This window comes from Gymnodraco acuticeps, unplaced genomic scaffold (genome assembly GCF_902827175.1).
Source record: "Gymnodraco acuticeps unplaced genomic scaffold, fGymAcu1.1, whole genome shotgun sequence".
Classification (NCBI taxonomy): Eukaryota; Metazoa; Chordata; class Actinopteri; order Perciformes; family Bathydraconidae; genus Gymnodraco; species Gymnodraco acuticeps.
The window spans coordinates 1153527-1297705 of NW_022990152.1; the positions used below are offsets into that span (position 1 = coordinate 1153527).

Here is a 144179-nt window from a genome sequence, read left to right on the forward strand (position 1 = left end):
GAAACATCGTATTTAACGTGGAAATAAGGCACGGTTTAGTGCGTAGAAACAAGGCGTAGTATAGTATGACGATAACGATGACAGAAAAGTCATAATATAGCATTTAAAAACATTTGAAACGACATAGTCGATATATGTCGAATGTATATCGATTTAAAAAAAAAAGATGCAACAAAATAATCGAAACAATTATTTGATGCCATAATAAGGCACGGCATAGTGTGTGGATACCAGGCGTGGTATTTTATTTTGTTAAAAATGACCGAAAAGTCATAATATAGCATGTTGAAAAAAATAACCCTAACCAATGTCGGAGAAATGCTAAAAGAAAACATCGTACAGTATGTCGAAAATATCAGAAAGGTCATAGTATAGTACCGTAAGTCCTTCAGAAACTCAAGAATCCACCGTCTTTTGATGTCAGATGAATGTCCTCGCAGTCCTGTGGGGAGAAGAGAAGAAAAAGAGACCATGAAGTCTGTATAGTATGTCTAAAATGTCAGTAAAAACTACAAAGTAGAATGTGTCGAAAATATCAGAAGAAATTACATAGTATATAGTATGTCAAAAATATCAGAAAAGTCATAGTATAGTACCGTAAGTTCTTCAGGATCTCAAGAAGCCACCGTCTTCATTGATGTCAGATGAGTGTCCTCGCAGTCCTGTGGGGAGAAAAGAAGAAAAAAACACCAGGAAGTCAGTATGTGGAAAATATCAGAAAAACCTTCTGGTTTAGTGTCAAAAAATCCAGGAAAAACAACATAGTATAGTATGTCCAAAATGTAAATACAAATAGCATAGTATACTATGACTATGTTGGAAATGGTCATAGTGTAGTATTTTGGAAATATCAGAAAAGTCATAGTATAGTACAGTGGCGTTGGCAGATATCAAAGAGTGGGTGGGCCCAGCCCGTTCAAGACCACACATACTTAATATGTCCTAAAACGCATGTTAACTGAAATAAGCCAGTCAGAATGGACCTCCTTGAGTTCTCCGATTGGTTGGTTTTGTGGCACATTTGTAACGCTGTGCCAACTTGAGCGAGCACAGGGTGGAGAGGGAGAGAGAGCGCGTGCAGCGGTCTGCTTGTGCGCGGAGCAGGAGTTTGTGAGAGGGCTTAGAGTAAATTGTGCTTGCAAAATTAAATTAAATTCGCCCGCCGCTCAATAACATTTTCTATGCTCAAAATGTTTCATTGCATGCTCAGGATAGAGGCACAAAAATAACGCCATAGACGAGAGCCCGAAGTACACGATTCATTTGAGGGAAAATGTCAATGGGACATGAGTCGAGCAACTCCACGAGTGATGGGAAGGTTATGCCCGCTGTCACCTTTCTCTTTAGCTGCTGAACAAACACTTTGTGTTCTGCAACTTCCACACAGATGGGAAAGTGTGTGTGTGTGTGTGTGTGTGTGTGTGTGTGTGTGTGTGTGTGTGTGTGTGTGTGTGTGCTGAATTCATTAATTGTCACCAAAGGTAGACCGAGGCAACAATGCAGCAGCGGCTCTCATAAACCCGTATGTGTCCGCCTTAAAACGAGTGTCCAGTTCCATAATCTGCCTGTCAAGCACATGATTCTAAATGTTGTGTAGGTCCTTTACAGGGGAGGCTTTGCCCAGGGTGGATTCACTTTGCCTATCGCCAAACTCTCCTAGCAACCTCCTCTTTCGCGACCCAGTGACGTCCCAGTTAAGGATGTCGTGTTTTTTTATCAAATCATCTTTCAGTGTCACAAGTTTAATGAAGTCAGCTTCTGTTTTCCTCAATGTAGTATAGTTTTCCTTAGGACCCTCGATTAGATCGATGCAATCTGTGACTGTTATAGTGGAACATTGCAGGCCTTTTGTTGCGTAGTCGCTCATTTCGGGGCTTGTAAGTTTCCCGTTCACCGGCAGGTCGTCCAGTCGCCGTTTTATTTCTGGGTCATAGTGAGAGATCATAAATCTATCGATTAGATTTATGATTCGAAAATGATAAAAGTAGGGTAGACATGTGGATATTATCCGGCTGAACAAAACGTGCATTTATCAAACAGGTTGGTTTCCCACAGATCTTATTTCGAGCTATTTTCCAAGATCCTATGGAGAAATCTCATGGCTTTTTTGCCGAGGGAAGCCGAGCGCGGCTTTTAGGACGCGTCACTGCACCACTCTATATCTGAATTTGTAAAGAAGTAAGATACAATGATTTTCGAAAAATAAAAAAGTATTGAAAGTACATTTACAATACGCTACATTCACTGGCTGCTGTGACAGATTTTCCAGATCATTTTCCAGCTTTTTTTCCAGCTACGCGTATGGTATAGTGGCTTCTTCAGAAACTCAAGAAGCCACCGTCTTCGTTGATGTCAGGTGAATGTCCTCGCAGTCCTGTGGGGAGAAAAGAAGAAAAAGACACCATGAAGTCAGTATAGTAGGTACTGACTATAGAATGAACATATCAGAAAAGACGTCATAGTATATATGAAACAAGTTGTATAGTAGGTCAAAATGAACATACAAAAAGTAGATTAATAGTATTATGTATAGTATGCCTCTACTAAAAGGAGGGGAGGCCACCTTATTAAATATTTATAGACCCATCTCTACATTGTCAGTTCTGGCCAAGGTTCTTGAAAGCCTAGTGAGTGAGCAGGTAAAGGAGTTTTTAAGTAACAATGACATCCTATGTAAACATCAGTCAGGCTTCAGAAAGCAACAGAGCACCATCACTGCCACAATGAAAGTGGTGAATGATATTGCTAATATCTTAGACAAAAAGCAGAGTTGTGCAGCTCTGTTTATTGATCTTGCCAAAGCGTTCGATACCGTCGATCATCATATCCTGAAGCAGAGGCTACTCAGTATCGGCATATCCAGCCATGCAGTGGGTGGTTTGTGAACTACTCTCTGAAAGGTCCCAATGTGTTCACTTTGATGGGCTGTCTTCTGAGTGGTTAAACATTGCTAATGGTGTTCCACAAGGTTCTGTTTCAGGTCCACTTTTATTCTCCATCTACATCAACAGCTTAGGTGAAAATGTGGATGGAGCAACTTTACATTTGTATGCTGATGATACCGTGATGTATGGTGCAGGTCCCTCCAATAAGGAGGCTGCTGTTAAATTACAGGCTGTTTTTAACATTATTCAGACGCAGCTCTCTGAACTTAAGCTTCTTTTAAATGTTGATCAAACTAAGGTAATGCTATTTTCGAAAGCCAAAAAGACACCGGAGACCACTTTGGATATTGTTACTACGCAATGAAAAATACTTGAAGTTGTTGCCTGTTATAAATACCTTGGTATCTGGCTTGATGGTTGCCTCTCTTTTAAACTTCAGGTCAATAACCTGCTTAGAAAGCTGAGGGTGAAGCTAGGCTTCTTTTTCAGGAACAAGTCCTGTTTCTCACTTGAGGCCAGGAAAAGGCTCTGTGACCTTTTGACCTGTGCTCGACTATGGTGATCTGATCTATATGAATGCACCAACCTGATCAAGTTAGATGCCGCCTATCACAGCGCACTGACATTTGCTACTAACTGTAAAGTATTAACTCATCACTGTACCCTGTATGCCAGGGCAGGTTTGCCTTCACTCACTGTACGGAGGCTCAGTCACTGGTACATGTTCATCTACAAAGCCATGTTAGGTAAACTACCATCTTCCATCTTCTGTCTGATCACACGGAGAGTTGAAAGTAGCTATTGCCTGAGATCTCATGCTGTGGTTTTGTTAAATGTGCTAAGTGCTAGGACTGACTTATGTGCGCAGCTCCTCTAACTTGGAACAGTCTGCAAAAAGAATGGAAACTGAGCAATTTGATTCTACTGCATGTTTTTAAAGCTTGGATAGATGCTATGTAATCTGATACTGTTGGTACCTGTACATGTCGTTAGCTATGCACATTGTAACCCTGTAACTATGCTGTATGATGTCCTTTTGTTTTTCTGTTGTTTTATGTTTTTATCTCTTCTTGTGTAACCGAATTGCTGCAGGTCTCCCTTGAAAAAGAGATCGATGATCTCAATGGGATTCACCTGGTTAAATAAAGGTTTTAAATGAAAAAATGAGCTCCTCCTTGACCAGTTGTGATTAAAACACATCAATAATCATGTATATATATTAGGGCTGTCAAGTACGCGTTAACGCAATTTTTTTTTAACGCCACTAATTATTTTAACGCGATTAACGCATGTGTATTTTTTTTCCTCGGCCGCCCCGTAGTTTCAGAGCGCATCGAGTTTAAAATACCATCTACAAGCTGATGCTGACAGCCCCGCTCCTGCCGCCCGCTTGCGGCAGACCACACTTCCACGCTCACCGGCAGGCACCAACTGGCCATCGGGAGGACCGGGAGGGTGTGTGTATGTGTGGCCCGAGCGAGCGAGAGAGAGACCTTACGTGCATTGTTGTTGTTAGCATCTGGTGCTAGCTAGCTGCGCTAACGGATATTAGAAGCTGTTTAAATGAAAACAGATGAGCGACATTTCGCCACAACTGCGCCGAGCACTTGACTTTATGCAGGAAGCCAGACAGTGGGACATTGTACGAGAAGTCAGCACACTCAGCACGGATAGTGCGCAACATGATTGCAGCGTCCAGGCAGCTCCCGTTAGAGCATATGCCTTGAGTTGCACATAGCTCCAACGATCACACACACACACACACACACACACACACACACACACACACACACACACACACACACACACACACACACACACACACACACACACACACACACACACACACACACACACACACACACACACACACACACACACACACACACACATACATACACACACACACACACACACACACATACACACACACACACACACACACACACACACACACACACACACACACACACACACACACACACACACCATTTGTATTGTATTATTGTATGAGAGAGGTTCCAGGTTGAATTGAGGCGAATATTTGTAATGTTCAGAGGTTGTTGTGTTTAATATTCATGAGAATATTTGTCATTGTTCAAATGATAATAAACATTAGCATAAAGCATATTTGTCCACTCATATGTTGATAAGAGTTTTAAAAACTTGAAAAATATTCCTCTAAGGTACATTTAGAACAGATCAAAAATGTGCGATTAATCGCGATTAACTATTTTAATCGACTGACAGCCCTAATATATATATACGATTCTGAAATGGGCCATTATGCATAAGGAGTACTTTTACTTTAGTTACTTTAAGTATATTTTGATGCAGGAGATAAAGTCATTTTAAAATGTAGTATTGCTACTTATAGCATGTGCAGTTAGTGACCACCAGGTGGAGCATTATGCATTAAAACTGCACCCTAACACCACTGCAGACAGAGTATATCTGCTGCTAAACATACAACACAAATGGATTAAATACCTCGACAAACCATGTTTAGGCTAGAGAAAATGTATTAAGAGATTCATGTATGAAGTGATGTGTGTACATTATCAGAGCCTGTAAACCGGAAGTGTTCATCCACTGACAACTACAGCAGCAAACATATCACAGTCCATTAAAAAAAGTATGAAATGTCATGGTACTTCTCACAGTATTTTATTATTTCGAAGTGACCATGACTCGGGTGAATTTGACAATGAGCGGTTTGTTCATTCTGCCGGACTGTAGCAACTGTACCGGCGTTAGCATAGCTGTAAGCTAACACAGCGGGGACGTGTTTGTTTGATTATTTGTTCGCTTATGTGTTTGTTTGCTTATATCTTTCGCTTATGTGTTAGTTTGCTTATTGGTTAAGTTTGTGTGGACGTTTGGCCATTGACTGACCTTTTAAATCACAGGAAACTCTATTTATCGCTGTGTATTCCCTCCAGTCACTCTTCCGTGTGCATCTCGTGAGCTCGCGAAGTTGTTCTGAGCTGTTGCCATTGCGTCATCCGTATCGGTCAGCTGACCTTGGCTATGTAGCGTCTCTGGCCAGCAGGGGGCGGGGCGTCTACGGGTCATACCATCCTGTGGGGGGGCCATGGCAGAATAAACCATCTTCATGTTTAGTTAACAGTGAATTGTGCCTGCTAAAGTTGGGCTACCCATGGCAAATCATTGTTGTCATAGTCTTTGGAAATGGTCTTATTCTCATATAGTTTACTTTATATTTATTGTAAACATTTATTTATAGGCAATAAATGAATGCTGATTTTTTATCTCACATTTTCGACATATTATGCCGTTTTTTTCTTACATTTTTTCCATGGACAAAACATGTTTAAGCAACAGAAAATGTATTAAAATAATTAATGTATGAAATGTGTACATTATCAGAGCCTGTAACCCGGAAGCAAGGCAAGGCAAGTTTATTTATATAGCACCTTTCAACACAAGGCAATTCAAGGTGCTTTACAAAAATGAAAGACATTCAGACAAAGGCATTTAAAAACAGTCATTAAAAAAAAAAAGATAATAAAAGACATGAATAAAAAGTACATGAATAAAAAGTACATGAATAAAAAGTTTCAGTGCAGTTTAAGATGTGAATAGATAAATTAAAAGCAGCGGCGAAAAGAAAAGTCTTCAGCCTGGATTTGAAAGTAGTCAGAGTTGCAGCGGACCTGCAGGTTTCTGGGAGTTTGTTCCAGAGATTTGGAGCATAACAACTGAACGCTGCTTCTCCATGTTTAGTTCTGACTCTGGGGACAGAAAGCTGACCAGTCCCTGAAGACCCGAGAGCAACCATCCAGGCCCAAATGATAGCTTCTCTACAAACAAAACAACATTTGCTACATCCATGAATTGGTGTGATAATTGAATGCAGATACAAATAATAGAGGTGCACAGCTGATATAAAGGGACACCTAGTGGTTAAAGCACGTTATTTAATTTTATTAATTTTATTATTAGATATTAATAGCATCCCTATAAAGTATATTCATTACTCGTTATTCTCTACTAATAGTTAATTAAAGACAGTATATAATGACTATTTTGCACATCCCTTTCAAGATTTCAAGATTTTCTGAGGTTTATTGACATATAATATTATACACAACTGCGGTGTAGTTATGCAATGAATAAAAAACTTGGGTCGCAGGTTCCTCAACAGTGCATTACAAGACATCTATCAATATGTGTGTATACCTCCAGCAATGTGAACTATGTTGAAGCACTCATTTTAACTGATATTATACATATGTATTATACTCTTATAAGATGTATGTAGATAGTATAAGAAATGTGCAGAATATGACAGTTTAATGGTGGAGGTATACACACATATTGATAGATGTCTTGTAATGCACTGTTGAGGAACCTGCAACCCAAGCTCTAAAAGACTCATTGTAATATGAAAGAATATGTACAGTTATAGTATACAAAAACACACTTCTACGATACATCTGTACACATTTTTGAGGATTTATACATGCTATGATTGATAATGAATAAATAAACAAGCGTACTTTTAACGTTGGTACCCAGAACGAGCTGGAAAAGCCAATACACACCTTACCAAACTTCACTTTTGTCAAAAAAAAAACAAGAAGATACAACTTCTTATTCAACAACCAAACAACAGCATACAGCAACTCATGTTTGGTTGGATATTCCTTTTTATATTTGCATTATATTTACTCATGTATTCACTCATTGTTGACTATGTGTTTTAAGCATGTTTTCCCAGTGATTTTCTCTTGGCTGAAAGCTGCCAGCAGGGGGCGCTGAGGGTCACTTTGCCTCTCTTTTCAACCGGAAATTAAACACCGAAGAGAGACCACGTGACTGTTTGTGATTGTCGCTCTCGGTAGCTAGATGGTAAGACATTATTAATTATAACTCTATAAAAGCAAAGTGTAAGAGCATGTTAAAGTTTATTCAGATTAAGAAAATAACACGAGTTTATCTACACAGGATTATAGTTTGCATCAATGATGATTTAAAGAGGCTACTGGACATTAGCTTCATACTGTACATACATGCTACCATACATACATACACACACTTATACATATCGTACATGAAACTTCTCCTCTGCTCTCTACACACACACTCCTACCGCTGTCATGAACACACACACCACGGAGCAGCAGGCCTTAAATGGAAGGCTCACATTTTGCCAGATCTGATTTTCTTCCACTTTTTGATGAAATAAAAGCGATGGATGCTCACATCAGTTGGAGATACTGATGGGTTTATAATGGGGTCACCCACAAAACACTTTTTTAAATCATAGTGTGTTGGAAAATATGGAGAGAAAAGTCGTTGCATGGCATTTTAAAATATGAAAAAGTATAGTGTACTTTTAGAATTTGCTCCACATGTATCCACCCACTGGATGCCAGAAATGCTCCTGTGACTATGATGTGTGTGTATAGCTCCACCTGGTGGTCACTCACTGCACATGCTCTCCCTCCTGTCTGCCGGTCTGTGGCCTCCATCCAGCAGCTGACGCAGCCCTCCACCCTGGGAAAGACTGCTCTGAGCCACATCAGCATGATCAGCTACACCTGGAGGAGCTGATGGAGGAGTGATGGAGCCATCAGCTGTGAGAGGGGGAGCACTGCTGTTCGATCTGCTTCACCTTCTCTTTACAGACACATCAAAACAAACTGTTTCTGTCCATACACATTTTATTGTAATTTAATATCTATATATGTCTGGCATGTATTGTGAATGTGTTTTTAATGTTGATACAGTCACTTCTGCTGCGCTCAGCAGCAGATTGATGCGCTGCAGAGGTTATGATTATGCGGGGGAGAGGTCTGAGGATTTAAACATTAAACTAAATTATTATACTTTTAATATATTTATTATGCAACACCCGCGACCCGACCCGCGAATCACTTTTTTTGCGGGTCACCCGTCGGGTACCCGAACCGATGCAGGACTCTGCTGCACGCGCTCTCTCTCCCTCTCTCTCTCTCTCTCCCTCGCTCAACCTCTCCACCCTGTGCTCACTCAAGTTGGCACAGCGTTGCAAATGTGCCACAAAACCAACCAATCGGAGAACTCAAGGAGGTCCATTCTGACTGGCTTATTTCAGTTAACATGCGTTTTAGGACATATTAAGTATGTGTGGTCTTGAACGGGCTGGGCCCAACCACTCTTTGATATCTGCCAACGCCACTGTACTATACTATGACTTTTCTGATATTTCCAAAATACTACACTATGACCATTTCCAACATAGTCATAGTATACTATGCTATTTGTATTTACATTTTGGACTATGTTGTTTTTCCTGGATTTTTTGACACTAAACCAGAAGGTTTTTCTGATATTTTCGACATACTGACTTCCTGGTGTTTTTTTCTTCTCTTCTCCCCACAGGACTGCGAGGACACTCATCTGACATCAATGAAGACGGTGGCTTCTTGAGTTTCTGAAGAAGTTACGGTACTATACTATGACTTTTCTGATATTTCCGACATACTATACTATGACTATTTATGATGATTTTTTGCATTTTTATATATATTTTCATTCTACTAAACTGACTTCATGGTGTATTTTTCTTATTTTCCCGAACACCGAGTGCAAGTACATCTGACATCAATGAAGACCGTGGCTTCTGGAGATCCTGAAGAACTTACGGTACTATACTATGACTTTTATGATATTTCCGACATACTATGTCGTTAATTTCAAAATGTCTGATAGTACTATATTATACTATGTCATTTTCTATGTTTCTGAAAAACTTGTGGACGTTTTCAGCCTTAGGGACGTATAGCAGACTTAACAGACTATCGATGTGGCTGCAGTGAGAGCCCACAGCCACTTAGCAGACTTAGCCGACTTGGGGCGGTGGCTGGGGGGTGCCGAGCGGCCCCCCCCCAGCCACGTCAGCCCCCCCGATTTAGCAGGCCTACAGACTTAGCAGACTATCGGCAGTGACTGCAGGCCCCGGCACAGGAGTGCACTGAGAGCCGGCAGCCACCTATCGGACGCTTATTAGGCTTAGCCGACTTGGGGACAAGGCTGCACTGCTATGTATGAATAAAATCAATAAATGTGAATAAAGCAAAAGTTTCATAAAATACATTTGTCTCCTTTCTTCATTTCCAGTTCCTAAGATAGTATCCTATTCACTACTCTCTTACTTCCTAACCCCCCGTTCTATTCCCTTAATTAGCATCCTATTAACGTATTCATTACCCCCTTATCCTTATCTACCTACTCTCTGCAACGTATAAGTCTCGAACCAGCAAACTCTGGTCTACCAACCACCCTTCTGTCTCCTTGAGCTATGAGACCTGATGACAGTTCTTTGCTTTTACTTGTATTTGACTTCTTCATCAAGGGAAAGACACATTAAAACTCTGCATGGCACAAGACTCAAACTCCTGGGATCTTTAAACCCAGTGAGGGGGAGGATCCTTATCCAAAAAGATGTTTAAACTATCCACCCCTGGCTTTAACTAAGCTTACATTTCTGTAATCATTACATGCATGCATATGCACTTATTTCATTTCTCTATTTTATTCTCCTATTTTGAACACACACACTGTACAAGTGTTTGGCAGTGGGAATCGAACCCCGACACGTGCGCCTATTATGTGCCGAGGAACAAACCCTGGCGCCAACTACACAAGTACGAGACGTGCTCTTGGTGTATTTGTCTTCTTCATTTTAGGTTGTTGGACGCTCCTCAGAAGACTTGAATTCACAACCTGAAGTCTTCAGACCTGTGTCTCATCTCTCTGAGCCATCTGACCGGACGGGGTACGGAAAGGTTTTTCGTAGTGCCAAGTAGTAAAATCCTCTTTTAATATAAAGGGGGGACCCTTATGTAAACACATTTGTTCAGGACATATCTAAAACTTTTAAAAAAAAAATCAAAATTAGAAAAGAGACATTGTATTTGTATTGTGTTATATTATAACACTGATCAGTGTTGTATCTCTCTGAGCTATTGTGTTAATATAAGGCGGACCCTTATCTTAAAAAAACAAACTATTTTTATATAATGGTATGTCAACAACTTTATTTTTCCTTCCTATATTTCAAACATATTGTTGAAATTAATAACATTGCATGACCAAAAAAGTAATATAGTAATGTTGAAATATTAGTATGTGGAAAAATGTCACGGAAAAAACCATATGTCAAAACAGTTATTCTTTACCCAATGCTCAAACTATTACAAACCTCTGCTGGCACCCCCAGGACTGTTTGGGAATAGCAGGCAAACCTCAGTTAAGAAGAACAAATGAACAGCCTTTCCCTTAAATGGCTGATAAAACTCCACCCACTCTCACATATTCAAACATAAGGTCAGATGTATAAATAAAAAATGAAAGAAACCCCACATGCGTTTCTTAAGGCTTAACTACTTAAACAGCAAAGGAGATCGATGCTCGATATAAAGTGTGGCGTTCCCGTGAAATCTATAAATATATCAATTAGGCTGTGATTTTATCCTCTGGGGAAGGATCACATTGTTTTGAGATACAATGTCAAATACTTATACAGTTAAATGCAAATACATTTTTATCTTTTATATAATGTCAATTTCGTTTTGATATTCTTACTCACTGTGAAAATAAACCATACAAATGATAGACTGTTAATTTCTTTGTAAGTGGGTGAACTTACCGAATCGGCAAGGGATCAGATGTATGAACACATTAATGGTGACACAGCGATAGCTCAGAGGAGCTGGATGTGATATTCAGCGTATAAAACTAAAAATGATGATCCATTCAATCGATAAATACAAACGAGTCGATAGACATCAAAATTTAAAACTTTTATTCGCAAACCAATGAAGTGGACTGCAATCCATCATTGCCTTCGATCTTAGAGAATACTAACATGAACATAGAGAAAAACAAACGACAGAACATGACAGCTGGTGCCAGAGCAGGCATTATCACAGACACTGGCTTCATTGGAGTCAATACACTTTGCTGTGAAGACAATGCAGACAGGTCAACAAGAGATTTTCCATCCAATGAAGCCGTCTGTAATGACGCTGCCGGTTTAGGGTCTTTGCTTCCAACTCATATTTTTGTATTGTGTTCAAAGGATCATTTGTGTTCACCTGCTATGGCAAAGGATGGTAACACAAGAGGCAGGCTTCAGTGTCTAAGAGCTTTCACTTGAAAACTCTGACAATAATAAAAAAAAAAGACCAACCTAAACCAGCTGTCAAGTATAGCGTAACAAATAATAACCATACATTTTTTTATCGTTAATAAAATAAAATTCATTTGAGAGATTTGCCCATTAAGCAAGGTCCCTTCACATTAAGAACTAATAATTATAACTAATTCATTCCCATAAATCCATTGGTCTGCAAACTGTTTTCTTAAAGTTAAATCCAAACAGAAAGCAATAAACTATTATACAGGAGAGCCTTCTTTCAAACCACCACCAACAATAGGAACCAAATGCTTCACAGGAAAAGGACCTTCTGTTTGCTACAGTACATCTCAAGTCTGATCTATAACTTATTTCCTCATTGTTTGGGATTTTCTTTTCCAGACTAAGTGAACCACTAGATTAAGAAATAACACTTTCTGACCTAGAACTCAGCTAGGAAGTTTCATAGACGCAAAGCAAGCCTTCACAGGAGCACCACTCAGAAACCAAGTGAAATCATGACCATACTTTTAGTTTTTGTTAAGGCATTGAGTGTTTGACTGTCAGTCACCACTGCTCTCTGAGGTAGAGATGTGTCCTGGGTGAAGAACAGATGTTTTCATAAGCTCCCCAGCCAGAAAGGAGCCAGGTCTCAGCTTGTGAACACTTTGACAAACAGATACTCAAAGAGACGGACGGACGGACAGCATCCTCCGTCTGTCCGTCTGACACTCTGGGTTTCTTTGTGAGCTGGTGGGCAGAGAAAACCATCTATGGTGACTGGGAATAAAACACTCAGACGCAACTGGAAGGTTTGTACAACTATTAGCTTATCTTCATCATAAAGCTCGAAGGCGAAACAGGCTCATTACATGTTATCCTATCACCTCTGCGTGTGAAAAACACTTTCCCTTCGTTACCTTTGCTACATTTTTTCAATGAAACCCGTCTCCTTTTCTCCACGAGGGTCAATAACTTACTGCTCTTTAGCCTGAAAAAAAAACGATTAAAATACTGCAGTGTGATCTTTCGTATAAACATATAAATGTAACATTGAGTTTGATTCAAACGACCTTGGCTCAGCTCTCTAACGACTCACAGATGCTAAGAGAATTAGCACGGCTAGCTTGTGATATGTTTTTAAAATGATGTAACCTAAGAAGTGCTTTGGACGCTGAATGAAAATATTGACCTCGTTTTTTATTTATTCAAAGCTTGTAGCTGAATGCAACTAAAAAAAGGAGGGCATCATCAATACAACGAGCCAAACTAAAGCGGAGGAAAACAACTTAAAAACAAGAGGAATATTAAACTGAAGACATGAAATCATACGAAACCTTTGCATAAGAGTCAAAACAAAAGCAGCTTTCTATGGCCATGTTTGCTCAAAATAAAACCCAATTGCTTCCATTTTGGTTTTACAGTTTCTCTTGTCTCCTGTGTTTAAGGACTACAGATATCTGCAGTCAGCGAGATTTGTCCGTTCAGAGCGGCATGTAGGCAGCTCCGTGCAAGAGATATCCGGAACATTCAGAGAGGAGGTGTGCGGCAGGACTTTGGCAAAGTTTGACAAGATGATTTCTCAAGATTGGGTGTTGAGGTGGACTTGGTGGGACGGCAGCATCTGTTGTCCATGAAAACTGGGTAGCTGCTAAGGGGAAAGTTTGGGAGCACGAACCCTTGAGGGGACAGAGGTGCTCACATGGACTCAAACTCATCGATGCGCTGCTTCGTGTTGCCCGACCGGATCTGCCGCAGCGTTTTGTATTTGTCTCGGCCTGCTTTCACGTTCTCGGCGTGAAGCACGTCGTTCTGCGTCTTCTTGGTTTCATCTCTGGCATCGGCCAGCTCTGTGCTTAATGTCTGGAGGTAAAAGAGGGGGGAGGATGACAGCGCAGTGAGGATGAGGAAACAAAAGAATAGAAAAACCAAAGAGACATGGAGGTTGCAGAAGAGAAAAGCGAAGAAACGGGTGCAGAAGAGCAAAATACGCCTAAATAATTAAAAAGTAAAAAACATCTGATTGACGCAAAGCCACTTATTTACAGCCTCAGGTTGTGTGGCAAAACGGGTTTAACAGGAATAAATAAATCCTTCGAATGAGGTGCAGCAGTTACTTTAACATTTAAAACCCTGAAGAAGAGGTCGTTTTAAGACAAATATGTGACCGGCTCCATCGAAATCAGTCGCGTTACCCCGAAGACACATTTTGAGTCGTATACACCGTTGGAAAGAGGAGATTCCTAGCTTTCTAATGATATCAGGATTGTTGTTGTACTCCAAATATTAAGCAAAATATGTCACATTATATAATGACTGTCACCGAGTCATCATTTTGAGAAAAAGGCCTTTAAAGTTTCCTCTTCTCTGGAATCCATCGATCTGATTGGTTATTAGCAAATGATCAAAATACTACGGAGGGAAGATATTTTCGTTTGGATTACTGGTCTGGGGGAAGCTCGCGAGTGTGTGTGTGTGTGTATACGTGTGTGTGTATTGTGTTTGTTTCCCGGGGAAAACAGCGGCTGTTGTTTTGCCTGCTGTGACGTTAAGTTACTCCGTTCTCCGCTTGTAATTATGCCGAAGCTTCAAAGCTGTATTTATCATCTGAATTTGCTGAAACAAGTTTAATATTCTGAAAGCCAAGACTTTGTTTATTTGAAATCAGATGAAAACAAACTGTAACGGACCCTGCCGTGTTATCTATGACGACTACACGCCTTACATTCATAATGTCAGCCGGAGGGGGGGGGGGGCGCTGCGGAACAGCAGGGTGCGAGGGAGCTTCAAACATTTATTTATCGTGTGATTTAGGAAATAAAAGTTTCATATTCTGAAAGCCAAGACTTTGTTTATTTAAAATCAAACAAAACACCAAACCCCGAAAAAATAGTTTTTTACGCAAATCTACGTTTATTTTGAAATGAGCCGTTGCGACTTCCGACTGATTTCGATAGAGCGGGTCACACATGTCAAATATTTGAGTTTGAATTCTTCTTGCCATAGCTTCAGTACAAGTCCTGGGTTATGCTGTAGCCTAGCTCAGATCTACAGGGACTGTTACTTAAAGTTCAGAAAGGTTTGAGAAGATGTTCTTGATTGATAGCAGTAGATCTTCTTTGAAGCCAGGCTACAGTCTAAGCCAGCACGCTGACTCCTGTTAAAGCAGGAGTTTAAAGGATGGACAGAGAAGGATGCCTCGTCTTACCCTGATCTGCCATCGCTTGGCTGGTGTCTCTTCCTTGCAACAAAACTGCTGTTAGAAAATAATATCATCTGGTTGTTATGTGTGCCGTCTTTTGGCTAAATGAACCGGAAGAATTTCACTCGAGTTTGAAGTTATACAGAGTTTAATTAAATGTTGGGGATGACATTTCCTAGATTGTATTTGTGATTTTTACGGATTTAATTTGAGAGTGGAATCTTTGGAAAAGTAGCATCTAGAATATTATATTTTTCAAGGGATTTTGCAATATGACAAAAGTGTGCAGCCTTTGAAAAGCAATGATTGCGCCCCCTAAAGGATTTACACCCCTTCTCACCTGCAGCTGTTTCTTGACCCTCTCGTTCTTCTGGGCTTCGGTGACGCGAGCCTCTTCACTGCGGAGGTCGAGCTGGCTGACGCCCTCCATGAATAAGTCGGCACTGGCTTCCTCGTTGATCTCATCGTGCTCGTCCTGGTCGCTCTCGTCGTTGTTGTCCAGAGGAGCCGGCACTACAGTCATCGCTGTCTTCAGCTCCTCCTTGGTTTTGTCCAGGTCCTCCTGGGCGGACAGAGCCTGAGGGGGAAGACACAGAAAGAAAGACATGGTTGAATGTCTGGGGACATTTAAGGAAGCTAATGTTTGTAGCAGTCTTGTACCTTGTGCTGCCACTCTACGGCCTCTTCATCCTTCTTCTTCTTGGCTTCTTCCAGGAGAGCGATCTTGGCTGTGAATTCAGCCAGTTCAGCAGCCTGGGATAAATCAAAAAAGGCCCTCAATGTTAGAGAAACTGTACATTTAAACACTTCAACGACTATATATGTCGTAGCTGCTACATTGTACTGCCATGTGGTTAATGCTTGTATGCTGCTCATGCTCTTCTTAAATGTTGTATGTGACGGGACTACGGATGGAAATTAGCTCAAAGCTAAAATCCGGCTCATTTACACTTGTAAGCATTATTTTGTTTTAAAGTGTTCATCAATGTGAACTGTCCCGATTCAAATTGTGCAAGCAGAAATGTAACGATGTCCACATAAGCCAGGGTGACTAAATAAAACCAACACACACCAGTTGTTCCTGGGTCTTCTGCTGGTCTGCAGCCTGCCTGGCCAGCTCTGCTTTGGCCTCCTCCGCTGCATGTCTGTCTCTCTCCAGCCTCTCGGCCTCCTCCCTCGCCCTTTTTCTCTCCTGCTCCAGCTCCATGGCGCGGCGAGTCTGCTCCTGGAGCTCTGTGAAAGGAAAAAAAAACACGTCACATCTTTTCTAGTTAACTTTAATCTCCTACAATTCAAATTCAAAGGTTACAGGTTGAGTGCGGTTCTGTTGAGTCGGGTACATAAATCTGAAGTGAGGGGGCATTTACAAAAAAGGTTTGATGCTTTTTTTATTATTTAAATGTAGCGGTGATCAAGGTTAAAAATAACCAGAGAAATGAAAGTGAATTCTCTTGGAGGGTGGACTTGATAGGCTCTCTAGTTTGGAAGACATAAGGAGGGGAAAGTAAGGTAGCAGCAAAGAGGACGGATGGATACAAAAGAAAACGTTACCTTTCTGAGCTCTCATCGTCTGCTCTTCAATCTGCCTCAGCCTGTCCATCAGCTCCTCTTTCTCATGCTCTATCCTCTCCTTCTCTTTCTCTGCGTACTCTCGCTTCTTCTTCTCATTCTCCAGCTGGGCCCTGAGAAGTTTGGCAATCACATGTTTCAGATTTGATGAGTATATAAAAAAAAAAGGGGAGAAAACCAATATATTTGTACAATAACAGAATAAAATACAGAGAAACACAGCACTTCTCCCGCCCTGAATGAGAGCTCTTCTGGTGCAGATGATGAACGTGATAGAGGCAAGAAAGCCCAGTGCACTTATTATTTCAAACTTATTTGAGTATGCCTAAAAACAGCAAACTTCAATACATAAAAACATCTATAAAAATGTATTATGGTCTGCAAAAAACACTATTTTACATTTCTTTTCCAGAATTATATCAGGGGGTCAAACTCAAATACACAGTGGGCCAAAATAAAAACATCGGTACAAGTCGAGGGCCGGACTGCGAAACTTATTGAAATTAACTCATTGCTCAAACCTGGAACTAACAAAGCTTAAATGATTGCCTATGAAAACAACATTAAATAATCAGTTGCATTCATTTCTTATGGCTCTATCTGCAGCTTTTCCCCAAGTACATTTCCCCACAGGCCAACAACAGCTTTAAAAAAACTATTCCCCTCAAAGAAAACCCAAACATGCCCTGTTGTCGTGAGAGAAAGTGCAGAAGGAAACATCCATTAAACTCAGTGTGCTGCTAGTTCAGATACTTGGCATCTCATCTTGGGTGCAAGGTCATCAATGTTTGGGCTCAGGCTCTGAGCTGAGGAGACCCTCAGGATGGAGTGAAGGTGTGCGTGCAATATACCGGAGGGCCAGATCTAATAGTAATTATCCTGTTGTATACACAGTATTCCAGAGCAGTACCTCTCCATCTGTTTGTGGTGCTTCTCCTCCCGGGCCTGAGCCTTCATCTGCTGCACCTCGATGGTGTCGGGCTTCCTCCTCCTCATGTATAGCTCGTGGTTACCCATACACAACGCCAAGATGCGCTTGTTGATGCGCAGTCGCGGGGCATAAAACACAAAGTCCTGCATGTTTTAAGAAAGAGCGGAAAGAAAATATATCCTTTAATGGGAGGCAGGACTTTTTTTTTTATCCCTGGAGGTCCAATTGTTACACTTTTAATGGACGACACTCACAGGAGCTTTCTTGTCAATGGGTTTGATGACAAACTTCTTGTCATTGAAAGAGATGTTTCGAATTTCACTCCAAGGGAAGCCGATCTTTGGTGTCAACCTGAAAAATAAATGTCCAAATGTACACATTAACATCTCAACTAATGATATACAGTTCAGGGTAGGGGTGGGCGATATTGAAAAATATAATATCACGATATTTTTCAAGCAGTATCACGATAGACGATATTGATCACGATATTTTTTCATGTCGGTTATTATGGTTATTTGTCAAGTTACTTAACAATACAACCACCTACAAGGTAACACAAACTAAAATAAAAAGAAGTCACAGACCAGAATACCATTTCAAGCTGGTTTTGATTTTGCAGTGAATCCCTGAATGAACAATTCAACAGGAATGTTGATATGGCTTCCTCAGTGTTCAAGTAGGTAGGCCTACACAACACAACAACTACACAACTAACGTTAACACTGGTTTCTTCACCAAGTAAAGTGCACTCTCTTGCTAAATAAAATACAAATATTCAAGGCACAGTTTCTCAGTATAAAAATGCACTTTCTGCTTTAGGCAGCACTAGCAGTGATGTAACATCAATACACATGAAAAGGAGAGTACAACATAACTAAGTAAAACCTCAATGAGGAAAAGTCAGTGCCAAACAATTAAAATGTAAACTTTAGACTTGAAGTGCAATCAAAGACTTTAACATAACTGAACATCTGTTTAAAAAAACACAATATAAATACCTTAATGATAAAATAAAATACAAGCCAACAGAATCAATCAAGACAATAAATGAAGTGCAATACTGTCTGAATCCTGACAGCTTGGTTTTTACTAACCGTTATCAGTATGTAGTTACTTCGGCATCATTTTTAAACGTGTATTACAATTAAATCACGGTAAAATAGGTTAATTTGGTCGTAGTTTCCACCACAGTATTTACATGGATATAAGCCCCGCCCCCTCTCCAGCGCGTCCTGTTTGAGTGACAGGAGTAAACACAGCCGACAGCCACGGTGAAACTCCAGAGGTTAGGGTGAGAATATTCGCATTGCCTCGGTTGTGAACGCAGCATAATGCAGTTCAGAAATCACGTTGACGCTTTTAAAGCAATTTCGAGATGTTAACAGTATCAGGGGCACGCAGGCCATGGTAGCCGTAGGACATACAATTATTTTTCGGGGCTTCACGGCCAGACCGAGGGGCAATGACGTCATGGCCGCCGTGAAAATCCTACCCTGGTGCACTATCACGATAGATATGATATCTCTGAAAAGGCATATCGTGGAGACCTAATATCGTCTCGACAATATATATCGTCATATCGCCCACCCCTAGTTCAGGGTGACGGATAATAGGTTGTATTATATCCATTCTAATACCCAGCCAACAGATGGGGCCTGATATGAACAGACAGGAAATCACGAGACAGAAAACTCGTTCAGTTCACGTTTCAAACTTCAGTTAGATTTTCTCAGTCACGTGGTTAAGAATAGTGACAGGAAAGAGAAGTAGGTGGATAAAAGTTATCGTTTCCTGCCAGGAATTCAAATCGAAACGAAACAAAGAAAGGAAAAGAGAGAAATGAAGTGATGAGGATGTTGCTGTCTAAAGAGACAGTTAGAAACTATCCTTTACTTCCTTTCTTTGTAACCTGGAGAAGACAAGAAAGATGGCAGTTGTGAGGACCTCAGATAACGAACAGGAAGGGAAAGGCAGTGAGAGGAAATGCGGCAGGAGTTGTGATCGAATCTGTCTTTTCCTCTACAAGACATTTAGAAAGGACAGGAAAGACTCTCCTACAATGGACAGAGACAGTCTTCCTCTCCTAGTTATTAACGCTAAAAATATCTGTTTCCTCTTGTTGGACATTATGCATCTCATGTTGACATCGTGGTATTTTTTGGCAATTGGGTAGTATCAGATTTAGGGCCATTGATTGTCCTGATTTGACTTGTTTCCAAAAGTTCGGCCAAACACGAAGAAGGAGTCTGCAGGAGGTGACTTTAGTTCTTAAAAAAAAACCTATAAAACTTTGTTTCACTTGCAATAAAAAGGGAGGTGGGGTACAGCAAAAGGTCAGGATAAGACTGAAACAGAAAGCATCATTTATTTTGTAAATAAATTAGATAAATCTGTGTGTGTCCCTTACTTGTCTTCGTGTTCGTAGATATTGAGGCCAAGGGCATCCACGCCCAGCCACAGCTGTGTGCCCTTTTTGTTTTTGATCTCAAAGTAGTTGACTCCGTACATCTCCAAGTCCTGGGCGATTTTAAGATATTCCATCATAGAGTCCTCTCTAGAGAGAAAGAAATACAGGGTATGTTTTACAAGAACACTTCCATATTAACATCAGTGAAATAATCTAGTCCATAACGATTTTTGGTTTATAAAGCACCGAATTCAATACCTTGGCCTAACAACAAGCCTAAACATGCACATTCAGATAGGAAATAGTTAGCTTTCCAAACGATGAGAGACACACCTGAGCATTCCTCTGTGTTCTTCATGCCAGGTCTGTATTCTGTCCTCCCACTGCTCTTTGGTAAGCTTGTGCTGCTCCAGGACTCTGAACACAAACACAAACACAATGACTTCACCCGAGGGGATGTTGAGCAGCACACAATTGTTTCCTGCGAGGAAAATTCCAACAGGGAACGAGACAAATTCTAGGTTTCAACAAATCTGCTCCATGGAAATCTTTGGCTAAAGCGTATAAGATGCTACATATTGTGTGTGCTAGTACCTCTGAGGCAACAGTCGGTCGTGGGTTAGGTACCCAGCCTTGTGGACATCTTTGTTGTAGTCTCCATACTTGGCCTGGACAGAGTACGACGCCAGAAGCACGGCAGTCTCTGGAGGACAGTAGTTCTCATCGTTCAGAATAGCCTCCTTCACCTGGCAGAACACGAGGGAGTTCAGTACTTAAAATGGACTCATTTAAAACAATCAATTTGATGGAAACCTGACTAAGGATTGGCTCAGTACCTGCAGGAAGAATAACCTCTGTGTGATCTCCTGGATTAGCTCCTCCGAGACGTCCTCAGGGAAGAACTTGGCTCTGAACTTAAACTGCAGAGGGTTCTCCTTCTTCACATCCTGCTGAGTCACCTACAGGAGAAAAACAGCAGCAGCGTCAAACCACCCATTAACCACAGGAACCCTACATCATCTCAAATGATGCTTGTGACTTTTATTAGAGTGCAGAATTTGGTTATCCGTCACATAAAACATTGGTAACATATTGCGTTTTTTGGGGGCTGTATGTCGACAGTTTTTGCCCACACTTCTATAGAATCGTTTTCACTAATTCTGTCTGTACCTGCTGCTCTCTCTCACACACATATTTTCTGTCAGGCCTACCCGGAAACACACTGCAATAGCATGGGTGTTAAGGCGAGAGGTGTGTAGGGTGATGAGTGAGAGAGGAAGCCTGTTAAAAGATCACATCTGAGGCTCCAGACCACAACAGAGCTTCAGGGCAAATCCCAGATAAATAACAGACAACGACTGGATGATAAAATATCCTGACAAAGGGAGACAGACAGATAAAGAAGACATTAAAAGAGCAATTCAAATGTCAAATGAAAGCGGAGGAAGACTGACCTTCTTGTTGAGTTTGAGCCAAGTGCTGTAGCCTTTACTGTCCACATACTGCAGGCCGAAGAACCAGACCTCCCGTAGTCCCACCGTCTTCACCACCTGACAATAACACACACATTTCAATCTGAATTCTTAGGTACTTTTATAAAAAGGAAATGGTTGACAAGAGATATTACGGTGACATCACGGCTAACCATCAGGACAAGACAAAGCAGCCGCCTGTGGACATTTGTCAGTCATGCTCACCTGGTCAAAGAGCTGTTTCCCTGTAGTATTTGGTTGGATGGCAAACTCCAGCTCTGCATCCATGGTGGTCACACGGACATTGATCTGGAAAACCAACAACAACTACATTGTTTACCATGTTGGTTGCGATATAGCACAGGCAATGATTTTGAAGAGAGATACAGCACTGCAGTCTTGGCGTTGTCATCATTAGTTTTCTTCAGTGTTTAGTTTAATGTGGGGATGAAAAACCGTACAGCGTTTTGTTTAAGGCGAGACACTACAGGTGAATAGGGTACTTTTTTTCACTTAAATATATCAGCTATACATTTCTCCAGTTAATTACTTACATTAAGACAATGTTTTTTGTATTACAAGTGTTATGAAATAGCATGTTTAAATATGCAAATGAGCCATCTCATAAAAAATGCGCATATTTTAATACATTTCAGGAACACAAATCTGAACATTGGATAAAGCCAGGTTCAAAATGATTGTTTCATTTTGTAGTCAAATTAGAATCAAAAGTTTTTAAAGAAGGGATTTTGGATCTCTCTTTTTATCACTGCATAAATCAGAAAATACTGTCAACAGCCCTAAAATATCAATTTTCGCCATTTTTATAGGTATAACATGTTATATAATTCAGGCTATGATAGATATGAACAAACCCTTCTGTAGAAACCTGCAGAATATTGATAGGAATATAACTGGAAGGTTTGGTGTATGTACGTGCTACTGATGTGGGCATTTCTCACTCATTTTGAGAAAACGACCTTTAAAGATTGCAGTGAGGCGCTAGCTAAACCCTCCTGTTCTCTGGATGACAGCTTGCGCCTCGACGCACTCCGTGAAGGTATTTCATGTTCGGGGTCATTTGTGTTTTATATAACCTTGCTTCGTGCAAGTGACAATTGTTGTCGTCTTCTCTGTGAACGTTTTTTTCACTGTTCTTTTGCCATTTTGAGATTTCAATTTCTAGCGGAAAGCTAACCAGGAAGTGTTTTAGCACACCACGTGACGCATCTGAACGAATCACGTTGTCAGAAATTGACACCAGCCAATGAGATTTCGTTTCTTGGTTTAAGACCCCTTTGTGCTTTCACGATTGGTTGCTGATACAAAGGAAATGACCATATTTGGATCCGATGAGATTGTGCAGGAGAGACGGAGCTTTCCAGCGATACCTCTGTTGACATGGTGCACACAGCGGTCGCGGTACTTTATGTTACGTTAGAATGCTAACTTTTGGTGAATTTAGGAGAAATCTACAGACGCAAATAGACAAACTATAGTAAAATAAACACTTAAATGTGTATTTTGTACGTTTTCCTTCCAAAAGCCTGAAAGAAAACATGTTATGGAATCAAAATAGCACAAAATCTCAAAATTGACCAGTGCATGAAAAACGATGTTTTTGCCTGCCGTGTCTCGCCTTAAACTAGTAAATCGAATAGCCGAATACGCCAGGGATAATCACTGCCATACTAAAATATTATAATTCCCACCTCAGCTTTGAGCTCATTACTATTAGTGCTTTTTTTTATAATCTCGACTAAGCATCCACTAATCTCCATCATCAATCAGATGACTGGTAGTGAACAGTTTGCGTTTTGTGCTCAGTAAATGTGTCTTCCTTCGATATAAAGACAGATTCAGCAAAGGGACTGTCAAATGGCATCACTTTCCACCCTACACTGCCAGAGGAAGTAAGCCCCACCTTTGATGGCAGCCCACTACTCTGTTGGGGTGGAGCAGGGGATACAACTCAGTCATTGGCTGAACAGCGGCGGCAGTAGGCCAGCAGCAGCTGATGGCACAGAACAGAGCGAGGCTGATCTCGAGGCATCTCACATCCTTCCTCCCACACGTACACACACACACTGAGCTGTAAGTAACTCAATAAGATGGACAGAGGGAACTGCAAGTGGCAGAAATGAGAGTGCTAGTTAGCAGAGAAAAAGCAGGCAGATTGCAACAGGAAGCAAGAGAGATGATCTAGGGTGCGCTCACTTTCAGATTGAGTTACAGTGAGGTTTCTGTAGATGAGCCAACCATACAGAAATAAAGGGAAAGTAAGCAACTGAGGATAATAATCTTTCCTTTAAATATACACAAAACCTCAGGAAGCTTTTTATTCCCTCCCTCTCCTCTAAGTATTTCTTTACTTTCTCTCCCGCCGTCATCCTTCTCCGTTTCTCTCAATATCCCTGCGATGAATAATCCATGTAACTTGTGTCTATACCGCACATAGCTGGACTCCCCCGCGCCACATAGAGGCAGATACATTGTGGTCTGAGCTCTGTCTCCCACTCATTAATTACCCATGAAAAAGTTGTAGCACTTTCTCTACACTATATACATCTCACATGAACATGAGTTTGGCCTTAAACTATTACTGTAACGTACATTTTACAACATTGTTTTAAAACGGTATCCCACGCACTCATAGGCAGCTGCCCGGGAAAAGAGATTTAACCGACTGAATAATTGTATTCTGCCTTCAGTCGGGTTACATTTTGTATTAATGAAGTGCTGTTATTTTAGCTTAAGATTCCACTAAGGAGTTTTAGCCCACATCAAGATAAATGCCGAATCTATGTGATAAAAAACAAACATGATGGCTTTTCAATGTGAACAGTTCTAAATACTGTCAAGTGTTTGATAACCTTCATAATTAAATCAAGTCCCACTCTGAGATTGGAGTATAAATGTTGTTTTTGTGCGTGATTATGAGGTGCTTTATGGAGGAAAAGGCACTCTACACCAATGACACCCAATAACATAAGCTGCTTATTACAACACAGCCCTGTCACCATCATTTCAATAAGGTTGCCGAGGATACGGTTACATGATAGAACATGAGCTACTGCTATCAGCTCTATAGTTAGTTTCACTAAAAATCAACACAGATTGTGGATCATTATTCATGATAAAAAGTCAACAGGTGTATAACCGGTACATGTGAAGGAATATTCTACACAATTAATAAAATAACAAGATCACTGCTGCCAGTTTCATACATGACCTGAATAATACTTAATACGAGTCTTTCAACCAAGAGGCACTATTACTTGGAAAAGCAGCAAGCCGGGTTAGTAAGTGTTGACACCTCCGCCCTTCTCTTTTCACACTGATTGGAAAAATGGGTCTTCCCTTGAGATATTGTTTACTACATGCGGGTGTCTCTATGGCAGGGAGTAAACAGACTGTGTTTCTCTTTAACCTCTGATGAGTCACTGATAGTTACAGCTGCTACAAGAAAAGCACAGGCTTAAAGTATTGCCATGGTATGTACGGACAAGAGTTACAGCGATCACCTCATGGAGCGATAACAGCATTTAACAACTCTTCACAGGGCTGTAATTAATGCATTTCTATCAGATTTGCATCCAGAAGGATTTGAGATCTGAATGGGAATATGGCATTTTAGGGGCTTTGCTCTTTAGTGTACATTTTAGGGAACAAATTCCATCAAAGTACAAGAAATTAACCGAACTACTAGAGTAACATGTAAATCCATTATTGCAAGTTCATGGTTGACTGACTGGTGTGTAACAACCAAGTTGCTTTCAATACTATGCGCCTCATTGACTTTCTGAGAGGAGTAGTCGTAGACAATGTTGTGCAGAGCTGGCGTTTCCGAGTGACCGGCCTTGAATGTCCCTTCTCCCCTGCATGAGTGTGTGTGTGTGTGTGTGTCATCAGCAATCAGCTGTGAAAGAGGCAACCTTTGTGCTGCATGTGTGTCACTGCCAAAACACAGACAGGGAGAGGAGGAATCCTGTACGGAGCAGACGGTCAGCTAATCCCGTCTCTCCTGCAGAAAGGGGGGGGGAGGAGGAGAGGGACGACATGCCGAGGCAGTGACACAGCTAATCACACACTGCGACAACTGAGCAGTCTGCGAGACTGTCCTTACACCACATTCTGGGTGTTTCTCAATGTCGAGTAAAGCTGCTCCAGAGCCACTATTTCAAGCATACTACATCGAGTGCCGCCGAAGTACTGTTCCAATGTCCAGCATACTTGGAATTCTACCGAGCCCGGCGTACTTCGTTTGGAGAAATTTCGAGGCTGCACATGTGTAGACTCCGGTCTTAAAATCCCCACAATGCTTTGCGCACCGACCAATTTCCCCAAATCTGTGGCGGGAAATGTAAGGCTCTCATATGACGCACACCTGCTCGCCTGTTCCACTCTTCGTTTTCCGAATGCCAAAAAGTATTCTTGCCTCGCTTCTGAAGCAAGTGACTCGGAAGACATGTGCTACCAAGCAAGCGTACTCGACATTGAGAAACACCCTCCGTCTGGTGATACTGGAAGCACACAACTACTGGGAAAGATGACAAAATGTCTCTTTGTATTGGGAACAAACTAAGAAGCGAGGAAGTTTGCTTTTCTACTGAGAGCACAGCGTCCAAAAAAAAGAGTATTTCTCCACAATTTCCATATTTTTTATGAATTTTCAATATGCAACTTATTTTAAATGTTTTGAGCACAGTGACTAGATGTTTGCAGCTAATTTAGATGTAGTAGATGTTTGTATGGCTCTACTTTAGTCAGTGCAGTAGTATAGTACATTCAGTACTGTGGCCAATCCCCACAGGAGCAATTTGGGGTGAAGTGTCTTGCCCAGGGACACAACGACATGCTGACTGCAGTGGGACTCGAACTTGCTACCCCCTGATTTGAAGTCTAGCACATTATCCACTGAGCCACAGCCTCAGGGAAAACATCCGTCTCACTTACTCCCTCTCTGGGACTATTTCACACAGTGTTTCCTATTTTCTACATTACGCTATAATTTGCTCTAACCAGCGTTTCTGCCAGGGGGGCGTCTTGCCGTCACGCCCTGAACTCGAGCCGAGGGCGTCCAAAAAATTTTATAATTCGAGAGAAGATCGAGAGTTTTTATCGCTTGAAATGACCAAAAGGAAAAAGGACAAGGACATCCCTCTGTTGGAGGGGCAAAGGAGTCTGGTGGGATTCTTTTCGCCGCCAGCAAAGCGTGTTCCTGTGACGGAAAGTGTACTGCCGGCGAGCCTTGACGGGGGGTGCGAGTGGAGCACGCGTGTGAACTGCGAGCGCCGGAGAATCACAGCGGCGAAACTGAGGCTCCGTGGTAAACTGTGGTAACGTGAAGAGCCGTTTAGGAGCTGGCTCTTCTTATGGCGCATTTCCACTACAGCGCGGAGCTCGCTTTAAGGGTGCCGAGCCGTGCGGGGCCCGTTTTTGGTTGCGTTTCCACTTAGCGTAGTACCGGCTAGCGGGTACTATTTCACAGTTTTCTGGCCCCATAAAATCGAGGTTCTTTCCGGGCCAACAACCAGGCTGAGTCGGGCTGAGTATGCTAAACTAGAGAGAATCGCTGGCAAGGGGGCACAACTACAACAAGATGAACATATTTGACTGTGATTTAATTGTAATACACGTTTCAAAATGATGCCGAAGTAACAACATACTGATACCGGTTAGTAAAAACCATGAATTAATGCTTTGACAAGTCTGCAGACAGACGGCAGGCGAAAACCTTTTAAAATGCGTGTTTTCTAAATGGAGCTTGGCTAAGCTAACGCAGTATATTCTCCGACCGTCCACACTCACAACAACGGCCTATACAGACATAAATAAACCAGCGACTGTATTCGCCATGACACAGAACGTTTGTACTTGTTTAACTTTTGTCAAGTTTCTGAACAGATATGAGGAGCTGTGAGCTCTGAGTGCTAACAGCTAACGGCTGATGTTGTTTTTCTGGGGTTCTCATTGAAGATGACGTCACGGCTCCGCCTACACTGCGTTACTATAGTTACTACCCCAGTTCCTAAACTGTAATGGAAATGCGCCATAAAGTGAGCCAGTCCTAACGAAGCCATACCGAGCGAGGCCGTGTCATGGAAATGCCCCATTAGTGAGCCGAGCCAAATGATCCGGCTCACTAAAAAGAGCCGGAATTCCCATCACTAACAGGGTGTATGCAGGAATCCTGAAGTCAGATGAAATACCTTTTAAGACCCTTTCCATACATTTTAAGACCTCATCGCCACTTGGAGTTCTAACTGGTTACATTGGCGACACACTTTACCTCACATTGACTATATACAGTATTGATTGTCCTTCCTCCTTATCTTCCAATCATTTGGACGCAAGCTTGCATTTCCCCATAACGATGTTGTTTAACAATTTGTTTTTCTTTTCTTCTTGTGTGTCAGTCATCCACACCAATCAGAAGTGCTGTGCTCCACATGTACCAGCCATTGTTAATCAATCAGAAGTGGCCCATGATAGAAGGTGATAGACAGATTGATCCAATCACCTGCCAAGTGCTTCTGAAAGTGCCTGCCCTTTCCAAATGGCTCCCAATGGAGCTTTCCTAGATGCTTTGGTGAAACCAACCATCTGGGTCAGGTTAGTAATGCTCCATCACATGTTTCTATTACAGGGTGAGTCTTAAACTGAAGCTTGACTTTAAAGCAACCCAACGGAAGTTTCATGTAAGTTTAGTTCTTTCACTCGTAGCTCGGGCTGAGGGGGTGCTAGAGACGGGAGTACGTTGATACGACCTTCCTAGCCGGAGTTATGGCCGCATTTTACAATAAACTTCCATTGGGTCGCTTAAAAACAAATATCGCAATTCGAATCGCAATATTGTCATAAAAATCGCAATTAGATTTTTTCCCAAAATCGTGCAGCCCTACTACAAACCTACGCAATGATTACATTCAGGCACACTGTAGACCTATACAACCTCTTTGGACCATTTATATACTTATTGAAAACAAGCTACAAAACCTTGGAAAATGCCGTTTAATAACCTTAATTTTCGCTAAATTGATTTATCAACTTTTAATACTTTTTAAGACACCCTGACTAATACGTAAAGAGATAGTATCTATAAGGGATGGCTGAATTCAAAATTCAAGTCATGTGACGTCACACCCCCCCCTCTCGGGGTGGACGCCCTCTCAGCCCTGGTCTGGCGGAAACACTGGCTCTAACTTGTGCAGAATCACTAAAGAGGCCTCAAGGTGTTCAAGATCACAAAGAACAGACTTGACAAGTATGGGACAAATAAGGCCACGAGTCTCAAACTAGTTGCTGTATAATTCACATTTGTTCCCCCTATGCGTCTTTTAAGCATGTTCCTAAATCCCCCTCTCCATTACAACTGCCAAGACGACTTCTCACTCAGACGACCCCTCGTTAAATGTGCAGCTGTTAAGTTACTGTAAGCTGTTTAGAGGAGCTTTGCCTAAAGAGACACACACACACACACTACAATCAATGGAGTTGCTAATCTGGCCTTTGAGGCTCGGAGCAGCTGTCTGTCCGTCTGATTAACCCCCCTGCAGGGAGAGGCAGCATTTGGTAGGGAGCAGGAAAGGAAGGAGGAGGATTGGGAGCAAAAGGAGGAGGAGGAATCACTGCTACCTACAAACACAAACATTCATCCTGTGTCCTTTCACAAGAGGACACAACGTTTACTTCTCCTCCTCCAGTCATCTGCTGTAGAAAGAATCTGAAAAGCTTCCAGGGATTTTTCAAGGAGGGTCTTCCTTACACAGACCTACATTTGTACACACTTGTGATGTTGCAACTCCTCCCTTCCAATAACCTTTACCGTTTGTGTACCTCCTAAAAATCCCTATATCTCCTGAGCACTAGAACAGATTCAGATCTCATTTTCCATTTCATTCTATTCCTTCTTTTTTGTATGGTCTGACTGTCTGACTCGTTGCTGGCTGCACGGACAGTCCCTCAGCTGTCTGGTGATAATCCCCTCTCTTCCCATTGCTCCTGTACTCCCACAGAGACAGGATGTTGACATTGGCAGGGCCCCCGATGTACACAGCGGGCCCCTTCTTCAGCAAATGGAAAAACAGCCACAAGCTAGGAAACCAGCGAGGGCCGTCTGTCTTCCTGTGGGGTGCCGTCTGTCTTCCTGTGGGGTGCCATCACTTCATAATGCGAGCAGAAGGGGTGTGATATGATTTCAAGAGGTATGAAAACACCCACGCAGGGGTACAAATGTGTCAACTTTACCTCCAAACTGGACAAGATAATCACTGCTAAAGACTCACACGAGCAAGCACCATATGTTTGTGTTTTTATAGTAACCTCTACTACGTGACTCTTGATGCAAAACAATTCCTACTAGCTCAACAAACCCTTCTGTTGCTCAACCTCGCAAATGCTTGTATTCTTTGCTCACAGATGAATGCTGACACTGAGATACAAGAGGCCCCTTCTAGAGTTTTGATGTCTGGCTGTGGCTCCAATCCCAGAGAAGGTCATGCCTGCTGGACCCTGCTCTCACTTCCTCTGTTTACTGTGTCGGTGCCTCCCTGCGACAAGCTGTGCTTTCTCTGTCAGTTTGTTATCGTCTGTGACAGAGATGTGGCTCTGAACTCAGCCCTCTGAGGAGCTGTTTTGGGACGGTGCCCTGGTGACTAAGGGGACAAGAAAGGCAAGTGGAGGATGAAATCAGTGCCTGGCTGGCTGTCCCTTTCTCTGAACTTCTCAAACACACATCCACAAACAAACACCACATCAAGAGCTAGCTGGAAATGTGGCAAAGCATGAAGCCTGTTGTCCTAGGAAAGCTACTGATGTCGTTTTTAGCAACTAAAAACATTCTAAATCAAAACATGTCACGCCCTGGCTCAAGGACGGACAAAAGAAGAAGACCACAAATGATTAATTTCCAATTAAAGTACATTTATTTAAAGAAACTAAGTAAATTGTGATGTCAGTTAATAATTAATGTGTGTAGTTTGTGAACATGCATCAGTATATTAAGTAGGGGTGTAACGGTACCCGTACCGAAATGATTCGGTACGGGCCCTTCGGTTCGATACACGTGTGTACCGAAGTGTACCGAACGAATATAACGTTAAACGTAAAAAATTGAGAACGTGAACAACTTCTTTGAAGTAATCTCAGGTGCTGCGTTGCAGCATTCAGAGTAATTTGCTCACATTGGGTTCAAGGCGTCATAGAGCGAGCAGGTCATTTCATTGGACGAGAGGCATACTATGAGAGCTGGTCAGAGGGATGCATTCAAATAGTCAGTCATTTGAGGAACTTTCGAAATGGCGAACGCAGATAAAGTTGAGCTCGAAAATCCTCCAGAATCATTGAAGTCTCCGGTTTGGGAACATTTTGGTTTCGCAGTTACGTACAAGGATGACGGACAAAGACAGGTGGACCGAACCAAAGCTGTTTGTCGGCATTGTTCAACTAACATTGGTTACACGGCTGGCAATACATCAAACTTGCACTCATTTGAAAAGGCATCAGCCGAACGTGAATATCACCGATACCAAAAGAAAAAAGACTGAAGTGCAAACCCAACTCCCACTAGCATGTAAGCCTCCACCACTCGCAGAGAGTTCAGACCGAGCCAAAGCTATTACAAACGCCAAATATCCTTATGCTGCCATGTTAGCAAAGCGCTACCTGGCTGTGTCTGCTACCTCTGTCCCTAGAGAGGGTGTTCTCCACAGCAGGAGACATTGTTAGTGCCAGCAGATCTGCCCTTTCGGCAAGCAATGTGGACAAGTTCATCTTTCTTTAAAAAAACATGAAAATACAATGACAAGCAAGTCCTAATGTCAAACTAGCTGCTTAGGAACTAGTTCAGTTCAAATACAGATTTCATTTCATCGAAAAGCTGCACCTTAATGTTCATTTTATTATATTTTGTATTTATTTGAGTGAATACATTATTCACAGTTTAGTAATAATTAAAAAAATATATATATATGTTATGTGATAATTGTTTCTGCTGTACCAAAAACGTTCCAAACCGAACCGTGACCTAAAAACCGAGGTACGTACCGAACCGAAATGTTCGTGAACCGTTACACCCCTAATATTAAGCAAAGACAAACAAATCAAGATCCAGTAGAGCTAAGCAACCCAAGAGGAGAGAGAGACTGACTGCTCAGACACTCATACTTGTAGCTGAGCAGTCAACCAAAATCAGGTGTCAGCCATCTTTCCTGATTGGGGGGAGTGGCTAACCAATTTAGGTTTGGTCTTAAAATTCCTCAAGACTTTAGAAAGAAGGTTAAATACTCAGTAAGAGTATCAGTTGCTCAGAAACAAAAAGACCAAGACAACACTAGGGTTGCCAGAAACTGACCATGATCAAAATCGATTATTCGGCAACCCTGGCGAATAATAATCGATTATTCGACCGACCCCCCCCTGCACGCATGTCATCACAACGACGTGGCCTTAAAGTGAAGTAGGTAATGGCCGGCTGTGCTGCGTCTTTCTCTGTAACCTCTTTGGCGTGCTTCGCACTCAAATGCAAACGCATTGTTGAGGTTGAGCTGTGATAGACCAACGTCTTTTCGCAGAGCTTGCATTTAACTTCCTTTGGACTTGTAAGTTCGAAGTAGTTCCACGAGGAGGAACTCTTTTTACCTGCAGCTTTGTGTGAGGGAGAGGGGGGGGCGGGGTCGGTGTGTAGAGTGATGCAGCAGCAGTCTGCTCTGCACGCAGGCTTCCTCCAAGTTTACAGTAAAACAAACTGGTGGTGTGACCAATGGCCATTTACAATTATTAATACTATTACTATTATTAGCATTAGTCTATATTTATAGAAAAAAATAAATAAAACATAAATAATAATAAAAATATATATAAATAAAATCGATTTTTAAAAATAATATTTGATTATGGAGACTGTAACGAATATTCGAATAATCACTGGCATCCCTAGACAACACAAGACTTTGAGAATCTGCTACTGTAGAGTTAGTCTACCCAGGTGTGTTTATGAGGAAAAAGCAGCCTGAGAACAGCGGGACAGCCGCAAAGGGACTGCATCAAATTGGTTATGTTTTGGTGTTGATCACATCCCGAGCATTCTCTCCACCCTTTAAGCAACAATGGCAGCAGTGTTGTAGTTACGAGGCTCGTGGGCCGGGCAGTTCATTTCACACTCTGGCTGTTGTTTACTTGGAAGAGGAGTATTGGGAGTGGGAGCAGCCTTGGGCAGCTTTCTGCAGCAGCGCATGCAAACTTTTATGACAACTGGAGATTTACTTCATACAAGCAGACGAGAGAGGAACCAACAAGCAACGCTCATGTTTCAGATTCATATTAAATATCCTGAGGCTACGGCCTATTAAGTTCTAACATTACACAATTAAAATGTGCAGGAAGATGCCCAACTCAAGGTTTTTTTTGGTTGCTTTTTCCCTTAGGGCTGCAGCTCTTAATTCTATGCCAACTCATGTTTTAGAATCTTACCGGTTTCGGCATCTTTGCTTCCCCTCCTTCTTACACCCGACAGCTGAAAGGACGGCAACAACTCCTTAATCACAGGACCTGAAAGCAAAACAAAAAAGAGACATGTTTTCCTACATTGATGAAACAATATGTACAGCAATATTTCCTTGTACACTCTTGTTTTCTCTGTACAAAAAAATACAATATATTGCAGGATTAATCCTTACATTTGGCAGACATTTTAATTCAAAGTGGACAGAAGCAGTGCAATGGTTTTGCATTCAATCTCAACAAAATAAACTATATTTCTGACACATAATTGCTGGACATTTGCAGCAATTTGTCACCCTGCATCCCACGGTATACATGCGTAGTCGAGGTTCGCTCTAGTTGAAACACAAGCCTGCAAGTTAGATAATGACCTAGGTTGAACTGCCATATGATACAAGAGGTTTTTTTTATGTGAGCTTGTCACATTTAAATTTGGATGCTCTAGTTTATGTTCTAAAAAAGGTATTGTGCTGAGTCACAGATAACATCACAATCTCAAAGCTTACAAAGTGTTGTACAGGATACTTTTGCACATTCTTGCAAAGGGATGCTTTCAATCACTGGGACTTAAAAACAGTGTGAATGACAGTTTCGCCCCAAGCTGTCTTTTAATGCAACACAGCTGATTGATATCCTGTAATTAGGGAAAACGTTTCAATACAACACAAGGCATTCCTGAGGTATTCAAAGTTGCATGCAGCATTTGTCCTTTACCATATAAAAAGGAAGGTTGACAAATATATTACCTTCACCAAACCAAATTAAAAAATGGATGCAAAGGTTAATAAAGAAACCAGAATAAAGCCATAAACATGAACAACTAAAGAAAGACCAATAATTACTATTACACACAGTATAATTCCCTCAGTAAAGAATAATTAGAGGCCTTACACAACAACAGTGTGATAAAAACAATGGTTATGTTCAAAGGAATGTGTAGGGAAGCCCCCCTGAGTATTTAAGCTTTAGCTAGTGTATGTACTACACATGAAGACATGCCCACTTGTAGCTTGTGAGCAATTAGCATGCGTATTTACCCGCCGAGTTAGCTTCCGTTACACTGTAAATTGACCAAATGTACACAAATGGTGGACAACAACTGTAACTTATGTTAGATGCAAAGGCATGCCACGAAGATACAAAATAAAATGCATTAAATTAGTTATAAATAAGCCCTTTTAGCGAGTTTCGCTCCGTTAGCCGACAGAAATACTCCTCATAAAGTGAAAATGTGGCCGTCATGTTTAGGCTTGATAGTGGGTGTAAGTAGATAACGGTGCACACGGTTATCCTCGCTCATACATGTGAAGTTTTTAAAGCCATACAAATGTTTGGCCATCATTAATTCACCACATTTTCCTAAGAAATAAAAAGAAACACGTGTAAAATTGTGACTACGTAAAGCAAGCTACGGTGCGTTAACGAGCCGATTAAAAAGTAGTCATTAATCAATGTCTCGTTTAAAATATGATTTGCTCGAACACGAGGATATTCGCATCAAACTTGAGGCTCATCTTTTTAGGGAGAGGCAACTCACCGGGGGGACGAAGTATATCTTCAAATGAACAGGAAAGCCTTGTATCTTCAAATGGTACAACAATATCCACGATGATATCCCGTGTCTGGTCCGCGGGTCGTATCTACTACTGCTGCGTTTTAGAGAAACAAATTCCCGCAGACCGTTGAAGTCTTAACAACCATAAGGCGATTTGGGGTGCTAGTGTCGAGCTAGCTGGAACAAACTAACACAACATCCGGTCTCCTCTTTCAAAATAAAAGCTTCATAGAAAATAATTTCTGAAGATTCTTTTGTTTATTTTGAAGTTTCAAATCAAAGTTTATTCATATTGCATTGCTGTCAATATGTCAATGTTAAAAGACAATACAATTCATAATTTACTAAATAAACCTTGGAAGCTAAGATGCAATAATTATTTGTCTGTACAAACCGAGTTTCTCTTAACCTACATTCATGTTTTAGTTTACTTTGAAGGCAAAAACTCCATAACTTCCGGTCTTGTTTTCAGGTTCTGCGCATACTTGACGCAGCTAGTCGGGGAGATGTTCAATATGGCTGTCAGCAGCTGAGGAGTGGATGAAAGGCATGTATGCGGCATGCATCGTGCCACGAGTTGTATGGGGAGTGAATAATATCAGACTGGACCATTTTTTAAGAGACTCACTCAGGGGTAGGGCTCCTCACTCTGGAGCCCCTGGCAAAATGCATCTGTGCATTGGCTCGCAGTGGAAGTAGATACACCACTTAAAGATTGTTGCAGAAAGAAGGGAAAATGTGACCCTATTAAGTCTTCACATGTAACTGTGTCAGAAGTAGAATATGACTTTGGTATAATATATTTTGTTTAATTATTTACCATTGGCACACACTCAGGTCAAATCACTTCAACACGAGTAATTGCGCAACGCTGGCACATCATGGGTACCTTCATGTATTATGTATGTCCACCAACATGTTGTTGGTCAATCAATACATGCACACATCGTTTTATCACTGACATATATTACCTCACCTAACAAGAGCAGCGTGGCAATATGTAAGCATATTTTAATGTAATGTTAACAGATAATAGGCGCATTATGAATTATAACTGCACCTGCACACAAACACCACTGCAGAAATAGTCTAACTGCTTCTACTTAGTTTGTCATGGATTAAATACCATGACAAACAAAGTTTAAGCTACAGCAAATGTATTAAGATAATCATGTGAGGTGTGTGTATTAGCAGAGCCTGTACACCGGAAGTGCTCGTTGATTACCTCTGAAATGTGATGCAAGAGGGCCTTCGTGCACTGGTACGTGGGAGAGGGGATGGAGGAGGGGGAGTTCTCCGAGGCCAGAGAGGACATGGCCGCCCTGGAGAAGGACTACGAGGAGGTGGGCACCGACAGCGTCGTGGAGGAGGAGGACGAAGGAGAGGAGTACTGAGTCACTGAAACACCTGCAGCTCGCTGATTCAGTTCATTCATTCTTTCCAGTGAGCTACAACATGTTCGTGCAAAAATAAACAAACATACTGAAGTATTTTACTGTGTACTACAAAAAGGTGGCAGTTTTATCATTTATGAGCTCTAAACAGACGTAATTTTGACAAAAAACGTCAAATCGAATTGATGGATTACTTAAGTGATATCAGCAGGTGGTTTAATGTCTGACCATCCTTCAAAACTCAATAGATTTTCATTTAAAAACACACATACAGAAACCAGTGACAGTTTAGTATTTTAATCCCCTAACAGCTGTAATATGTAAAGTGTTTTCCCCGCTCTGTTTGGGGATCATTGATTAAAATTTAATTTCTGTACTCAGGGGCTAGTGGGACAAAGTCTGGACCAGGCTAAATCCTGGAGTCCTCAGATGTGTGGGAGGGAATATGATATCTATCTAGGTCTAAAACACCTCATCCTGCAGGTGCTTCTTTCGAAATAAAATGTGGTAATGTTACCTTATCTGGTAGAAGAGAGGGGTGATTGCAGAATCAGTCCTTCTTTGTTGATATACATTCTCTCTCTGGATCTTCAGCCATGCAGCAAACAAAACCAAACCATGCTCCCAGTTCCTCTCAGAGTCCTGCCTACTATCTCTGTAAAGCGACTTTGAGCACCTGTAAATACTGCTCTCAGAAATGATGTATTCATTTATAGCCCAACGTTGGTATGCACTGTGAACAACATGATGATGGGACTCCATGACCCCGCCCCCTCTGTTGGTCAGAGACGCTTCTTAGGTACGTGGTAGAAATCAGACACATCCTTTAAGTAAGATGTTTTTTTTGTTTCTTTTTTGACACCAGGCGGGCAGACGGAGAAGCAGAGCGTCGTTCTTCATCGTGAGAATCATCATGGTGGAGAGGAGGAGGAAGAGGAGGGTGTCAGTGAGGCAGAGCTTTGAGGATGGCGTTGACCTCCTCAGCGACCGCCGTCAGCGCAAACTCAAACTGATCCTGCACACAGAAAAAGGAGAAATGATTCATCCTTAAAACGACCCTTTGTTTTGTATATTTCCTGTTTCCTTGTTTACGTGACAAACTCTGACCTTGGTGCGGACCATCCCCGGCCTCTGGTCCCGGACATGCTCGCAGCACACACACACACAACACACACACACACACACAACACACACACACACACACACACACACACACACACACAACACACACACACACACACACACACACACACACACACACACACACACACACACACACACACACACACACACACACACACACACACACACACACACACACACACACACACACACACACACACACACACACACACACACACACACACACACAGGGCCGCCCCTCCCTACAGGCCAATCACGCAGGCTGCATGGGGCCCCGCCTTGTGCAGGGGCCCCGCCCAGAGGGCCTCAGCTGCTGTGCGCAGTCCTCCGCGAAGTTCTCCGCGCACCCCCCGCTGACACGCGAGAGTGAGAGGTGACAAGGGGAGCACGTCTGTAATCCGACATCGTTGCAATTAATCGACATCTGACCAATCACGGCTTTGATACGGCCACTAGTGCAGGTGAAGAGATGTCGGTGAAAAGACAGTTTCAGTCCGGAGCAAGCAAGAGGGAAAAAAACAAAACATGAAGAAACTAGAGCATCACTCGAAGGTGGGTTATTATTGTATGAGTCAAATATACAACTTGTGAATGTTGTATAAGTCAAATTGCCAATTGCCATATTAAAACATCAGCTGCAATTCACGACATGAAGAAGGCATAGCATATAGGCTAATGGAGATGTATTTACCATTCATTCAAGTATGTTATGCCTTTGATCTGCTAATGTGCAGGAGAAAGAGTGATACACTGTCTGTCTAGTTGGCTTACATAACAGTTAAAGTTTACAGCCTAAAAAACATGGAGCATTTTTCCCCTTTTATTCATTTGTATGTCAATTTGCACATTTCATGGTGATGCTAGTCAAGACAAAACATGCTTATGACATGCTCAAAACCTGATATTTCTTAAATCTGTATTCTAGTTCCCTCTGTCAGCAATGTATCAACAAATACACACACATTTCTATCAGTATGTCTCTGTGTTGTGGTTGACATGATGATGACTGTTAGGAGAGAGGCTGAACTATATTATAATAAAATAATGTAGTATTTATATTATTGAATTGATTATGATTATTAGTAGAAGCAGTTTATTTGCATTAATTATATTTTAATCTTTTTGAGGCTAGTATTTGGCAGGAAATGCAGACGTAAATTCACCTGTAAACGCATAGTGAACGACATACATGGACATTTACCATTTACCTCACTGTATAAAAAAGTAACTGTTGATAATAATAATAATAAACAGGAATTATATTTGCAAAGTAGCCTGCTTTGTTTTCAAAAAAAATGTTTTCACTCCTGTCGGTTGGGGGGGGGGCCTCATCTCACAATGTCGCTTGGGGCCCCAAGTTGGCCAGGGGCGGCCCTGCACACACACACACACACACACACACACACACACACACACACTCACACACACACTCACACACACACACACACACACACACACACACACACACACACCACACACACACACACACACACACACACACACACACACACACACACACACACACACACACACACCATGTATACATCACTTCAGGGGACATTACATTGACTTACATGCATTTCCTGGAGACTTATCCTAACCTTAACTATAACCAACACATGCCTAACCCTAACCCTAAACCTAACCAAGTCTTCACCCTAAAATGAATGATTCCCCTCATGGGGACCTCCAATTTGTCCCCATAAGGGAGGCGAGTCCCCACACGTGACTATGTAAACAGATTTAGGTCCCCACAAGTATAGTAATGCTAGTCCACACACACACAACACACACACACAACACACACACACACACACACACACCACACACACACACACACACACACACACACACACACACACACACACACACACACACACACACACACACACACACACACACACACACACACACACACACACACACACTCACACACATCCTCCAAAGCTTAAAAGCACAACAAAAACTGCTTTTTTGTTTCATCTTCCAGAGCAAACTACAATGGTCTTAGATCTTGATTCTGCAGATCGATATTGATCGTTGATAATGAAAGTGTTTTTTGATCTAAATCAGTAGAAGTGCATGATATAAATAAAGCTCACCTTTAGCCATGCGATTGAGAACCATGTCGATCCGGATGTACGTCCCAGTCCGGCCTATCCTGTCACTTTTCAAACAATATATAATACAAATAATTAATAATCTGATTGCAAAAAGTCTACCTCGTTAACGATGGTTATTGCTGCTACCCAGTGGACTCGTGTGGTACTACGATGCCATATCAACGCCGTCCATTTATCTCCATCATTAGATCTTTAGTCTAAATTAACCGTTTTACTAAGTTTCTATTAATCCATGTTGTTGATGGATAATTCAGGATTTACCTGCAGTGCACGATGATGGGGCAGGACCGTCCTCTGTAGCACTTATTCACCTTCCTGAAGAGAGGAAAAACACAGAAATGTAAACAAATAAAACATATTTATTTACCTATTTAAGCTGGTGCATTAACTATTCCATATAAACATGGATGATTGTGCAATTATGCAATCTTAAAATATGTCTGAGATCATTGCAGTATCTAGAAAGTGCACAGTACCACTTTACTTTACTCCTATGGCAGTTTAATAATTTACCTAGCATCTATGTATATATATCAAACTGTTAATATATGTATATATTAAAACCCTAAGTAGTAAGCCCCAAGGACGGACAACCTCTAGGTTTAGGAGATAATACATAAATATGAGAACTTTTTGCAGCCTCAGTGTTTGACTACAAAAGTCTCTTCTGTCTTAAAATAAAAGTACTGGTACACACAGATGATTTGTCCACATCTCCACGCCCCCATACACGCACATATTACTGACAGCTGACTTGCTTAGCTTCGTTAAGTCCTCTGGTTTTGATAAATAAAAAGTGTTTTTCGGCGATGGACCTCCTGCTGCAGCCACATCAGTCCATGATCATTTTTGTGACTATGCAACTGGAGACACAAACTAGTTGCAAACCACAAGAATGACACAGACAGATATGTTCAAGTTTAACCAGCCGCTGACCTCCATCGCACAGGGAGGGGGGGGGGTTGGAGTAAGGAAGGATGGGAGGAAACACTTTGGTGTCTGCGTTGTGTTTTTAACCCTCTTGTTGTCACCTTTCTTTAATAAATACTCAAACCTTCTGGACGCTTTTGGACACACTTCTATTGTAATTCTGTACAATGTTACGCCTGCTTTAGGTTGGTTTCCTAACGTAGAAATAAAGTGGAACAGTATTTATTTTCTTGGTAAATTCCTCATGTTTCATAATGCATGACTTTGCTTTGTTTTAAGATGATTTCCCCCAGTTTTTAATCCTTTTCCCCACATTGAAATCAGTTTAGATTCTCACTTTGAAACACAATAGACTCCTATCTTGTGTGCAATAGGAGTCCTTTACGTTGTATTTCATTACAGTAATTGCAATAAAAGTATTTAAATATGAGTTTTGCTGCAAAATAATGTAGTTTTTGTTGTAGTAATGTTTCTGTATCTAAAATGTAAAACCCTCCGGTAGCTTTACAGGTTATTTTATTTGCAGTCAGTTAAGGGTCTTCATTTATTGATATTTCACTGCAGAAACTCCTCGGTAAACCGTATTTAATTTTGTCTTAATGTAGGCTACATTATTACTTTCATATTCTGTTCTTGTACATATCCCATATTCTATCTACATGTATATAGACTTTTTGCACTACTTTTTATTTTGTATTTTGTTATATATGTTGCATTGTTGGAGGACCTCAGGTCAGAAGAATTTCATTGCCATTTCTACACTGTAGCTGCTGTGCATATGACTTGAATCTTTGAGTAATGCAGCTGCTTCTTCAATCAGTCTGCATGTTTTTGTATCAGATTACGGGATGTCTCAGGTTAGTTCTTGTGCAGGTGGAGGCGGTACCTGCGGAAGTCGAGCAGCGGGCGGGTGGCGGGGGGGGATGTCCTGCGTCGGCCAGCTGAGGAAGTGGAACTGAGTGAGGGTCCGGGTCTCCTGCGTCTGGACGTTCTTCAGGTAGAAGCTCCTCACCAGGAAGTCGTTCGTGCTCCGACACCAAGTTCACCTGGAGAAACACCATCAGACAAGTAGTGGAGGACAAATACTCCGTTACTGTACTTAAGGTATCTGGTATCAGTGCTTTACTCCACTACTTATTGTTCTGACGACTTCTTACTTTCTACTTCTTACATGTTGAATCCAAATACCTGTATTTTCTACTTCTTACATTTTGAACACAAATACCTGTACTTTCTACTTCTTACATGTTGAACCCAAATACCTGTACTTTCTACTTCTTACATGTTGAACCCAAATACCTGTACTTTCTACTTCTTACATGTTGAACACAATACCTGTACTTTCTACTTCTTACATGTTGAACACCAAATACCTGTACTTTCTACTTCTTACATGTTGAACCCAAATACCTGTACTGTTCTACTTCTTACATGTTGAACAACAAATACCTTGTACTTTCTACTTCTTACATGTTGAACCCAAATACCTGTACTTTCTACTTCTTACATGTTGAACCCAAATACCTGTACTTTCTACTTCTTACATGTTGAACCCAAATACCTGTACTTCTACTTCTTACATGTTGAACCCAAATACCTGTACTTCTTCTACTTCTTACATGTGAACACAAATACCTGTACTGTTCTACTTCTTACATGTTGAACCCAAATACCTGTACTTTCTACTTCTTCCATGTTGAACCCAAATACCTGTACTTTCTACTTCTTACATGTTGAAACTCAAATACCTGTACTTTCTACTTCTTATACATGTTTGACCCAATACCTGTACTTCTACTCTTACATGTTGACCTCAAATACCCTGTACCTTTTTTTCTTATGTTACCATACTTTCTACTTCTACATGTTGAACCAAATACCTGTACTTTCTACTTCTTACATGTTGAACCAAATACCTGTACTTTCTACTTCTAACATGTTGAACCAAATACCTGTACTTTCTACTTCTTACATGTTGAAACACAAATACCTGTACTTTACCTAAGCTTCTTACATTGTTGAACACAAATACCTGTACTTTCTACTTCTTACATGTTGAACACAATCACCTGTACTTTCTACTTCTTACTTGTTGAACACAAATACTGTACTTTCTACTTCTTACATGTTGAACTCAAATACCTGTACTTTCTACTTCTTACATTTTGACCCCAATACCTGTACTTTCTACTTCTTACATGTTGAACCTCAAATACCTGTACTTTCTACTTCTTACATTTTTGAACCCAAATACCTGTACTTTCTACTTCTTACATGTTGAACACAAATACCTGTACTTTCTACTTCTTACATGTTGAACGCAAATACCTGTACTTTCTACTTCTTACATGTTGAACTCAAATACCTGTACTTTCTACTTCTTACATGTGAACGCAAAGACCCTGTACTTTCTACTCTACTTCTTCATGTTGAACAAATACCTGTACTTTCTACTTCTTACATGTTGAACTCAAATACCTGTACTTTCTACTTCTTACATGTTGAACCACAAATACCTGTACTTTCTACTTCTTACATGTTGAACCAAATACTGTACTTTCTACTTCTTACATGTTGAACCAAATACCTGTACTTTCTACTTCTTACATGTTGAACCTCAAATACCTGTACTTTCTACTTCTACATGTTGAACAAATACCTGTACTTTCTACTTCTTACATGTTGAAACCAATACCTGTACTTTCTACTTCTTACATGTTAAACCCAAATACCTGTACTTTCTACTTCTTACATGTTGAACCCAAATACCTGTACTTTCTACTTCTCTCATTTTCCAAACAGCTGGTTCCTTTAGTTTGAATGTGTGTTTGATGCGTGATCATTATTATTTAGAGTCATTGCGTGCCTATTGATTTGAACACGATCCGTGGATCCATCATTTCCTGGTCTTCTCTGAAGAAGAGGGACCAATGAAAACGTTGTCATGTTGCCGTTGTTCAGCATGGAAACATTCATTAGCTAACAATGACATTATTGTTCGATTAATATAAAGGGAGGTCAGGTACTCTTTAAAGCAGCTGCTAGTTATGGGTACTCTTTACTGAAGTACATTTCAAAGTTCTTTACTTTTACTTTCACCAGAGTTTCTTTACTTCTACTTTCACCAGAGTATGTTTAAACACAGGTATCTGTACTTCTACTTGAGTAAAGGATGTGTGTACTTTTGCCATCTCTGCCTCACACACACACTCACCTCGTAGATGTGGTAGAGGGACGAGCCCTTAGGCCAGTAGCGGTCACACTGTTTCTCCCCGTCTTCAACCAGAGCGCTCATCATCACGATCACAGTGCAGCCGTTCTCCCACACACACACACACACACACACACACACACACACACACACACACACACACACACCACACACACACACACACACACACACACACACACACACACACACACACACACACACACACACACACACACACACACACACACACACCACACACACACACACACACACACACACACACACACACACACACACACACACACACACACACACACACACACACAGGGATGTTTCAGTGTATGACTGATGAAGTTTAGTGATAAATTATATATATATTAAAGGAACTGGAGCTTTTAAAAAACCTGCAGGAAATACTACTGGAAGGTTGTGGCTCCGAACAAATGCATGACAGGTAACCAAAGATAAGACACCCCTCAGTTTGGGGCTGACACTGCACTAATATGAGGAAAACGTAATAAATATAATAATATAAATGATACATGAGTAATGGCCTCTTACCTGCCAGAAGTCAGAGATGGTGTGAGGGGGGGTTACCTTGGTTGGTGATTGGCTAATGCAAGCCAACACATCGTTATATATATATGACATCATAAAGTGGCCAAAATCTGCTCAGACAGGTCAGACAGGTTTGTATATAAATGGATCAGGACAAAAAGAGAGAGAATCTTTTGTCCTGAAACTTTCAGAGTCTCTTTCCACAGAGGGGACACATGTTGATGAGACATAAAAAGGTGGATTTTGCATAATAGGAGACCTTTAATATGAATATATTTCTGTTCACTCACAGGGGGCAGACTGGGCGCAGCGGTTCTTCTTGGTCGTTGTCGTCGCTCTGGGCGATGGAGATGGCGCTGGGCTCGGCGGTGTCCTCCCACTCCTTTATCAGACGGTCCTTGTTCCTCAGGTGGTCCTCCATGTAGGTCTTTTAAACATCTCTGTTTCCGGAAAGTGTATCCTCGATTATAGCTCCTCCAGAGAGCCTCCTCGATGCTCGATCCTCGAAGTGCATTTAGAGAAATTAGATGTCCTTCAACATGGCGCACTGAAGTCAATTTCTGGGTCACTACTGGAGGACCGAGGATTCAAGGAGTCGAGGAGGGGACATTAGTGAAATGAGAAAGGGCCCGGGTCCCTTCCAACCCTGTTCCAACCTGGGGGGTCATGCCTGGGGTCCAATCATCACGTTTGATTGGTTTACAGAGGGAATCGTGCATACCATAGATGGGCTTTTTTAAATGAACATCCAAAAATCCCTTTAAAGTCATGTCAGCTGTTTTTGTACCAAAACATAGAGTTAAAATGTGGTGTGAAACCCAAGTTATATTCTACTGTACATGTTTAATTTTGTTGAAGCTTTGTGAGGCTGGCTGGTGTCGTCAGAGAAATAATGCTGGCTCAGGTGTTCCAGGTATCCTGTGAGCAGGAGGGATTTCCGGCACAGCGCCTGCACACTGGTCATGGTAAACACCTGGAGAAATGGGAAAGGATGTCAATGTAAATCACCTCTCAAAAAGCCTCATATATGATGTTCATATTGACGCGCAGTAAATAAACATCCATTTGGAAATCTTGCATTTTTGTACACAAACAGATAAACAGGGTCAGCTGAAAACTGGGCTGTATTTCTTGAAAAGTTGGAGCTTTCCCAGGAGAAGGACAATATTTGAATTACTAATGACGAAAAATAAATGGAAGGAATATTTCTGAAATCAAGTTATTATATTGTTGTGAAGAAAATAAAAAAATGCACTGCAGTGGGAAGGCACATAAATGTTGTATCAGTATATATACATCTGTCTGTGTTTTAGACATTTAAGGCCAAACTAGTGAACTTTAACCATAAACGCTGAGGATGCAGGGTAGATGTAATACCCAACGCGCCCACAAGATGGCAGCATAACGCAACTATTCTACAGTATTCTGAAAATATGCTCACCAGAGATTCTCAGCGAGTATTAAATTAGAACCATATCCTATTATTTCAATAAATAAACTACTGAAATTAATATTTCAATAACCTGTCACTTAAAATGTCGTCCCAGCAGAAACACAACTAATCGGAAAAGAATGGAAGGGACTTAGTTCTTCTTCTTTATATTTTTTGTTTGTGTTTTGCTCACGCAGACTTATCTAAAGCGTAAGCACCTTACCTTCAATTATAATTTTGCACATAACAATGTTCAAATCCTGCAGGCTGGGGATAATGTTATTTCGCCACAGGGGGCACCAGTCAGACTCTGCTGTGGGCCGCTGAGGAAAACCACAGACTTTATGTTGAGGTTTGGCTCCAGTGGAGATGTTACAGGTGAAGTACCTTGCATTAAGAGTGGCAGGAGGTTACTCTGGTATCCATGCTCCTATTCTTCATTGAAAACATTTAGAATCCAGATCCTCTGCACCAATGGACGACAATGACATCATCTGGCATTAAAGTGGAGGACAATAACATTTTATCATGTTTTCAGCAGTGAACAGAAACAAGTATGCAATCTGGACCTCACTAAAGACCACATGTGAGCGCTTCCCGTACTGTGATGAGAGCCACTATGTGTTCACTGTGAAACCCTTGAAGCTACATGCTGTCTCCGGACTCCTGACAGACACGGCTCAGGTGTTGCTCTTCTCTTCCTGTGTAAATTATAAGGCAGGTTTTGAAAGGTGTCACACCAGACACAGGATGCTGCCACAGTTCTTTCTCTCTCTTCCTCTTTTCTTTTTCATGTACATGACAACAGCTATGTGATCTGTCAGAACTGGCTCTACGACGGCAGCTTGTAGCAGCACATACAGTATTGTTGAGACTTGAATGGTATACATCCATACATTGTCATTTTAGGCAAGACACTACAGGCAAAATGATGTTTCCTTTTCATATAGAGGTCAGTTTTGAGAGTTTGTGCTTCTTTCAAACTAGTGGAAATAAAACATCTAAAATATATATTCATGTGTTTACTTTTCTAACTTTGTCTATCTGTAGATTTCTCATAATCTCACCATAAATTAGCATAAGATAATACATTATTTGCATATGTTACAATAACATTCATGAAAACGTCATGTTTACCCTATTCAAATGTAGTGTCTTTCAAAATGTCAAGAGTTTTGCAAAACATATTTTGAGAAAACAGTCTTTAAAGATATGATTTTCATACTACCCAAAAGATAAACCTTGTTGCAAAAATCATTTTATTTACAAAACATAATGCTTCCTTGGCATAATTTAACATAGCATTTCATTACGCTTGCTATAACGTTTTCAACAGGAAACGTTCCATGGTGATATCTAGCAGTTAAAACTGTTACTCTGTTCATCTGTAGTGTCTCTCCTACATAAATGTCTGCTGTGTAGGTTTTCTGAATTGACCGTGAAGTCCTGCTGTGTTGATGTATCCGAAAACCATAGTAACCCAGGAGCACACTGAATAACAATCAGTGTCTGACGGGGGGAGTTACACTGAAAGGATGAGTGAAGTAAAAGCCTCATTGTCGGGGAAATACTGTAATGACTGCCTTAAGATATTCTGGGTGTGTACTCCTTTTGCTGATATTAGCCTTTAAGTAAATATTGTAAAACTATAAAAAAGAAAGAAAAGCTTACGTTGAACAGAGGAGCCTATTCACATAATGGGTTTATGTTCCCTACTTGCCTACCCGCCTGCCCCTGGCCCCAATCTGGCCTCCTCTCTTTTAGAAGGCCTTAATGACTGACCCATTTACATAACTCCCTTCCGGTTTGCAAATGTTTCCCTTTATGAGGCCCTCCTCTGTCTCCGGACTCATTCTCCTCATCCTTTCTCGCTCTCCCTCTCTCTATCTGAACGTCTCTCGCCCACATTCTGACCAGGTGGAGCCCAAAGTAAACTATGTCACATGCAGAGAGAGAAAGGCAGCCGGGGAACGGTGCTGATAATCTCTGTCAACAGCATATCTGAGGGCCTCGGCTGCCTGGCTACTGCCCACCGTGTGTGTGTGAGGGTGTGTGTGCTCAAAGCCAACTGGTCAAGTGTGTGTCTACCTCACCGTGCTCACCCAACAACTTATCCGGTGTGTGGGTGTTTCTATTGATTGCCAACAAATTACCTAGGCCAAAAAAGCATGTGTGCTACATTTGAAAGTGTATGAACAAAATGCAACGCAGTGATCGTTGTCCGTTTCCAAAAGTGAATTGTGTCAAACCATACAAGGCAATGCTATGCTAACACTATCTGAGAGTTATATAAGAAGGTTGATACTCCTTTCATGTCTGTGCCTTAACTGAGAAGCTAGCCCTGGGAGTCAATTAGTTTAGCTCTCTCAAATCCCTCAAAGATACACCTACCAGCGACTTTAAACCTGACCAATTATCATGTCATATCTTGTTTGTTTGATCTGTACACATATTAAGATGTTTAAATGAGAAGTTGTGGTTTTAAGGGGAAATTACATGATGAAATAATTGCTTTGCGATTTGCAGCCAGATTGAATGACTTCCTGGAAAGAAAATGTGGTCTGAGAGCTAACATATCACACATAAGATAAGACCACGGTGGAAAATAACCACATTTATATATAGACAACCACTGAAGTGATGCGAACACAAAAGTGTATCAGACTGTTCATAATATACATCAACGACATTTGCAGAGTATCAAATATATTGAAATTTATTTGATTTGCAGATGACACTAATATGTTTTGTTCCGGTGACAATTTGAAAGAGCTAATGGAAGTGATAACAGCAGAAATGATTAAAGTAAAACATTGGTTTGACACAAACAAATTATCATTAAATATAAGCAAAACAAAGATTATGTTATTTGGAAAACATAAAACAAATCCACAGATACAATTAATACTAGATAACACATAGAAAGAGTATATGAAATGAAGTTCCTTGGTGTGGTTTGAGAGCACAAAATCAGCTGGAAACCTCATATCACTCATGTAAAAGCAAAACTGGCTAAAACTATCGCAATATTGGGAAAAGCCAGATACATTCTGGACTACAACTCATTGCATACTCTATATAACACACTCATATTGCCATATCTGATTTACTGTGAGGAGATTTGGGGAAACACGTATAAAACCAACCTACAGCCGTTATGCACATTACAAAAAAGGGCTATAAGAGTTATCAATAATGTTGGATATCTTGAACACACTAATGTATTATTTTTGAAGTCACACATGAAGTTCATTGATCTGGTTAAATTTAAAACGGCACAAATCATGTACAGAGACATAATCTACTTCCTAGGAAATTAAAAACATTGTTCGTAGACAGAGAGGGTGGGTATCATTTGAGAGGAAATCTACATTTGAAACAACTCAAGGTCAGAACAATTCAATTCAATTCAAAACCTTTATTTATACAGATAAAACCCATTGAGATCATAGACCTCTTTTACAATGGTGACCTGCTTCAATTAGTTCCAAACATTAATACAAACATGACAGAAAACAAAGGACATTATATGATACTACAGTTTGTATACTAGTAGCATTTACAGACACCAATATTTTCTGATTGTATAGCGTCTATCCTAGCTTTAAAAACATGAAATGGAATCAAACTGCTTAGCTTCCATTCCTTTTGTAGACTCTGAGAAGTATGAGTTTAACAATCTGTGGGGTGATTTTATGGAATGGTTTGGAGCAGGAGTTAAAACAAAGCACAAGCATAATTCAGTTTAAAAGGATGTACAGAAACACTTTTTTGGAAAACTATGAGAAGGAAGAAAGGTGATTGAAGATGAGAAATGATTGTATATGTATAAATGTATGTAGGAATAACTTGCATAATGATTTAAAGGACAATCATTGATCAAGTAAGGGGTGGGAATTAATAAGCATTTGCTTCCTCCTACTCCCTTTCGGACACATATGATTTATTATTATTATTAATATGAAGACTTTTTTTTCTTGAATATATAAATATGACCATGAATGTGGATAAATACTGTATTATAACAATACGGTATTCTGTTCGAAATAAAGACTGAAATGAAATGACTATGCAGCTTGCTTCTTCAGTCACAAAATGTCAAACTAGGTTCAGATTTTTTGTGAATATATGTTTCAAAATCTTTAATAATTCCCACAACTAAACACTCCATTCACTCACAACAGCAGCAGTCACCCACACAGCTTCTTAACCCCCGTGGCACCAGGTGAGGAAGTATGTAATGTCTTTGGCACAAGGCCTCAGCGCTGCTTTCAAGTGGGCACAAAACACGGTGTTGCGGAAGATCAGAATGGCTGTGTGTTCCGCTTTCTCGGCTTTCGCATGTACACACACGCCTCCTTCATTCAAGAGTCACCACAAACAGCCGGGCCTCGGGGCATCTTTCATACATACAGGAAGAAAGGGTTTGGAACGGCTTCCAGGACACATACCTGTCTGTTGTCGAATGTCAAGCATGGGACTGTGACATTTCACAAGACTGCACGCACACACAACACACCCCTCCAAAACACACATATGCACATATATTGGGGTTTTAAGACCACTTCCCACAACTGTGAAACCTTTAATGTGGCCAGTGGGTTATCTTTCTAAAAGAGAAAGGCATTTGTCAATGGGATGTGAAGATCCAAAGCCTTTAAACCAAATATTGTACAATGAAAGTGTTGGGTGGGTTGCAAGTTTACTTTCCCTTCTTCCAGGAATTGTTTTACATTTTGAATGATGCTGGTAAAGAGAATGTCCCCCATTGGTTACCGAAATAGACTCAAAGAGGGACCAAAAGCCGCTTGTCTTTAGAGAGACAGATATAATAAAACACAGGCGCAAATTGTACGTGTTAAAGGCTAAAAGGCTGAACACATGGTTTATCTTTCAACATTTTGTTCAAGTTTACAAATTGACCTGATGAGCAATATCACATTAGGTAATATTCTAAAAGATTGTAAACAACCGGTTAAACTCTACACCCAACATCAGATCTATTTCCTGGAAGACAGCAGTTAGACCCAGACTGATCGACAAACATAAAAACCTGCCTCGTTTTTTACGTTTTGTTTGACTTCTGCACCATTTATCCCATGCAGGAGTGTCCCTGGAACAACAATTATAATATGCACACGTGCACGAGCTACAAGCTCAACGTCAGCCAATATTGACATTCCCCTGTGGATGCCACCTGGTCTGCCAGTTGAGGAATAATATACCAACAGTGCAACCGCTCATTAAGAAGTCACGTGACACCGGCACGTTTCAGACCATCCAGGTTGTTCCTCAGACATTATGTTTAAATCATCCGGTATTTATAATAAGCTAAGGGGCACACAAGGATTCAATAGAAAAGGAGAAGAGCTATGTTAAGTGTAGAGAAAGACATTTAAATGTATAAATGATTACCGTGGCAATAATAGTAGTTGAAGTAAACAAACACATTCTTTACAAATTTAAAAATACATGCAATTTTCTTCCTTCAGAGTTCATCCATCTTGCATGCCTGAGATACTGACAGAAAGGATTATGGCTTTTACATCACATACAACTTGTTTTCAGTGAGCAGTCTGTTGCCCTTATTAAATAAAGAGTCATTTTTACACAAACACAATACAGTTACTTATAAAGAGAGGGTAGTATATTAACTGTAGTGATTCCTTTCTGTCTCATTTCCATGTGAGGACTAAATAGGTGTTGATGGGTAATTTCCTGATATCATTGACATGATACTGTATGCGTGGCACATACAAGTAATGACAACTGATAGAAAAGGTGTGAAGGGTTACCCCTCTCACACGTAGCTACATAGAGAGGCTTGTAAGGATGAAAACGTGTGAATGGGATGGTGTGAGGTTGGTGAACACAATGGTTGTTGTGTGCAGCAGGAGCAGTGTGTGTGGGGGGGGGGGGGGGGGGGGGGGGGCTGAGAGGCACAGAGGGTAGAGAATGTAGCCCATGTGCTGAAAAACAGAGATGTATATCTGAACGTGAGCATCTCTCGCAAAAGGCCATACACTGCTTGATGCGTTGACAAAACTCGTCCATTTAGTCTCTACAGAGCAGCTCACTTTATACCTGATGACATTTCAAGTTTCAGCTCTGAGCTCTCTGGTTTCCGGAGAGACTCCCTTTAACTTCTTCATGTGTGGAGAGCCTTGACACGTGGAGTCGCGGAACTCCTGGAGAGCGACCTCTTCGTATTTTCACAGTAAACAGCCCCTCCAAAAGCTCGCTCCCTCTCCTCCGTCTCCGAACAGTGGCCTCCTTTCAGGGCCATCACTTAAGGGCCCTATTAATAATTTGACAAGTTTTCTCAAAGATTAATTACGGCAAGCTTCGAGGCTGCAATTATGCAGGGTGGAGAGACTCTGTAAACCTTCTCCAGCTCCATTTCCAGGCCCAATTTTCCACTTATCAACATGTCAATGTGGAAGAGAAGTTGTCTTACAGTCTCTCTGCAGCTCGGGTCCCCATTAGTTGAAGGAAATAAACAACACTTACTGGCAAATGCTCACCAATCCCCTTGCAGACAGCTGAGATTGAATGCAGGATGAGAGTCAATAGGACCAATTTTCTAAATCCGAGACAAAATAAATCTGGACCTGGTTGCATTAGAGTGAGGGAAGTGGTACATCTTTCCAATTCTAAAGAATGATAATGCTAAGATTAGGGTTTCCTCTTCACTTGACAGCTGCAGGAATAATATAAATGGGCTTTGTTTAGCAGGTATAATGTCTGCCCCAAAACAACATGACTGGGTTAATAAATCAAGTAAGCTAGGATTCAACCTTCACCCTTCATTCACTTCCTTTCCAGACCCTGATTTTACTTGGTTAAGACCAACATGCTGGACCAAAAGACATACTGTACATCGCCAACACACTCCATTAATAGCAGCTGGTATCAGAAACCAATAATCATCAAATTTAACAAACCACCGTAAGACTCAGAGTCGATCATACTGTTTAACTTCCAAGGTAAATTCCACCATGAAAGGCAAACTCTAGTAGGTCTTATAGGCAGTCAAAGTCATACACACAAAGCAATTAGTGCTGGAGTTTGACCCACTTCTGCCTTCTATATGATGAAGTGTTGAACTTGTGACTGCTGGGCGAGGTGGCAAGTAGCAGCCAGACACCATACATCACCACCGAAGAGTGGAGGGCTCCTGTCCTGCACAGCAGATGCTGGTACCGAGCCAGCAGGCCTGTACTCGAGTGTGTGTGTGTGTGTGTGTGTGTGTGTGTGTGTGTGTGTGTGTGTGTGTGTGTGTGTGTGTGAGAGAGAGAGAGGGAGAGAGAGAGAGAGGGAGAATACAATGCAGCGAGTGTCCCCATGCTGTGTTCTGCCAGAGATAAGAGCCACCTGCCTGTCCCACTCTCCCCTCTCACTACAACTCATGTAAAGCATGTATACAAATGATCCGTGCACAGCATGTGTGCATAATAATTGCCACATTAGAAAATATGACTTTTATTGTATATAATGCTATTTTGATTATGACGCAGCATTGGAATAGTCTACCAATAGTCTACTGTCTGATTTAAATATCATTATGATGTATATATGTTCCTCTCTGTGCTGCATGTTGAAACATTACGTCTATGTTTGCACTCAGTGAGAAAGGAGGGGACGGAGAGATGAACTCGGAGCACAAAGCCCAGATTGTCCCTGATAACAATGAGCCATTCATTTGCCTCGCGATGGGCCCTAATTAATTCCAACTTTACATTCTGACCTACAATCTCCCCCTGCTCATCAATTAATGCATCGGGCCAGATGACTTCACCCTGTCTTCATCTCCTTCACTTCACTCCTTTTTTATGGAAAAGATTATAGTTGAATTCTGTGGGCAGCCAAATGTCCTTACAGGCTATCAATGATTGTAAGCCAATATCAATCTGATACAATACATTTCCTTTAAGCTCTTGTATTGGTCTCCTGGCTGACAGAAATATGTATAGCTCTTAAACATTGTTGAAATAATGATTGGTACTTTGCAGGTCATGTATAGTGGGTTCATTGGAGGGTCTTTTGCTGAAGAGATAAGAGTGAGACTAACCCTAACTTCCAACATCATGCCTTGCGTTCTCCTATAGTTCAACAGGTTAAATGTACTCCTATCCTCCCCTAGAGAGTTTAACGGTTCACTCAATTGTTTCTAATAAGTGTAGGTGGTGACAGCATTTTACCGTAGGCTGTCGTGGCGACAGAAGGAAGTTACTGCTCATGTCAATCTGTTATATCATCTCGTCACTTCTCTTTTCTTCAGTTGAATAAAGTATTTTTTACTGATATTTAGAGTTTTTATCCCTCTTTCTTCTACAATAGATTTACATTTACTATTCCCGCTACACTTAACAATAATAAATCCTGCTTCGTACTACACTTCTGCTGCTCTGTGACATTATCTCCGTCATTTATGGGCAAATATAGACAGAGGGTTCATTATCATTTTGTTCGACTGTTAAGTACAAATAAGGTGGTTTTCCGACCCTCACTGATCTGCGCATTATACCTTCCCATCCCTCCTCTCCTCTGTACCCACACTCCCCCTTGACACCGCACTCTAGTCACCATGCAGCTACACACACTTTTGCTCACACACATCAAAATGGTCCCCTTGCCGCAACCTCAGCCCCTGCTCTCCCCCTGACACACAGAGCTTGGCGCTGTTTCCTTTTTCCTGCCCTACATCCGAAGTGCAAGGAGCGAGAGGAGAGGGGAGCTGAATTAAGAGAGCGGAGGGAGAAAGAGAGGATGGAGCATGGTGGAGGGGGGTTGACATGGAGACGGAGAAGAGAGGCGAGAGAGGGACATAGGAGGGAGAAGGCATGAAATGTGTGAGAGGAGGAGGAGGAGGAGGAGGAGGAGGAGGAGGAGGAGGAGGAGGAGGAGGAGGAGGAGGAGGGGGAAGGCGTCTGTGGTGGGGGGGGCACAAAATGAGGAACAGAGGCGGCTTTGTCGTTAGCAACAGCAAACTTTACGGCGATCATTTGCTGCTTTTGCTCTGCGGCCTCAAAGAGCAGCAGTCTCTGTGTGTGTGTGTGTGTGTGTGTGTGTGTGTGTGTGTGGGTGTGGGTGCACGGTTGTGTGAACGTGTGGCGGAGTGTGTCTACGGCAGCATGTGTGTCTGTTTGAGGCTAAACATGAAGGAGCTGTAGTCCGCCTCATGGAAAAAAAACACACACACACACACACACACACACACACACGCACACACACACACACACACACACACACACACACACACACACACACACACACACACACACACACACGCACACACACACACACACACACACACACACACACACACACACACACACACACACACACACACACACACACACACACACACACACACACACACACACACACACACACACACACCATGTATACATCACTTCAGGGGACATTACATTGACTTACATGCATTTCCTGGAGACTTATCCTAACCTTAACCAGAACCAACACATGCCTAACCCTAACCCTAAACCTAACCAAGTCTTCACCCTAAAATTAATGATCCCCCTCATGGGGACCTCCAATTTGTCCCCATAAGGGAAGCCAGTCCCCACACATGACTATGTAAACAGATTTAGGTCCCCACAAGTATAGTAATGCTAGACCACACACACACACACACACACACACACACACACACACACACACACACACACACACACACACACACACACACACACACACACACACACACACACACACACACACACACACACACACACACACACACACACACACACACACACACACACACACACACACACACACACTCACACTCTCAGGATATTGGGTTGGTTAAAGAGGAAGTAACATGAAGCTTAGCTTGGCACAGGTAGACTAGATCCTTGATAAGTAACTTCCTCTTTTGCTCAGAGGGGATTATGCGGAGGCCTACGAAAATAAGATCATGGACATCATTTCTCTGGCAATAAAGAATAGCCTATGCAATTGTTCTTTGGCTGAAGGCCATTATACACATTATATTTTAGAATTGAAATAAGATCATGCCAACATGCTGGTTGTAGTTTTCCAAAAAGCCTGTTATGCATATGTTCATCTTGATATGCAAAGTGAACATGTTCTTTCAAACGCCAGAAAGGACAAAAAAGGACTGATATCATACCCACTATCTCATTGAGAAACTGTTCTTGAAGAGGTTGGAGGACTTGTGTGATAAAGATAAAAGTTAAAGTCGTTGCGGAGGCTGACATATCCTGTATAAATGTACCAACTAACAGTTAAAGGTGGGGTAGGTCATTCTCTTCAGAAACACTTTTTGTTATATTCCATGGAATGCTCTTAACATCCCGATAGCAATGAATACATGAAATGCTTTGACAATAAATCCATAAATAAATGTCATCTGTGGAAGCCGTAGCGCTGTAAAAAGCACGACCATCTGAGCCGGCCCGGCTGTAACTGGATGGCCTACCTGCCTGTCAGCCGTCCATCTGTGCACAAACTTATCTCGTGCCCTCATTGGTCATGTGCGCGTCCGTGTGTTGGAGGAGGGGCAGATTTTTTCCGGTTGTGTACTTTCAAATTCTAGCGCACTCGAGCTGGTTTCTCCATTCTTACCTCCCCTACCTTTACGGTTAACATGATCTAGTAGAAACCCAAAATACAGGTATGAACCCAAACATTAGCATTATATTTCCCCTTAAATAGAACTGTGACCCTACATAATTATTCAACTTATACTGTCCATAAAATGTAAAAAATGTGAGATGCCTTGTATTTGTTTTGAAGACAAGCGAAAGGTAGCCCTTGCTGGACGGGGAATGGCAGTTCTGCTCCCACGAGGGATGGTGAAACAAAAATGCTCCTCTGCCCCAGTCACTTTTGACATGGTAACCTACTGCATATGTTCAGTGACAAGCCAACACATACATATAAGCTAGTGCTCAGGCTTGATCCAATCTTGATAGTTTAACTCTTGGTATCCCACTGTTTTTACTAACCTGTGATCAGTGTCTCTTTGCATCATAAGCTCACACATTAATTGCGTATTATTTTCTATAGGAATGTGAAAATGCCCTGACTCCTGCTCTTATAAAATACAGAATTCATCAACTGCTCCGGTTTCTGTGTTGAATGCAGCCACTGAACCTGCCCACAGGCGTGGACACCTAATAGTCCACCCAACAGCGTTAAATAAGCACAACTCAAGTAGGCATGATGATTTCATTGGCTGTGGTCTGTGCTAAAAAGAAGGAATCTGACTCGGCTGTGTGTAGTCATTTCACGCAGATTTCAGTCGAAGGAACGCAGTTACTGTAATGTTTCACGAATCACATCCATAGGGAGACTAAAAGGTGAAAAACAAATGCTTATTTGAAGATGTCAACAAGATTTAATTAAAGGATTGCTAGGTTGAATCAATTTGCAGCCTCCCTCTCTTGCCCGTCACAGTGAAGGTTTCTCTGAAGGCCCATTCATCCTCCTTCCCCTGTGTGTCACAGCCAAGGCCTGGGCAGCGCAGTGTGTGTGCGAGGGAGACAGTGAGTTCTGGTCTGTAAGGGTCTCTTTCTTCAGGGTCGTTGAGTGCAGGTGACCACAGGAAGTTGTTTTCCAGAGCTTTTCCAGTGGTGTGTGCATGTGTGTGTGTGTGTTCAGCTTAGGGCCGTCTCACCACAGGAACTTCCTCTTTGGGCAAACACACATACATGCACACTCACCTGCACACTCAAGATTCCTACAGCACAAGCACTCCCATGTGCTTTTCATCCGGTGGTGGTGTCGGCGCGTGCAGGGGAAAATCAACGTTAATGGCGGTGTTCATGAGACCTTGGAGACTTCAGCATTGATTTTGACTTCGGCTTTGATAGTATATGACACAATGTCGATTCTGTTGAGCCATCACAGGAAGAGGATTCCTGTTTTTCAGTGCAAAAGAATTACGCCACCTTCTTTGAAAGCTCCTGAAACAATCCAATATTTAACATTTGAGCTAAAAGGTGATTATAGTAAGTAGGTATAAGAGCGCTCTTTCCCCCGTCACGGCAGACATGCATAGTTATTTTGATAGGCAACTTAACTAGCAGGAAAGTGCCACACTTCTACACCAAATGAGCTCAAGTAAGACTCTGTTTTCTATATTAATCAAGCAGGCATTCCAGGCTGAAGGAATTCTGTTGTTTTTGGCTCTGGGCCAGCTGCAGCGCTACTTCATAAGACGCCTCGCAGTGAGATGACATGTTAAGTGTGCGGCATGTTTTCTCTAACTTTGGGGTCCCTGCAATGAGGCAATCTCTGTCTCGTGGCCTACAGCGAATCAGAGATGGAACGTACGGTGAGTTCTGTAAACACACTTTATCAGAACAAAATGCACTTCATTATGAGACATTCTGTTCACTTTTTGAAGTGGCTTGAAGTCAAACTGAACTTTGAATTCTCACTTTCACTCGGAAACATCAACCATAGTGATAGTGCAGATGCTTTTTTCAGATGGATGAATGAACTCAATCTTTTGAGAAACGTACAGATTCTGAGTTTATCGTACATGAAGTCACGCAAAAGTGAATTGGAGAAATGGGGTCACTGAGTAAGGTAAAAAGTCACAGTGTCATTTATAAAGTCAGTGTAACGAACACAAATTATTGGATGGGGTATTAAACACTTTCACATGTCCATTCTCCACATTTTTTTAGATACTAAATCCGCATAAATTACCCTTCTTTCTTTAAATCTTGACATTATTTAAGGCAATGTGACCAGATGTCATCAAAACCTTAATAGCTTTGCATCCCATGTTATGTTTAGGCACCCCACAGTCTCTTTCCCCTGCAGCCGAGTGTTTTCCAAACAGAGGAGCCTTTATCTTGTGGAATATTGCACCTGTGCCGTTACAGAGTGGATAGCCCTGGCAGAAAGCCTCTCCCTCTCTCTTCATGCCTCTCTGTCTTGTCCCTGGTGGTTTGAAACGTAGAGGAATCTGAGGTATGCTGACAATCTCTGCAGCCATTGACACATTTCTGTCTTCAGGCCGGGGAAACACACACATACGCGCTCTCATGTGCACATTTTGGACGCACAGACACACACACCTCGGCTCGGCTGTCATCATGGGCTTGTCAGCGTGTCGCACCTGTGAATGGTAACCAGAGCCTCTCATAGCTGCCTGACAGACTCAAGAGATCAATTTCCTCCAACAGAGAGAGAGAGAGCATCGGGAGTGTTCACCTCTCAGAAGCAAACTAAATAACATTCCTTCATACTAAATAAATACATAATTGCTTTGATATCATTGTCCAACAGTACAACAACAACAACCTCTCAGATAGGACAGAGGTGTTTGAGTTCTTTCTCGACATTTGCCCATTTCCTGTGCAACATGTACATGCACGCAGTTTGTGGTCAACACTTCTAAATAACGAGTCATTCAGAGTCGTCAGAAGCAACAGTATAAAGCCACAGATCACACACCATTTTCGTTACACTATATAAGCTTAGATTTAACCAGAAGGCTGACGTAATGAAAAAAGTGTTATCCACCAATTTCTTATTGACCTAGCAGCATAAATTAAACAAATACAAAGCACGTGCCTGTGAGTCTCAGGTGTATATGAATATTTCACACTGAATCGCACTTTGCCGTTCAGTGTAACACGTCTTAGTTACAGTCCTTTAACCTCCAAGACACACCCAACGCATCATTAAGATTGAGTCATTGCAAAAAAGAGGGTTTTTAATGGAGCTGAATGGCACACAGGTTGATCATATCTGTGTCTTCCACAGCTTTGTTCCACATGATTTCACCCTCTCCTCTCACACTATCTCCAGCCCTCTACAGAAGGATGACAATGGAGACATACATAGTAATATCACTGGTCCAGTTCTCTCTAAAACATCTTCCTTTTCTCCACAGCTGAATGGATTTAAGAGTGTGTGGAGTCTGCTATATCACTTTTCTCTACCACAGCATCAGTTATGAGAGTGTCGATTTGACTTTCAAATGCCCTCACCCTCTTTCCTTGTGCCTTCATTTGAATAATGTCATGTGGGTCTCAATGACACCATTCAGGTAGAGGGTTACATGATGCCACTGAGGTGAATGGGGCACCTGGAAAAGGAGAAGTTGGCTTGCAAATGTGGCTACAATAAGAATAGAAATACTTAAATATGGAAATATATTTTCCTATTGCATGTTAGAGTCCCATTCGTATGTGGAAAATGACTTTTCATTTTCCACATTTGTAATCAAAAGGATATAGTCTGTTAATGATTGCACACATGCATCCACGCCCCCAAAACACACACACACATAATTGCCACCATCACACTGGTACACACACTAAATGCGATGAGGTATAGTGAGCTGTCAGACCGCACTAATTCCTCTTTTTATGTGTGTCTGTCCTACTGAGGGATCAGGACTGCCTTTCAGGATAACAACTGAAGCTCTAAGCTCTTAGTGTGTGTGTGTGTGTGTGTGTGTGTGTGTGTGTGTGTGTGTGTGTGTGTGTGTGTGTGTGTGTGTGTGTGTGTGTGCGTGTGTGCGTGTGTATCTGGGGGAACAACAATTGGCCGCTAAGCTGTAAAGAGCCTTGCAGCCACGGTGTCGCCAACAAATATCCACTGGCTGTCAGCAACGGACCGACTCTGTTGGTGCTGGTGGGTGTGCGTGTGTGTGTGTGTGTGTGTGTGTGTACACGTGCAGATGAGCCAACTTCCTGTGGTGGATTGAAGTTAAGTGCTGCTATTAGACTTAGGCCTCCAGTCGGGCTTCATTGTCTGGGCAAAATACTCGATTGTGCTGACAGAAACACACACGTGTGCAAGAACACACATGCATACATGAACATGAGCACACATGCACGCCTACAGGTCAATTTCTTAAAGTTTTCAACATGTGCAAAGACTTATCTGCAGCCTTTTATGCTGCACACACACCCTCCGTCTCTTCACACTCACTAAACTTTTACGACAGATACGCTCTCTTCCCTCTTGCTCCGTCTATTTGCCTTCCTGGCTGCTGTAATCTTCCTCCTCAAGGCATAACAGTAGTTCAGCTGCCACTGAGTTGGGTGTTGCATACGATTTTTAACTGCAGGTGTGCCCCGTAATTCACCTGGCAAAGCAGCACACCCTCAAAAAGCTGCAGGGATGAACATGTGTCCTCTCTGCTTTATAGAAATTCAAAAAAAGTTAAAGGTTGCTGTTTAGGACTCGGGATTTGTCACTAACATTCTGTGTGAGGTGTCGATTTATTCTCAAATGAAACTTGTCTTTCTGTAATTGGACTGAATACACAGTGAGAGTAGCAGAGGACAAGCTCAATGGAAAGTTAAACCACAGGTGGGGGGGATGCGCTTAAGCTTCGAGCTCTAGATGTGTGCTGCCTCGCCGCCCACGTCGGAAAATCAGAAAGAAAAGTTCAGCTTCTGAGAAAACGCTTTTCACCGGTAGAGAAGAGATCAGTGTTTTTTTTTTTATTCAACACCTAAGTTCTGTATCCATTTTTTACGTCTTTGTCTATGTGTTGAATTCACTTTTCTGTGACCGACTGGAAGAACGTACATTTATTTTTGTCTGTTTTTGGCATGTCTGAAAACACTTCAGTGACACAGTGTAGTTACAGAGGTTATGTAACTGAAAGAAAGTGTCGTGAATGTTGAGCATGATAAACCACAGTGGCAAAGTCCAGACACTTTCAGGAAGATGATTTACTACCAAAGAAAAAAGGAAACTTCACTTTTGATGATTGTTCTAATGAAAAGGAAGTGTAAAAGTAAATCTGTCGAGTATGCAGTTGATTTTGCATCCCTGCCTTTGACATGACAAAAAAAAAGTGTGTGATCTTTACCAACAGTAACGACTTTAAATGACTCTGCAATACACTTTAAAGCACTACTAGTTCATGTACTGTAGTCACTAGCTTATATGTTGGAAAAGGGAACTTTCCCCATAGGCCTGACTTACATTGTGCAAAGATAGAAGTTGTACTGAATTAGAAATTCTCCTTTCTTTTGCCGTTCTCCACTTTAATATGAACTATGATGTAGGTTTAGTGCACATTTTGCTACTCAGTACCAAAAGTTCATGTTTAATGAATTTACCAGATTTGTGTGTCTTAAAGCTACTGACTCATTTTGGTCAACAGTTCCATATATTCTTCTTAAAATAGGTAAGGAGCAACATCATGTACCCGGTGCTATGGAACAATACTGTGAGTATTTCTACTCGCGTTCTACATATTATTCCTCCCTAATCTTTATATTTCTAACAGTTGTAATGCTTTCACATGGCGGCTCACATCTCCTGAGCCCCCCTGCATGTCCCCTCTCTCTCACAGGGCTGTTTGATTGCTTAAGCCTGGCCGTCAGACACGCAGACAATGCGTCCATGAAGAATAGCCCCGCTTCCTTCCTGTCTTCCTGTGCTGCGTTCTGCCTTGGTGAGCAGGGTGAATAGGCCGCTCTGCCCCACAGCCGCCATGAGCCGCAGGGGCCACGGCAGCTAAAACCAACAAAGAGAGCCGTTCTGGGGCTTCACATCCCCTCCTCCTCCTGCTTCTCTGCTGCCAAATCACTGGGACTGTCGGCGGATAAACCATCTCTCTCCGTGCATCTTGTTTTTATGCTTTCATGCACCAACTCTCACTTTTAAGTCCTTTCTGCTCTGATCTCGTTGCTCTTATGTCAGTGTATTGGTTAAATAAGTCTGTGAATGCATAGTATGTCGATTATTAAAGTTGTATTATGCAACAAATGAACTTTAAACATAATACCACTAAGAAAAAAAGTTGTTTTAACATACATAAGTCTGAGAAGCCTTGTGCCCGGTGAACATCAGGTGACACATCCCTAAATGAGGTGTACAGCATTTTGACAAGAAAAGGTACCCTCCCTGATCCAAAAACAGCTCAGAGGAACTGAAATGACCCAAGAAACCCCAAGGGGGGGCCTTATGCTTTGCAAACATGACTTCCAGACACTTTTTGATCTAAGTGTGCCACTGAGCATTTCGCTCCCAGCTGAGATGCAGACTTCCAAACATCTTGCAGCACAAAAGGAGAATTATATCAACGTGTGGAGACAGTCTTCAGCAAAGAAAATGATAACTTTATAATGTGCACATAGAGAGAAAAATAAGCACTTTTGCTTTATAACGGCATAACAAATCAGCCCTCCCCTACGCCCTCCAATAAGACACCCACCTCCCTATGGGAATACCAAGTAGGAGCAGGTAGCAGAGAGGAGCGTTGGGGAGCCAAAATGACCCCCCGACTATTGAAAACAGGATGAATGCATGCCGGGCTGAATACAGGGGTAAACTGTTAGGTCTTTGTCATTCAAAGTGATGCTTTTAACCCTTTGCGGTCCCTCTTCCTAACAACCCACCCCCTACACAGCCACCCCTTCCCTCTTCATTCACAGCTGAGACAATGGAGGCAGAGAGGAGGCCTGCGACTGGAGAGATAAAGACTAAACGTAAGATCAACTCTCCCTTTTCTGTCTCTAATGGGATTCTGCCCGTTGTTTCCATCCCTCCCTCCCTCCACCACCAGCACTGTAAAATAGGAGAAAGTTGATAATTATGTAAAGCAAACCCCCGTCAGTCAAAGGCTGGGGATGAATAACAAACAAGTGAGTGCAGGTTGGGCCTCGGCGTGTCAATCACAACTCTGAATGCATACCGCACCGCAAACACGTCCGTATGCTGTCAACAAGTGTCAGGGGCTTATGTTTCAGGCTTATGTTTCGCCTGCAGGGACATTCAAGACCAAGGAATTCCTGAACAAACCTTTGATTAAAAAAAAGGGAGGAAAAAAGTATCTGCAGGAAACAGAGGTGTATGAAATGAACTTGAAGCCAGGAGTGTAAAAGTAAGCTAACTTGCATATTTGCAAAAAAACAGGTGGGGTGTTTGATTTATTAGATAAAAGTGATTGCCTTTACATCTGGAGTGCATGCAAACAGAAGTGCACATTCCTATGAACATGGCTTTACCAGAGCCAGATGTTTTTTTTCCTCAAGAGGGCCCAAGGCGAACATTAATGCGTCCTTGTTTGATCTCTGTAAACATTGTCGGGCGATTGTGTGGCAGAGCCAGGCTGATGATAGCTCTACATGAGGTGTTCGTGCAGAGGTTCAATTAAAATGTTTGAAAACTGGTTCAAACCATCCGGAAAGGCCCCAACGCAAAATTGCCTCTCCACAAAATCGGGTAGACATACTTTTTTTCTCCATCATGTTTTTGGAGAGTACAATGCAGGAATAAAAACAGGAAAAATACAGTCAGACTTCAAGGTTGTTTAATTTCAAACGTTAATATATTTGTCTTCTAATTCATAGTGAACTATTCATCCAGCTTTGACACTCCTACAGGTCACCTCACAAACTGCAGCAACGACAGGAAGAGGTGACATTAACAATGCTTTCTCAAAATAAATATTTTTCATTATAAAATAATAAACCTTCAAATAAATATATATATTTTTTTAACTTTACACTAAGCAATGTTGGAATTAGAAAATAAATTTCTCATATAAGGTCACTGTACAATTTACAAGTAGAAGGGATAATATTTTTCTTTTGTAAATTACATAAAATGATTGACATACATTCCAGTGAATGTACAAACATCGTGTGAATGAAGTTACTGATTCATATAAACGTGGATTTATCAAGGTGCCTCTGGTGTGGCAGAAATCTTTTCACAGTTGAAGTATTATTATATGTACAAAAATAAAACATCTGTCAAACTCATTTTCTAATGTACATACCCTTTGCATTTACTACTTTACATACAGTTAGTAATAGGAGTCTGTTCTTAGCATATAAGTTGTATTAAATGTTAAAAAAAGGATATCCATTTGGACTCTCATAGCAACAACACAATATCTGGGCACTTGAGTGAAGAATTTCTTTTCAGGACAAAACAGTAGTTGGATATGTCTTTTATCATATGGAGCGCTTATTTTGGTTTACCTTTCAAGTGATACTCATAACGCCAGGGTGAGTGAACGCTCCTCCAGTGCCTTTTGTAGTAACATTTTTGTCAACCAGCATTAAAAGTTGACAACTGAAGGCAAAACTGACCCTGCCCAGATGTGGAAGACCTTGATGGGGAAACACAAAAACTCAAGCACTCTAATCAAACCGTTCAACTACAGAACTACAGGGCTGTCTACAGTCAGTCAACATGGTCCATCTTTCTGCAACGTACACCACCGTCTGATCTACGTTGGCTTGCCAAAATCCTCACAGTGGATAAGGTTTGTGTTCTTGCACCGACAGCCGGGTCGCGTGCTCCGGTCATAGCAGCACTGGCATGCGCCGACACATCCTTTAGCGGGGAGGTAGCACAGGAGGCAGGGGAAGAGCAGGGAGAAGAGCGACACGGTGGTCCAGCGGACGCAGCAGTGCGACTGTGAGCATGAGAAGGGCTTGTCAGCACACGTGTCCTCGTCGTCGCTGGAGCAGTGGTAGAACAGGCCCTTGACGCAGCACACGCACGTGCCGTACTCTACGGCACTCTGCAAGGAGCACACGCAGCGGCGGCTACACATCCAGCAGGAAGGAAGCACCCGCGGGCGTCTGCACTCTGGGCAGCAGCACCGACCACAGTCCTCACACTTGGTGGTGTGTATGCTTTTATTTTTATTGCTTCCGCTGCCTGGCACAGCCAACAGAGCCCTGGGCTCATCGTTCAGGGGTTTCAGCTCCTCTGAGTTGAGCTCTGCACGTTTGGGCTGGGTTCTGATTATCTGGTTGCTGCCTGCCGGGCTGCTGATGAGCCTCTGGCCTAAAGAAGAGCTCCCCACGCTGGTCCTGATGCTACTCTGGGAGTCCTCCACACTGGAGGACATGGAAGCATTTGTGTTTCCATGCTGAGTCAATGAATGCAGGTTACGGAGATTATTAGGCAGCTCTTCCCGGGTCTCATGCTGCCCACTCGTCCTTGATCCTGGTGACGTAATCAAGTCACTCTTCTGTTGCCTCTGCAGAGAGGCCGGAGATCTTTGGGCCATTGTGGGCCCTTCTGTGTACTCATTACTACTCCCAGATATCCGGATCTGATCCAGAGATAGCACTGCTGGTGTTTGGAGCGGCCTGCTGGTCAACCCAGGGTCTGGCGGACCATCACGGGTTTGCGGAGGCCGAGGTTGCGTTCTCCCTTCGTCATGCGGAGTGCCCGGCGATGGCGTCCTCCTCCCCCCATCGCTGTCGTTCTGACTTGTAGAATCCATCTCGGGACTGAAGGGGCACTCTGGCTGGCATGGGACACATCTGAAGTCCTGTAACAGAAAGACACAGTTTATATCCGGCTGTGACAAGCCATGCAAATAACGTCATGCAAATCATAACCGATATCTGTACAAGCGCCACTATGGAAATAAGGCCCGACACACAAACGAGGAAGCGAGATGGACGTTACTGATTACATAGATGATGTAATGTTTGGAGCCAGAAGTAAGAGTTGTTTGGGCATTTAGGATCCGCTTTTGGCTTTAACCCAAGAGTGTGTCTATGGAACAGCTATGGCTACGATACAAACTAAATAATGTAGATGACAAGTTCCATTTCCAGGTATCATGTTTTAGAACTGAAATGGTCATCGAAATTAGATACTTCCCTGCCCTCTTATTTTCCCACACCCATGACAGACAAATAACTAATCTAACCAAGAAAGATACATTGGCATTTGTTTCTGCAAAATGAGAGAGAAATGATTGATGGTTACTCAATAAGTTGGGTGAGAAACTTTTTTTGGGGCATTCCGGTAGCTTAAAGACATTAAACATGAACACGCCAGTTTAAGTCCGGCCAGGACCTCGTTGCATCTCACAGCCCCATTTCCTGTCGTCGCTATACTGTGAACAAAAAAAGGCTTTAAGTGCACAAAAATACTTTTAAAACAAGTCAATTAATTGGCAACCATTTTGGATATCAATTAACTGCCATATGCTAGTTTAAAATGAAAACATACTGGTTATTTATATTTTTGTAAAATAGCCTTAAACTTGACCAGCTGGATGATTAAGAAAATGATCCGATTTAAGCTGCAAACATGTGTTGATTCATGAATCAATCGTTTAACAGAGGGACGTAGAGCACTTTACTGATATGGGCCAAACAGATGACACAGGAATGGAAATGTTAGGCTACGTGTTAGAGTCAGTGTAAACGGAAGATCAAGGCCTCTGCTCTATTAAGTTTCTAACATTGACCCCAAAGTCTGCACTCTAGTCTATAGGCACTCATAGCCCCACATCACTCATTATCTCCCCGATTTATAAGAAAAAGAAAAAAAGTATTAAATAAATGCAGAGGGACAGGGCAATATGCTAAAATATTCAAATGCAGAGGCCTTGTTTTCACCGACATATCACACCAAAGCATAGAAACTGACAGTGTTGGCCTTAATTCTCCTTCCTTGTGGTAATTAGCTTTCAAATGGCATCTTAGGGGTTGCGCGGTTCCCCCCTTTTTAATGACAATACAGGAAGGGCTTTTGTTTGTTGCATGACAAATGGCCTGCAGCAACCTTGCCCATTCTAACGCATTTTGCATTGTGACACTCTTGAAAAAAGGAAGATGAGTGACAAGATAAAAAAAAGTTAGGAGCATGAAAGAGACCATGTAAAGTGTGAGTGATGCGTTCAAAGTGGCGGTGGGGGGTGGGAGGCAGTGAAGGACTGCTCTCTATGGGCATGCATGGGGGTTCTTTAGGATTTATGAGCCTTTTTGCTCCAAATGAAGGGCTTCCAGGCACACTCAAATGTTAGCCTGTTAAGGGGGGACGGGACGGGACGTGCAGCCACTCATCCCCTCACAGGCCAGTGTGCAGGCCATGTTGGCCACAGTGGGAGGGTGAAGTGGGGGGACTAGAGGAAGTAAACTGGGGCAAACTGATGGCATCAGTTCTTAAAATGACAGGCTATGGATATGAAAAGAAAAACTGACAATGTGTGAAGAGGTAAATATATAAATCCAATAAGTCATTATTTCTGATGCATATCTGACAAGGCAGTGATTTCTGCTGTGTTAAGCAGATTGATATTAACATTATGAGTGCAGGAGATTAATAGTATCTTGTGCAGAGAGAGAGAGAGAGCACTTTATGAGCAAACACATGTGCCAACTTGGACACGACTATTTCCTAATAAAGCTGACACCAGCATTGAGATGAACAATTACATTAGACATTAGACTCAGTCCAGGCGAGCTAATTTTAGATGTAGGCAAACCACACCTTTTATCAAAAATAGCTACGGATCAGAAACTCAAAATCTGTCAAAAGCAAGACAGCCTCTCCTGGTAAAACCATAACATTATATATGTTTTGAAAAACATTTTTAATAAAAAAGGGGGGGAGTTTTAAAAAGGCTACAAATGCAAACTCAGAACTACGATAAACATTTTAAACAAGTGTATGAGACAGCCAAGCAACCTGTTTTGTTTAACAAAAGGCTTCACTTACCGTGCTTTCGACACTTTAGCCCCCGTTTAGGTGAAATAAATCCAATTTGAGAGGGAGTTTATTCCGTGCATCAACAACTCAGTCTGGAAAGTCGTCAGTAAAATCCATTGAGAAAGTTTCATGAGAGGCAACGCTAAAACGTAAATCCCATGTTTTGCGCAAGAGCACGAGGTATTAAAACGGGAGAAATGTTCAATCAATCAGCGTCGGAGTGCAAACTTAGCGGCACTACACTTTTCTTGCAGAAGAAGTAGAAGAAACTCCAGCTCAGAAGTTGTTAAAACTCTGTGTTTTATCCGCAGGGCTCTGGGAGTTTGCGAGTACTTTTTCTCGTGTATTTTTTTTTTTGCTCTTTCCGGAGAGGAGGTCGGGATTTGGGCTGTAAATGGCGTCAAGCTGAAGGGGGAACAGAGCGCTTGTTGTTGCAGCGGATATCTCGCATCCGGTGCTCAGCCATTGGCTGTGAGAGAGGAGCCATTCACACCCAGTCTTATCAATTATACTGCAGGGCCAAACACTGCTGGTCCGGCTGGAAATATGAAGGCTGCGCTCCTAAAGTCCTGCACCTCTTATCGTTGGTGATCCATTTCTAGGCAGCACTTTACATATCTCTTCCCTGATGAAGAGAAGGTGTTACAGTAGTGCATGCTGCTGGGGTAGTAATGGGATTTTGAGTTCTACATAGGCTGCAAATAAAGACATTATGATCATTAATAAGTGTGCTTTTTATTTACAACACTGTAAATACCAAGTCAAAGGATATCATTTGACTTTTGCAATGCAATTTGTATGGAGTGCAAACGTTTTCATAACATAATAAGTTATTTAGAGACATTTTAATTTTGTAAGTCAGAAATATCTGTGGTTGCATCTACATACAAGTACAACGTTGAGGTGGCCTACTTGCACACTACTTTTTATAGTGTAGTTTTCACTCCACAACATTGAACAAGTATATGCAAGTATATCAACTTGTGAAATATGTTGCATCTGTATAGATGCATGGCATCATTTGCCAACATGTCTCAAAATATAGTCGAGTAGAAGTACAACGTTCCCTAAAGCTGAAATACTTATTGTACTTATACAAAAAAGTAGACTACTTTGTTGCTTCACATCACTTTAACCATATATACTTTAGTTTAAATAATTAAATACGTTTTTTCTCTCAGATGACAGAAGAAATTTACTTCAAAAAGTATTTTTACAAGTTACTTTAAGAGACATCTTCTGGCCTTGAGATATTGACTTGCCTTCGACTAACTGGGCACCCCTGGAGACTTTGATCACGTTTAACCATTTAAAAAACCATTTGCCAGAATGCTATAGATCTAAGGTTAAGGTTAAATTAAATCCATGGTACAATTCACTTTCAGTAATCTGTTGTGACAAATAGTGGAACAGCTCTACCTTGTGGATATTATTTGGTACTGCATACTGCAATGAGTAGAGGCTGTATGTGACAGTTCAATATTAACCATTTAGATCTGTTTAAATATCCATCAAATACATCTGGAAAGTTTTTATAATGTATAATCTGTAATTAGAAGTGGCAAGTTTATATATTGTTAAAAAGGACTCAAGTACATGTGTGCATTAAAAAATACAGGAAATGTAGAACCATGAACAAATGTGAATCGGTAAGTTTGATATGAGATTTAAGGAAGACAAACAAACAACTTAAGTGCCAGGCTGTAGTCAGAGACTACAATGAAACTGAGACATTTCCTGAAGAAGTAATACAAGGACTAATTAAGCCTGTGTTTATAAAAACAATGAGAGTCTAGACATCTCTCTTCACTCTCTTCAATACAGTGTCAAATCATTTCCAGCCGGTGTAATTATGAAGTTGCGACCACACCACTGGGAGAAGTCGCTTTAATTAACTCAGAGTACGACTTGGCAAATTAACTTGGATCCAGGTCAGGAAGCTTTCGAGACTCTCCCTTTCTTTCTTCAAACAATTCATCTTCCTTTGTTTCCCCTGCCTCACCGGCTGCTGTTCATTTACTTTGAAGCTGTTATTCATTGTGTTACAATAAGAATGGAAATGTTACATGGTTGTGTAGCTTGAACAGGCAGCAGAAAAATCACTGACATGATAAATCGATATTTCGTTTAGCGGATCAGCCTAATAAAAACATTAAAAGGCAACAACAGTAAATGCAGCTTTTAAGTTATAGAACAATGGGTTCCCACCCCTGCCTGAACCTAAAACTCATTGACCTAACACAACGTTTTAGTCACAGATCAAGGTTAATTTCTCTTACCTCACTGAGAACCTTTATACAACAAAAACAAGCTCACAGACAACAATTACAAAGAGAGAGTAGCTTGAACTTGTGAACTCTTACAATGAATAAAGAATAAAGGATCTGCAAGGGCACACGATGCACATTCAAACCCATCGACCCCGTACCGTGTGAATTTCGATGTCAACAACAGCTAGCATTCACTCAGTTTCCACATCTGACGTGCTCTGAATGGACTGCAACAGATTTGGAAAGGATAAGCAATTTTTCTGATGAGGTATACAGCCACGCATAAGCATGAGTGAGGGGTAAAGATTGAGGCTGATGACCAATTGTCTTCCTGTCACACACTAAAACTTTGCTGATTATGTAAGGAGGTTGTTTTCCTCTGTGCATGTTACACTCAAGTGGTCATACACTTGTCATTTCCCATTGTTATTCAGAACTGGGTTTCCTTAAAGGTGCAATCAAGAGCTGACGCTTACTTTTGATTTCCTAAACTGCAGCTCCACCAAAGCTACAACACCTCATCACCATCAAATTGAGACACCGTAAGCATTTGTATTCACTGCATACATACTGAAAAATGTGTTTACTGTACACTAAGATCCATGTATTTGTAGCACCATTTTAATTATATCTCAGTGACAGACGATAACAACATTTCACCTATCCTGTCCCCGGAAGATTTGTCGATCCACCTTGACAATAAAAGGTCACTTAATTGAATTTAGCTCGCATTCTATCGTCCATCAGTCATGTACTCTCGCCCAGCCATGTCCCTGGCTGCTGAATCAACCATGATAAATGTCCGTTTACTGTGGAGCCAGCAAGGGCAGTATTAATGATGTCTGACTTACAGCAATTTCAAAACTTTTTGTCCTGCACTGCTAGCAATGCCCTTTCTTTTGTTATCCCAGAATACCTGCACAGTGAATCTAACTCCTGCGGAGCTTGGGAGAATGAAAAAAAAAAAAGAGGAAGAGAAAATTGAAATGAAACCTAAAACCCCCGCTGCTGCAGGAGATGAACTATGTCTGGATTGTCGAGCAGACCCTGCAGACTGTTTGAAAAGGTTTTGTAAAAAAGAAGAAGGACATAGTCTCAAAGTCCATCACCTCTTCCCCCTTGCTGTGATGGAGCTCACGCTGCAGCATTGCTGTGATATGATCCTGTAGCATGATGAGTGGGCCATTACAGCTGCCAGGTGGAGCAATGTACTACTACATCTACCCACAAATGTGTTCACCAAAGAGCCGTGCATTTCTGTGCCATGTACTTCTTTATGGATCAATGAATCTAACCAGGTTTCACATTTTATTTTTTTTCGCTCCGTGACTCGGTTTGGAAATGCTGTTCGGGCTGACTTTTTCATTATTTCCAACTGACTTGTTTTAAAACTTGGAAAAGGGGGTTTAAATATGCAATGGCAACATGCATGCCATTATAATGAAACACTAAGGCCAAAGCTAACATGTCCCAGGTTAAAGTCGACATCAAATCATCAGAGAAACTAACATAACGTGATTTGTACTGCAGTGCAGACCTACATAGTCCTAGTATTACAAATGCAGTAATAGTAAGACCATTCTTTTGTATCCACATAACCCTGAGAGCCAAAGACGATTCCAAGGAAAGCAGAAAAATACATTTCTGTCATGTCTAGGAAACTAATAGTGAAAGTTTATTCTTTATGTTAGTTTTGTCATGTCCCTTTGCCCTGTGCTTTATGTTTATTCCCTTAATTAATCATCCCTCTCATTTCAGGCCTCCACGCTCCCCGCCCCCTTCTGTCTCCTGCGTCCTTGATTGTTTTCCCCGCCCTGATTGTTTCCACCTGTGTCCCCTTTACCTGTGTATATATTGTGGTAGCTTCCTCCTGTTCATTGTCAGTTCGTTGTCTTACTTTGACCCACGTTCCTGATTACCTCACGGACTTCCCCCGGATCTACCTCATTGATCACTTGCTAGTTTTCCTCGAAAGAGTATATTTGTTTTCCTTGTTTTGATTACTGTGCTAAATTCCAGTAAAGTCTTTATTTTTTGAGAACACTATCTGAGTCGTGCAATTGAGTTCATGCCTCAGAGTCTCTCCTTGACAATTTCTGCAGAAAAGTGATTGTATTTCTCTTTTAAAAGAAGAAAGTATAAAGTGTACTTTGGATATAGAAAGACTATCATCCACAGACACACAATAACACCTGTCTGGCTCAAGAGTTATATTGTGGCTGACTTCGGGGTAGTGACCTAAATAACAAATAAATGGATTTTTTGGATGTCAGAACAAAAATCTGCAGAATTGTCACATCTTCGGACATCTGCTTTTTAATTCATCAAACAAACACCTCCTTCGAGCACATATTCAATAAACTGACTTCCTAACTTTTGTATTTTCTATTCTGTACTGGTGTGCTTCTATCAATAGCATAACCCTATGGAGTTCACAGCTTTGAATACTAACTCTGTTCCAACTCTTGCTGACTTCTCTGCTGCCTCCCCTTTTCATTACAATACAGAGAATACATGCAGTACACAAAGGCTGTGCTGAAGAGTCTCAGAGGAGGCTGATAGCACGCCTGGTCGGGGCAGAATTGGAGAGGAGAGAAGGGAATCGCAGAATAGTTGCTGTTGGTGCTATGAGTCGTGATATGGGTACTGAGTGAGGCTCGGGGAGCCATTATTTTTGTGTGGGTGGCTGCGAACCACCCTATTAACTCGACTGAACACCACACAAACGTCCATCCTGACAAGTCATTTCATATAGTGCATTTCATAGTTATATTAAATGGTCTTCCAGTATGTAAAAAAGGACTTAATTTGGCTGTAAAATCCTTTTATATTGTCTAAAGAAACAACACAATTCAAGACTATTAACTGTTTTAAATGACATTTGTTTTTTGGAGAGCAGTCCGTGCCACAAATACACAATAATACTAATCACCCTGGTAAAGTACAAATTGATCAGGGTCAAAAGGGGCTGGACCTTGCCTTTAATTGTATGAAAAAGTAAGACTGTCTCCAACATTGTTTATCTTGTGGTATTTTTGGTTCCTGTGAGCTCTTCTATGCACATCTGAGTTGATACATCTACTGAACTTCATTATTTGAAAATATACAAAAAATCCTCCCTTACTTTCTGCAAATAGAAAAACTGTCTCCTAAAACTTTTCCTTTCTGTTTAGGAGAGTATTCTGTCACTGATCTCTGCACTGCTCAACTCAGTTTTTCTCTTGACACTGATGTGGATTCACCTCAAAACTCGTCTTAGCTGCTGTGGACGAGAGGTTAGCTAAAGTTCTTGCACTGACCCACTCTAATATGTGGTTCCTAACAATAGCACCCGTTTGAGAAAGCCTATAAGAAATTGAAAGGAGGCTTCCATGCTCTAAGAAATGTCACAGATTAGCAGAGAGGGTTTGGAAACCTCCTGGGTGTTTGACTGACACAGCCGCATTTATTCTGTGTTTGGTTTCTGCGAGTACAGAGATGTTTATTTTCTGCTTGCACAAGATTTTATGCAATATGAATATTGATGCTCAACTGTCAGGGATTCACGTTGGCAGGAGCTTTTTTGTTCAACAGCACGGAGAAGAAGCTTAGTTAAAATCGCATAAAAGGCATTCATCACGGGACATTACCCCTTATGTATGGCTCAAATGGGAATAAACTCGACAGGGCAGCAGAAAAGAGCAAAAGCGCTGCCAGAGAAGAATAAAACCAGACAGTGCAGATACTATCCAATCCTTCATCCAGAGATTTTGTGGTGGCAAAAAGCCTCCACATGTTTTCCCTCTCGGTAAAGTGATAGAAAGGGCTAGAGGTGAGTCCACTGTGGGAGGTGCAGAAGAAAAAGAAAAACCCAGACATGCTGTCAGGTCTCAGGGATGTAGCTGTCCAGCTGGGGTCACTGTTGTGGTGTGGTTAATGAGACTGTGTGTCCGCGAGTCATACAGCGTCTCCTCATCTATCACAATAACAAGAACGGGACCAGTGGGCAGAAGGCGAGGAGGGGATTCATTTGAGGAAGGTTTTTCTGCGTCGTCGTCTGTGTGAGGCTGTTTTGGCCCCATGAGCTGCATTACACACAGGAGATGTGGTATGTTAAAGAGGTCTAAATACATATACTATTCATTTACTTTATGGGGAATGTTGGATACAGCGTTTTGTGATCATCTGTCTCTGCTGCTATGATTTTGACTATATGCCACTTTCCCAACCGTTATGGTGCATCAAATCACAGGAGTGCTGTTCTACTTTGGGAATGTTTTTTGGTGTAGCGCTCAGAAGTGGGTACAATGAGAAGACTTCAAAAAAGGGCATCCCGTTTGATAAGAGACAAAAAACACGTATCAAGTCATTCATTCTTTATGTGACCTGAATGTGTTCGAGAGACTATTGTCCTACTTCCCTGTTACAAGATGTCCTCACAGTACTTCAGCCCGTGTGAGTTCCCCATGATTTATACAAATGTTCCCCAGCTTTGCTAAAAATGTATTTTCTATCCCCAACAGAAAGTAGTGCACTATTACATAACCAATTTGCCATGGGACACCAAGCTTCTCCCTCAGAGGCGCGAAAGGTTTCTCTTCAGTTGTGTTTTATACACTGGAAAACACTTCCACAAAACACATAGAAACAGCTGAAACTATAGCCTTAGGCCAAACTGTTACAATAGTGATATATTAATAATTGTACACGAGGAAGGAGTTACGGAAACTAAGCGTGAAATCTCATTGTCATGGCAACCTGTTTGGCAGAACAGCCCTGCAACGGCATATTTTCCTCGCTCCGCAGGGAGTAGGGTAAACTGTGAATATAATAATGTGATAATGCATCTAACAAATACAGGAGGTGTGATGTGATGGTGTGCTCTGTACGTTCCACACGTTGCCCTGATATAAATGTGTTTCTCTAATTTCCTGTTCTAATAAAAGGGAAGGAGGAGTCCCTCTACTCACTGAGTTATCAGCTTTACGTTGGGAATATTATCTGCTGGCTTTCAAGCTGCAGCTACAGGCAAATGTACCAAAATACAAGGCAAGGCAAGGTGGTGGTTGCAAATTGATGTTGCTCTCTGGATCCATTAGAGCAGGGGTTTTCAAAGTATGACACTAAGGGCTCTCAAACATATATATATATTTAACCAAAATATTGAACATGTTTGAGCATGAAAGAATGTCAGTGTGGCCAAAATGTAAGAACCGTAAATAGGACGACCTGAGCCTCAAAATGTTCCTGGTCAACATCAAGAGTCTATTATTCTTTATCCAACCTTGTACAGATAAATAAACAACTACAGTACTTTGATACTGAATAAAACGTGATGATTTTGAGGCAAGTTCTTGAGTTCTAAACAGATATATGGACATTGCCGACATTGTAGGTATTGACAATAGATACAAAATGACAAAAGATGGCACATGGCAACTTGCCTTAGCAACCCTAAGTTCTGAAACTTATTAACAGGATTTGACATGCTTGTCTCAAACTACCCACCGGGCACTTTCATGTATAAAATGATCCTGCAGTGGCACGAAGCAATTTTGTAAAAAGCACTTTCCACTATAGTGAAATTGCATCTTTAACATCCCTGGGAGACTGCATAGAATAGTACACATGCAAACAGACGCCCACATACAGTCTCACACATCTTTGTATGCACAAACACACAGCAATGTCTGCCATGTCATTACTGTGCAGTGCCATACAGCTTATATCCTCCCTCTCCTCAGAGTCACTGGGAGCTAAATTTGATTTCCGCCTCATAACTCTCTCCATAATGCGATATCGCCAGCACTAAATTGCCAAGATAACCTTTATCAGAGTAGAGGTGAAAGCCCTGAATCGTTGAGTGGTTATTCCTCTGCAAGGCAAGAAAAACAAGTAGGGGGGATAAAATATATTTCCCCTCTGGCACAGCCACGGACACCTTAGCAGCATCACTGAGCTGTTTGGATTGAAGCCAGGGGGTAAAGAAATGTTTGAGGGAATTGGAAACGAATGGACAAAGAATCAGAATAATCCTCCTGCAGGTAATGATAGCAGAACGTTATCCTTTTTCGCCACATCTGAGGAGTCATTTTCAAAGTGTGACTGCGCGTATGTTTGGGCTGCAAATGATGCTCTTTCAATAAAACTTTGTTTACTCAACCTTAGAACAAATATCAAAGAGCCTCTTGTGTCTTCATGTGCCAGTCTTTCTACATCTCTGAATGAACCCAAAGCAAATAGTTGGTTTTCTTTGTGTTTCTCCATCTGACTGGCATCTGACTGGCATCGAGGCAGCGTTAGCATCTATTATATCATTTTCAGGTTCATATTTCGATTGTGTGTCTCTACTGTGACATGTTTTCATGCTTTAATGTTCAAAAAGCTCTATTTGTCTCATACTGCCTGTGCTGCAGCACCTCTTTTCACCCTCTGTCTGAAACAGGGGGTTACGTATTGTAACCCTAGTTATATAAGCACAGACAAAGCCCTTTACCTGGGGGCCCTGTCTTTCCTAGTCCGCTCGCTGAAGAGTGTATAGGATAGTGGGCGGCGGGTGTAGCCGCCTTTATATACTGTGGGCCTGCGCGCGCATTCAGGTAGGCTCGCTCCGATTGGCCGGCTACGTTTACGTAAACTCAGTAGGTGAAAGCACGCACAGCATGATAGAGAGTAGTACCCATAGAGTCCAGTAGAGGGCTCCGCCTGTGCTTATATAACTAGGGTTACAATACGTAACCCCCTGTTTCAGACAGAGGGTGAAAAGAGGTGCTGCAGCACAGGCAGTATGAGACAAATAGAGCTTTTTGAACATTAAAGCATGAAAACATGTCACAGTAGAGACACACAATCGAAATATGAACCTGAAAATGATATAATAGATGCTAACGCTGCCTCGAAGAGTAAAAGACCAATCCTAGGTTTAAGTAACCACTCATGACCTCCAGTAGTTTAAAGTATAAATTCAAATGGAAGAAATATCCTCTTCCTCTTCTTCTTCGTGAGTCACACAGGAGCTCTTTATAACATTCATATTTCCAGTTTCATTAACACTGCTCATATTCCAAATGGGGTTGAAAATAGGATCAAATCCAATTGAGCAACAGAGACCAGCCCTCGTGAGAGAGAGAGAGCAGCATTGTTGACAGAGTTGCTGCCAATTCACTCATGCAAATCATCAATAATGCCTCAATCTGCTGTGATTTAGAACTCAGTAATTACTTTTGAGCAACACTTTCAACATTGGCTCCAGAAGCTAATTATGAAATAGGAATAAAAAGGGCTATTAAATGGGCGCTATTGCACATGAATAGGAAATGATATGATGGAATGTACTTTGTTTAACAGACATAATAAACATTTTGATTATTGTTAGTGAGCTCGGAATGAAGTTAATGTACTAGTAGCAAAAGAGGAACAGAGAAATGTATTATTGTCTGTTTGTGCTCAGTGTAAAGTTTGGTCAACCTTGTTTAAACCCCCACCAGGTGATGGATGAGGTGGAGGGGTAAATTCAGCAGCTCAGAGCCAGCACGTCTGGACTTTGGCTGGACGTGTAATAGCGGGAGAGAGGTACATCGCTCCTACTCTGCCAAGCAACGCACAACTCTTCCAGTTAACTCTGAGCCATGGGCATTAGATGCAGAAATAGCTCCCGACTTCATTGATTTAAATACAGAAGTATAAAACCATAAATATCAATACGTCTCAAAGTAGTGCACGGGAAAGCAAGCTTTATTTTGAAAGCAGCCACGATTGCAGACTTTAATCATGACCCATCAGCTGTGTCTTCATTTTGTCCAAATAGAAAAGATGATACTGTTGCCAAAGCTGTGCAGCAACGACAGAGGATTTGAGGACTTATTCTGCGGATGTGTACAGGAAAAGTTGATTCTTAGCCTAATGCACTCTAGATCTCGTCATTTCTCTGTCTTGTAAAACTATTAGTTCTGAGTCACATGAAGGTAAAGATTTGATTTTCTGTTTCTAGTGTGAATAAAGCCTAAGACGCCCGACGCATATGAATCCAAAAGCCCAGGAAAATAAATCTCTCTGGCTCAGACTATATGTCTATCAGTGGGTATTATGTGAGCACCAGTTGGCTTCTTCCTCCGCCGATGTGTCACTCTTCCCCTCCTCTTCCTCCCTGCTTTTCAATCCATCCCCATTCTCTTTCTTCCTGGCACAAAAGGGTCTATAGCGGGCCGTCAGAGCAGTAGAAAAGACCCTAATGTTTTCAGGAAGCCGATGATGCCTCAGCCATACCCAATGTGCCACGAGCCAATAGTGGCGCTTCGTTCGGGCAATCTGCTGTTGGGCCCGACGTGAGTGGACTCGTGAGCAGCGGCCTCTGAAGGCCTTCAATGGCCGAGCTTGGCCGCAGAGTCCAGAGTCAGCCTTCAAGCCCCTCTGGTTATGGATTACAATTGTAATAGAAACACACTGAGGTGTTATCAAGGCAGGGTATTTTATATATAGTATACTGTATATGTGCTGGATTTCAAAAACATTTCAAAAACACCCAAAGGGTAAACAATGTTCTTTTAGGACCTCTTTATGTTCCAATTGTTTTGAAGGCATGGGTTAAGGACAGTATCTACACCAGTACCTGGATGACTGGGACATTTTGGGCCTTAATTCTAATTGGAAAACATACATTTATTACCCTTTTCAGCAGGTTTTCACACATTTGATCACCCCTATTCTTTGTATTATTGTTCTTATATTTCTTACATTTTGCCACCAGCATTCCCAGCATGCTTTGGGTGATGTAAACACAACATATTATGATGCCATGGAGTGGGTTAATGAGCCGTGGGCTCTACCTAAGGATGTTTTTGTTTTGTACCTTTCAAGCAGTGAGGCAATTCAAGTCAGAGTCAGACAATACAACATTAAACATTGTAAGAAAAGGCATTACAAAAAGAAAATGTATTGAAAATATCTTTTTAAATAGAAATAATTGCTGCGTCTAAATATTTAGGATATGTATCGCATGTATAGCATTAATGAGCAATTCATAAATAATAACACACTATAATATTTTTTGCTACAATAACACATTTGTATTTATAGGATAATGAATCATTGCTGACCAATACTGTAGATTAAACATAGTATTTAAAAGCTTTTATATCGTTTCCTAGTACATTTATGGCCTTTTATCCTCTATGAATATCAAAATCGGACCATCAGCAGCAGTTTGCATATGATGTTTGCGATGTAACACAGTAGGGACATTTAAGAGAGTTCTGCACCGGAGATAAACAGGAAACACAACATTCCTATTCTAAAAAACCCCATAAACAAACACTGTGAAACAACTTCAATCAGTGTGAGACAAAAAGGATGGATCCAAAATATTTTGTCCTGATTAAAAATAAGACTTTGTAAAATCCGAGTCACACAGCGGCAGAGAGGGAGAACACCTTCTTGTTGTGACAGCCGTCACACTTCAGGTGACATCCCATGTGCTGCGTGTTACATTGTCAGTTAATAGTCACTTCTGCAGACAGCTAGGGGTGGATGAAGTGACCTGAAATCCATTTGCAGTAAAATGTTCATAAAAAAGAGTGTGAGGCGTTCTGGAGAAAATGAAGACGGAGAAGCTGAAACAGTGGACAGACGTCACCATGGTCGCCATGTGGCCGTGTGAGAGGAGCTGGAAGTAAAGGGACCCTGGACGAAGTAGAAGCTCTTGCTGATACTTGACCCTCTGCAAGCTCTTCATTAAATAGGATGACAAACTGCACTCTGGAAGTTCTTTCTTTGGAAATAAGCTTATGTATTGGTTCAGATTCTCCTTGTAATATAAATCTGTGCTTTGAAAGCAGCAGCAATACTCAGAGAGAGTCAAAGTTAAAAGCTGAGCACCGGGGAATTATTATTTTTGATAGTTGAGAGTCCACCCTGACAGTAAACATAAACAGACTCCCACACATGCTCTCAACCGTCACATTTAAAACAACAGGTTTGTTTGGCTCGGGGAGTTCATTAAACTGCGTGGGCGCCTATTTGCATAAGTTAGGACAACGTAACTTGTTGTTCTTGTGAAAGTTTGACCTTTTTGTTAAATCTGTTTTAAGAAAATGACTGAATTCAGACTGAAAAGCAATAATGCTCTCAGTATTGCAGCTGCAGGTGCTACATACTGTAGGCATCGCAGCAAGGGTTGCATGTATTTAGCATATATACCAGTTTCCCACACACAAACTGGCATTCACATATTGTTTCTAAAATAGCTGCGGATAAAATAATAATGAGGAGGTTGAACCTAAAGGTGAGCGATGCAATCTTAACAAAACGTATTTATTTACACCTGTGCCATCATCCTGCCATCTTTCCTGAAGCAGTCTGTTTCGATATGAGCTCCCACAAATGATTCCTTGATCATCCCTCTGACCTTTAATGATGACGATTGAGAGACTGTAATGATTGTTTACTGATACATGTGATGAAATAGCGGTATGGGTGCTCGCACAGTCTCCTGTAATGACAGCTGTTCTGGCGCTGATGGAGAACGATGCAACACAGTCAGTGAAATTGCAATTCTTTGCCTTTGTTCTCATTGACAGGGAGTTTAAAAACAAGATTCTTAAGCGTGTTTTTATATGTTAATTTATGTCACTCCCAGATCCATAATGATGGAGGTTTAAAAACAAAATCAAGCGTTCTTCTGGTTTTCTAAATGTGATGGACATAATACATATGCATATTTCTGTCAAAAGAACCTATGGTAATTAAACTAACATAACATTGAGAATCCTGGACTCGTCCCCAAACTTCTGAAACCGTGCCTGCGTTGCTTTTCAGATGCTAATCTCGCACAGTATCTCAGAAGAAAATCCAAAATGTAAATTCCTGTTGAATCGCTTTGCACCGCTGCCAATCACTGTGACATCGCCTCAGCTGACAGCAGAGGGAGCCACGACATGCTGCAGACGCTCAAGAACATATTTCCAGCCTTAATGTGTGTCCACCCACACACACATAGCAACAGAGAGGCAAGAGCTTTTAAAGCAAACCACATATGATACATTACTCTTTTGTTTTGTTATGCACGTCATCAAATTGGAGTAGTGACGAGCTCCTTCTTCTCTCAGTTTGTGATTGACCTAGTTTGCGTTGTCCGTGCGAAGTCTTGATGCCTGTCACCTTCAGATGAGGAAGGGAAGGTGGTGGGAGGAGGAGGAGGAGGAGGAGGAGGAGGAGGAGGAGGAGGAGGAGGAGGAGGAGGAGGGGTGAAATGACGTTTCGGAAAGAAAAGTTCCGTTTTATAAGGAGAGCGGGAGGAGTTTTAACAGCAGAACGCTCATTGAGTCTTTTGATTTGAGTGGTAATGAGTTCAGAGCCGCAGGCTGCGATCCCGCTCCAGAGACGGTTTACACTGCTCCCTAAATCTCTCCCTGCCCTCTGTTGTTCCTTGCAATTTATAAAACTGAAATGCCAGCATCTGCTCGCCATCCTCTACACTTATCTTGTCATTTTACATGTGCAAATAAGGAGGTTCAACGGGAGATGCATATTTTGAAACACACAGGCTGAAATCTTGCACAGAAGCAGAGAGGGAGAGCAAGACCAGCTTTGATGGAAAGAAGGAAAAGGGATGTGTATCATAGCAACTGGTGTCACCACCCCGCTTCGGGCTACATGTGATGTTGTTGTTGAGCATTTGCCTCAAAATACAGAATGATAAACCTCAGAATAAGCTTTTTTAATTGGTTTCCCGAAATTAAGCTGCTCTATTCAATATTGTTCTATTGATATTGGATTAAATGAATATGTGTAAGTATTTAGTTCCCTAAACATCAATTCTCTCTTTCTCCGTCATGGTCTCAGTGGGAAGAGAGAAGGCGTTACATTAGCTGACTGAAACAAACCAAAAATAACAGCTTGCATCCACAATATTAACAGTACTTGGGGATTGTGCATGTTAAGATGTATGATACCATTCATGTCAATGCAGAAAGCAGTGTCCCCTTTCATGTTGAATAGCTCTATTATAAGGAGTCCGGCCTGATTCTGGTCTCTGTCGTAGGCCCAGTCTGGTTGCTGCACATATACAGCTGAATAAGTTGTTAAACTGGCACTCCAGACATCCAATATAGCTATTATTATTCATTGGAGGTGATCTTCGAGGGAGAAAAGTCTCCTCTGGGTGATGCAGAATTGGCCGAACGAAAACAGCACATGACTAGCTCTTGTGGAAATAGAACCAGTCCCCATTTGAAACCCCTGCACGGTCTTGAGGAAATTATGATATGCTTATGATTCCCTTGGAGGAGCATACCAATTTCACAGCACTGTTTCTTTTCAAAGAGTAGAGCGATGCAGCCAAACATTATTTATTTAATGACAATCACAACAACAAGCCAAAGTGGCCCCCTGTTGTCATTTTGACGTCGTAATTTGTTGTTGGTCGCTCTGTCTCGTGAGGATTTATACTTCCACTTTTAATTTGTTAATTCTACTGACGATTTCCAAAACTCTGTCATCTCTCGCCTGTTTTCTGATGATGAAGATGCGGCTATTCAGCTGAGCACTTTGCTCTCATTTCATTCAAAGACTCATCCTATTCTTGAAATTAGTTTTGCTAATACGGACTATCTAAAACAAAACTAATTTCAAATAAACAATTAACGTCATTTGTACGTCTTTGAGGAAGTGGCGTGATCCACAATAAGTGAGAAAGTCATGTAAAGTTCAGCCTCGACTTCTGTGTGTGTGGACGTGTTTTAGTGCGTGTGGGTTGTGTTTCAATGCATCTGACTCTGAACTGTCACCATGTTGCTGCTCTCACTGCAGGCACTGATCAGCGGCGGAGAATTAGCTATCATACTCTGCAGCAACACGGCTCTCTGTCAGCCCATCCTCTCCAAAGTTTATCTCCACTGTCAAGGCGTTCGCTTGTTTAATCACAACTGTCTCCTCGTTCGCAGTAATTGTCTCCACCCAGGAGGGGGTTTCAGAGGTTTAGGAAATTGCCTTTTTATGCTGCATTAGTTCTCTTGTCATTTATTTGTCTCCTCACATTTTGTGTCTCTTCCCAGCGCTCAGTTCTGATATGGTTTATCTCTCTCTTTTTCATTCCCCTTCAGCAATTCTCCCCCCCCCGTCTTTCACTTCGTCCTGCCCCCTTCTCATTTTTCTCTGCATTCTAATCAGATGCATTTATTTCCACAAACAGCTCATTTCCCTGTTTCTGCTAACCAACATGATTCCTCAGTTACATTGCCCTTCCCAGAAGCAATATAAGTTTTATTAGCAGGGCAACAACCCGACATCAGTCTCCTCACAGACATGGAGGTGATTGTCTTCGGTAGAGAGGCAGTGAAGAGGATAAAGAACTGTTGCAGAGGAAGGTGTGACGTCAAACTAGACATTTGTCACTGACAAGTGTACGACTGTGTTTGCTTTTACACACAAACAATTTGATCATGAGCAATTGAGTGCAATTCTGAACAAAGAAAAACTAATGTATAAGTTATTTTTACTCAAATTAAACATGTCCAAGTCTGAACAGATTTCCTCGGGCTTCAAACAAATCTGATCTTAAAAGGCCCTGACACACCAAGCAGTCACCAGAGAACTCGCCGATGCCGACGCCGACTGTTGCGTCGGCGTGTTCTCCTGCGTCTTGACCATGTGTCGCACTGGATCGAACACACCGCAAAGACTTCAGCCGAGCACGTACGAACTGCGCATGCGTGAGTGGCAATAACTCTCCTTACCAGCAGGCGGCGGTAGTGTGTATTCGTCATTCAAAAGAGGCAACAACCGGACAGAGACAGAGAAGAAGAACAGACTACGTGATATAAACAAACAACAAATAGCTGTGCGTTCCATTTTCACTCTCGTCCATCGAAAACATGTTTCGTGCGGTACTGGAGCTATCAGCCATTGGAGTGTTGCTGGTGGAAGACATTCTCAAGCAACCGTTTCGCTTCTCATGCACTGATTCGCTAGCTGAACAGCCAATCAGAGTGATTTCTTTGTCCACGGCTGACGGTGCGGGACACACCAAATTGAGTTTGGGCGACAGGGCACGCTTCGTCGTCCGACTAACGAAAACGGACGATTTCGGCCTGGTGTGTCAGGGCCTTACTCACACTAGATTTGATCTGGACCAAACAACACAAGTGTGAAAGCACCATTACTGTACACTTTAATTCCTTTTACATCACATTTCTGTTATAAAATGCCTTTTCTACATGGTTGCTGTTGGTGCCTTTGGCCTTGTACATTACAGAGCATTTAGCACTTTCATCATTGCTTTCTGAAACCACATATTTTATGTGAATACAACAAAATACTTGAAGTTTTCCACCTCTTTTATATAAGTAGTGCTGGCCTTGCATGAGCCGACATACATTCAGACGGTTATTATTAGACCTGTAGATAAGTGAAGCAGACTGAAGCTACTGCATCACTGCTGTCTTCTGAACGAAAACAAGCCTTTTCACAATCAAATCTATTGAAGCCAGTTTCTTTAAATTCATTTACAGTCTCCCTTTCATATTTACCGAATGTTCCCAAAACATTTCATTTACCTTTTGTTGGTCAAAAGAATGGACGATTCTCCACAAACCTCTTTTTTTATTATTTATGTAAATCCTGGCTTACTGCCACATCCTAAAAGCTAAAAAACAAAAACCTTTGACTGCACGGTGTCATTCCTGAGTTTAGAACATCATGTGCTACAATCCTTTCCCACCCAGCTTTCATCCTCGCTTTTTTAAATCATGTTTTATACTCGAGCAATGGAAGAAGCAAACGTTTTGGAGCTGGTGCGATCAGAAGAGCTATGTTATGTTTTAATTACGTTTTTTGTCAGTGTGTCAATTATGTGCTCCTCAAAGATTTTGTACAAACATTCAGATAAAAGGAGCTTGGACCGACGTCATTCAGTAAGTGATGTGTCTGCGTTTGAACCTTTTACCGCCTGGCAAAGAACTGAAGATAGCCTTAACCCTTTTTTTGGCCAAGCACTTTCCCTCCCTCCTTTCTGTCTCTTTGTAATGTTGTTTACCATCAGCCATTTGCTATTCATTAACACAAACAAGGGGGTCAGTGGACACCTCTAACCCAGCCTGGACGTCTCTCCTGCAGCCTGAAGCTAGCCCTCTGGAGGTTGGAATAAAAGCTTTTATGATTTTGCCTTTATCCACATTTATTCGGCTGCTTGTTAATTCTACTTGTCACAACCAGTGCCGGCCCTCCTTCGGGGCTATTAGCGATAAATAAGACTTCCATTAGGCCAGGGGCTTAACATTTTAACCATCTAATGAGATCAATTCATTTATACACCTGGTCTAGTCTTCATGTAAATTACTGATTTCTTTCAATTGTCTTTTCACCCTAAGCGCGTGAACTAACCTTTCTGTGGGAATCTGCCGTCAGTAGCTGCGTGAGGAAATGTATTCTGGGTATCGACTGACGGTAAGAGATTCAAGAAGGAAGGGAAACCATACGGATGGTTGGTGTGAAATAGAGTTCAGAATCATTTGCCACATGTTCTCACCGAAAAATGCTCTTATCAAACTTTTTCATTTGAACACTATTCTTTAAATGAGCATTTTAATGTTTACCTATTTGATTACTCTTTAAAACTTGAGCTAAAAGCCCAGATTGTATACTTTATGCAGTAGTTTAGAATTGAACATGAACCGATTAGCTTTTGTAGCGACATTATCAGCTGGTGTTGGTCAACAGAGTCCACAGTTGTGGGAAGCAGGTCGAATTCCAGTAAGGATGAAGGTCTTGTTGAGCTACCAAATGCATTTGTGCTGAAGTGCACTCTGCACCACTCCTACCCAAGCTCAAATTCAACGACCCTGCCAACTTGCTACCCATTATCTGTCTTTTTAAAACACATTTGTAATAGTAATATAACACAAGTCCATGAGTCAGAACACTTTCTGGCCCCTTCTGATAATGTGGAGTGGATTATCTTGCAGAAAACATGTCTCGGTGGTATTATTGTTGGGGTGCTACATTCACTCAGCTAATGTCCTTGCTTCACAGCATGCGCCTTTGAGAGTGCAGAGGGAGAATCTGACCCTGTGTGAACAGAGAGGGACCTTGGAAATAACGTTATTCACGATGCAATTTCAATAGTTCGGCTTGGTAAGAGGGCCATTAGGGAGCCTCGCTTCTTGTTCCAACTAAATGTAGAAATGATGGTGCACTAAAGCAGGCGTACATACACATGCACCACCCCCTCTCTCTTTTTTCTCTCGCGTCCCTAACGTCTATTAGAAGCAAGAAAAACAGGAGGAGAGAGACAAATGGAGGCGGAGGACATCAAATATGAATGCTCAGTATGTCCAGGCCCATGGTTTCTCCTCCCCTCATCCCCAATGAGTTCTCTCTCTTCTCCGTCTCATTGTACTGTGGCACGGTTGTGCCAACACCCCCCCCCCACCCCCACCCCCCTCCCTGCCTATAAGGTGGAGAATTATCCACCAAGGTACATCAAACTCCCGTAATTGCTTTTTAAGGGCAAAATGGGGGTCATCCATTGGAAAAGTCTCTGGCTGGCAGCGTACAGCCTGTCTTGACACTTATTTCCATTGTCCCCCCTGCTAAGTCGGTTTTAAGTGGTGGAATCAAACAGCAGTCTGTCCGCGGAGACTCAACACTACAGACAATAGAGCCCACCTCCCCATCCCTTCCTGTGAGGATAATTTCTATTTATACTACAGGAAACGAGCAGTCACAAAATGCATTTCTGTTGCCCAGGATCCCACGAGTGTTTCAGTGCAGTTGAGATAAGGAACATTTTGTGGTTATGCCTCTAAGCAGGTGAACACAGAAAATAAAGGAACAAAAACATCTTCTGCTGTGGCAGGTTAAGGTGTTGAAGCAGTGTCTCTTTAGAAGTTTCACAAAGTCCAAGTCTTCAAATGTCTTTTTCTGACAGTCTAAACTCCGAAGATATTCAGCTAAATATGAAGGAATCAGGAATTTTACATATCTGAAAAAACATGCACTATTTGTACTTCTTAAAGTAGTAGGCGGTTATTTTCTGTTATTTTATCATTGAGTGATAATTAGAACAACGAGATACAGCAAAGGATTATGGGAATCATCCCAATTAATCCACAACCAGTCATCAAGCCAGTGTCATAAAACTCTTTAGCAAGGCATATTACATACACAAGTAGTGGACTTTTGAACCTCCCAGCTCAACGTCTATGCAACCTCTTTCCTTGTTGTCACTAACTAGAGCATTGGTATGAATATTAATAATTTCCCTCAATAGCCCTGCTTTAGTGGTAGCTAAAAATATCCACTCATGCTCACTCAACCCACAATTCTAACAAAAGAAATGCTCGAAATGGCGTGCTTAATTCTAGCTCGCACCCATCTCTCCATCTGTCCATTCCCTACATCCCTTCTTCCCTTTTCTCCATCCCGACATCCACGACGTGCTCTTTGATCATGGGGAAGCTGCAGAAAGTATGAGCCGCAGGGCACGGAAAGCATGTGTTCAGTCTTCAGATGAGATTTGGAAACTGCACACACTCCACGTTCCTGAGTTTGGACTGTGAGTTGGATCCTCAGAACAGCTCAGATAACACCTAAACCATCAGCATTCATAATCAGAACGAAGCTTGTGATTCCTTTCTAAAACATGCTTTGATATAGAGCAACTTTGGAAAGACTGTGCACTGGAAAGATAAGTAATGCAACAGCTAGAAGCAGGAGTCCCTGAAAAAAAGCTCTTTCAGTCTGAGTTGCACACAGTTTTAGGAGGAGAAGCAAATAAAAGTGGCGCCGAGGTGAAATCGCCTCTACAATGTTACATTTCACCCACAACACTTGGCACAGGTATCTTCACGGCCCTCTAAATAAGAGTTGTATTGCATGTGGTGTTTGTGTGTGATTTATTTAGACTATGGCTCCTTCATTTTCCAAACCAGACAGCGATGAAATTATAACATCTGCTGTACAGGCGTCCGATTGTCTGCTTGGATGGATGCTGTTCCGAACCTGAACAGCATCAAGGAGGGCGGGGGTGTTTGTTGAATGATACAACGGACACATTTTTCATTATTGTGCAACAACCTGGACATTGTATGCTTTCTGTATGCAGTACATACAGATTGAGCATGTAGTGAGCAGTGCTTGGTATTTCAAACACAACCCAGCTGACCTCTGCACAGCTGTTGGCCTATTAGAGCTTTCATCTAAAAGATATGAGGAAAGGTAGAGGACGGCGGACCAGGTGTGTGTCACGCTGATAAGCTTCCCTCACAATTCAAGCCTCCACAACCCCCCCCCCCCTCCTTCCTCACCTCCATCTGATCCCGTCTTCATCCCCGTCCTTTGTCAGCCTCCTCTCACTTCTTTCTTTCTTTCTGAATCCCGAGCATGAGCCCAGATAGGATGGAGAGATATGAGTTAAATCAACCGCAGGAATACATTTTTGAAAAATGTCTCCCCTCTCGCCCTCCCTTCCTTGCTATCTTCCCATATTCTCCTTGAGCAATTCGATCGGAACGGCTAAAAAAAGTTTCTTTAATAGAATATTTAATCCACCAAGCAAAACATCGGGAAATTAGCCAGGTCTCACACACTGATCACGACTCGGCCTCTTCAAAAATGTTCTACCTCTCCTCCGTCTTGTTCTACTGCCTCGAAAAAGCAAGGCCTACCTAAATTGATTGCATCAAATTAAGCAGATTTTCCCAAGCTGTATCATTGGATGCAAATTCAACACACATGCTTTTGGACAGTGTATGGTATTGCACGGAGACTATTCCTTGTATATTGCCTTAAATGCATGCATCTGTGAGTAAAAACAAGTTGAACAGGGTTTATTGTTCAGTAGGAGAGGATGATTAATGTTCCTCTTGACAATAAGACTGTTTGACAAAGACACATGACTAAGTGAGGATTCAATGCACGTTGCTGCGTTGGTGGAATCGTGTTGTTTAAGGTGGTAATTAATGCTGATGCTCACCTGATATAAAGACATACATATCAAGTTCACTATCTGAATACATTCTTTTATTTTATACAAGAAGAGTGTGTTCTATGTGTGTGTGTATAGCTCGAAAGGGCTACAGTTTATATTTTATTATGCAACCCTGTGTTGTAAAATGGCAAATAAAACTTGTAACCTTGTCAGCATGATAACAAGTAGAGCTGAATGTCATTGCCATAAACCAAAGTGTTAGACATATTAAAATATTGACCGGATGATGGCACTACATGGTAAGTTAGTGAAAGGTTCTTCAGTTATTACAATGAACGCTGAGGGAATCAATGTAAGTCCTCTGCATTAGTCGTGAGGACATTTCACTCCAAGCTTTAAATGTCAAACTCATTGGTTGACAGTCAGAGGATGACCAACGTCTTTGAGATGAACTGTCTGGGAACCAGGAATTGAATGGCAATCCAACCAATAGTTGCGGAGACACATTGATTTAAAGGGGCCCTATTATGCTTTTTGGGGTTGTCTCTTTCCTGTAATGTGTTATATATGTTTTTGTTGACGTAAATAGTTTGCAAAAACAAGACATCTCTGACCAATCAGAGCAGACTGGGCTCAAAACATCCAATCGTTGTTGAAAACAAATCACTAAATATTATGGTGCGGGAAAACAAATCACAGTATTTTGTCAGCTGTGATTTTTAGATAGAGTAATGCAGGCACAATATGCAGCAATGTCAAATATTAAATCCAAACACAAAATTATGTAAAACTAAAAAACCATGGCAACCCCTGCTGCACAACATCAAACCGAGAGAAGGAGCACACATTGAGTGAGGAACACTGATACAATAAACATGAGTTTCAAATCTCAACCCCCATATCTCATTCATAACTCATTGTTCTAAAACCAAACATACAAAAAAACACTGAAAACAATTGAAAGTCAGCTGTGAATGTCGAGACAGAGGGGTTTAGTGGTGGCATCGTCAGAATCCAGCTCTGAAAAGAGTGTTGAGTACAGAGTTCAGCTCACTCATCTTTGATGGTGAGATGCTGCGGAAAAAAATGCAGCAGTATATTTTAAGCTTATATTTTTGCTAAGAAAGGCTCCTTTTGTTCAGTGAATCACTGACGACACCGCTGTCTAGGCGTAGAGGACACGCACACGCACACACACGCGCGCACGCAGACAGACAATTCAGAAAGGACAGTACAATGCAACATCATTTATGATATTGGATCCTCAACCCAGGTTATAGGGGTGCTATCAATTATTTATATGAACAAATGATATATGAAATGTATGTTATAATTAACAAGAAGGATAATTATTGTCTGGAGACTCAATATGTTGAATTTGAAGGTGCAATCTCTACATTTTGGCCAGAATTTTTGTTAAAGAACTTAAAAAAAAAAAGTCAAAATAATTTGATGAAGTGGTGACAGTGTTTTATTCTCCAGATTAAATCCAAGGTGGCCAGAACGATAAACCCTAAGAGATACACAACCGAGCTTTCTTGCAATTCAGTATCTAATTCTCTCACCATCTGGTCTGTGGAAATGCACTTCACACTTATGACCTCTGTCAGATTTGATGGCATTGCATAGGTTAAGTGCTGCCATAGAGAGGAGGACATCAGTGCCCTCCTCCTTAGAATGAAGGCCATTTGGATTTATTCACTGGACACACTGGCACCAAAGAGACTTAATGAGGGCTTTGACATTTGTCCCCAACTCTAATAATGATGCTGTTAGAGAATATTCGGCGTGGCTATAACCTTCATCTAATGGAACTGTATGCTCCTCTGTCAATGGGGTTGGTACTGTGTAATGTATCTGACCGTATGGGCAATCCATTTTAGAGACAAAAGACAAAAATGGAGCCAGACGTTCAAGAGTGTTTGGTTTGCAGAAAAGCCAGATTTTAAAGACCAGAAGAAATGAAATTAGGGTCAATTTCACTTTTTATTCTGTACCTCTTATACTACTAGCTTAGCTTGGCATGAAGATTGGACGCAGTGGGGAAATCTATGAAGGACACGAGCAAAAGTAGACCAAACCGAGAGAAACACATTTTCTAAATTGCCTGCTAGACAGTAAAAAAGTTCCAAAAGGACTTGAGGCCAAGAAAAAAGTGTAAAAATAAACACAAAATACATCCAAGCATAGCAATTGGTCCACAGACCATGTGTTAGGCAGCCCTGCTACCATGTGCAGCAGCACAAACTGGCACTGTAATCTTATCTGCTGAAATGTTGCTGCATCAGTGTCCCCAAGACATACCCCAGCCCATTTATTTCTTCTTGACAAATAAAGTTATTCCAGATCTGAAAGCAAAGACAAATCCCTGCATGCCCCGGAGAACAACGATTGACTCGTTTATCCCTCCAAGCGAGGAGAAAACGTGATGGAGCCGGGCACAAGGAGCGTACACATACATCATACGCAGCGCCACTTAGAGAGAAACACACATTGTGAGGCGTGCTCATTAACCTTTTGACGGGCATCTGTACGCGTGTGTTTGTTGGCTGTCCTGCCGTGACAGATGACTCTGAGGATGATGGAGTGTGTCTGTCTCCTTCTTGATCACACACAGCCACCTACGTGTTACAGAAGCCGCATGTACACACCACTGCACAGAAAGTACACACATCGATATGATTGTTGGTGATTTTAAATGGGTTTGATTGCTTTCAAACCTCATACACACACAAGCACACACATGCTCACAGTTTGACAATAGATCAAAGGTGGGAAACAGCTTCATCTGTTCCATCTGTGTCCAAAGGCATCTTACCATAAACTCTGTCAGAGAGTGTGAAAGAGAGAGAATGTCAAATGTATTCATGAGGAACACTTTGTAGAACATCACAAAGTGCTCAGGAAGACGAGGACACCATGATCGTAATTAAGGCAGGAGAAACGGGAGAAAAACAATAACACACAAATGGGAAATGGAAAGTGTGTTTGTGTGCTGCAATGTGGGAGGCAGCATGCATTGCGGCAGAGCTGTTCGTGTTTATGCCATTGTGCCTGCTCCATCGTAAATCCATTTTTTTGTTTCACTCTGCTTCTTTTCTCTTAGACTAATGTATATAAACAACACAAGACAAATCACCAGAGAGGCTGAAAGGAAATGAAAGCAGCAGTTCCTGCACTAATGTTGCTTGGCAACCAGACCAAGGTGATTTAGTAATTGAATGCATTCTGTGAATATTTGTTTTGAAAGTGCCGTGTCCAGGGCAGAATCCGGTAAATGTCTGACAAAATGCATCAGGCACGACTGTTTTCAATTATTTTTGGAAGCCTTGAAATGCAGGATTGTGGGCAGTGGGCTGAAACTGGAAATCCTCAGGCTGAATATTTGAGGAAATTCAGGCAAGGAGAGTTAATGACCACTCGCCCTTTAACATGGAAATTAACCCCAACACCTCCACTGGGGCCGCTTGATGGCCAGCAGCACAAAACCGCACGAAAAGTAAGTAGTATATTCGTGTAGGTTTTAAAATAATCTGGGAATTATCTCTCCAAGAGCATCTACAGTATCTTTAACTAATGTTGCCCTAGTAAGAAAAATGGTCAAGATATAAGCAGGCATGGGCAGTAACGGATGACATGTTACAGGATTACGTAATCAAAAAACGGTAACTGCATTACCTAACAGATACATTCAAAAGGCCTAATCAGATTTAAAATTGTGGTTTATAAAAAACTTCAAAGAGCATTTGAGCAGAAATATGTACTGTATCTCTGTCTAATGTTACCCGAGTTTAGATATATGGTGCTATACTTTATATATATATATGTCTGTATCAAATAGAAAGCAGTCCATTAAAGATTGAAAGCTTTTCGAGAACATTCAAGGTCTGAAAGCAGCACAGACGTCGTTAATGCACAGCAGACCATTCATCTTGTATTCTGTCTTAAAATCTGAAAACTGTAGTCAGTCTTAAGGTCTGCCGGTCTGGATGGATCATTTATTCAACATTACAAATGTTTGGGAGCTACAGCCAGCCGTCACTTCCATTTCACCAGCCAAGTAATTCAGTTTGCAATTCTATCAGAGCTTTGAAACACCATTTAACATAGAAAAGAATGAAATACAATCCTTATACGAGCCAATGGTGAAGTGACAGTGTTTCAATACATTGCACCATCCGTCAATCATGAAGCTGCCTTCATTCTCCTCCTGTGTTTTTTCATGCTTTTTTGAGGTACATCTGAAAATAGCATGTTGTGACACTTTCTCTTCACATTCATTCGTTGGAATTAGTTGATTTGTTTTGATGGATGTCACAAGAAAGTAGCCATGTGCACTTCTGCTTGATTGTTACTTTTAAAGCCCCTTTTCAAACAAGCACCTTCTTGCACACACATGTTCGCGATTATAAAGCTCAATTTCATAAAAGTCACAAAGCCAATTTTCAGGTGCCAACTATTGTGTGAGTGTTGTGGCTTATTCTCTGAATGTGCTCTGGTTTCAGACGGAGGGTGAAAAGAGGTGCTGCAGCAGAGGCAGTATGAGAAAATAAAGAAAGTTGTGAACATTTAAGCACGTAAACATGTCACAGTAGAAGCACAACATAATAATACGAACATGACAATTAGCATTTTACTATCTCTTCACAACATCCACCTAATTCCTGAATTTGGACCTTGTGATGGCTGATTTACAGACGTCTCTCTTTCCATTATCTAGACACACACACAAGTTGTAATTCCAAACTTGCCTCAAAGCCCGTCTTCCTGGTACTGAAAAAAAAGATCTGCTGATCAGCTCTATGATAAAAACAAGGTGGTTTTCTTACACATTGCTCCAGTACTGCAATGCTTGTTTTCAACATTTCCCATGCTAAATGATATTATGAGCAATGTGTAAGTCTCACTTTAATTGCAAAGTGCGTAATTAGTAAGATGTAGGATGTAATTAATTTGAGAGTGAGAGGCGGATGCATCAAGCGCTGCATGTTGCACCTTTGCGGTTGCAAATCAATATAATCAATGGGAAGTCCTCAAGGGTGCAGACGGTAATACATGTGGGTGAATGCACAACACGTTAGGCAAGGCAAGGCAAGGCAAGGCAAGGCAAGGCAAGGCAAGGCAAGGCAAGGCAAGGCAAGGCAAGGCAAGGCAAGGCAAGGCAAGGCAAGGCAAGGCAAGGCAAGGCAAGGCAAGGCAAGGCAAGGCAAGGCAAGGCAAGGCAAGGCAAGGCAAGGCAAGGCAAGGCAAGGCAAGGCAAGGCAAGGCAAGGCAAGTTTATTTATATAGCACTTTTCAACACAAGGCAATTCAAAGTGCTTTACAAAAAATGAAAGAGATTAAGAAAATGGCATTTAAAATCAGTTATTAAAAAGAAAAGCTAATAAAATAAACATTAAAAGAAAAAGTACATGGATAAAAGTTACAGTGCAGTCTAAGATGTGAATAGTTCAATTAAAAGCAGCGACAAAAAGAAAAGTCTTCAGCCTGGATTTAAAAGTAGTCAGAGTTGCAGCGGACCTGCAGGTTTCTGGGAGTTTGTTCCAGATATTTGGAGCATAATAACTGAACGCTGCTTCTCCATGTTTAGTTCTGACTCTGAGGACAGAAAGCTGACCAGTCCCTGAAGACCTGAGAGATCTGGATGGTTCATCATTTAGCAGGAGGTCAGAAATGTATTTTGGGCCTAAACCATTCAGTGCTTTATAAACCAGCAGCAGTATTTTGAAATCTATTCTTTGACACGCAGGAAGCCAGTGTAAAGACTTCAGAACAGGAGTGATGTGATTCACTTTCTTAGTGTTAGTGAGGACTCGAGCAGCGGCGTTCTGAATCAGCTGCAGCTTTCTAATATATTTTTTAGTGAGACCTGCAAAGACACCATTGCAGTAGTCGAGTCTACTGAAGATAAAAGCATGGACGAGTTTTTCCAAATCCTGCTGTGACATTAGTCTTTTAATCCTAGATATATTCTTTAGGTGATAGTAGGCTGATTTAGTAAGTGTTTTAATGTGACTGTTGAAACTCAGGTCAGAGTCCATGACTACACCTAGATTTCTGGCTTTATCTGTTGTTTTGAACATTGCAGACTGAAGCTCAGTGCTAACTTTTATACGTTCTGCCTTGGCTCCAAAAACCATTACCTCAGTTTTATCTTTGTTTAATTGGAGAAAGTTCTGACACATCCAGTCATTGATTGTTCAATGCACTTACTCAGTGTTTGAATTGGAGCATAGTCTCCTGGTGAAATTGTTACGTAAATGTGTGTGTCATCTGCATAGCTATGGTAACTTATTTTGTTGTTCTTCATTATCTGAGCCAGTGGTAGCATGTAGATGTTAAAGAGAAGAGGCCCCAAGATGGAGCCTTGAGGAACCCCACATGTCATATTTGTCAACTCAGATGTGTATTTACCTATAGAAACAAAGTTGTTTCTGTCCTTTAAGTAGGATTCAAACCAATTTAGAACTGTTTCCGAAAGTCCCACCCAGTTCTCCAGTCGGTCTAGTAATATGCTGTGGTCAACAGTGTCAAACGCAGCACTGAGATCTAATAATACTAACACTGAAGTTCTGCCACTGTCTGTGTTTAAGTGGATGTCATTGAAGACCTTTACAAGAGCAGTCTCAGTGCTGTGGTTTGGACGAAAGCCTGACTGGAACACATCGAAACAGTTATTTAAATGCAATAAATTACTCAACTGTTGAAAAACAACTTTTTCAATGATTTTACCTAGAAATGGGAGGTTTGATATGGGCCTGTAATTGTTCATTACTGAAGCATCTAGATTATGCTTTTTTAAGAGCGGTTTAATGACTGCAGTTTTCAGGGCCTGTGGAAAAATACCTGAGTGAAGAGATTTGTTTACTATATGAAGTAGATCTGAGGCCATGCAAGGAAAAACATCTTTGAAAAATCCTGTTGGAATAATATCAAGGCAGCAGGAGGAGGATTTCAGAAGTTGAATAATGTCCTCTAGGTTTTTATCATTAATCTGATGGAATTGTGTCATGGTGTTTGAGTTGATGTTAAGTGGACACAGAGACAACACATTTGCTGTTCCTGATGCAGAGGCACTGACTGCTTGTCTGATTTTCTGAATTTTGTCAGTGAAGAAGGCAAAATCAATGCATGCCCTGGTGGATAGAAATTCAGAGGCTACTGACACTGGGGGGTTAGTTAATCTGTCGACGGTAGCAAACAAGGCACGTGCGTTGTTTTTGTTTTGGTAATGATGTCAGAGAAGAACGATTGTCGTGCGTTTTTCAATTCCAAATTATAAAGGCCAAGTCTCTCTTTATGGATTTCAAAGTGAACCTGGAGATTTGTTATTCGCCACCTGCGTTCAGCTTTTCGACATTCTCTTTTTTCTGTTTTCACGGTCATGGCCTTTCTCCATGGAGATATTTTCTTGCCAGACACTTCCTTTACCTTAGTTGGAGCAATGGCATCTATAACATTTTAAATTTTTGAATTAAAATGATCTATTAGCTCATTTACTGAGATGTTAGCAGGGGCAAGTGTGGAAGAAAAATTCTGAGTAAACATTTCCCTAGTGTTTTCAGTTAAATATCGCTTTGTGGTTACCTCTTTTTGAACATTTTTGTGAACAGAAATAAGCTCTCAAAGAAAACACAGGAATGATCAGAGAGTGCAACATCAGTCACCACAACCTTAGAGATATTCAGACCCTTTGAGATAATTAAGTCCAGAGTGTGCCCCTTATTGTGCGTGGGCTCCGTCACATGCTGAGTCAGTCCATAGTTATCAAGAACACAAAATAGTTCTTTAGCCCCTCTGTCCTGGGGGTTGTCAACATGGATGTAGGTTTAACTTAATTCATATGACTTTGTTAGGCAGTGCTGGAATGGGTTGTATTAGAGCAAGTGATTGCAGTATTTAAGACAGACAGGAGAGAGAATATAAAAACAGGATTTCATTTAATATGATTTTAGCGCTGTGCTTTACCACCAGGTGTCACTGTTAACTAACAACAGCCCTTCCCCCAGCCGGGCAAATCCCTCCCCTTCTCTCCCTCCATGCTTCCCTTTCTCTCTCTCTTTCCCTCAATCCTTCTTTCTCTCTAAAACAAAGTAATTGCCTGCAGCACAGTTCAGAGTCTCATACTCTGTCTGACGCAGATCAGGCTCCAGCCAGTCAATCATTATTCTCCACCTCAACAGTGAATACCTTGCGTGGTTCAAGAAGTCACTGAAACCTGCTGTAGACCCTAGTATGTGTGTGTGTTTGTGTGTGTGTGTGTGTGTGGAGAGAGGAAGTTTGGGATTATATTTATGTGCCAGACGCACAAGACCAGTGACAGACATCAATCTCGCATCCGTCACTCAGTCATCTATAATTCAAAAGCAGCCAGTCAGAGGTCTCGTTGGAGTCTTCTTGCAAAGAGAGCAGAATTTGTATTATCATCGATTCAGTTATTCATCTAATTGGTTTTGTCTGTCTTGTATGTGCATTTACAAGCACATGCAAGACAGATCCATGGCCACAATAGGTGTTTGGGTGAAATTAGATTAGGTCTGCAGTGAGCGTGAAGATACAAGTTTGTGCTCTCCAGATTTTCACATGTCTGCCAGTCTGACCAAAGTGCTATAAGAATGTTATTGCTCTGCAATTTGATACCCGCATCACTTTCTGCTGACGGATAGAAAGCACAGCAGAGGAAGATGAAGACAGAGAAATGAAAGGGTGTGAGAGCGACAGAGTTAGAAGTCAGTTAAGCCATTTATTCAGTCCGTGCCGTAGAGAGAAAGACAATCTCTTTTTCAAGGTAAGACTCAACCAAGGAGGCAGCAAATGAAAACCACAGGGCTAGATCCTTTGAGTATCCTAAAGGGAGCGTTCACACTTAGGTTGAAAGACTGACAAGCCCAAGTCCAAGTCCAAGTGAAAGCTATGACCTCATATGGATATCCTCAATTTACCCTGGCTTCAATTGCTGTAGGAAGGGGAGATGTAAGGAAAATGGGGAAGCACTCCCAAGTCATCAATAACAGGCCAGCCTCATTCCCAGGGCGCCAAATACCAACATGTTGTCAAAGCCCTCTGATACAGACCCACAATGCACCTCAAGTATCTGTATTAGACACAGCAGGCTTTCAAGTAACTTCAATTTAAACCCATCTGCTGCAATATTAGATGCTAAGGAAGTCAGGTAACGGTAGTATAACGAGCAATAGAGTTTGCATGGATTGGTGAGATCAACACAAGTGTGATGGAAAAACACTACGTATGGTATACCTGACCTATAGGTCAAATGGACTAAAATCAACCCAAACCACAATGTTTTACCAAAACTAACCTAACAAACATTAACCACATGTGAGCACAGCGGAGTGTTACAGTTCGTCTACTCACTCAGTGGAGGGACACGTCCATTAGTGAAGAGTTGGGAAAGATGAGAAGTTGGTTCAACCTGTGAGGAAAAATGGAAAATACAGAGATGGTCAGAATTGCAAAGTGAGGACTGAATGGCTTTATAATCTCAAAAAGCTATGAACATAATAATAATAATAAAATGCCAGACAAGGCAGTCAAGCAGAGGTTACCTCTCGCTATTTAAAATATTGATCCATAGCTTATTTTTCTCCATTTTTCTATAACCTTCTTTAAGCTATGTGCAAGGCAAGGCAAGGCCATTTATATAGCACTTTTCAGCACGTGACGATTCAAAGTGCTTTACAGATTAAAAGCAAAATACATTTAAGAACAAATACAGCATAAATACATTATTAAAAAGGCATTTAAAAACAGGCATAAAAAGCAAAGATAATGAAATAAAATAAACACAGCAGGTACAGAATACATGACTAAAAAGGCATACTGTAGTGTGAGTATGGGCAGCTCAATTAAAAGCAGCGGCAAATAGGTGCGTTTTTAATCTGGATTTAAAAATAGGAAGTGTTTCGGCGGACGTGACGATTTAGGCAGTTTGTTCCAGATTGTTGGGGCATAATAACTATAAGCTGCTTTTCCATGTTTAGTGGTTATTCTCGGAACAGACAGCAGACCTGACCCAGAAGACCTGAGACTCCTGGATGCTTCATAGTGATGGAGGAGGTCGTCTATATACCTCGGTCCTAAGCCATTTAGAGATTTAAAAACTAGCAGTAGTATTTTCAAATCAATTCTTTGGCAGACAGGAAGCCAGTGTAATGATTTCAGAACCGGAGTGATGTGATCCACTGTTCTAGTGTCAGTGAGGACTCGAGCAGCAGCGTTCTGAATCAGCTGCAGCTTTATGATAGATTTTTTAGTGAGCCCTGTGAAGACACCATTGCAGTAGTCGAGTCTACTGAAGATAAAAGCATGGACAAGTTTTTCTAAATCCTGTTGCGACATTGGTTTTTTAATCCTTGATATATTCTTCAGGTGATAGTATGCAAACCTAATAACTGTTAAAATTCAGGTCTGAGTCCATCACTACACCCAGATTTCTTGCTTTGTGAGTTACTTTGTAGTCTGCCGACTGAAGCTCTGTGATTACTTTTAATCGGTCCTTCTTTGCTCCAAAAACAATGTGCGATCATTTAAACATGATTTACAATCTATTAGTCGCTCTCGTTAACCAACAACACATTCATGTCTTCCACTTAACATACCTCTACATTTGCAAAGAAGCATTATCTTCTCAATCAATCAATCAATCAATGTTTATTTATATAGCCCAATATCACAAATGTTACATTTGTCTCAGTGGACTTTACAGTTTGTACAAAATATCAGTATGACAATACGACACCCTCTGTCCTTAGACCCTCTGTCCTTAGACCCTCACATCGTACAAGGAAAAACTTCCAGAGAAAACCCACAGTTTAAAGGGAAAAATGGGAGAAACCTCAGGGAGAGCAACAGAGGAGGGATCCCTCTCCCAGGACGGACAGACGTGCAATAGATACCGTGTGTAAATTGAAAAGATAATACATTTGCAACATAGGTAGTCCAAATGTTTGGAAATGCATGTGTGTATAATAGGAAGATGAATCCACGAGGATATCCATCCAGGACCTATGATCCAGGACCACAGTCACGACTCAAGATCCAGGGCTCGCGATCCAGGACAGAGGAGCGCAGGATCATCCATGACTCCGGATCCCGGCGTATATAGACACCAAAATGAAAGACATTTGGGGAAGCTGGGTTAATCGGAACATGGGAGTACACAGGTATAGACAGAGAGAAGGAAGAACTAAGATGTCCCCCGACAAACTAAGCCTATATCAGCAAAACTAGGGGCTGACTCTAATCAGCCCTAACTATAAGCTTTATCAAAAAGGAAGGTCTTAAGCGCACTCTTAAAAACGGATAGGGTGTCTGCCGCCCGAACACAAACTGGAAGCTGATTCCACAAATGTGGAGCTTGATAAGAAAAGGCTCTGGCTCCCATTGTACTTCTTCTAGCTTGCTAGCTAGATTTGACACCCTCCTAATTGCAACAAGTGTTTATGTGTTTAACTGTCATTTTATTTTACAATGAGCTACAATTGTTCCACATCCCTCCTGGAAACTGCAGAGGGACCCTTCCCCCCTGTGGTAAAGGAACCCCTGCTTGGTAAATCACTGAAATAAAGCATCAAAATGTAAAGAAGAAAAGAGTGAGGACGACAGAGCGTGACGTGTGGGGATGACAGGAGGAGACGGAGAGTTGTTTTCAGATTTACAGAGCCGGTATCTTCTGTATGTTGCTGTCAGAGAGAGAGGGATCAGCAGAGGGAAGCCTAATTAATACAGAGGGCTCCGGCATCCTCAAACAGAGTGAGCGATTGTGATCCAGCGGCATTATCACCCTGCCATAACACTGCCAATCCAACCTGAAACCGGCTCTTTCCCCCAAATCATCTGAGGTCACGCCTAACAGCTCTCTCCTTCTGAGCGTGCAGCCACGTTTTCTGCATAGCAAGGGCGCCACATCGTCAGAGTTATTTCTGCCAAATGCATTATATCCACCGGGACTGCACTATGCACGTGTATCATCATCATCTCCAGTACATGTAAGTTATTTCTCAGGTGCCTCATTTGGTATCTTTCCACAAACAAGAAGGGTAATGGAGCTATATGACTGTAGTTGTGGAACATTTTAATCATGACCAAAGTTTAAGCTATTCCACACATCATTTCATTTGCAGCTTGCAAGTGTTCTCAAGCATTTCAAAAGGTCAGCTCCCCCCCAAAAAAACGACACTTTGACTGAGGCGAATTGTGCATGTCAATCCTATTCCATTACTGCGACAGGAAGAGAAGGGCCTGAATACAGAGGTGACCACAGGAAGGAAGAGAGGTTGCATAAAGAGACTGTGACTACAAAATGTCACAGCGAATGGGAGCTGTTAAATATGCCATTCGGTTGGCCCTTTCCCCCTGGTGCTACTGACAGCTACATGCTGAGTGCATATTTATTTTTTGGCACGAGCACGGGTGCTTTGAGAGGCTCTCGCCTTAGAGCAGTGGTTCCCAACCTTTTTCCCCCCAAATGACTCCTGTTGGGAGTTGCGCCCCCCACACACACACACACACACACAAGGGGGGGGGGGGGGTGTGTTTATGTGGATTCAAAAGTCGTAAATAATCTACAAAATGGAGGAGACCAATCTGATCGGAGCAACAAATAATCCAACTGAAACCGGCATGGACAATGACTATGTTTTAAAAATGCGCTTATCCATACAAGCCCGGTTTGGACACTTAACGCACAGAAGAAACATTTATATTAAAGAAAAAATTATACATTTCTGTCTTTTTATGCCTTTAAAAGCTACTAACTTGAATTTGTATTCAAATGAACTAATTCAAAAATCTAAATATGATATTTGGCCTCAAATCATCTGAGGCCTGGCGCCCCCCCTGCGATCTTTGGCTCAGGTTGGGAACCACTGCCTTAGAGAGTACCTTAATATTTCTACTTCCTGTCCTGGCCGTTATAAAGGCTCTTCTCTCAGATGAGTATAGTGGAACCTTGCCATTTCTCTAAAATGATGAATGCTCAATGACATTTTACAAATTGGCGTTACCTTATTTGCATGAAATTGCATCAGTCTCAACTTTTCCCTAATTTTTTCTCACACACTGTGTCCTGAGTGGCAGTAAACTGGCGATGAACATTTTCACCAGACAGGAAGTCTAGGATTAAGATCATGTTGTGGCATTTGGTGGGGTAATTGGATCTAAAAAGGGACATGCTACAAAGTATACATTTTCAATATTTGCACATTAGCCAGTGTGGCTGAGGAGAGCCAGCAGCTGGCCTACAGGCAACACTCAAACATTGTTTCCTTTTGCACACTGCTTTCACATTTCTGGGCAGCGCCAACACCCTGGACTACATGCTGGCCAAAGAAAAGAGTCCACTCCCGCTGTTTCTCTGTGATTGTGCCCTACAATGAACACTCATAAGAATGTGTACTGCACAATAACTGGCCAGCAGTGTTCCCATCTGTTCACTAAAATGTGAAGGTGTGCATGTACGCATTTGTTTGCTCCTTTTATTTGGAATCAAATTGTGTTATTAATGCTAATTTGCACTGTGATGTTGGCCTCAGTCAGAGCTTGTACTCGTTCACACACACATGCGTGCACACACATACTGAAAACCCTTAATGGCTTTCACGTCAGCAATCATTCTGTACGGAGTGGGTGTCAATATTTTTAAAGTGTTGGATATTTCATTTTGGATGGAAACTCTTTACTGCCTTGGCTCCTATTAAACCTTACTACATAGGGGTCCCCTGGCGGAGCTGGGTTCAGGTGTTTTATGGGCCCCTTGCTTATAAACTTGAACAGATAATGTCAGAGCTGTCGAGTGGGAGGAGGAGGACACTTTTGAGTGATGGAATTAAAAGAACCAGAGATCATAGGGCAGAAATGACAAAAATATCGATCCACACACAATTAATTCCATCAATCCCGCCACAATAATGCCTCACCTGCATCTGAGATTCAGCCCATATCTCACTTATTATATCCTGATATATATGTTATAACAGCAGCTCACTGGAGATGAATGGGACACATTGTACAATAACTAGCCAATTACTGCAGTCCAATAATGCAACTCCACGGAGACCCCGCCTTTTCACCTACCGCTCTCTTTCTTCTACAGCAAATTGGGGCTGTGTACAGCTACAATGACTGGAAATCAATGTTGTGTTTGTTCGGGATGGCAGTTCCCACCTGCCTGTGTACTGTCTTTTATTTCCCTATTAGAAGAGAAGCAGCGTGTTGTGTCGTCTGCACTATTAGAGAGAAGCCCATTGATTATGTGTATGGAGATGTATTTATGTAGGTTTGTCACATTGAGAAAGAGTTGCCTGCGTATATAAGTAAAAGTACAAGTGTTATTGGCACAATGTGCCTAAAGTACGAACAGTATTTGTTCTGCGGATAAATGGCCCATGACTAATATGTCGTTATATGTTACATTAGTAGAATGTCAAACATGATGTAGTAGTTAAAGTAGCATTTTGCCGTACGAGGTGAAGCAGGTTTACCCCAACCTTGAGGTACAGTACATCGGGTGGGAAACAGGGATTTATGGAGGGGAGCTGTATGGGATACTATGCACTTAAATGTACTTTTTTTTAAAGATAATCATAGCAAAAGTCTCTATCAATTCACCACGGTAAATATTGGCTTCATCTCAAGATCATTTATCCGTGATGGCTCTTTTGTAGTCGAGGTTATGGAAATTTGAAATAAAAAATCCTATCGCAGAGCTGGTGTCTGGTTTTACAAACTGTGACATCTATACAATGAGCAAATCAATCACAAGCTGTCAACAAGTAACAAACCACAACTGAGTAACTTTGTTTTGTGCAGGGTTTACTCTTAACTCTGGTCTTAAAATAACCCTTCTCCCTATGGAAATTTCTGAGTGTCCACTTCATCTTAACATTGCATGACTTTACAGACTCAAAATGCACAACCTCTCCACTAGTCACACACAACTACGCACACCCCACCACTGCTCCACAGTTCCTAACCTCACTCACGGCCACTACACCAACACGACACGTGCACACATGCAAATACAAGTGCCTCCTCTCACCAGAGAGCGCACTCAGGTACACGCATGCGGTCGTCATCCCGCTGCTCATCTCTATTCCCCCGGCTGTCCAGTCCAGTCCAGGTTGGTCGTCTGGAGAGTGGAGGCAGGCTGAACCTGTCCACTCTGCTTACTGTCATCGTCTGGCAGCAAACCTACAGGGTCAAACACAACTTCACTTCCTCCCAGATGCCTCTGCAGGGCTTGATTGATCCTGCCTGGCACTGTAGAGGCCACTGGAAAGGAGAAGGGAAACTGCAATCCTCTGCAGATATGGCAACAGATTGGGGTCAAATTGCAATAAGGATTGGATTCAGTTGATGGATTCATGGATATGTTGGGGGATGAAATAATTATGATCACTCGATTGTCTTCTAAGGGTTTGTGCACGGTAAACACGAGACATGCATGAACTGCCACAAGCCAAAGAAAGTTTCCAAGCAAATGGATGAGTGTGGAGCCAGTGACCATGAATACAAATATATTCTTACTAACTGCCAAAAGAATTACAAAAGAAGTGGTACACTTACTGTTGGGTGGAAAATACTCACTGGAGATTTTTTCAGCCATTTTGGCATTTGCAACTTAAGTAAGAAGAAACATTTCCAATATTTTTGGCGGTCAGCATTAAAATTCCCGAACCTCCTCCTTCATGCCTCTGATTAGCCCTGGCAGCAGCGACTGCAATCCATCGCTACGTGTCTCAGTGAAGAGCTTAGTGAGTGGGATCATTCAACGGCAATTGACAGCCAATAAGAAGTTGGGTACAATGGCAGTTGTTGGTATAAAGTTATGCTAAAAAACAAAAGAAGCATTTCTGGGATAACATTTGCGTGAGCACAATGATTTAATTGTAGATGACTTTATATTAAAGTATTGACAAATTAAATATCCATGTTTCCAGGAATAAATCTGAGCAAATTGGAAATGACACAGCATCCCAAATTACTGTAGATGCCTATATACATTCAGTGTTTGCACCTAAAGGCAGGATACAGTAGAATGCCAGTGTCTGTATGTGAAAACATGCTGGGGCTACGCTACATGTTGACGTGCAACATGTACATTGCTTTGTCAGTTCCTGTGCAGCCACATCATTTAATTTGTCACATTTGCCCACCAGGGACAGTTCATTTTCCAACCTCACTTTTATGGGTCTTACATGTTTTAAGTCCAACGTTAGGTCAACCAATCTGCTGATAGCACTTCAAAATCACTGTCAGCTCAGGGTGGAAGTTGGAAGAGGAAGGTGGATTCATTAGATGTGAGCAACTTGTGACCCCTGTCGCTAACACACACCTGCAGTAAGGCAGCTTCTCAGCACTTCCAAACATCATGGGATGTTCGGAGGGGATGCTGCAGGCTTGGCCTTGGAGGACAGGTCGACTGCAATTCCAGATGGCCGGCCCACCTCTGACACAGGAGTGCTGACGCCTCAGGGAGAGGCTTAAGGGTTTCTTAAGATAGAGACGGAGTCTCTGGACTTTGAGGGGTTCTGGTCATTAAATTGTCTCTTCATCCAAAGACAACAAAATGTACGACAGCCTCAATACACCGGCCAAAGCTTTGTGAGTTCCAGATAAGGCTCGGGTCACCAAATTGCACCTGCATTGTTACAGCTTACATTTGGATTTTTTTTGTTGAAAATAAACGTTGTACCGCTGTAGCTATGACTTATGAGAGCCTTACAAATGTCTCACACTCTCCCAGGCTGAAAGGAGTCCACAATGGCAACCCAAACAATGTGAATTAGGGGATGGAGCAACAGTGCATTATTAGCACTCTGTTGCCATGGAGCCCCTGTTGTTAAAAGTAGCACCTATAGTTGTTATATCCAGGGTTGGGAGGGTTACTTTGTAAATGTAATCAGTTACTGATTACTGATTACATGGCTCTGAAAGTAATCCGAATACAGTTACAGTTACGTGTCTTAAAAAAGTAACGTAATCAGATTACTTTTAGATTACTTTTGGATTACTTTCTTTTTCCATCACAGATGGGTATGTTTTGGTGAACAGGAGACACAAAAAGCAAAAGGAATGTGTTTTTACTGTTTTAATGGCTTATCAAGAGCACAACTGAAACACAACATCTGAAACGATGTAACAACATAATACACTTTTTGGGGATGCAGTTTGGGATGTGAGGAGTGAGGGACACGGCTTAGAACGAGCGTGTCGCCTTCTGTCCTGCCAGTGTTGGCAGGACATGAATTAAAATGTCAAACTCGGACTTCATTTTAAGGACATTTCGGCCAGGGGTGTGGAGCTATATTTGTTTAAGCACCGGATTGGCAAAACAGGAGAGTGTGTGCACCAGTCTGCCTTGATCTATGAATTCATGTCCGTGTCTCTCACAGTATCTGCTGCCCGCAGCTGTTTTATAGAAGGAACACCTCCTTCACTTCATGAAATCTCTGCAGCACCAGGAGGCAGCGGGAGGGTTAACTCAGCCTCTGAGAAGACGAGCACGCAGTGCCTTTCACGTACCGCCTTCACTGTGTTTACCTTCAGAAATAATCATTAGTAAGGCTAAAGAAAGAGCGACCGCAGGCTGATGTGTTTTAACCACACACACGCGATTTAAACGCAGACTTGTGTTCCTCCATGTTTCGTTGTTATTATTTAACTGAGCGGACCCACGATTTTTTTTCAAACGCTTTTTTGGTCCATCTGCTGCGGTAAAAGGTTTTGTGGGCTGTGATGATTCGGCTGTACCTTTAGTAATGAATATTAAATGTTGTGAGGAAATCTTTCCACCAATAATTCCAATAAGTAATCCAAAATGTATTCACTTCAGGTTTACGAAAGTAACTGTAATCAGATTACTCGTTTTTCAAATGTAACGCGAGCTGAATACAGTTACTTGATTTTTGTATTCTGATTACGTAACGCCGTTACATGTATTCCGTTACAACCCAACCCTGGTTATATCCGTAGAAGTCGGTGAAATAACAACATTATTACTTTTTTGGACCCATATGTGGCAAATCGGGCACACTAAAGCAAACAAACCAAGAGTGGAATTGCTCTTGCTGCACTGTCACAATAGCCTGGATCCAGCCCTGTGAAGCACTCATTTTGAGTATCTTCGTATCTGCTCATTAACCACATTATCATTTGAATGTGTCTTTGGGGCTGCCCTACCAAATTCATTGTCATCAGCACTGGTGGCAAGATGGTTTCCGAGCTATCACGCTGCCAGAGCTCTTCGCTTCTGGCTGCATGCAAGCGGCGTCCAAACCACAAATTAGCCAGTCTTTTCACAGCACTCTATGCTGTTGCGCTCAAACACTTTAAAACTGCCAGATATCTGAGTCATAAAACTGGAGTCATCACAATTGAGTGGATTTGAGAGAGAAGAATTAGTGGCAAAGGATTCATACAACTGCTGTTTAACTGTTACTCTAACCCAAACGCTGTCCGGAGGCCGGACACAGCGGGAAATAATAACCACTGAAATAACCCTCATCTGATCACATCCAGTAAACCTTTGATGTTGTGGTATATTACACATAAATGGTGTATAGTATTCAACAAAAATGCAATAAATACAGATGCAACTGAGCCTCCTATTGGCTACTATTAACATAATGCACCATCACCCTGGCTACCTTTCTTTGGCCTATCATTAATAGTTAATGCTAGCAACATTTAAATTGATTAGACTGTAAAACAAACAATTTGGAGGCAGATATCAGATCTAATTCGTCTTCTTTACCTAAGCGAACATTACGGTTTGTTTTCACCGTAACCACAAAAGTATTAAATAGTATCTCGTCAAACATTTTCTGATAACAAAGCACACAACTGATAACAACCCTGGTCTAGAAAACCATCCACTCTGACCTAACCTCTCTTTCTTCATCTATTTTTAGGAATATTAATGACACTACATTCATAATTAAAATTATAAAATATATCTGACTTTTTACACACTTTGTAGGAGGTTCTGCCTTGTTATCACACTCGAAGCTATCGTTGACTGCATATGTTATATTTTTCTATTATGCATAGGTGTAAATTATGTTATGTACAGCAATTACCCACTGAATCTAAAAAAGTGAGTGTAATTAATAACACATGGAGTCATCCCAACTTTGCTGAGAAAACAGCACTTGCTGTTAATTAACCCTTGCACTTGTTAAATCATGCATTCAGTGAAATCTTAAGATGACTTGCTTCCTGAGACCCCTGAGAAGGAGTGGTTCAATTATAAATATATATTATGTAGATTTTACATATGAATATATATGAAACACACACATATTAGCTCTTCAAGGGCGCTCGGCCTTCACCACGTTTCCATTCAGACTGCAGACAGAACGGCGCAAAGTAGACACATATAATAATACTGTCGCTCTTTTTATATAATACACAAAAGCAACAACAATTTATTTAGCCGGGGAAAATGATGAAAGCCGAGAACACAGAGTGAAATTGACATGGCCTACATTCTGAAGCGTCTAATGCCAACAAATTCACTTTGATTGTGCTATTTAAAGTATCACGGCAATGACTCCTTACACGATTGTGATTGCACTTGCTGCTATTGTCCTCAGTGATGATGATAATGCCAGCTTGAGAGTCATAAAAAGGGTTAACCCTAACCCATGCTGCATTTGCTTGTATTGCTCACGTGTGCTCATTCTCCCCACTGACTTTAGTCTTACTCAAAGACTCAAGATAATAAGCTTACCAGAGACATTTTAATTACAATTGGCAATCAATTTCGTCCAGACTATAATATCTCAAAATGTGTTGGATGTATTGCCATTATATTTGGTACAGATATTTATTGTGCCATGAGGATGAAGCCCACAGATTTAGGTAATGCGGCGATTTTTAATATAGTGCCAAAATGAGGCGAATCTTTGTGGTTTTTGAATGACATTTCTCAACAACTATTGTATGGATTGCAATGACATTTTGATGCAGATATTCATATTCAAAATGGACGTCTGTTAACTATTCATCTAGTATCACCGACAGGAAAATATCCCACCTGGTTTTTAACTTTTGGAGACTGAACAGATGCAAAAGCCATGCCATTCTTATATGCTGCATTGTGTTGTAACGGCTATCATGGTAAACATAGATTACCATAAGCATGTAAGCAACGTCATTGTGAGCAGAATGAGAGAGTACATCTTTTCTTATAGAGCTCTGTAATTCTCCATATTTATTACTCAAAACCCCTAAGTATTTAGAACCCCATAAAATGCAGCACGACGACTATAGCACGTAAAGCTGCATTGCATGAATGCAGTTTGCTGACTGAATCACTGTGCCTTGTTGCCTTATGAAAATAGCACTAGATAAACTGTGACATATTTACACACATCACTGTTTGACTCTTTTACAGAACATAGAAAGGTTTTGTCAGCTTTCGAGGCACTGTGAGCACAATGATTTTGTCTCTGTAGTGAGACGTATGCATGAGAGTGGAAGCAAAGGAATGTGTGTGTCTCTTTGTGTGCATGCATATGTCCTTATGTGTGTACTTTATCCACCTTTATCGTTAAGCCTGTGCAAAAGCATGAATGCACATTGTGTGTGTGTGCAAATGAGGGCTATAGCATGAATGTGTGTTTTGCTTGGATGTGTGTGTGTGTGTGTGTGTGTGTGTGTGTGTGTGTGTGTGTGTGTGTGTGTGTGTGTGTGGGAGGCCTGTTGTGCTGGCCATCCAAGCAGACAGGTGTCAGGTCGTATCAGCGCATCGCTCCAGTGTCCAGGTGGAAACCTGGAGGAGAAAAGGTGAATCACCGGGCCACACTGGGGCAACAAAACTGCTCGGCTTAGTCTAGCATTACCTAAACACACACATACACTGATGGGGACACAAACACACATATACACAAACACACACTGTTATCAAAGGGGATAGAAGAGGAGAGGAGACGAGCACCGTGCTGAGAGAGTAATGGGAACGCTGACCGAGGGAGGCTACTTGACCACACACACCACACACACACACACACACACACACACACACACACACACACACACACACACACACACACACACACACACACACACACACACACACACACACACACACACACACACACACACACACACACACACACACACACACACACACACAAATAAAAATGGAAAGTATGGTAAACGTCCACATCAAATAATTTGCAGCTTGTTGAATTGAACACAAACACACACACCATCTCCAGAGGGGCTGCGGGTGTGTGTGTTGTGTATTTTGTCATTGCTTGATCAGGAGAATGATCACTTTTCCCTTTTCTCCTTCCCTCCATCCCTAATTTTCTCACTCCTAATTAATTTACCCACACAAACACACACACTGTTGTGAGGATAATTGCCGCAGCAGTGATGCTGGCTAATGACAGGAGAGTGGAGCAGAAATATCAGCGGATGGGGCACCAGCGCTGATGTTCCCTTCAACATATCTCTGCTCCGTCACACTCACCCCTCCTGCCTCTCTTTCCCACATGCACACACACTCTTACACCAATGTCTTTGCTCCCTGTTTTCCATTCAACCCCCTCACACACGCACTCTTCCCGCCTCCTTTCTTATTCACACACTGCCTTCTTGTCACCTCGTCACTCCTCTCCTCCTCCGCCCAACGTCTAGTTCTCCACCCCTCCTTCCGCCTGTGGGTGCCGAAGCGACGGAGGAGTGTCGGTGAGCCTCTGATCACGGTGGCCCTAAACACAATTGAGGGTGACATGTGGCGGGATGAGACCCGTGTACCGGAAAACCTTGGCTGGCCTGCCCGCATTCTGCCCACCGCTTGCCTCGCCCTCTCCTTCTCTCTCTGCCTTTGTTAGAGTGTGTGTGTGTGTGTGTGTGAAGCTAGCCATCCTAATGGGTAGGAAATGTTACCAGCTCACTGGGCTGTGAAGGGCTGAACTCACCTTGAGTGTTCTGAGCGAGAAGACAAGACAGAGGAATAGACAGGAAGACAAACAGATAACAAGGTACAATATATATAATATATATGATAAAAATACCACTATCTCATACAATGATGTGACATAATCAAAAACACAACTGTCAATATTCTATAAATCAAATATATTATGGTATTGCATTACGTAATCTTGGGTACTTCCATCGAAATTCAATTTATAGACTGAATTAGCCGTAATTGAGACACTTGTCTTTGTCCTCTTTCAAACATGGTGTGTTTTTTGCATTTCAGCACCATGTTTGGCCGCATGAAAAAAGCTGACAATGACAAATAGAGCAACTGAAAGAAGCCGCGTCACCCATCATCAGTCACAAACCTCCTGGGAGGAAGCTGGGCTTGTGCCAGCAGAGTATCAATGCCTGTGTTCTTGGATAGAGATGTTGAACATTAACACATGGGTTGAAAATAAGTGTGTACATACTGTTGGCAATGTAATGTCCATCTAAAGCCTGGGGCAGGCAATAACATTGTCATGGGTGCAGCAAATATAAACGACAATGGCACCCTTTGCTGTGGTTTGACAGAGCCAATGCACACACACACACACACACTCACACACAAATACGCCCGAATGCACACACACACACACACACTCTCACCAGGGACCAAATCGACTTACCGCCTTCTGCTAATTACCTTTACATTTTTTACACTTCTGCTAACTCAAGCTCTGTTTCAGGCCACACCAGGTAATTGATTTCTGTGTGTGTGTGTGTGTGTGTGGTGGTCAAGTAGCCTCCCTCAGTCTGCGTTCCCATTACTCTCTCAGCACGGTGCTCGTCTCCTCTCCCCCCTGTCTTTTCTCTTCTATCCCCCTATCCACTGACTGAGTTCTAGCTAGTTGTCCACAATGTTTTGGCAGTGGAGAAGAGCGCAAGGCGAGCCTCTCGTCTATCATTGCTTGAAGCTTCACGTCACATTCAATGAGAAAACTATCCACCGTGTGTCCCAGACCATCTAGGCATGTTGATCAAACACACTGCAACTATTGGTGCTCTCTGTCTCGTCTTCTTCAAGAGACGAAACTGGTTAAATAAAGGACCTTTTTTCTAATAGAAATAACACATTTGATTTGATTTTTGTTTCACTTTGAACTTTTAATTTGCAGCCATTTTCTCTTTCTCTTTTTGGGGGGGGGGGGGGGAATGTTATTACTCCGTCTCAAAAGGAGCAGACACATAGAAGCCGTAATCACAGTGTTTCGTGCAACACAGTGTATTTTGTTCTTTTATTCTGTCATTTAGTGAGAGACGAATATCGGACAAGAATCAATCGTAGTTTAATGTCCTCAGACGATTCAACCTGGGACCCAAAATAACATTTACATTATTGATCACAAAGCTAAAATGCTGCAATTATGTGTGTTTATTCCCTGTGAAGAAGGACTGACAAAGAGGCCTGATTGCAAATTGAAGCTCTGGAATAAAACTGTTTGATTCTGCTCCTGACCTCAAATCAATAGCACATGATTAAGGGTTTATTTTGTCAAATGTGCACATAATTGCTGTCAGGTTTAGTCAACCGTTTCGATGAGACAGAGACGGCAGAAGCAGTACTGTAAGCTTGGCGGCCAGTAGCACTTTTAAAAGTGGTGACATTTGAATAAATAATTGGATCACGCAATACTTTAGTCATCACTTGTTATAACTGATGCACTAAACTTTGATTTGAAGCAAAACGTAGCTCATTTTAGCATGCTGTATTGTCTGTTTTCCCTTGAGGCTCTATCATACTCTAGGAAATGAATCCTGTTTCTCCCCAGTGACAGCAGTCGAGGAAATGAGAGCAGGCGTGATTCTGTAACTCCTCAGCAAATGACAAGGACAGTCAATTGTCAGGTTGAGAGAAAACCGTCCTGACAACAAACTCCTCGATCCCAGCAGCGGATGTATCTTTACACAAACAGTCTGGTCCTGTAAGTGCTGCTGTGCATTCAGATACGTATATTTCTTTAATGTATTTCAGAGGTAATGTCAGGTGGCGACGCGCCTGACACTCTGCGGAGTTAACACGCAGTGGAGCTTCAAAGACCTGTCTTTTTCGAGTCGGAAGACGTAAGCTGCAATGGTGTCCCTCCCGTTTGGTGTCAGGGAGGTGATGTATTATGCAGCAGCGGCGCGGTGGGTCATGTTGTGTAAAGAACCAGGGGTACGTGGCACAACCTTGAGGAGGTTTGAAGATATAACTGGGTGCTGTGCTCCTTTGTTACCAAATCTATTCAAGCAAGAGTGGCTGCTCGACAGTGCAGGCTGCCCTCTGGCACATTTACCTGTATGCTGAAAATCACAGCCACGAAGTAAAAACACATTTATGTAAGAAACTGAGCAAGAGAAATGTTGATATCTATTAAACCGATAGTAAAACTGCTTTTTTTTTTATAGAAAGAGGAAATACATTTAGAAGCAAGAACATGTTGTTTTCCAAAGAAGAAGAATACAAAATGAACATGAAAGCAAATCGTTTTAAAAGAATAGTCCTCCTGAACCAGGATCTGAAAAATAGGAAAATCTAGATTATAAATCAAATCATTTTTATTTCCAGTACGACAGCACAGCAAGGCAGGTCATGACACTGAAGAGGGCAACAGCATGATACCGTTTGGCTGCTCAGAGGTTTCCGATGCTTTTATAAAAGAAACCAATATTGCCGCTGTTTGAAAATATCATCAACTATATATTCTCTGGAAAAATGTGATATTCTTCTGAGAGGGTGCGTGGCCTTTGCACGAGCTATAGGTCAGAGAACTGCCATGTCCAGAGCAAAATCTCCAAAGACTCCGCGCTCAATGAAGCATGTTTGTGGGGATTTGAGGTCGTCAATGTCCTGCTGGAAGCTTCAAACTACACAAGCCGGGGTGAAGCCTCCTGTCAGAAGCAGCCGGATTTTCATCTCAAACCTCATGGTGCCTGAATGCCTCAATGCTTTGATGTCCTATTGTCTCATAAGAATACAGATCCATTATAATTGTTCACAATGATTACTTTGCCTCCCTAACCCTCTTCTGACACCAACCACCATATGTGTGTATTTTCCAATTACTTCCACCAAATTAAGAACGTCTCTATTTGCCCATATTAATGTGGCCCTGCAAACATTATATAAGATATGCATGGCTAGGTACAAGTTACACCAATCTTAAACTTGCAACAAGTTAAGTAAAGACGCAGACATGATTTGAATAGGGGAACACATGTCATCTTAAAGTCGACGATTCTCTGAGTTGTTCTCTAAATACCTAACCTTTTGTCTTCCAGGTACTCATTAAGTGTTTTATGAATACCACACTGAACAAACAGTTATTTTTTCGGATTTAATTTCTGTATGTATCAGGGTCAGGGTCTAAGGACAGAGGGTGGTATATGCCGTACAGTATATTATTAAAAAGTATAAATTAACTTTGATTGATGTGCAAATGAGTCCCTCTCTCCCTAATCATCTTTTGTAATACTTAAAATAGAGATTATATGATGTGTGTAACAACATCTCAGATATGTATGAGTCTCCAGTACGTACAGTGATATAAATAGCATGGTGGGAGCAGATGCATGGGTAGGAAGTGTTACAACTAGACAGACTTGAACCTACCTACTGTAGTTCTCCGCAGACTTGTACTATTTGCCAGACTTTGACAGTAACTGTTGAGCGAGGGCACAGTGTGTCTCCTTTAACCTCAGCTGGATTTTCCAAACCAGGTTTGACCGGGTGATTTAATCACGTAGCCTATGCACTATTTGAAATGTTAATAGCCCCTGCCGCAGCTGCTCCTGAAGCAGGAATAGAATGGAAAGCATGGCAACATATTTTATAAAAAACCTGGGCATGGAGTCAAGTGGTTCATTTGGATTTTTCATAGAAGCAAGAGCCATCATCATGTTTCTCGAACGGCCATTTGGATTAGAATATCAGCCATTGTCATTCTAATTTAAACCATCTGCCGTTTCCATGGTGAAAACTGGGAGAAGCAGAGCCCACACACAGCGACTTGTCAGCAGTCATGAATATTTTTCATTGAATGCCGCCTGAGGAAGAACAAAAACATGTAGCGTCCAGCGGGCGCTCGCAGACAAAGAGTAAACATGAAAAGCCACTTTAACTATGGCTGAATTTATATTTATTTGTGTGGTGTCAACATATCTTAGATTTGGATGCAAATGCCCCATAAACAAAAGACGTGGTTTCAGCTACTCTTCTCTGTTTAATCCCAAAGGTTTTGCCCAAATGTGACAGCAGTGTCAACGCAAACTGAAAACAAACCGCACGCTATAATATTTGTCTGCGCTCGGCGAGACATTTCCAACAGCCTTACAAAATCCGATCAGTCGGGGAAAGTGGCCGACCCTTGCCACCGCGAATGAGATCTGTGTTCGCTCTAATTACTTTCTACAAGCAGTCTTCAAAGGCGGGACTGAGGCTGTCTCGGTCCCCCGCAGAGACGGAGAGAAAACTGTTACCAGTCTGATGTTGTTATATCAGGGAAAGTGCAGAGGCTGTCAGGGATCCTCTCACACGACTGACTATTCAGAAACAACTAAGTATGAAACTAAACCTGATTTTTTTGTCCATATCCTTCCTATGCAGGCACATTTACATTTTCAGGTGAAGGAATTTGGTTGAGAGCTTGTCAAAGATATTTTGGCCAATGGGATCCCATTGCCATCAATATTAATGAATAAATAAGTTAATTTAAAGCCGACATATTATGCAATTGTTTCGGGTTCATAATTATATGATAGAGAAAAAAACCTTTGGAGGAAACTTTGATCCTTTTCAGACTATTTACATGGGCAAAAACATCTCTGGGATTTCGAAAGCAAAGACAAATTGGTGTTTTACCACAGCTTTAGAGAGCTTAGATTGCAATGAAATCTAAAGCCTAGTGAATCTGTAAATACACACTACCCAAACTAAAATCAACAACCATCCATCTGCCAGAATTAGCCCTGCCCTGAAAGCTCAAAGATCCCTGGAGGTTCTTATAATTTTTGCATACTCACTGCACAAAACCCCAGACTAAGCACAACGCGTTACCCGCCTTTAACATGCAAAGCAGATGTGGCTGCATTCATTTTCAAGTTTTAATCTACAAATTGCTAACATAGAGTATTCAGCGAAGTTGTGATTAATAGCAGGATGAAGGCAACAACAGAGGGGGGGGTAAGGGTTGTGAGCAGCTCTCAGCAGTGGCCTGTGTGCATGCCCAGATACAGTGCAGCCTGCGGGCATGGCTCATGCTCCCTCACCCCCTGATTGACTGGAGAGCCATTGAAGTGAAGGAAAACTTGACATTATGTCTGAGAGCGTAACACAGATTGATAATAAGCCTGTCTGTCCGTGCATCCTTCATGCACTTCTAACACTTGCATTTTATTTAAAAGGACTTGAGCTACATATATTCTGTTATGTATCAAACAACTCGGACTCATTGGAAATGACTGGATGTAGGAAAATACTTGTTATTACCTGTAATGGGATAATAACCCTGTATCCTATTCACCTTCAGTTTCCTTAAAGCACTAATTAAAATGTTTGTGAATTCTGGGGGATGTTTACACAATGCATCAAAAAAGTGTTGTGAAATAATTAGTTTTTTGCCAAGGCAGGCACAGTAATTTTTCCATTATTGAAGCTTCAAATAAGGTACAAAAAAATATAAAAATGGTGTCAACAGTGGGTGAATAGGATATAAATGGAGTCCTGGAAAGAGAAGACTGTGTCTCCAATAATTCACTGAGACAATTGTAAAGCGAAGACAGCCCCAGGGAGAAAACAGGGATTACTAGTTAATTCAGCTTTGTGTGAGTTAAATTGACTGGAAGAGAGTGGCTGTGAATATGTGTGATTGTGTGTGGATTCAGTGCATACAGGTTTAAGTGTGTGTGCATGCAGTGCATGTGAAGAATTGTCTTTGTGTTAGGCTAAAAGCCAAGCTGAGGTTAAGTGTTCTGATATGTTCATTCCCATGCTGTTAAGTGCTCCTTCACAAAGAGAATACACAGTCAAAGTATTATTAATTCATCCTATAAGCTGGGTTGTTACACTACTTGATGTCGAACTGGGGTCCAGAGGAACAGTTAGAGCTGGTTTGGGGGAATTAGCAGCACTTGGGTAATTACAGTTTTGGAGCAAATTTCCAACTATAGCTCAGGGATACTTTTTGATTACTTTAATATGGTGTGCTGTTAAGCAAGCCTCTAAATGTAAATATAAAGAGTTACTGAAATATAACTTCAGCCATAGACATCATTAAAGATATGCACATGCAGATGGTTGGTAGAAAGCCAGCAAAAATGACTTGTTATCTTATGGACTTGGAAGTGCAGTTGGATTCCTAAGGCTAACACGCATATGAAACTATTTCTAGCAATCCTTTTTGTTTGTAAATAAATACAAAACAAAAGAATCATACAACATCTTGACATAATGGTTTAAAGGGGCTCCTGATTTATAATTTATTCCACAAAGAAAAATGAGTGTTTTGGCACACTGCCTGCTATGCTTTCATGTTGATTTATGGCAGAGACACAGAGTGAGACAGTAAGAGTGGCGAAAAAGTCCTTTTTATTAAATAATGAGTCAGGCAGCAGTTGGTAAGGGCCTGGGGACACACATTAGGAGGGACAGACAGCTTGGGTTACCCAAATCAATCTGTTTAGCCACCATGCTAACCCAGTAACACGAACACAGGGACTGCCTTAGAGACAGCAAAGTTATTCTTTCCTCTAACACACAATTATCAAGCTGTTTGGCCGCTACCACACTACTAATTCTCACAGGAGAATTGAACACCAAAACTAAATGACAGGTATATATAGTCGCCGTCATCATACATATTTCATGTCTCGCTGCACCTGCAGAGCTTTCTGTGAACACACTTAATCTGCATACCAATAATGGCAGAAGAAAGGCGGAGGAAAAGTCAATGTTACGCCGTTTATTTGGCTCCTACTAGCCGAAATATATTAGAAAAGTGCAATATGGTGTGGCTACGTTAGGAAAACAGATTAGAGGAGGCATCAGCTCGGTTGGTGATATAATAAATCATGTGTGGCACATTTTTAATTCATCTCACTACTAAGAGAATATTGGTATTAGCTATTAATGTCAACTGCCATTATACTCCCCAGGGGAAAAGGGGCTGGTTAGCCAAAGCCTGATCCAGAAACAACATATCATTCCTATCATTTGGGTACATTTCCTGAATTATTTGCTCACAACATTTAACCATACTAACAACGGGATGGTTTCCATATTCATCCATCCAGTCATATAAACATGTTCATTTTTAGATTGGATAATCTAAGAATACTGATTGTTATTTCTGCCTGTAATACCCTCATTAGATGCCTGTTCCGCTCAATTATAATCTCCATTTTAGCAGAGCCATTTTCTACCTTTGACTTTCTATACATACTTTCAGGCTCAGTCAGGAAAACATAATTCAATCTTAAAATAGTGTGCCAATTAAATCTAGATGGTGAGATAATGTAATGAATCGAACGCACAGCTGTTCCCATGACTGCAGTATGCCATGTTAATTTCATTGACACCTGTCTCGCAAATTACCTTTTGACAAAGCGGAAAGTAATCAAAGGTGTTCACATGCTTTATTAAGTGTGCTAAATGTGTCATGCTCATGAGCGCTAAATGAATAAATCACCAAAACAGACAACACGTGTATGTTTAGAAGACGTTAGTATTACGCTTAGATCACGTTGGATGCAAATGCAAAGAAGTAGTTGGTATCCAGAATAGTCCTATGTATCCACATCGATGTGTCAGTCATCAGGTGCTATGTAACATTTATCATCAAATATTGAAAAATGCATTTTAAATGTGAATCTTTTGGCACATAAAGCTAAATTGCCTCCTTTGCAAACTCCCTCTTCAGCATTGTTGATAAAATAGCATGAGTCTTCCACATCTTTGGGACGATAAACCCAAGGTTGAGTAAACTAAAGCAGACATTAATAATGTAGAAAAAGATAACTCTACTTGGTCGATCACTTCAACACTGTTGGGATATCTTTGCACTAGCCGAGACTCAGTGTGAGGTCCGCCTAGAGGACAGCTAGCAGGAAAATGGCCACAGCTTTGGACCATCTGTTCCTGTCTAACTCCTCTCAAACCCCCCCTGAGAAGAGGAGGGAGGGGATGAGGAGATAGAAGACGGAGGTAATGGGATCCTGTCTCCGCTGCTGGAGAGAGTCTACACGGCTGTGAGCAGACTTCACGATTGTTGTCGGAGTTGATGCGGAGGCGTTCAGCATTATCATGCCAGCTGCTTCAAGGTGTTCACAATATTTGGATGAGGGCAAAACCAATGGTCCATTGTTTTCATTGTAGTCTGGGAGTTTGTTGATGTAGCATGGTCTGATCTCTAACGCCCCCCATGTCAGCATTTCTTAGTCTCTAAATGTCATTGAGCAGGACGCAGGACACTCAGCCACTGGCATTGGAGATGCTCAACCATCTGAAGATGATATACCGTCTGGTAGGTTAGAAGGAGGTCAATAAGTTGAGTTAATACATTGGAAAAGGGACTCAAAAGTAACTTTAAGGTGTCTAACCACAAAAACATTCGAAAGACCATTAACTTTAAGACGAGAGAACAGAAAAAGGTAAAATGATAATTATTTTCCGGGTTTTAGGACTCATTACTGCACCACTCTATTGGAGGTTCGTTAAGGTCTATAGCACTCCACTTTGATGCTTTTTAGCCTTCACCTCCTAAGGGAAAGGGTAACTCATGCTGTGTATATTCTACAACTATCGTAAAAAGGGTATATCTTTTTTGCAGAAATCCACTTGCATAGCTCCTCTCAGTATAAGACATAAGTGCTAAGTTGTGAGACAGCAGCAAAGTCCCAAAAGTCAAAGGAGCTTAGGGTGTAAATAAAGCTCAGCCTGACAGCAGACAACACATTGCGTACAGAGTTTCATCTCTGCTCTACCCCGAGGAGACGACTTCTTCTCTGCCACCCAGGGACCAACAAGAGAGTGGCGGTGAAACTTGAGAGTTTATCCGTGAACTTGCGAGGAGGTTGACAGTGAGTGAGTCTGCTCTCTCCTGCTCTCTCCCTCCCGACGGTAGCAATATCTTTGGTAGATTTAAAGCTAAAATAAAAAAACATGTTGTTTTCAGTTTCTCATCTCCATGGAAACTCTTGAAATCAAAGTTGGTACGGACATCTCTGGGCTGAAAGGAACTTCAGAGCAAATTCTCCTAAAAAGCCATAGAAAGCTGGAAGCATGACATCGTCTCATTTTCTTGTCCTTCTGGTTATCAAAAGCTGTCCAAAGGTTGTAAACATGCATGCAACTTGTGAACATTCTGAACATTTTGAGGGTAAAAAATACAGAAAAGTCTTCAAGCATGAGATGCACAAATAATTAGCTCACTGATAGATTAGCAGCCTTACTGGAAAGCTCATTAGCTGATTTGTTTCAATAATTGACTGGTCACTTTGTTTGCTAAATGACCCACAATCCTCTCATTAACAACCCGAGAGCCTTCTGACTGGAAAAAGCTTGAGGCTTGACTAAAGGCTATCTGAATAGAGAACAATCATTTTTCAGGCATTTTCTCATCCTTAATGCATCTCATCCCCTCATGCAAACCGCAGATGTTGTTAAAGTTTTTTTTACAACTTCTACAATGTTTTTTGTTTTCTTTTACAAACTCCTGAAATACCCCTGAGCAGATGTGGCCATCTGTGGGTTGTTTTGTTTCGTAGAGGGGGAAACAGCTTGCTGGGGCCACAGACATATCCACAGTAGCACACAGCACATTAAAACAGTTACATTTAAAGGCAAGGCAAGTTTATTTATATAGCACTATTCAACACAAGGCAATTCAAAGTGCTTTACAAAAAAAAGGTTGTGTAAGTCGTGAGAATGTCATATGGTTAAACTTAAGAAGAAGCTTTGGAAATGGCAAATCTCGAGACAAGAGGCTTTAATTATGTTTAAACACATGGAATTGTATATAGCGTTTTTAACGTCTAAGCATGCAAAACATTCAACCTAGCACTTTATATTGATGAGAAATCTCCTAAAATAGCGCTTTACTTTAAACTTTGCTTTTTTAATTTGTGGAAAGTCTGCCCTTCTTGTATTTTCCTCCTTTTTCTGCAAGTAGAACCGTGTCCAAATATAAACTTCCAGTTGTCGCTGGGGGCGATTCATTGCATTTCAGAGTTGTTCCCACTGCTCATGCCTTCTGCAAGTCCTCCTGAACTAATTAACTAGAAAACCAAACTTGCAATCCTCCCAATGTTGTGACGCTTAGGAAACTCTTCAAAATCCTTTGCGAAACTCTGTCATGTGGATATTCTCAACCCCAATCTTCCCAAAATACCGAGCCTTTTAGTTGCAAAACTTGGTCAAAGTCATATAATTTATTATCGGTGTAAGACAAGTGTAAGGCAACATTGTCCCTCCCTTAAACACTTAATGGATTCCAGGTCTGGGGGAAGCGTTTTTGAAGCCCCTGCAGCTCCAGCAGATTTACAGTGCGCAGAAGAATAACAAGCCTCGGTGAATGCTTGGCTGAGTTGGCAGGAGCAAGAGACAGGGGAATCATCTAAGAGGAAGAGAGCCCCGGGGTATTGAAGAGAAAGAGGCGAGCGAATACGTTTCCACTGCAAAACCAATTAGCAAATGACTCCCCGCACCCTGCTCTCGGAAACTAAAAAGAGAGAAGAGAAAGATAGAAAGGGAATGAGAAATGGTAACACAGCAATACTGCGTGTGTGTGTGTGTGTGTGTGTGTGTGTGTGTGTGTGTGTGTGTGTGTGTGTAGGTGGGCGGTGATAGACAGCATTTTAGTGTACTGTTCATGCTGTCTGGTATGCATGTGTTTGCTTCCTTTCCTAAGCCTCTACCCAGAAGACAGTGATACACATCCCTGACATTTAATAGCAGCCTGCTCCTGTCTGGTAAAACAAAAACAAAACGTGCTATCGCTGTGACAGTTGCACACCTTATTGGCCGCTACTTCACACTTTGACAATGCATTCATTCATATTTTTGTGACATTGGTGCATTTAGTGTCACCAGCAGGATAATCAAGGACAAAAAGCATGGCATTCAGAGAGCACATATTTCAGCCAATGGGGGCTTCATGTTCTCTTCAGATTATCCCGTTTCCCGAGTTTGGGAGCCAGCTTCCGACCTCGCAGATTTTGTTGTTTGAAGTCATATGTTAAAACAACATGAACACACTTGCTCAGAATGTAAAAAACATGTTTATAATGTAGGTGCTTCCGACTTCAGTACTTTTCCCCAGTTAGTCGCTTATTTTTCAGATATTCGATTCGTCAAGAATGCAGCAGAAAAAAGACCTGTCTTGCATTGAAAGATATTTCATTTTTCAGATCCGCTTCAAGATTTAATGGGTTTTTTCATTGCAGATGCTATCCTTTCACGAGATGTTATGAAACTCAGGAGAGCAGTATTTCTGCAATTTCGCTGACAGTCAAACAGACAAGCCGAGCCAAAAACACAACATCCTTGGCAGGGTAATAAAAAGGCTTGTTTACTGTTCATCGGCTGCCAGAGTCAAAAGTAAAAATATGAGAAGACAGTGGGTTTCAAAATACATTTATATTCATGAATGTTGATCAAAATGTCATGGATTTGTATTCAATACTCACTGAGATATTTCACCATCAAATATTTACCATATGCATATCTGTACCAACTTTCAAGACAATCAATCACATGGTTTCTGAGAGACATTTCATTTAAAGCCTAAAATGTCGACATCCTGATCATGCTGGACTGATCACGTCTTAAGGATTCATCCTCTGGGGGCCATGAATGTATGTACAAACGTGTATGCCAATCTATCCAACAATTATTGGATATTTTTATATCCAGACCTAAGTGCTGGACTGCCCAACCAACTAACACTACACCCATGTTGCTAATGTAGCTAAAAACGGTTTAATTTCACAAAATCATCAAGAAAAAGACCAACCAGGCTTTCCTATTCGTTACCTGACATACCCTCATGATTCCACTGCATCGGTGAGCCGAGCACCTCTTGGAGTCTGTCAAGTCAAATTGTCTCCAGGGTAGGAAACATGGCTGTGGTGGTTTGCCTTTAAAATCAGATGATTGACGGGCACGACGGCAATCAAAAATGGATAGGAAGGAGCTGTGAGTCTGTACCTCGTTGAACAACAGACGGTGTATCCTGAGAGGTAGTTTAGAGATGAGATTCAGGCGCTGAGATTCCTGACATGTATCTCCCACACACATGAATGTAGCATATGGTGCTGGACTCGGCTGTCTCTGAGGCTGCCTTTCGATAATTCACGCAACAGGTACTATCGTCCAAGCCATCTGATTGGTGAAAAATGTATTCCAGCCCTGCAGATAATTCCCAGAGCAGAGCTGTCCATGCTTTATTGATTGCTACACCAACTGTTGCAGCAACAAGGGACCTGGTTAGCAAGCATTCTCGCGCTCTGCTATTTCTGTACTTTGAAGCAAACATTTTTCAGGCAGTAAGTGATATACAAAGCAGAAACGTATTTAGGAAAGTAATCATAAAAAGCTTGTAATACCGTCACTCAGGACTAGGTTTTCCTACATGAGAGGTGAGGTGGGTATTCCGCAGTGACTTTCATGCAATGTGAACTTGCAATCTGTGTGAAATTAATGTCTGATTTACAAAGGCAGCAGCTACTGTAATTACACAGTCAGCGACGAGGACTGCCTACTAATCGTATTTTGTGAGTGAAGGAGAGGCTAATGCACACCTTGGTAGAGATTTCTCAAGTGTGGAGCCATGCACAAGCTCAGAAAGAAAAGGAAATTCAGTGATGCTGAAATATAGTAAGTAAGTAAGTAGATAGGTAGTGAAACATTTGACATGGCTGCAGTTGAATTCTGCCTGAGGAAGAAACAACTAAATCTGAAGGAAAAACGACTTATACACAAAATAAAACTAGAAAAGCTTATAGTAAGAAAACAAGCAACAACAACAAGTTGCAGACTGCTGCATGAGAAGAGAGATGTGTCACTCAAAGGAAAATATGTCCCTATACAGTATGGCTGATCTGCGGGATGCTCCACCTTGTTGTTCAGCTATTTTTGGCCCCAATTTGATTCCCAAACATACTTTTCTTTTGCTTTCTCTAACTGACATTTCCATTTGGGGTCCTTCAAGATGCACTTCTTCCAGCTCTGAGCATTTTCCACACAGAACTGATACTGGCAATTTGCATGAATATGTATGAGCCTGAAGCCGAATCAGCCTCATTTAAGGATACCCTTCTATTACTTTAAATGCATAAGGCAAAAGAAAGAAACGCATAAAGAGTAACCAGTATCCAATCCATTTGAGTTAGAACATTACAAGTACAGTCACTTTATTGCATTATCTATTGATCCTAGTCCCATTCTGTAGTGTTACTGGAACAAATGATACAGTGATACTGTTCACTGGACCACGAGAACATGTGTGTGAAGTCAACCCTGGGACACTTCACCCACAAAGTACGAGTCACGTTGGCCCAACCCTTGAAATATACTGCTATCCATTTTGTCTGTTGTGCAAAGTTGTGTAAAGGGAATTGTGAATCTTTTCCAGACGTGAAAACAAGAGTTACACAAATATGTTCTGTGTTACACAAGCAAGGCAGATGACATCATGAGCTACATGTTATCAGGGGCTATAGTGTATTAACACTATACTATCAAACCCATTAAAGTAAACAAGGTTCACTGGATGAAACTCCAACTTGCTGTTCTTGCCAAGCACCACTTGATAATGTTTTTGAGAATAAAGTACTTGGAACCACGAATGAAAGTCTATTAGGTCTGGGCTGTTAGTTTTACTAATGAACAAATGATCCAGGCCAGGAGTTGATAAGGGGTAAGGTAGGAAGTGTAAGAAGGGCTGCTGGTTAGACTCTGAGCATTGTACAGCAGAAGTGTTGTTAAATGATTGGAAACATGGCAGAGCCCAAACCACCTGCAGGCATTACAGGTCCAACATGCTGAGTGCAGCGCTGTGGAGGCGCAGTGCGAAAGGAACAGTGCCACAACGTATAGCTACTCCTATCAGTATTCAAAAAAGTATTCTTGTATATTTAAATTAAAATAACAAATAGTAAAAGTTAAACACAGGTCAATACTGCTACGTAAAGAGGACATGTGCTGATTTTCATGTTCATATTTGTATTCTGATGATGCACCTGCCAACCAGGCAAGTTGCAGTTAATATCCATATCACTTCATGATATGACTTCTGTGGGAGATTGCTAAAATGTGTGTGTGATTGGTCTTTTTCTTGACCTTTCACTAGCAAGTTCAAATCAGTTAATCCTACAGGATATTTGTCCAAATTCTTTAAGACATCTCAGAAATAAATCATGTTCATGGGAAAGGACAGACGTGAGATCACAGTGACTTTGCCCACCGTAAAATCTAACCAATATTTCACAAGAAGGGAACACACAGACAAGTTCAAATGGTAAAGCTTCTGGCCACAATTGTCTCTGGCGTACATTCTGTTTTTCTTAGAGACAGCGAAAGGCAAACACAGCCACAAATTAGGACTGATGTTCAGACTGGTGTATTGACATTAAGTCCGAAGCATAGTACAATCTGTCCTCCATCAGAAGCTATTGTCAAGGTGCTTTTGAGTCGGGCACTTACCGGTCTACCTGCTCGGTCACCGTCGATACACGCCTGTGGTTGTTCCCTGCAGCTCCCAATGGACAATCTGCTCAAGTGAATGAGAGGAAAGCAGGGCGGTTAAGTAAAAACAGCCTTTTTTGCAGAACAATTGCAAAAACAATTTGCATTTGAATTCATTTGACTCAGCTTTTTTTTTATAGATAATAAAAATAACAGCATCATGGCACAGCGGGTATTCAAAGTAGGTTTGCATGACAACGAATACGGAACGAAGCCATATGATTTCCCTTTGTCTGATTTAAGCTTTGATAACATCATCTCACTGTGACCTATATTCCGAGTTTATCCCAGCTGTGCTACATCATCCTTCCCTCTTTTTATCTTCCCGTTCCCGTGTTATTTTTCACATTTCTAATTCACCAGTTTTGGGTATGTGTGTGGAAAATGCAGCGAGCGAGAGACAAATGAGACGGAGGGGAGAGACACAGGAGCAGAGAAGGGGTAAAGAGATAAGAGCGAGAGATTGTGAGCCAAGGAAGGAGACTTATTTTTAGTCTCCAGCTGTGTGAGTCATTCTGAAACAGTGTTGAGAAGACCCACTGGCAGAAGTTAGTGGAGAGGGGATTGCAACACGTCGCCCGTGAGGCTTTGAAGATCGTCCCTCCTATAGACAATATGTATTAAATATGCGCAGCAGTCTAGCTCGTAATGGAGAAATAGCACCGGATTAGCATAAATCTCCATGGAAAATGATTCTTAATTGAGCGAGCCTTGATCTGATGTTCGGTGTTCGGAAGTGTGTCGAGCGGGACACGGTCTGAAGCATGTCCATCCCTCCTGTTAATTCATTATGCCAAAACAAGTATCTAATACAAATTAGAGCCGTAAAGAAAATAAATATGTTGGTTTTAATCTACTTTAAAATGTAAACACTGCTGTTGTTTTGTGGGCCATCCTTTGGTTCTGAGCTGTAATATATATCCTCAGGTTATTATTTATAATGAGGACAGCCAGTTAAACATGTTAAAAGTTGAACTGTGTAATACTCTCTGCACATGGGTAAAGGTCTCTTGGCAGAAGAGCAAAGTTTTACAGCTTGGGAGAAACACAAGATGCTTTCGGTTGAGGCTGAAATGCCGGCACCAAACACAGAGCAGACTTCTTTCACCACACCAACTTTCCAGCACTACAGGCCGTTGTACAGTTGAAATCAAATGTTTCTGTTTTGGCTTCCCTTGGCTCTGTAAACACCATTTCTCATAAGAACAGAGGCACTGATTAATATCGAGAACATATGCTTCAAATGCCTGTATCGTTGCTCTCTATAGGAATAGAGAAAGTATATCCACTTGTTAAAAGTAGTTGGAAACAATGTTGCAAGAGAGAAATACTGGCCCATGGGTGATGCATTTTACATTAATGGAAACAGGAGCTTATGCAATCGACCGACTCGACGATATTGTTGAAGCTTAGTTTCCAAATATGGCTACTAAATCTTGAACAAACTTTAAAATTGGGTCTAGTGGTGGAAGACATCATGGCGGTTCACAACGATGGTCAAACAACTATCAGATTAACATGAATTTATGTAGAAACATTCGTGATCCTCAGGTTGCAACAAATTCCTCAAATTTCATGATAATAATTGACATTCACAATTAAAATGTTGTGCAGTTCTTTATGTCACTCAGGATGACATTTCATAACTTTGGTCATCTCGTAACTTTTCATTTATGATGTCCACTGTTCCAAATTTCAATTTGTCCATACTAAAAGTGCTTACAAAACCTCTTCAGCTTTTAAATGTTGTGTTTAGCATTAATATTACTAAGCCTATACTGTAAAAATAAACATTATTCCAGCTGAAGAGCATATACGCATGTCATTGTGAGCATGAGCATTTAGTTCCAGACACTAACAATGCATCACATTGGTGCTAGCATGAGTGCAGGCTCTAATGTCTTTACCTCATCTTATGTAAGTATTCTCGATGACGCTGGCTTGAGCCTTACTGTAAGTCAGGGGTGTCAAACTCAAGGCCCGGGGGCCAAATCCGGCCCGTGACTTCATTTTATGTGGCCCCACAAGAGCTCTGAAAGAATATAATATGTTTATTATACGGTTACATGTCGATTTACAGAAGCACGTTGCCCATAAACTACATGTCCAACAATGCATCTCAAATTTGACTTTTTTCTCAGAATTAGACTTTTTTTCTTCAAAATATGCATTTCTTCTCAGAATCTGACTTTTTTTCAAAATGTTACATTTTTTTCAAAAAGTCAGTCATTTTTTTTGATTTGGACTTTTTTCCCAGAATGTGGGTTTTCTTTTAAAATCATTTTGTGACATTCACACTGAAGAGACTTATTAAGTTATTATTACCCTATCCGATAATAATCCAATGCAGAGGCAATAATGTAATATAATACATTATATTAATATTTATATATGTATGTTTATATACAGTAGTCTTATATATAAAACTGTCCCTTTGAGTGCAACCATGATGCTAATGTGGCCCGAGATGAAATTGAGTTTGAAACCCCTGCTGTAAGTTAACCACAAATCAATGAGCGTAAATAGGTAGCATTTTGTTACTCTAAAACATTATTCCTAATGCAGATGATTGCAAATGCTGCTACTCACCTCCTTCACAAAGATTCCAATTATTTATATTTAGGGAAAGGAAAGCAACGACAGCTGGTAAAAGCCTTGGAAAGAAGCCAAATTGGAGTGAAACAGGTGAGATAATGAGAGCCGAGGTTGAGTGTCGAATGGAGGAGAATGACTCACTCAGTTGCAGGTAAGCAGCCAGTAATGGGAGTCATGTAAAAACGAGCAGAGAAAACATTTGAATATCTGGCCTTAATATACCATGCATGATATCTGTCACTTTAATGTATGTGGGCTTGATCAGTGGCATGAGTCACCCTGTACAGTGCATACAGTGTGTTCCATTTTGTTTCCTCCTCGTTATGGAAAAGACAGGCAGACAGATTTGCTTAACCTTTCATTTTGTTATCTTCGGAAATTAAAGCTTAAAAGCTTTCCCGTTTTATATGCCATCTAATTTGATGTAGCCTTGGGAGAGCAGTTTCACACACGTGTATTTAATTATTCTTTCTAAAAGGTGACATGAGGTTTTAATTGTCAAATCACTTCATTGACAAGGCGCTCAGACTGTTGGATTGCCACGTACAGTTAAATGTTCCCGCATGTTGCATTCTCATGTTTGCAAGATGTCTTCCTGCAGTGAAGACACTATTCTGTTCTCTATTCCTCAGTTTGATATGCAGGAATCATCTTTTGCTCCTGCAGAGGTTTTGGCACAGCATAAGAGGCTATACACGGAGGGGATGATTAAGGTGCTGTTTGAAAGCTCAACCTATTTGAACTCCGCCGTTCCTTTTCTGAATCATCCTCTCATGAGCACAGCTAACGTTCCTTATCTCCCTTACACCTGCCCCCATTTCTGCGTGCTCCCTCCTCCACCAACACCACCTTCATTTTTCTTTACAGCTCCAGATTATATTTCAAGGCAAGATGAGGTAATTGTGTTTCTAACCCCATTGAAGTTAAACTGCACAAGGGGAAGAGGCAATCTCTTTGAAAAAGGTGATTTGTGCCAGGGCGGATGATCAAGTGTGTGGAGTGGGAGGTTGGTTCAGGGAGAGGGGATGCACTCAAAAATGATGCAAAAGCCTCCTGTTGAGGTAAATCCTTAAATAAAAGGGTGCATGTTTGATCTTTGGAAGACTCAACGGGGAAAGACATTCATTAGGTGATGCAACTAACATGCCATACTACCTTATTTTGGGTGAAACTTTACAATGAACTAAAACATCTTATCAGAAAGTTGTTGAAGGAGTACAGTAGAAATTACTCTTCTCGACAGTTATATTCACATTTCAGGAATTGACTGTCATCAAATTAGACATTGTAAAAAAAGGGGACTCCACTGAAAATGAGACATTAATAAAAGCCACTCCAGCCAGATGCAGCTAAAAATACCACTGAGGAACTATTTTAGTGTCTCCATAGCAGTGCTTCCAAACCTTTTCTGTCTGATATACTCCGACAGCGCTGTCACATGAGCTCAAGCAGCCTACCTCTTCATCTGCACCATTCAAATATGAACGGACTATAAACTGGATGTTTTTCAACACTACTATTTATATTGATTATTTGACAATATGTTTTTTCTAGCTTCAAAATCTCATGAGCATAATGGAAACGTTCTCCATAGCCTAAATGAGGGATACATATTTCAAGAGGCCATGTTATGCTGTGTTATTTATAAATGTACTTGTTTTACATTCTCCAAACTTATTTGGCTGTAACACATATGTCGATGGATGATAATAATCTTTACTTATTTTAAAGGTGGGGTAGGTCATTTTGGAGAAACCAGCTTGAGTGCGCTAGAATTTGAAAATACACAACCCGGAAAAAATCTGCCACTTCCTTACAGAGCCCCTCCTCCAACACACACTAAGGCGCACATGACCAATGAGGGCACGAGATAAGTTTGTGCCCAGATGGACGGCTGACAGGCAGGTAGGCCATCCAGTTACTTTAGCCGAGCCGGCTCAGACGATTGGTCGTGCTTGTTACAGCGCCACGGCTTCCAGAGATGATATTTTCTAATGGATTTATTGTCAAAGCATTTAATATATTCATTGCTATCGGGATGTTAAGAGCATTCCATGGAATATAACAACAAGTGTTTCTGAAGAGAATTACCCACCTTTAATTGGTTGAGCTTTCTTTCTGTTGGTTTACCCCTGAGAAACACAAGGAGGGAGTTTTGACAACATTTAATCAAAGTAGATCTAATGTGGCTTTTGTGACCCTGATCAACCGAAAAATAACCTTTAATGTCAAAGGAAATGTTCTTGAATCGATCCGCTGCCTTGCGCTTTTCAATCACCTTCCCCCTAAGCCTCTTGGGGGAATTTATACTACGATCAATTGAAAGACCTTCACTGCACACAGGTGATCTGACGTGACCTCTAAATCCAATTAGCTGCACCAGTGTGTCAAATTACAAGAGGGAACGTGTAATTACATAACTTATTTGGCTATTTTTCTATTGAAGACACAACAATACAGAGTTCTTGAGGGAGCCACTGTAAAAGAAAAGGGAGAATAATACTAAAAGGTTATAAAAAAGGACGTTTTTCCCGTTTTACATCAGGTAGCAGAGCTTTTTAGTTATGAGTGCAAAAAATGTAGCATGACTACCACTGTCGGCCAGATTACACAGACTCCCCCACTTCATTTATACCTGAAAATGAATAATTCACAAAGTCATTAACCTAAGCAATTTGCCCGTAGCCCTCTCCTCCAGCCCATGGTAAAAAGGCTCTATTTGTGGAAGTCTAACCCAGAATATATCTGATTTAATTTCAGAGGTTTCACAGTTTCCTCTGGGGCGGCGGCGGTCTGCCATGATGATGACGATGACAACAAAGATTTGTTATATAATTCACTTGTCCTTTGGAGATGTTACAAACACAAAGTGCTCGCGGCCCTGCTATGTCATAATATCTGTGGGTTTAATAAAACCAAATGAAGCCAAAACATATTAATCTTGTCTTTGAAGTTTCCTTTGAGTGCTGCTAAGGAGTGTTTGAATTGTCTAAAAATATATGAAGCCTCAACTTAAAAGTGTTTTCAGCCTTCAAAGTAAACCTTAATACTCATATAGTTGACGTAACATATTGGACGACTTCAATTGCATGGCATCAATTACACATGAGTTTTAAGGCATATGCTATTAAGCAAATGATACTTCTGCTCTCAAAGTTCTTTTTTCAAAATGAGGTCAAAAATCTCATGAACAAAATCATGCACTCTACACAGTAATGAATCTGGAGGAACATGAGCGTATCATATGAATGTTTCATGATAGTCTCGGTGCTGCCCTGCCCTCTGCGTAAAAAATGCATGCACGAAATATTGATGAATGTTCCTCAGCTACTGACAGAAAAGACACGCAATAAATCAGGAAGTGTCGGAAACAGATAGGAATCTATATGTCAAGTCTGAAATTATACTTTACCCAGCTCTGACATACACTTAATGTGCAGATTCAAGATAATATCCGAGGATGCTTGTGAGCTCGAGTGAACTAATGAATATATATGACATGGGGGGTCGCACTTAACTGCATGGGCTCATGAAGCAAAGTGCGTACACATTCATATGTTGCTGAGTTTATGGGATGTTCTAATAAAACAGGGATTTTACAATTCTTATGCACATCAACATAAGATTAGTAATAACCGTAAAACCTAATTCACATTGTACATTTTGAATGATGCCACTTTGTTTCGTTTACTTTTCACTCGTGTCCATTAAATGTCACATGGCTTCAATTGGACAATGATATGCTAACATAGGTGCTTCTGTACTGCAGTCTGAACAATGGCTGCATCTCGCTTCCTCTGACCCAGCATGGCACTGTCTGATACACACACACACACACACACACACACACACACACACACACACACACACACACACACACACACACACACACACACACACACACACACACACACACACACACACACACACACACACACACACACACACACACACACACACACACACACACACACACACACACACACACACACACACACACACACCACACACACACACACACACACACACACACACACACACACCCACACACAGTTTGAACCCTGGTTTATTCTCTGACGCACTCAGAGCGGATTAGAGAGCTGGAGCCAGGTGTCTGATGTGAACTTTACCTGCAGTTGTGTGCAGTCTGCAGAGAGCTCAGAGGGCCAGGGGCATTGGGAGGTGAAACGGAGAAAATTATGCTAAATGTATTTAAACTGCCATATCAAAAGCTAATCGAGGCTAATCTTGAAACATTTGGACCCTGACATAAAGCACCGGGGAGGTCCAAATTACTCACTCACTAACTTTCTCCCTCCAGACTTCTTTACTTTCATTTCATTTCAAACCTTTATTTATACAGATAAATCCCATTGAGATCATTGATCTCTTTTTCAAGGGAGACCTGCTCAAGTAGTTCCACATGAAACATAAATAGAACAACAAAAGGACATCATACAGCATCATTTACATAATTATCCACATGAGCAGGTACCAATAGCTTCCGATTGAGTAGCATCCAACCGAGCTTTAAAAACATTTAGTGGCACCAGATTGTTCAGTTTCCATTTAATTTGCAGACTATTCCAAGACAGAGGAGCTGCGCATCTAAAAGCTGTCTTCCCTAAGACAGTCCTAGCAGTTGGCACATTTAATAAAACCACAGCATTCGATCTCAGGCAGTAGCCACTTACAATTCGCCGTGAGATCAGGGAGCAGATGTAGGATGGAAGTTTCCCTAACATGGCTTTGTATATAAAAATGTACCAGTGACTGAGCCTCCGTACAGTTAGTGAAAGCAAACCAGCCCTTGCATACAGGGTACAGTGATGGGTTAATGCTTTACAGTTTGTCACAAATCTCAGTGCGCTGTGATACGCAGCATCTAACTTGACCAGGCAATGGGCAGGTGCATTCATATAGATCAGATCACCATAGTCCAGCACAGGTCAAAAGGTCACAGTGACTAGCCTTTTCCTGGCCTCAAGTGAGAAACAGGACTTTACAGCTGCTCCGGGGATTTGAACCGCTGACCTGGTGGTCACAACTCTGCTTATCCAATTTTTGGGAAAGCAAGTGCAAGTGAGTACAAGCTGAACTTTTCAGAAATTGCAATTATTTTTTTATTGCAGTCTTTTTAGGTAACTGAAAATGTGGAGGGCATTTATCAAGGTCTAGACAGATCCAGATGTAACCGTACTGCAGACAATGCACCTTAATTCAAATAGAGAACACATTGTCTACACCTGTGTCACGCTTCCTTATGTTTGCCATGATGTGACCTTTACATCAAGCTTTATTCAAATGTCTTTTTTGAAATTGTCAGTGAATATTAACGGCACTAATAGCAGATTATGAAGGTCTGGAGCATTTATTCTTCGTTCATCACTTTTCAAACTATCCTTATACGACATGTGTTGAAACCTTTAAAGATGTACCAATCTAGTAGAGAATGACTTGCAGGTTCAAGGCTCAAAACAAATATTGTTTCACCTTTTGCACGAACAAAGAATGTGAGGAGTAAGAGTATAAAACAGACTATTTACATATACATATATTTGTATCATATAGTTTGGATCCATATTGTATTTCGTGCTCCTTATTGAAAGTCTATGTACGCCTCACTGAGAATATTAATAATTCAAAGTTTCTTTCAAAAAAGACATCACAAACATGCATGAGACAATGTGTGAAAACCCCCTCAGCACATTAACTGGTGTTCTCAGCTTGCTTCTACATGATACATAATAAATGTGCATTATTACAAAGAAATAATGCGCTGTGTATGAAGAAAGCACAGCCTGCATTTTAAACATTGCTTTGAACGCACATATTGTGTGTTCAAAATGCCTCTTTACATGTCGCATCTGAAGACTGCAAACAATGCCATGGAAACATTTGAATGCGTCAACAAGTCATTATAAGAGATTTCAAGGCTAAAGAAAACATCTCTATCATGCCTCGGCTGTTATTACTGGCAATGGCAGCTGGTAAAGTCGATACATAGACTAATCTAAAGCTGTTTTTAGAAGTGAGATATAGTGCTGCATTATTATACTGTGGTAACAAGGAAAACATTTTTGCTGTTTGTTTGCCCGTCTGTAGAGTATTCTTCAGATGTGAAAAAATGGGAGGATTACCACTCGAGCCCATAAATCCAATTTATAATGTTGATTCAAAAACACATGACCTTTAGCTTCCTGAGAGCCTCTGTGTAAACAAATGATATTGCTCCGGCGACGCTGTAGCTTCGCCGGAAGCCGCGCATCGGTGATGTCTAAATTTGAGCTGTCCCAGAAATGTCAGGTTCATTTTTTTTTTAAGTGATAGAATTGCTGAAATGCTGGTATGGTCATAAAAGCACCCTCCATCTGACTTTCTCTACCCTACCACATACTGTATCTATTGTATCTCCTTGCTTGTACCTACTACCTTCAAACTGCCTTAGCTTTGGATTCAGATTTATACTTTTTTATTTAATAGCAAACAATGACAAGTATTTTTGTGCTGACCAACGTTGAAACACAATAGCAACAGAGAAGGTACAATATAGTTTCAAGAAGGAAGAACCTCCCCTCTTAGATGGATTGATATTTTATTAGTTTGTTGTAAAGCTGCCAGTTACTTAAGGGGATTTGATTGCTCAGAGCGATTAAGCATCCTGAGGGTTTTCCTGTGAGAGGAGGAAATAATCCCATTCATCTGGTAGAAAATGTACATTATACATTATAATAAGACGTTGACCAATATGGATCAAAACTTTGCTTAGATGAAGGGCTGAATGGGTGGAAGATCATACATTAAATATCTTCTCCAGAAATGTTTTAGCATACATGAAAAGACTCTCTAATTATTTAATTGATTCGATTTTTCATTGCATGTTAAAATCATGTTCATGCATACTTTAATGACGTGGGTGCAGAGAAACTTTCCCCCTCTAGCTGACGCCCGTGCCTTTTAGAGTTAAACACATCATTCTACGAAGTGAGGGGTTGGACACCCAGCTGAAGTAATTATAGGCAAAGCAATTTTTTTTGGAGTGGAGGTGGACTTTCATTATGTATTAAAAGTCATGATAGATCAAGACTGAGAATGGTGTGTAGGCCGGAAACAAGTTATTTTATTAAACAGCATGGGTCCCCATTAAGAAGGCAGCAATATTCACCTGCCATGCTTAGAGTGGCTTAGTCATCACAGATGAAAGTTTTGCCGACATTTGCTGAAGAACACGGACATTTTGGGTGAAGTGAAAACATGTCAAATCCTTGTTGTGGCACGTGAAACTGCCAGTGAGTCATCAATAGGAAAACTAACAACCTCTTGATTAAATGTATTACATACATAAGAAATCTCGTAAAAAAAAAAAAGGAAATGATTGCTCTCAAGAAGAGTTAAAACCTCTTTTTCTAATCAGCATTCACAGCAGGGAAGAAAAAATAATCACGATGTGGGTGGTGCCACTTAATTCCAAAGCCACATTATGTTACCGTACTGTAGCTGTTAACACATGATGCACCTGCTGAAAAAAACCTTTCAGTGTGCTCAAGTGAAACCGCAGAAATGGAGATGGCTATCCATGCCTTTATTTCATCCTGGCTTGATTATTGCAATGCTCTTTTTTCCTGCCTCAACAAAACATCAATAAACCGGCTACAACAGGTCCAAAACGCTGCAGCCAGATGGCTCACTCGGTCCAAAAAAACATGCCACATCACTCCGATCCTTTCTGCCCTGCACTGGCTCCCTGTCCATCTCAGAACCCAATTCAAGGTATTGGTTTTTACATAGAGAGCTGTCCATAGCCAAGCCCCAGCCTACGTTAACGACCTTATCCACCCTCACAGCACAACCCGGGCCCTGAGGTCCTCGGAGCAAGGGAGCCCCGAACCAGGCTAAAAACTAAGGGTGCCTTTGAGGCGGTGGCTCCAAGGCTTTGGAGTAAACTCCCCCATAAATGAAGAGCCTCTGTCTCAGTAGAGATTTTTAAGTGGCAGCTAAAGACTCACCTTTTCCGACAGGCTTTTGGGGCGTCAGAAGAGGTGAGTTTGTAGATGTTTTTCAATGGTGTTTTATCCTATGTTTTACTTACTTTACATTTTACAGTTGTACTTTGAATTGTGTATTGTGTACTGTATACTGTAAAGCACTTTGTACATTCGTGTTGTGAAGGGTGCTATATAAATAAAGTTTTACTTACTTACCGCACTTTAACCACCATCAATATGCAGCAGGTCAACACATCCTCACTCCCAGGTCGGCCTATGTTGACGTTATGTCAAGTCCCCTGTCGGCTTTTTCCAACGCAAGGGGGGGGCCTTAGCGTCCATTTTCAACGCAAGGGGGGGGGCCCTTAGCGTCAATTTTCAGCTTTCCGGGATGTCCATATGCTTCTATAGACGCTCATGGAAGCACGGCATTCGTTTGTGTCGGCTGCCCTTAAAGGCAATGTGAGCGTCCATTCTCATTGGATAACGGAGAATTGTACACCCGGAAGTAAGTATTCCCCTTACTGTCGATTGATTTTACAGTGATATCTGCACTACTCATCGACTAAAAAACACCAGATTATCCTTGGTAATGACACAACATTGATTGGTTTAAATTGTGTGCAATGCTTTTGTATTTTTCCCCTTCGATTCGGAGAAACAATATGTTTTTCGGAGTAAAGGATGGCAGAAGACACTACACTACCCAGAATCCCCAGCTATCGTTTGGACTACACCATGTGCTCTGTTTGACGTCACGTGATCTTCAAATTTCTCCCTGAAGAAAAAAAAAACATGGCCGAACTTCGTTTTATTCTCGATGGAAAATGCCTATTTTAAAGTTAGTTTGGCCATTAAAATGCGTTTTGATGTCATTTGATGCGAGAAATATGAGTTGTTATTTCAGGTGATGTGTGCAGTGGATGTACATGATCTTTAGTTTGCTAGTTATTACGAAGATTACTTCAGGAAATTGCGTCCATAACGTTTTCATTGTTACCAAGGTGGTTGCTAGGGACGCTGCTATCGATATTATTTCTGTTATGTTGTGTAACTGTTTAATGGTGTTATCTTTATTGCTACCCCCTTCCCCGTCAATGTATAGTGTTGGTCCACAGCGCAAACATATTAGTTTAACAAAATCCGCATCTAAAGATAGCCTACGTTATTTTCCCCTGTGCAATTCCAGTCTCACATCTCACAGCACATCGTCATTAACAAATAACGGAAACAAACCGAAAACATTGAAAAAAAATACAATAATACTTTATTCCGAGTGTGCTTGCTTTTCTCTTTGGAAGTCATCACATAACGGCATTGTAATACACGGTTCAGCTGCATTAAATATTACATATCTGCCGTAGTTCTGTATTTATAGAGCCCTGATGAGAAGACTTCTAGACAAACATGAGGAACTGAAAACGTGACGTGGATCATAAATATATCAGCCATTAAACAACATCTTACATTTCTTTTCACACAATACGTCTCCTTGCAGTATCAACACTAATTCGGCTGACTTTTATATTTGATCCAATTGGTAGATAGGCTGTATTTACACCATAAAGGTGCACAGCTGATATAAAGGGACACCTAGTGGTTAAAGCATGTTATTGAATTTCATTATTTGTATCATTAGATATTAATAGGATCCCTATAAAGTATATTAATTACTCGTTATTCTCTACTAATAGTTCATTAAAGACTGTATATAATGACTATTTTGCACATCCCTTTCAAGATTTCAAGATTTTCTAAGGTTTATTGACATATCATATAGGCCTACACAACTATGGTGTAGTTATGCATTGAATGAAAAACTTGGGTCGCAGGTTCCTCAATAGTGCATTACAAGACATCTATCAATATTTGTGCGTACCTCCAGCAATGTTAACTATGTTGCAGCACTTATTTTAACTGATATTATACATAATGTATTATACTCTTATAAGATGTATGTAGATATTTCATCTCCGACCTTGTCAGGTATTGAACAATCAATAAATAAAGAACACAGAATTGTTGAATATAAAACACAGAATTTGTGTGATTATACTAAATGATTTACAAATAAACACCACTGCATATTTAACTGTTACACATGCTGATGTAACGCAAATGTTCCAACTTGAGATCAATAAAGTATATCTTATCTTAAGCTGATCGATGGCTATACTGCCATATTTGCAAAATGTGCCTCTGAACCTTAACAAGTGCATGTTTCAGGCTTATCAATTAATGTAATGTAATGTAATGTTATCAATTAACAACAGGGGTCACAAACATAAGACCAGCTGTTAAATAAAGCTCTTCTGACCTTAGCTGGCATGTGTGTATATATATATTAATGCTGCCCATTATGGGCACAAGCAATTTTCACCCATTTATTAATTATATGTTTTAAATGTGAGTGTTTCCTATCCCCTAAACCTCCAGGGATGTACACAGTTTAATACTGGCAACTTCTTATTATGGGAAATACGAAAACGTCTTTTAAAACTACAACTCCCAGTAGAGACGTGCCATAGATACAGAACATGTTGCGAAACAGAATAGCCAGCATTTGTAGTTCTGGGGACGGGGGGGGGGGGGGGGGGGGACGCGGTGGACCCGTTCAAATCCAGTTTTGGACAGTCTGACGTGGTTCCATCCCATTTCAAGTGCTGTTCGAGGCTCGGCGTAACCCTCGGAGCACACTCTCCAATCACAGAGCTTGAGGACTATCACGGGGTAGCAATAAAGATAACACCATTAAACAGTTACACAACATAACAGAAATAATATCGATAGCAGCGTCCCTAGCAACCACCTTGGTAACAATGAAAACGTTATGGACGCAATATCCTGAAGTAATCTTCGTAATAACTAGCAAACTAAAGATCATGTACATCCACTGCACACATAATCTGAAATAACAACTCATATTTCTCGCATCAAATGACATCAAAACGCATTTTAATGGCCAAACTAACTTTAAAATAGGCATTTTCCATCGAGAATAAAACGAAGTTCGGCCATGTTTTTTTTTTCTTCAGGGAGAAATGTGAAGATCACGTGACGTCAAACAGAGCACATGGTGTAGTCCAAACGATAGCTGGGGATTCTGGGTAGTGTAGTGTCTTCTGCCATCCTTTACTCCGAAAAAAACATTTGTTTCTCCGAATCGAAGGGGAAAAATACAAAAGCATTGCACACAATTTAAACCAATCAATGTTGTGTAATTAACAAGGATAATCTGGTGTTTTTTAGTCGATGAGTAGTGCAGATATCACTGTAAAATCAATCGACAGTAAGGGGAATACTTACTTCCGGGTGTACAATTCTCCGTTATCCAATGAGAATGGACGCTCACATTGCCTTTAAGGGCAGTCGACACAAACGAACGCCGTGCTTCCATGAGCGTCCATAGAAGCATATGGACATCCCGGAAAGCTGAAAATGGACGCTAAGGGCCCCCCCCTTGCGTTGAAAATGGACGCTAAGCCCCCCCCCTTGCGTTGGAAAAAGCCGACAGGGGACTTGACATAACGTCAACATAGGCCGACCTGGGAGTGAGGATGTGTTGAGCAGGTGGGTGCTTGAGTGGAGAAAGTTCTCAGTTACAAAGACTGTGAAGAGTGGATGCTTTGTCAATCCGTCTTTCCCCACTCCCCCAGGCCACCTCTGCAACAAATTACTCCCATGGTAGAGGTCCATTTTGATTGGAGAGTGTATTTGAGAGAAGTATTTGAGAGAAAATATAAGTCTTGAACTCACTGAAATAGTTATTTTATTGGAATCATAGACTGTGACTAGAAAAGTCTTCAATTCTTTCTTCAATTTGTAATTGGAGTGATAACGAGGAAGCCTTGAACCATGTGAACATTTAGTCCCAAAGAAGTTTAAGTCTTAGAGTAATCAATAAAGCGCTTTCTCTTGGCACATCATTTTTGGATGTTAGGAAACTATGTTTGTTCCAGCTTGATTTACAACTGGTTTGTCAAATTCCTTATGACACATATTATAAAATAAACATGACATCTCTTTACTTCTGCAACCTAACCCAGGAGTTTTGTGTTCTGTCTACTAACTCTCTATCATTTTTGTTTCGGATAGATGAGGCAGATTGGCACGTTAGCAACCCGTTTTGTTTATTAGCTACATTTTTCTAAACGTCAACTTGTTAGCTTACGGTAAGTGACCTACAAGCTTTCCGTGCTCTATGTCTAAAGAAATCAGCTCATGTTCATTTAAAGCCAGTCCCTTAAGCCCACAGAAAATGTTATCAACATCCTATTAACATGCTGTGTCTTTTATCCGACTCTTATTAATATGCTAAATATATCCACATGCCATGACGGAGAGAGGCTCAGCTCTGCGGGCTATGTAGCTCATTATATCTGACTGTGACACGGTCCACTCTTGAATACCTCACTAATGTTTGCTCATCAGGCTGACCTGCAGGGCATGCTGCTGTTGGGAAGCTCTTAGATCCACAGTGGGAGACACACTGGGACACAATGTTGTATCCATTGGTGCTTTTAAATCCCCTTTGAAAGGCCGCTGTGGTTGAATGTGTTGTTGCTAGATCTCTAGTGAACGCACATAGAGTCATGGCGTTTAGAAATACATGTTTATAATTATAGTTTGTGATTTTTGAATCCAAACTTAACTGGCTAACGAGGATTTTATGAGTAATGGTGTAGCCAAACAATGGCACAATATTACATGGGGCATACCATTAGACACCTTGGTCTTAAAACATATTTCTTAGCTTTGTTTCTTCCACCAGTTCCACCAAAAGAAAGCTATTTAATGTGAGGCTGCTATGGTAGTTCGGTTCACTTTGTGTTAAACAGGTAGTGCAATTGGCTAGTGTTTGTTTATATTGGGAACCATATGTTTTTGTTCTTTGAAATGGTGCCTATTTAAGATAAAGACCACCAGTGGAAAGTAGCTAAGAGCTGCATTTGAAAAGCTTCTTAACACCCACATAATTGAGCTTTTTTTCTTTTACATCGTGTACATTTTTGAAAAACAGCAACAAAGATTACTGCTGCTTTTCTTGAACCTACAATTTAGCCGTCTCTGCACCCCACATAAGCCTTTTTCTAGCACTGCAAAAGCACTCTGAGTAGTGAAGACGTCAAAAGGGTTCACCTGCTGGCTTCGAAATGACCTTTCCATTTGCTCTTTATTTCTAAATATACTATTTCATTCTGTTAGTATTCCTGTTCCCTGAGGGATTAATCACAATTACATTTGTGATGCCTTTCTAATAAATAATTGCTTCCCAGAAATATTCTAAAATCAAGATCCAATGCTCCAAACCTCAGCCGAACCCTTCAGCTTCACAATGGATAAAAAGCGAGGGTGGAAAAGTTGAGGCTCTATGGTTACTGTGTGGAGTGCTTTTTACAAGCCATCTTATCAAATGCATTATGGTAATAGTCATGTATAATTTTCTGTTTGACTAATCAGGTCTGTAAAATAAAAGAAAGCTGATATTGTAATGTAACTATTCTTTGATTAGTTTTATGCAGTACCAGGTATACGGAAGGTATTAGCATGCCTCATTTCTCCCCCATGATATACACACAAGATGCAGAGAAATCCTAACATTTCATTTGTCCGCCTCACAATTGATTGTTTGAAAAACAAAATGCATGTGTACACTAGCTGTACACGTATCCATATATTGCTCAGTTATAGTCAGAATTCCCTCCCCAAAAAATGCAATTATAAAAGGTTTAGCAAAGCAAAGGCACATCTGCGGTGAAGACGAGCCTGGCAGCTTACATTGTTAATCCTTAGGCGGGATGACTTGCTTGTAGTCATGTTGACTTGTGATACAGTATCAAGGCCACAGAAACAAAGAGAAGGCAAACGGTGGAAGTATGACTGTTGAGGCACAGCAATCATTACAAAGGCCGGCTTTGTTCTCAATTCATAATTCAACTTAAAAACGGATTTATCCCCTCCCTTTATCGGCAAGGTGAGGGAAAGTTCAATACAAAACAATGGATCTGACAAGACACATTTGCACAATAGACAATCTATAATCAATGCCCATTCTTCATCTTCACTCTCTGTCTCCACCCTTACTGACTCTCTTGGGCCGCTGCCATGATCTTGTCTGCCTCTCAGGGAAAGTGAAAAGACAAACATGTCGACCAAAGGGTCTACGGCGGGCTCTCTTGATAAAACTGTCTTTTCTCTCAGCTTTCACTGATACAGTGTCATGCTAGGACACCTGGGAGCCGCCCACCAAAGCAGATGACTACTGTTCGTCATTGAGCTTAATGCTTTAATTAAAGGGGACCTATCACGCAAAATGCACTTTTGTAGGGTCTTTTATACATGAATATATACATTATACATGAATTATGTATCTCTAAAAATGGGGCTGCAACGGAGCTGATACAGACTGATACAGATTTGAAATTGTTCTGACGTCAGAAGCGGGGTGCTCCGCCTATATGGGCAACTCTCCACCTATCAGGGTAATGAGAGGTTGCATGGTAACAGCATGGTAACAGCATGGTAACAGCATGGTAACATGACGCTCGTGCCTCATCCCCCCTCCTTTGCAGGGGGGCGTGGTCAGCTGCAGCTCATTTGCCACAGAATCAGCCCTTGTGAAGACAGGGCTGGAAAAGAGCAAATAGAGCGAAATGAGGCATGGCTAAAATGCATGATCTGTTTTGGTATAACTTCACAGACATGTTTCATATAGGTATGGCCCTACAATATATTATTCAAATATAGCATGATAGGTCCACTTTAAATAATTCGGTTTATCCTCTTTTAAGTCAAGCTATTTGTGACACCCATCTATTGGATAGGACTATATACTGCCAGAAATAGACAGAACTATGACATATAGACAGGATAATACACGTCACATCTAATTAATTCTGTTTACCAATATAGGTGTCCCAATTTGTGAGGATACCGACAGTATTTCTGCTCATATCAAACGGCTATACAGCGTCAAATCAAAAGAACATGCTGTACACAAAGCTTTATACTGCTCTATTTATATCCTATAGCCACTGTCCTGTTTTCTAATGGATTTCTCCCACGATGTGTCTGGCAAACGCAAGACATGTATTTGATTTAGTTGGTTTGACGTCAGCACAGTTAAAAAAACATTGATAACTAGATCAGTGTGTGCCAGAGAGAAGCTTTGAGAAAGCATTGACAAGATACCGAGATAGCAAGCACGTGTTTATTATTCCAGTGGTTTTAAAAGCTTCAAAGTGTCTCAGTAGTCCCTCATGACACGGTTTAGACACTGTTACAATTAATCCAAGTTAAATGGTGCTTAAAGAGATCACTCCTCACTCCAAAAGTAAGGCTTTTAAGGAACATTTAAACCTCAAGGGCACAAGGATGAGGTGAGAAGGAATCTTCCCTTTAAAAATTGAATCGCTTTTGCAGCACAGACTTCTGCTGGCTTGTGTTCAAAGACTCGGAGCTGCTTCAGACTCCAAACAGTCCCCGGAGTCGAACTGCAATATTTTCTTGTGACTCTCTGCCATCTCTTTTCCTTCTCCACTTTATTTGACACTCTTTCCATCTCCCTCTCTTTCCTGACTTACTTTCACTCTCTCTTGATTGTGCTGCGCTGTGGAGAATTGTTGTCATGTTAACACCATTTCAAAAGATGGAGAATAATATGATGCTCACACTCAGAATTTAATTTGCATTTTCCAATATTCTGTTTTTATTTGGGTGGCCTCTGAAAACTCTTCAGAGAGACAATTATGTGTATTTCTGTAGAATTTAAATTGAAAACAAAATTA

The 144179-nt window shown here is 41.3% G+C and overlaps 3 protein-coding genes and 1 long non-coding RNA gene across 7 annotated transcripts; all 4 read right to left on the minus strand.

Moving 5' to 3' along the window:
* Positions 1-377: 377 nt before the first annotated feature.
* On the minus strand, positions 378-5886 carry LOC117546939. The gene is made up of 4 exons (XR_004569101.1): positions 5781-5886; positions 2230-2374; positions 597-662; positions 378-442 (listed from the first exon to the last, which is right to left on the minus strand). It is a non-coding gene; the product is annotated as an uncharacterized LOC117546939 (long non-coding RNA).
* Positions 5887-12832: 6946 nt separating this feature from the next.
* LOC117546884 (radixin) lies at positions 12833-36982 on the minus strand. Of its 4 annotated transcripts, none has more exons than XM_034217243.1 (15): positions 36586-36982; positions 33090-33167; positions 21843-21926; positions 21600-21695; positions 20982-21104; positions 20740-20891; positions 20479-20562; positions 20146-20292; positions 17990-18086; positions 17715-17878; positions 16787-16917; positions 16308-16468; positions 15896-15988; positions 15576-15812; positions 12833-13896 (listed from the first exon to the last, which is right to left on the minus strand). In XM_034217243.1, the coding sequence occupies exons 2-15, from the start codon at positions 33099-33101 to the stop codon at positions 13732-13734; spliced, it is 1746 nt and encodes a 581-aa protein (XP_034073134.1). In that variant the 5' UTR covers positions 33102-33167; positions 36586-36982; the 3' UTR covers positions 12833-13731. The 4 variants fall into 4 exon arrangements, with proteins under 4 accessions (XP_034073134.1, XP_034073135.1, XP_034073133.1 ...); XM_034217244.1 differs by lacking the exon at positions 36586-36982 and adding an exon at positions 35900-36028; XM_034217242.1 differs by lacking the exon at positions 36586-36982 and adding an exon at positions 34657-34871.
* Positions 36983-37635: 653 nt separating this feature from the next.
* On the minus strand, positions 37636-43589 carry LOC117546901 (receptor-type tyrosine-protein phosphatase-like N; the record flags this gene model as incomplete). Its single annotated transcript, XM_034217304.1, is given in 7 exon segments — positions 37636-37663; positions 39314-39378; positions 39596-39649; positions 41151-41185; positions 41187-41289; positions 41291-41310; positions 43479-43589. Coding segments are annotated over 7 exon segments (408 nt in total), but the record flags the coding sequence as incomplete, so codon positions are not given.
* A 20151-nt stretch (positions 43590-63740) lies between these two features.
* Positions 63741-68400, minus strand: spry2 (sprouty RTK signaling antagonist 2). The gene is made up of 2 exons (XM_034217246.1): positions 67930-68400; positions 63741-65743 (listed from the first exon to the last, which is right to left on the minus strand). The coding sequence occupies exon 2, from the start codon at positions 65693-65695 to the stop codon at positions 64685-64687; it is 1011 nt and encodes a 336-aa protein (XP_034073137.1). The 5' UTR covers positions 65696-65743; positions 67930-68400; the 3' UTR covers positions 63741-64684.
* Between the last annotated feature and the right edge of the window lie 75779 nt (positions 68401-144179).

Bases quoted from the DNA above. Each gene is read 5' to 3' on its own strand.
- LOC117546884 (XM_034217243.1), bottom strand. The intron at 20,293-20,478 runs GTGTGTCTCTCA...CTTTCTCTCTAG, and splicing joins GAACACAGAGGAATGCTCAG to AGAGGACTCTATGATGGAAT. The intron at 15,813-15,895 runs GTACAAGACTGC...CTTCCCCCTCAG, and splicing joins CCGTAGAGTGGCAGCACAAG to GCTCTGTCCGCCCAGGAGGA.
- spry2 (XM_034217246.1), bottom strand. From the start codon at position 65,695: ATGGATTCTACAAGTCAGAACGACAGCGATGGGGGGAGGAGGACGCCA.